General features: G+C 37.9%; 1 protein-coding gene and 1 long non-coding RNA gene across 2 annotated transcripts; one reads left to right on the top strand and one right to left on the bottom strand.

The window, feature by feature from the left end:
- Nucleotides 1-16,568: 16,568 nt before the first annotated feature.
- WDR44 (WD repeat domain 44) lies at nt 16,569-100,948 on the bottom strand. The gene is made up of 20 exons (XM_043895866.1): nt 100,473-100,948; nt 73,982-74,015; nt 67,232-67,306; nt 58,635-59,271; nt 58,017-58,147; nt 55,523-55,618; nt 54,101-54,237; nt 52,339-52,422; nt 47,250-47,356; nt 46,104-46,255; nt 43,801-43,939; nt 42,446-42,510; nt 30,115-30,228; nt 26,467-26,589; nt 23,720-23,911; nt 23,410-23,511; nt 23,078-23,193; nt 21,848-21,975; nt 21,315-21,449; nt 16,569-17,639 (listed from the first exon to the last, which is right to left on the bottom strand). Exons 1-20 carry the CDS (start codon nt 100,547-100,549, stop codon nt 17,545-17,547), a joined length of 2,739 nt encoding a protein of 912 aa, XP_043751801.1. The 5' UTR covers nt 100,550-100,948; the 3' UTR covers nt 16,569-17,544.
- Nucleotides 100,027-105,625, top strand: LOC122689459. Its single transcript, XR_006339819.1, has 4 exons — nt 100,027-100,171; nt 101,599-101,670; nt 102,784-102,929; nt 105,507-105,625. It is a non-coding gene; the product is annotated as an uncharacterized LOC122689459 (long non-coding RNA).
- Nucleotides 105,626-137,204: the final 31,579 nt, after the last annotated feature.

Here is a 137,204-nt window from a genome sequence, read left to right as displayed (position 1 = left end):
GACTCTTTGCGGCCCCATGAACCACAGCACGCCAGGCCTCCCTGTCCATCACCAACTGCCAGAGTCCACCCAAACCCATGTCCATTGAGTCAGTGATGCCATCCAACCATCTCATCCTCTGTCGTCCCCTTCTCCTCCTGCCCTCAATCTTTCCCAGCATAAGGGTCTTTCCCAATGAGACAGCTCTTCGCATCAGGTGGCCAAAGTATTGGAGTTTCAGCTTCAGCATCAGTCCTTCCAATGAACACCCAGGACTGATTTCTTTTAGGATGGACTGGTTGGATCTCTTTGCTGTCCAAGGGACTCTCAAGCATCTTCTCCAACACCACAGTTCAAAAGCATCAATTTTTCAATGCTCAGCTTTCTTTATAGTCCAACTCTCACATCCATACATGACCACTGGAAAAACCATACCCTTGACTAGACGGACCTTTGTTGGCAAAGTAATGTCTCTGCTTTTTAATATGCTGTCTAGGTTGGTCATAACTTTCCTTCCAAGGAGTAAGCATCTTTTAATTTCATGGCTGCAGTCACCATCTGCAGTGATTTTGGAGCCCAGAAAAATAAAGTCTGACACTGTTTCCACTGTTTCCCCATCTATTTGCCATGAAGTGATAGGACTGGATGCCATGATTTTAGTTTTTTGAATGTTGAATTTTAAGCCAGCTTTTTCACTCTCCTCTTTCACTTTCTTCAAGAGGCTCTTTAATTCTTCACTTTCTGCCATAAGGTTGGTGTCATCTGCCTATATGAGGTTATTGATATTTCTCCCGGCAATCTTGACTCCAGCTTATGCTTCCTCCAGTGCAGCATTTCTCATGATGTACTCTGCATATAAGTTAAATAAGCAGGGTGACAATATACAGCCTTGATGTACTCCTTTTCCTATTTGGAACCAGTCTGTTTGTTCCATGTCCAGTTCTAACTGTTGCTTCCTGATCTGCATACAGATTTCTCAGGAGGCAGGTCAGGTGGTCTGATAGTCCCATCTCTTTCAGAATTTTCCACAGTTTATTGTGATCCACACAGTCAAAGGCTTTGGCATAGTCAATAAAGCAGAAACAGATGTTTTTCTGGAACTCTCTTGCTTTTTCGATGATCCAGCGGATATTGGCAACTTGATCTCTGGTTCCCCTGCCTTTTCTAAAACCAGCTTAAACATCTGGAAATTCATGGTTCACATATTGCTGAAGCCTGACTTGGAGAATTTTGAGCATTACTTTACTAGCGTGTGAGATGCGTGCAACTGTGCAGTAGTTTGAGCATTCTTTGGCATTGCCTTTCTTTGGGATTGGGATAAAAACTGATCTTTTCCAGTCCCGTGGCCACAGCTGAATTTTCCAAGTTTGCTGGCATATTGAGTGCAGCACTTTCACAGCATCATCTTTCAGGATTTGAAATAGCTCAACTGGTATTCCATCACATCCACTAGCTTTGTTGGTAGTGATGCTTCCTAAGGCCCACTTGACTTCACATTCCAGGATGTCTGGCTCTAGGTGAGTGATCACACCATTGTGATTATCTGGGTCGTGAAGATCTTTTTTGTACAGTTCTTCTGTGTATTCTTGCCACCTCTGCTTAATATCTTCTGCTTCTGTTAGGTCCCTACCATTTCTTTTATTGAGCCCATCTTTGCATAAAATGTTCCCTTGGTATCTCTAATTTTCTTGAAGAGATCTCTAGTCTTTCCCATTCTAGGATATCATAATTACTGTGTAAAAAGAAAAATATGACTTCTTTGGGAAAGAGTTACTAGTATCAGATGTGGGTTCAAATCTCAGCTCTACCACTTAATAACTAGGTGATCTTGGTCAAGTTACTTAACTTCTCTGAGCCTTCATTTTCTCATCTATACAGGCAGGGTAAAACTTCCCCTGGACTACCATTTTGGGGACTGAGATCACGCAGGTACAATGCTTCCCACTTTGATCCATGGTAAGCATCAAGGACTGGTAGCTGCCCCTGTTGAGAAGTCATGTATGTTGCCTGAGATCTGAAGGGCATGATCAGGATTTGCAACCGTATTTTTTAAGCTTGTAAATTGAGAAATAATTTCAAAATTACAGAAAAGTTGCAAGAATGGTACAGAGAATACCTCTGATTACTGTTATAACACATGCTCTCTCTGTGTATACGCATTCATTTTTTCTGAACCATTTGAGAATATTACATAATTTATGACTGATCGAAAGTGTCAGTTGCTCAGTCATGTCCAACTCTTTGCAACCCCCTGGATTGTAGCCCATCAAGCTCCTCTGACCATGGGACTCTCCAGGCAAGAATACTGGAGTGGGCTGCCATTCCCTTCTCCAGGGAGATCTTCCGACCCAGGGACTGAACCCAGGTCTGCCGCATTGCAAGCAGATTATTTACTTTCTGAGCCACCAGGAAAGTTTATGACTAATTACCCCTAAATATTTCAGCATGTATTTCATAGGAATAAGGATATTCTTTTATATGACCACAGTATAGTTATCAACTTCAGTAAATTTAATATTGGTACAATTTTATGTGATCTACCATCTTATTCCAATTTTGTCAATTAACCAATAATGTCCTTTATAGCATGATCCTCCCATACAGGGTCCAGTCTAAGATCATGTATATATTTAATGGTCATGTCTCTTTAATCTGGAGACATTTCCATAGACTTTGTCTTTTACGATATTGATATTCTCAAGGAGTACAGTCCTCACTCTCCTCTTTATTTTTTCAATAGAATGTTCCTTATTTGAGATTTGTTTGACATTCAGGTGATGCATTCTCAACTGAAATACTACAGAGGTGATGCTGGGTCCTTCTCAGGGTGTCACACCTGGAGACACCTTGGTGATGTTAATTTTATCACTTGGTCAAGATGTTATTAAATTTCCTCACTGTATAGCTTTTTTTTTTTTACCATACAATTAACAAGCAATCTGTGGGGTAATACTTTAAGACCATGCAACTATCCTACCGCTAATCAAAGTCATTGATGACTCTGACCAATACTTAACATGATGTTGATTTTCCAACTCAAGTACTCCTTTTGCCTTCACCATTGCATACTCTAAACAAGATCCCTTCGTGTCCTCCATTTATATATGTATGTATGTGTTTCTACCTATTATTGGTATGGACTCATGGCTTTATATTTTTTCAGGGTTTCATATTTCATTACCATACTTATTTTGCTTCTCAATTTGTCAGAGATTTGACCTATGGCCCTTTCAAGCTGGTTCCTGTTCTTGTGACATACCCCCATCATTTATTTTGAGCACTTCCTTAATTTCTGGAATAACAGCATGTTCCAGGACCATCTTGTGCCTACCTTGTCTAGCCCTGAAATCAACCGTCTCTCCAAGTTCTGTGTAATAAGATCTTTTGATTATAGCTTGAGGCTCTTTCTGTCACACCACAGCTAGGTCAGCCCTGAAAAGACCATGGCTACATTTGGGGGATTTGCATGGAAAGGTGCATCTCTGGGGTACAGGATAATTCCTGGGGAGTTATGGGAAACAAAGTTGTCCAGAGTGTAGAATTTTTTGTGGTAAGCAAATGGAAATCAGTGAAGGTTTCTAATCAAAATTCTTGATTGGAAATCTCAGTAAAAAGAATGGGGAAGGAGTGAGCTTGAAGACTGATTTAGTCAAGATTGAATTTCTTAGCTGGGGATAGACAGTATGAACAAGGCAAGTATATACTTGATTTCCTTATATTGAATAAAAAGAAAATTATGTAAATTACTTCTCTCAAAATTTCTTCGTGTAATATAGGAGCACAATCGCTAAGAGAAACGAAACCAGCAGAAATCCCAGTTTCATTTTTGTCCATGTAACATGTTCCTTCTGCCAACTTTTTTTTTTTTTTTTTAAGCATCATCTCCTTTCTCTGGCTGCCCTCTAGTGGAAATGAACTGAAATTACACAATGGCCTAAAACCAGATTGCTAAAGGGAAAATACACTGATGTATAAACCAAGAGAAATAGGTGAGATCACCAGTTAGAGCAGGAAGGACTTGAAATATCTTTGTGTTCAGTCCCTTATTCTGCAGGTAGGGATAATGAAGCCCAGGTAGGGGGGAAGCTACTTGTCCAAAGTCAGAAAGTTAATGAAACAGTCAGAATACAAGCTGATCCTGGAACACACCATCATTTCAAAGAAATCCTTGACAACTTTCCTATTACAAACAGCCCATTTGGATGTAGAAGAGTTTACTTAAATTTTGTAATACTTTGCCATCCAATATATATTTTTCAGAGCTTCATTTTTAAGAACAAGAGGGGAGCAATCAGTAGTTATTCCATTATATGAAACACCCCAACCCATTCTCAATTTTCTGGTTTTTATTTTTAATGTTTATTTATTTGGCTGCCTCAGGTCTTAGTTGTGACATGTGGGATCTAGTTCCCTGATCAGGGATCAAACCTACGTCCCCTGCATTACAAGCTAGATTTTCAACCACTGGACCACCAGGGAAGTCTCTCAGTTTTCCTTTTTTTTTTTTTTTTTCCTTTTTTTAAATAGTAGCTTTTAAAAGATATATTTTATAAACCATAGGATTCATACCATAACTACTTGACAGCTACCATCATTCCTTTCAGATACATGTAGACAAGCTCTTCTTTCACAGTTGAAAATTACTTATTATTCCCTTTTCTCCTTGAATATATAGTTCTGTTCCTCTTCTCCCAGATTTGTATCCTAATATAATATATTTTCATTCTTGGAAATGTTTGTATTGATCATCCTGCCATACTTCTTTGCAGCAATATACAGATACATATGTTAAACTTATATTTTTCATTTCGTGTGACCAAGATGCTCTAAATACTACCACTTTTCTTCTTAATTGAGTTAGCCTTACATTTATATTGCTGTAAGGCTCGATGGCAGAGAAGGCAATGGCACCCCACTCCAGTACTCTTGCCTGGAAAATCCCATGGACGGAGGAGCCTGGTAGGCTGCAGTCCATGGGGTCGCTAAGAGTCGGACACGACTGAGCAACTTCCCTTTCACTTTTCACTTTCATGCATTGGAGAAGGAAATGGCAACCCACTCCAGTGCTCTTGCCTGGAGAATCCCAGGGACGGAGGAGCCTGGTGGGCTTCTGTCTATGGGGTCCCACAGAGTCGGACACGACTGAAGTGACTTAGCAGCAGCAGCAGCAGCAGTACATTTTGATTGGAAACAGAGCTCTAAATGAGGTGTATGAGGCAATTTTCGATTAGTTCATATTTCTGTGGCTGACTAGTTCTTACCGCTAAAACAATACAGGGTTCAGCTTCACTTTATTCCGATTTCCCTTTCCAATTATAGACCTAAGCATTGAGGAAGATTATTCACAAATTTAAGTAGATGAGAATTTTGTTATAATATTGCCATTCAATTCTTTGAACCCTTTTCAAGTATATTAAAAAATACTGATCTATTATCAAAGTGATTTTTTAATGGTTAGCTGACAATTAGGTATTCATACAATTTTGTTCGAAGCAAAGAGTTGGAAACCAACACTACCCCATTGTTGTAGTCACTCGTGTCCTCAGCCCCAGTAATAGTATTTTGAATTGTCCCTCTCTTTGTCTCTATGGAGGTTTTTACGCCATTCCTTAGAGTAACTTTTGAGATGGGTGAGAAGCATGGTTTTTTATTGTTCTGCCAAGGGAGATACAGGTGATCATGAATGGGGGAGGCGGGAAAGGAGATTCTTCAGGTTGCTTCTTTCTCAGGCAGATGGATTTTAGGAAATCTGAAAACATATGAAAATGGAGGGTCTGGAAATTGATTCCTACAAAACTATCTTTGCTTATCTATGCTTACAAAACTACCTTTGCCTACAAAACTATGCCTTGGAAAATCTTCATGTATCCTCAGGGGTATGTGTACTTAGCTCTAACAGCTGCTCCAACCAAGGAGTTCTAAAATGTTAGTGCTTATCAGAATTGATGGTGAGTTTGTAAATATGCACATTCTGGAGCCAGATTCCCTTTGATCCTGATTCAGGAAGCCTGGGGAGGCCTGGACTCTGCATTCTAAGCACACCTCCTTCCCTCTCCTCATCTGAGGCAAGTTGTCTGTGCCTGACACTCAAGAAATATTGGGTTAGAGTATAAGGTGCAGAGGACAGTTTTTGCCCGTGGGCTGTAGCATATACACATACCCTCATTTTCTTAGCTCAGGCTCTAGGGAAAGCCTCTGAATGAAGCTAAAGTAGCTGCCTCGTGGGTTCTGTTTGGCCACACAGGCCCCACAAGAGTGAATAAACCAATAGCAATTCATGGATGTTGGTTACTGACAAAATTAATCCCCATACAGCCTTGCTCCCTCCGTTGCCCCACCTCCTACTTCCTCCTGCCTCACTGGGCAGATGGCAGATTTTCTTAAGATTGGGCATGTGCCATGATTAATCCACAGGAAAAAGAAAGGTGGTGCATCTTTCAGGAATAGTTGCAGGCAGTGGTGTGCTGGTGCCAGCTTATAATACCTATGAGAGATCATTAAATTTGCAAGCCATGTATTAGACAAAGGTCGGTATTGTCAAAGCTATGGTTTTTCCAGTAGTCACATATGGATGTGAGAGTTGAACCATAAAGAAAGCTGAGTGCAAAGAATTATGCTTTTGAACTGTGGTGTTGGAGAAGACTCTTGAGAGTCCCTTGGCCAGCAAGGAGATCAAACCAGTCAATCCTAAAGGAAATCAGTCCTGAATATTCATTGGAAGGACTGATGCTGATGCTGAAGCTCCAATACTTTGGCCACCTGATGTGACCAATCTTGTTAAAAGACCCTGATGCTGGGAAAGATTGAAGGCTGGAGGAGAAGGGGACGACAGAGGATGAGATGGTTGGATGGCATCACTGACTTGATGGACATGAGTTTGAGCAAGCTCTGGGAGTTGGTGATGGACAGGGAAGCCTGGCATGCTGCAGTCCACGGGGTCCCATAGAGTCAGACACGACTGAGTGACTGAACTGAATTGAACTGATGTATTAGACAGTCATACTTAAAATTTAAATTACAAGATAAATTATAGTGAAGACAAAGGAAATAAGTACTCAAAAACTCATCACTTCCTAATTATTTTCCTACCTTTTACTATTTTTTTTTTGGTTGCCGTGAGCCATCCAGGATCTTAGTTCCCTGACCAGGGATTGAACCTGTGTCCCCTGCAATGAAAGTGAAGAGTCTTAATTGCTGGACCACCAGGGAAGTCCCCCTTTTACTATAATTTTTGATCTTAAGGTTATTTACACCTATTAGCTGCATGGTAAGACTACTATATAAACATGCATTGCTGTGTATCCCTTCTCAAGTCCACACTAGGTGATGTAACACTGGTAGCTTGAAATTGGCTATAGTGAGAGTATTGACATGGCAGAAATGGCAGATGGTACAAATGGAGGCTTTCTTTTAGAGAGCTGACTGTTAAAACATTTACCAGCACACCACCACTGGTTGTTGGCCTTGGGAAAATTCATGGCCACATTTGACCGCCTCTTGACCCTGCTCAAGTGAGTTAGCTGCTTGAACATCTATTCCTAGCTCAGGGACTTTTAAAGTTGAGGGTGCAAAGCAGTCTCTTAGAAAGATGTGAAAAAAGATTCCTGCCTCTCACCTACAAGAGGTTATTGTTCAGTGTGACCCAGGAGTGTGCATGGTTAACAAGCTCCCAGGTGCTTCTGAGGAAGGTGGACAAATCAGACATCCCACAATTTAAGTGTTGCCCTGCCAGACTGAAGGGAGAAGGCCTTGAAAAAGGAGAAACAAAATGTTCTGTTCTCGACATTAATGCTTGAGAGTGAAATGCTTTCATGTAATTGTTTACATTTATAAGATGAAAATAAATCCTGTCCCTAATGGAGATGCGCAAAAGCTTGACTGACCAAATCCAGTCTCTAATGGATTATTCCTTTGATTTAGCAAATGCCCACATCAAGGTCAAAATAGAGCCAGTGAAGTCACACATAATTTTCAATCTCTCTTCTATTACTGTAGCCTTTTTCACAGCGGGCAACTCAAGTTGGACATTTGTTGAGCATCTCATACTTCTAAGGCCCTATGATCAACTTTCATATACATTCTAAGGGTCAGTTCATAATAATCGACCATGAAGTGGAATCATTCTTTTGTGTACCCGTTTCAACTTGGTTCCTGGAAGTTCTAAGGCTTTCTACCACACTCCACTCCCATTGCCATCCGGATCTGTTCCAGCCTTTGGTGCTTCTGCAGTCTGTCTGCACTCCCACCACCTCATACTTAGGGATTTGCTCTTGCCACATACAGAACTTCATGAAGATCTTTGTTTTTTACCTCATCCCAAACTCATCTTTTGGAAGACACTCCTGATTATGGATTGTGAATTACCAAAAGCAAGATTCGATTTAAGTTCTCTTTGATAATTATTATAATATTCAGCTTTTTTAGAAAGCAGGTTAGTTCTGGTTTGCTGTGCTTTAGCAAACACTTTGTTCTGTAGCTAACTTAGGTTAGTTTCGCGGTTCACTAAAATGCATGTGAAATTTCTTTGGGGATTCAGCAGATTGATATGGTTCCTTCTTGTTTTTTGGTTCCCTGTTTGGTCTGGTCCTAGGAGAGGAAAATTACTGCCATCTGCTCCAATATTCCTCCTCACTCTTCCCAGCTAGGGACAGTGAAAAATCTAAGGCCTTTTGTTCTCCTAGCAATTTTAAGTTATGCTTTTGGTCTTCTTATCCAGATAATGAATAATATGTACTGCAATATTTTATTTCTTAAAGTTTATTTAATTTTTTGGCTGCAGTGGGTTTTTGTTGCTACATGCAGGCTTTCTCTAGTTGCAGTGAACAGGGGCTACTCTTCATTGCAATGCAGGGGTTTCTCATTGTGGGGGCTTCTCTTGTTGTGGAGCACAGGCTCTAGGCACGTGGGCTTCCATAGTTGCAGCATGTCAGCTCAGCAGTTGTGGTGCTCAGGTTTAGTTGCTCTGTGGTGTGTGGGATCTTCCCGAACCAGGGATGGAACCTGTGCCCTTGCATTGCAAGGCAGAGTCATAACCACTGTACCACCAGGGAAGCCCCAGCACTGCAGTATTTTAAATGTTGAGTATCAGCTAGAGGAGACAATATTTACTGATTCAGCTGATGGATGTATTTGGAGGAAAAACATTAGGGAAATACACTGATATGGGGCCTGTTCAGTTGTAATTAGAAATTCTAGGTGTAGAACTCAAACTGTGCCATTCTGGTGCCAAAGGTCACAAGTTCTAATGCCAGCATGAACATAAAGACATTAACAACACAAAGCCACACCTGTCCTGGCAGTTGGGTGAGAGAGGTGATGGGCTTGGCTTTATCGAGGTTCCTAGTTGCCATAAAATGCAGCCAGCTCTTGGAGCAGTTGAATTTACTGCAGTGAAGCTCTCAGGGATGCTCTGACTTGGGACCACCAGTGCCCCCTTCTGGTAGTTTTGGTTATTGTTGGTATTGGGCTGTGAGCCATCAATTTATTGTCATAAACGTGGTCCTACATTCCATATGGGGCTTCTCAGATGGCGCTAGTGGTAAAGAACCCACCTGCCAATGCAGGAGACCTAAGAGACGCAGCTTTGATCTCTGGGTCAGGAAGGTCCCTTGGAGGACGGCACGGCAATCCAGTCCAGTGTTCTTGCCTGGAAAATTCCATGGACAGAGGAGCCTGGTGGGTTACAGTCCATAGGGTTGCAAAGAGTCGGACATGACTGAACCGATTTAACACAACATTACATATTCCAGAAGTAAGTAACCTTGGTATGGCCTCTAACGGTGACGAAGCTTGGAATATCTTAGACAAAAATGTGAGGCCCATAGAGTTTGTTTTGGAGTCTTCTTATCTCCCACATGTTTCCCTTTCTTCCTTCCTGGTACCTTCCAACATTTTCTAGAGCCCTGTTTTTCTTTATTCTCAACTATTAGTTAATGCCAAGTGATAAGGAAAATTAACTGATACCATCTTAACTAGTTATTTCTTCCCAGGGAAAAAAACCTTCAAGACCCAAACAAATGAAGCTATACTAAGGGAAGTATACTAAAGGCAGAGGAGTTGATATACCTGGATGTGGTGACTGGCCTTGTAGACAGGTAGGGCAAGGTGAGCCAACTCTGTTACCCACCCTCCTTTCTCCTACTAGTCAATTCCATAACCAGGAATTCCATCTCCAGAAATGAGCTCCCTGAGTTGACTTCAACAGACTTCACATGGTTATGACTTTGCAGGTGACATAAACTGTGATTGCCTTGCATATCACAGGTTATCTAGCTATCTGCTGAGGAAACAAGAAAGTGAAAGAATTCTTAGCTATACTGCCTCTGAAGGAATGCTGACCAGGCACATGGACCACCAGAGTTAGAAGGAATCTTAATCTAAATATCCTATTTTGTTAGGCTCTCAGAGAGCCTTTTCCTAATTTCCTAATTTCTCAGAGAGCCTAATTCCTTAGCTTTCCTGAAGTCACAAGGCCACCAGAACCAAGGCTACAAACCCAGGCTCCCAATTCCTTTGCAGAAGACTTTTACAATCTATGATATTGCTTATCCTTAGAAGTTCAAGCTTTATACTTCCATTTTAAGGATTTATCATCTTAAGTCAGTAATTAGAAATTCTGACAAAGATATTTGCCTCTATATCTTTACTATTATTCATAGTAATAAAATACAGACAGGTACACCCTCAGTATCCGTACATTGCTTACATTGTGTCCATATGATAGAACATTTATGCACCATGAAAAAATATGGAAACGGTCCATGATGTGTAGTATGAATAGTATTCAAATTATCTTGTATAATTATATTAGCTCTTAAAAATATACATGCATAAAAATAAAGCTAAATATTCTAAAATATTAATATCCGTTATCTCTGACTTACAGTATTATGGGTGATTATTTCTTAAACTTTTTGATATGTCACAGTTTCTACAATGTGTAAGTATTAAAGTAAAATAAATATTTTAAATTTGAAAGGATTTCTTATGAATTTGTGTCAGTTTATAGATAAGGTATGTAGCTACTGAAGCCTTGCTTCTACCTAAGCCTTGCTACTAGTCCCTGCCAGCAATCAACATATATAACCCAACTCTGCCCTCACAAATGCTTCTTCGAGGGTAGTAATTTACATGGAAATAATCCGTAAGTCATGGTTTCTCTATAACTTTTTGTTAACTCCTCCTAAGATTTAGGTTTCCCAGAAAATTCAAAATTGAAAAATGTGTAATGGATCTGCCATTATTTATGCTCTACTGCTAATCTGAAGAGGCCTTATTAACAAAGGGCTTCCCTGGTGGCTCCATTGGTAAAGAATCTGCCTATAATGCAGGAGACCCAGGTTCAATCCCTGGCTGTGGAAGATCTCCTGCAGAAGGAAATGACAACCCACTCCAGTATTCTTGCCTGGAAAATCCCATGGACAGAGGAGCTTGGTGAGCTACAGTCTATGGGGTCACAAAGAGTTTGGACATGACTTAGCGACTAAACCACCAATAGTGGAAAAAAGTTTCTATCGTATTAATAAAGAGTGCTCTGATTGTGACCTTTGAAGGAAAAGGCCATACCTTATTATCTTTTATTCTTTACAGAACCTCAGAGTAGGAACTCAGAAAATATGCAATAAAATGATTGAAATCATAATTGTAACGCCTTCATGAATTTCTGAGATCCAAAGCATATTAGACTCCCTCAAGGTCTTGACACAGATTAAGCACTGGATGTTTGCTGAATGAGTGCAACTCCAGTGGAGCAACAGGACAGACTGTAAAATTGCTTTAGGATAATGCTAAGAAATGGCAACCCACTCCAGTGTTCTTGCCTGGAGAATCCCAGGGATGGGGTCGCACAGAGTCGGACACGACTGAAGTGACTTAGCAGTAGCAGTAAGCATCTGAAAGCAAGGTAGGAAGTTGTCTACAAAAGAATGCCATTGTTTATTTACTAAATAAGTATGGCTATCTATATGATCAAATCTTAATAGAGAACAGATAATATAGATGAATCTAATTTTAAAAGGTGATGTTGAGTAGAGAAAAAAGGCACTGACCTAAGTAACTGAAAATGGTGTTGTGACCAAATATTATGACATAAAAGACAAAGGACTTTATGTAAAAACTGTCTAGTTGGTAAATGTGTTTCTCCTGGGGATATGGGTTAGCAATTCTGAAACTGCTGAACATGTTATGTTCTGATTGAACAAATAAGTAAATGGATAGTGAATGGTGGGAACCAGGTGGCTCACTCTTGGAGAAAGAGGTTATTCATAAGCAAGAGGAGGAAACTAGAATAATCTATGCACTAATGGATCACTCAGAGACATCAGCAAGGATTCAAATCCAATTTAATATTAAGATACATAGAAAATTTTATAGATGTGGATATCAACAGAGATTTGTATGCATGCATATATTTCTTTGCTCTGTCAGCTGAGATGGCCTAAAAGAAACAACACCCCAGTAGCAATGAGCACATCTATCACCCAGATCTTCATTTTTAATACCAGTCTCTAATAAAAGGAACCTGGATAAGTGGTTGATTACAGAACTGGAAACATATGAAATGAACCTGGAGCATGTTAGGAGTGACATAAAGAAAGGAAGTGCTCAAAAAAAAAAAGTCAAAGGGACATAGAAGCCAACTTGAAAGAACAAGTTGAAAAACAAAATAATGCAGTGTTGGACTACAACTCAAAGTATAAAATAATTACCTGTAAGTCCAAGCTGATACAAACAAATGGTTGAATAAATAAATAAGGGAGAAGAGACCTATCTCCTGTACTAAGCAGTTCCAAATTAAGTTATACAGATACTTGCTTCTCAAGGAGGTGGGCCTTTACTCTTCCCCACCCCAAGAGTTTGGGCTGTGCTTAGTGATTCACTTCCAAAGAACAGATTTATGGAAAGTGAGAAAAAAGTAACTTTGTAGTAGAGAAACCTGACAAACACTCCTCAGCCAAGTGATAAGTCATGCTGGTACTATATATGCTTGATGCGATGTAATGAAGGAACAATCCACCTCCGTGAGCTTCCTCCCTAGAGGCTACAGCCTGTTGAAATCATGAGAAAAATACCAGACAAACCCAACTGAGGGACATTGAACAAAATACTTAACCAGTACTCCTCAAAACTGCTGAAATCATCAGAAGCATGGGCAGCATGAGAGAACATCATGGCTAAGAAGAGCCAAAGGAGACCTGACAACCACATATAATGTCACATCCTGGATGGGATTCCTGAACAGAAAAAGGACATAGGTAAAAACTAGTGAAATCCAAATAAAGCATGGAGTTAATAGTAATGTACCAGTTTTGGTTCCTTAATGTGAAAAATGTGCCACTGTAATGTCAGATGCTAACCACAGAGGAAGTTGGTGCAGGGGTTATGTGAACTATGCAAACTTTTCTGAAAAATATAAAACTATTCTAAAATAAAGTTTATTTAAATTAAGGAAGCACAATATGCCTAAATGAAAGGTATTCTGGACTGGATCTTGGAACTGAAAAAGGACACTAGTGAAAAACTGGTGCAATATGAATAAAGTTGGGAGTTTACTTAATAGTATTGCAGCAGTGTGGATTTTAGTTTTGATGAATGTACCATGGTAATGTAAGATACTAACATTAAGGGAAACTGGGTAATAAGTACATGGGAACGCCATATTTCCTTTGGAACTTTTCTGTAAATCTAGTTATTCCAAGATAAAATTTAAAAAATGTAGTGCAGAGTAGCTGGACATACAAGCTAGCTCGATCTGCTTGGGCCAGCCTAGATAACCTGTAATCTACATGATGACATTTGATTTGTTGGGGAATCTGCAGTGGATCTCTCCCCTGTTTTCCATACCACCCTTCGCACTGGCCCTGCTGTATCAACCTGAATGCATTTCATGTGCATGGATCTACACCGGCCATGTGGTTGTGGTTAACGGGGGAAACCTGGGCTCCCCAAGACTAGATGACTTACATCTAGAGAACAAAAGAAAATAGAATGGACCAAGCTTCAGAACTGAAGGGAACAGGAAAGCAGTTGCGGGGAGGAGTCTGATAATCAGGAGTTAGTTTGAAACAGAAGACAGGTAAGATTTTGGGGGAAATAGACAATGATTTTAGGCTGGGAGGAGGGGTGCCAGAGACCAGTGACAATGTTGCCTTGGTTAGGTACTTCGTTTTTTCTGCCTTACCTCTGGCTTACTCATAAGGTTTTTTACCCACGTTATCTTTGCTACTTGTACTATTAGATGAACAAAGACTGGCCTGAAAGTTAAGTGGCTGTCATGAGTTACTAGGAAGCAAAAAAAAACAGAGATTGGGAATAGGATGAGAAGGGGCATTCCTAGGGCTACAGCCATGAGACAAGTCTCTTGCTTGTTTCTGTGGCCACCTTCTCCATCAGACTGTGAGCTCTTCTGGCACAAGATGCTGTCTTATTCTTCTCTAGTCCCAGCAATGGTCTGTACATAGGAGATGTTCAATAAACAAATGCTAATGCAGAAGCAAGGCAGGAAACTAGAAACTAGTGAAACTGGGCATGATTTTCTTTTGAAAACTTATGGGGAAATATTAAATCCCAAACATATTTTTATCCTGAATCCCATAATAAAGACTTAAAAAATTCTGAAAATTTGATTTTTTCATATCAGCAAGGAGAGCTGGCTCTCAAAATTTGAAATTGGAATTTGGGGAATGGATATATTAATGTTATACATGTATTTCAAAGAATAAAAAGCAACTGCTTAGCTGTATAATGTGAAAGACCAGAGAAAATGGCATGCTAAATTATGTTGTCATTCATATTTTAATTCCAATTAATGTAAACAAGATAAAGGCAAGGGAAGGCTTGTTATGACTCTTCAAAGAGTTTTTAATGAAATGTGGCTTTAAACTTATTTAGGCAGCCACACTAACTCGGTGATAAAATTTTCACCAGAGAAAGGGAAAATAAGAAAATATGGTTACTTTTTTCAAAAGCTAGGTTTATTCACTTTAATAGACTGTTGCCCTAAGATAAGATTGTGCTTGACTTTTTTTAGTATTAAAATGTTCTCTCTTTTATGATGGTGGCTTCCCAGGTGGCTCAGTGGTAAAGAATCCACCTGCTAAGCAGGAGATGCAGGTTCGATCTCTGGGTAGGGAAGATCCACTGGAGAAGGAAATGGCAACCCACTGAGTATTCTTGCCTAGAAAATTTCATGGACAGAGGAGCCTGGCGGGTTATAGTCCATTGGGTCACAAGTCAGACATGACTTAGCAACTAAATAACAAATAAATGGTGGAAGTTTTTTAAAGTGTTGAGTTGATAAAAAAGGGCTGGTGCCCTATTGTCAATCCTTAAAATACTATTCATCAAAAAAATATATATTCATCCATGAAATATCAGTATCTGAAAAGTGCTTCCACATCCTCCCCTCCCTTTTTTTTGGTCTAGAAGTGTACTGAGGGATTCGGGAAATGCAGTGAGAAATGTATGTCTATTGAGTACTAGCTAGGTACGAAGTTTTACATATACATGATTTTCACTAAATCCTTATGATTTCAGTGAGATATTCTCATACTGCAGATAAGGACATGGAAATTAATATAAAATAACATGCCCAAGGAAGGTGCTCACAGAGGAAACCAAATCTAAGTTTATCTAATTCTAGAATCTGTGCTCCTTCCAATAATACCACACCACTTAATACAGTGAGTTTCTAATACAGTTCATTTTAGGGAAAAATACTGTTCAATTTTTCTTTACATACATCTTGATGCTACCTTTTCAAACTCACTTTCTGACTTGTAACTTTGCAGCATATTTATATAATGATAAACCAACATTTTAAAAATTAAATTTAGAAGTATCAGTATTATTCTCTTAAGCTTGCATCCCAACTATTTTGCCTTTGCCTTTTTGTTCAAGAAACCACATAAAACCCATCAGGAAATATTCATATGGCAACACCCCGATTATATGCAGTTGAAACATCCAGCACCACAGCAAGACTACGAGGCATCAGGCAGAAGTCAGTGAAACCCAAGCAGCCTCAGAGAGTTGAATACACTGAGTTCTCTGAGACACCAGACCAATTCCACTGCCATCCAGACCTTGAGACTAAGAAAGAGACCAGTTAGAAAGCCAATGGCATAACAACTTGATCTGTCAGGCAAAGTACAGGAAAGTGAGCAGAGAGGTGGGGAGAGGATAGTGAGGGAGGTGGGAGGAGAGGAAGGAGGAAGCATGTCGCTGGGAAGAGGAAGAAAGCAGCATAGAAATAAAACCAAGATAAACAATACGGAATGAACTAGAAAATCCAGGACACTCAAGACTATGCTGATTAATAAGGATATGATCATGGCTCCTCAGCTTCTCACTTACATACTGAAAACCACTGCAGTAAAGAATGTTATAAGCATAGAGATGAACTGGTAGCAGTGTTCATTTTAGAACTAGAATTAAAAACTATTTTTCTTAAAGGTATGTAGCTAATGCATTATAATTTAGGGGTCCAAAATTTGATCTCTGCTTGCTAAAAATCAAATTATATAACAAGACTTTTATTTTCTTACATTTCTCAAGTTACTTAAGTCATTGGAAAATAAAATCACATGTTTAACAATTTTTGGCCACCAACTTTTAATAATACATATTTAATTTTCAGAAACATATGCTAACCATCAACAACATTATTAGGGTTCCATCAACCCCAGATGTTATTTCATTGGTACATTATCAATATTTACAAAGGCTTCCAAATTTAACAACACAAAACAAAACAGCTTAATTTTTAAAACTACAATGCTTTAAAAAAATGTAAACAGTCCATTTTTACATTATTGTAAAAAAGAAGACTCACTCCTTAATGCGGCTTAATTTTTTTTAAGTGAGCAAAGCCTGGTGCTCATGGATAAAGAATGAAAAGAATTCTTTACATAGAAACATTGTGCTCCAGTGTGGCAAAAAAAAAAAAAATTATATATACACATACAAAGAAAAGAATCTTAAGTCCACAATTTAGACCACACACACAAAAAAAATCGTCCCCAAATTGAGAAATTTATAAAAACCATTTACACATGGTTGTTGACCTATTGAAAACCTATATAACATTTTTAAAACAATAACTCAGTCAAAAGATACCACTTCTCTTAAAAATGAAATTTTGTGCAAAAGAAATTATTTAAGCTAGAAACAAGACACTCCTCCTCAATAAGAGGCCAAAAGAGCCACTGAAATAATTTAACTCTGTTAGATTTAGTGCATGTAACCAAAAGGCACACACATGTGATTAATATATTAATATATTTTCATGCAGAAACCTGTGCATGTTCACAATTATATAACAAAAACACAAACGTAACAAAATGTAAAGCCTAATGTTTGGCAATGTTATTCTAGCTACATTCCTTTCTAGTCTATCAATCCAGAGTTTACTAGATCATTAACACTGCCTCTCAAAAAATATATTATATTTGAACAACTTCCAATAAAAATTTAAAAAAAGGATGTTAACCTGAAACACTATGATTTTTTTCAGTCCTGGTACATACAGAAACTTACTGATATGTTTATTTTAAATGTCATTTCAAATTAAGATACATTTTTCCTTTTGTTAATAAACACTTTGATTGCTCCAGTGAAGTCAGCAGAGAGAAGAACTTCTGTGTTGTCTGTCTTCATAATACCTTAAAAGCATAAAAAAAAGTTTTTCATTGATTTTAAAGGAATATGAAGTCTGCTGCTACCAGCCTGTCACATGCCCATGACCCTCAACCTCTGGGGTGGGAAGAACCTCTCCCCGCCTTTTCAGTCTATTTCCTGGCTTGCTCCCGTAATCCTTTCATCCTCTCTGAGGCTCAATTCCACTTTACCTTGTCTTAGCTGCTCTTTTCCTTGCATAGGGAGATTATGGCCCCTTGGGGCCTGGATGCCTGGATTTAGTCCCAGGCAGCCAAGGCCTCTAAATTGTCTAATTCTTCATTTCATGGCAAGAGTGTGTGTGTGTTAGTCACTTAGTCGTGTCCAACTCTTTGCGACCCGATGGACTACAGCTCACCAGGCTCCTCTGTCCATGGGATTCTCCAGGCAAGAAGAATACTGGAATGGGTTGCTGTGCGTTCCTCCAGGGGAATCTTCCTGAGCCAGGGATTGAACCTGGGTCTCCTGCATTGCAGGCAGATTCTTTACTATCTGGGCCATCAGAGAAGCCCTCACAGCAAGAGGCTAGTGTATTATTCAGCCCCAGGACTGGAGTGTTGGCAAGATGGGATCAGCTGGGCAAGTCTTTTGCTAACAGGGTTCACTAATGAGATTGACAGTAAGGTTTACTGTACAGCAGACATACTGGAACTGCCATGAAATGCAGTACACATGATTGCTCTGTGAATGCTGACAACACCTTTTGCCTTTCCAGTCCATACTGAAGAACTATGTAGCTATGCTGAATGGCAAAAATGCTTACCTCTTACGTTTGCCGGTAAAAACATTTAACAAACAAAATTCAGGTTAACGATTATGCACAGGCAAAAATTGTAGACTTAAGAAGTGCTGACTTGTGAGGAAGCAGATAATCCAAACTTTAAATGGACAGTTGTGTACAGGATGAGTTAGACAAAATGGTTTCACTTAGATTTGCTAAAAACATATGCTAAACCTTTGAACATTCCTAATACACTTTTCATTTATCTCAAAGTACCATCATGCAGCAGAAGCAGCAGCAAACAACTGACAGATATCAGAGAGGCTGGAGAAGAAAAGAAATCATCATATATATAAATATAAAAATGTTTTATAAGATACTATATAATGAAGATGATAATATCTATTACACGTCAGGCATTTTGCTAGATGCATGTGTTATCTTTAATTCTTATCACAACCTTGTTTCTTTTTTTAGTTTTCAGCTGTATCTTTTTAAAAATTGAAGTATAGTTGATTTACAATACTGTGTTAGTTTCAGTTGTTCAGAAAAGTGATTGAGACATGCATACACTTGGAGGTACATAAATATGTACATGAGCTTCCCACGTGGCACTAGTGGTATTGGACCCGCTTGCCAATGCAGGTAGATGTAAGAGACATGGGTTCGACCCCTGGGTTGGGAAGATCCCCTGTAAGAAGGTATGGCAACCTACACCAGTGTTCTTGCCCAGAAAACCCCATGGGCAGAGAAGCCTGGCAGGCTGCAGTCCATAGGGTCGCACAGAGTTGGGCACAACTAAAATGACTTAGCATGCACACACATATATGTACATATATATTTTTTCCATTATAGGTTGTTACAAGATATTGAATATGTTCCCTGTGCTATATAGTAAATCTTTGTTATATATATTTTATATAAGGTAGTGTGCATCTGTTAAACCCGTACTCATAATTTCTCCCTCTCCTCTTCCTTTTTGGTAACTATAAGTTTGTTTTCTATGTCTGTGAGTCTGTTTCTGTTTTGTAAGTTCATTGGTACTATTTTTTAGATTTCATATATAAATGCTATCATACTTATCTTTGTCTGTCTGACTTACTTCACTTAATATAATCGTTAGGTCCATCCATATTGCTGCAAGTGGCATTATTTCATTCTTTTTAATGGGTGAGTAATATTTCTGTGTGTGTGTGTGTGTGTGTGTGTGTGTGTGTGTATACTGTACCTTTGACTTGCATTTCTCTAATAATTAGTGATATGGAACATCTTATCATGTGCCTGTTGGCCATCTGTATGTCTTCTTTGAAAAAATGTCATTTAGGTCTTCTGCCCATATCAAAACCTTATCAATGAGGTATTATCACCATTTTAAACATGAGGAAAATGGAAGCTTAAATAGTCAAATATGTCAGGAATAAAGAGGAGGGCAATCAGATATACTTTATGATCTCATACCCTGGGTTTGAGAGTATTCTTAGAATATACCTACACAGGTAGAAAATAGCAAACACAAATCTGAGTATGATCCAAAGTTGTGCCTCTTTAAAAAGGACCCAGCGAAGTGGTAACTGAACAATGTTAATACTGTGCGGTTTTGAGAAGTCTAAAAAAAAGCACTTTCCATTTTTCCTCAAATAGTTTAAAAAGCTAGAATTTTCTGTGCAATATGTAGGGGAATGTACAGAGTGTAAAAAGGAATCATTGGACAAAAAGAAAAGAAAAAACCCAACCAAACGACTTAATTTAGAAGAGAGAAACAGGATTTGACTGTGAGGGAAAAAAATGAAAAGAAATATTTCCAAACAGGCATTTAGTAAAGGTGTAATAATTCTGAGTTGGTTTATTTTTAAATCATGTAATTGAAAGAAGTGCTAGACTGAAGCTTGTCTTTGGTATCAAAATTTTGCTTCACAGACAGAAGAAATAGTGTATTTAGTGCAGTGTAGAGTGCAAACAATACCACAAGGGAAACTGCTTGAGATTAAATAAACATGCTTGAGAACTTTTAAATATTCAAATAATTTTAGAAGCACTCTTGGTACACTGTATGTATTGCCGTGTCTTTATAACACTCTTCAAGACCTGGTGTAGTCTCTAAAGTGAGAAAACGCATTTACTAAAATATTCTGCAATCGAGTGTAACAATACAAACTGTTTTTGTTAACAACTGGTCCAAATTCACATGGCTTTATCTTGTTCTTAAGAATTAACAGAAAAAAAAAGAATTAACAGGAAAATAATTTTTATATAATTGGCACTCACTACTACTTGATGGTTTCTTTTCACTTCCTAATCTGAGCATTTTATATAACTGAAAGGACTCTTCATTATTAAAGCCTTATTACACGCTTGGAGATGTTGGGTTGACCAAAAACTTCATTCAGGTTTTTCCACTGGATATGAGGGAAAAACCCAAACAAACTTTTTGGTCAACCCAAGAGCTATCTATGAGAAGCTATAAATTTGTGGCAAGAGAAAAGAATACTGCTTTCATTTTGGTTTAACTCACTTTTTCAGTAATTCTTTATTAAGCATCTACCATATGCAGGCAAGCACTGGGCTAGGCACTGGCACTACAACAATAAATAAAATACATAAAATCTGTGTCCTCACAGAGATGATACTGTAGTGGAAGAGAAAGGTGATATATTTTGTATATATTTATGTCTTGTTTGCATTTCTCTAAAGAGAACAACTGTTCATAAAAAAATTACAACCTTTCAAAATTTTCATTTTTAATTCCCAGGTGAATTTAAGAGAAGTAAAACCTCCAAGAATTATGTTACCAAAACGTTCAGAAATGAATATCTGTCAACCATTATGTTGTATACAAGAAATATTCTTCATATTCATGAAGACCTCATAATACTCATAGATCAATGAAGCTACTAAAGGCTGATCAGAGAGCATGAAGGACAAATAAAACACAGGTACCTACCAGAGGGCATGGTTTCCAACACTTCAGCATCTTCACCTTTTTCATTTCCTTCTGATTTTTCAGATTGCACATCCAAAGACAACATCAAACTTGGGTTTGGAGCAAAGATAGCTGATGTAACAACTGCATTATGTGCTGTAAAAAAAAATCGACTTTAGGATAACTAATAAGCTTGATTCTAAACATCAAGATAAAAAGTATAATATGCAAAAAATATAATAGTGTATGTTCTATACAATTATCTTTAGAAATGAAGAGATAAGTAACTCAGAACTATTTAAAACTCAAAAATATTTTCTTAAAAAAAAAACCAAAACCACATACAAGTTCTGAGATTCCATGATGTCTCAAATTTTATACAAGTATAAGTTCTTCCTTGGTATAGAAAAGTCAAACAAAGCCAATACAAACTGAAAGCAGTTAAAACTGCCAAACTCTCTCTCTGAAATAATGCCTATACAAATTTACCTATAATATATCTTCATTTTAACTTTATTTATTTAAAAGACACACCAAACTGGGCATTTGCTTACCTTTAATACCTTCCCAAAAGTCATTACGATCTCTCCTGACTGAAGTAAACTTGCTTAAGTCATGGTAAGTACTCCAGATATAAACATACTTATCTTCTGAGCCACTAACAAGGTAATTAAAATCATGGCTAAATTTAGGGAAGAAAGAAAAAGAATCAAAGTTGTGGGGCTTTTTAGGGGTTTCTCTCTATCAGAGCTCCCTAGTTTGAACCACCTAAGAAAACATCTAAGAGAACTTGCTGAAATACAGACTCCTAGCCTCACTTCAGAGGCCCTAAACATTGATATGGGTGATATGGGTGATATGGTTGATATTGGTGGCCAGTGGCATTCGTATGTTCATCAAGGTTCTAGGTAACTGGTGCTGGGTTAACCCACACTGGGAGGAATGCTTGTTGCTGCTGCTTTGTCTCTAAGTCATGTACGACTCTGTGACACCAGGCCCGCCAGGCTCCTCCGTCCATGGGATTCCCCAGGCAAGAATACTGGAGTGGGTTGCCATTTCCTTCTCCAGGGGATCTTCCCCACCCAGGGATGGAACCTGTGTCTCCTGCATTGCAGGCAGATCCTATACCACTGAGCCAGGGAAGCCCTCAGGAGGAACGTCTACTTAAGAGATAAAAGAGAGAAGCTGAATACTAATTAAATTACTGGGTAATTACTGGGTAGTTCAAGAAAAACAGAGAACTGGTAAGAAAAGGACTGAAATAAAGAGGGCTATAAAGAAAGAAGAGGTAGGTATTTCAGGAGAGCCTGCAGACCCTAAATTAAAAGTTCAAATAATAATGACATGTAAAGGTATAAATACAGGACATTGTACCTTAGGGTCTCAAAATGCTTTATTAGTTTCTGTACTTAAAAGGCCAAGGGTGAGTGGTGGTGGGATAAATCTCCTCTTAGAAAGCATACATGAAAGTACAAAAGCACAAATTCTGGAGCTGGGAGTCTTCTAATCCTGGCTCTGCTACTACCACTGTGACTTAAGGCAAATTACTTAATTTTCTGGATGTTGCTTCCTCATCAGCAGAGAAGGAGCAATTCTAACTCTACCAAACAGGTGGATAAGGTAAGTTCTGTATGATTGATAATATGAGATACCAGTTGTAAAAATCCAAAGTAACTAACACCATTATACATAAACATATAAACATAAGGTATAGATCAATGGAAAAATGGGAGTAGGGGAGAAATATTGTGATCTCTATGGGGAATTCCTCATTGCCAATTTACCTGAAACTTGCTTTGATCTGGCTGCTGCTGTTGACATAACCTTTATACTTCATGGACAGCGACAAATCTCTAAGATCATATAGTCTGATTCTGGAGTCATTTGAGGTTACCAGTATCTAAAAACAAATCAAAGGAAAAGTTAAAAATACCACCATTTAATCTGTGTTAAGGTACAACCAAAAAAGGGTGTTACACAAATATAGAATATACCTCAAAACTAGAAAAAGCAATATTCCATAAGAAAGGAAATATATTCTTAGCCAAGATATGAAGAACTTACTTTCAGGAGTCTATATATAGTGTGGAGAGAGATGGTTTTGAATACTTAGTACCTTATTTTCTCCAGGTAAAGGCTCAATGCCAGTAATTTTTCTTCCAACCTTGTTGCGCCCTCTAGTAGATCGGACATGTATCTGTGTGTGGTATTTCAAATGCTAAAAGGAAACCACAATTTAAAAAGATCAGAATTAGAACCTCAAAGATCATCTGAGCCAACTCACAGACAAACATGGTATTAATATTATTTGTCCCAATTTACAGATAAGGCAGTTAAAGTCCAGGGAGGATACACCAACTTATTCCAAACCACAAAAGGGTCTTCCAAGTATTCAAGTATGTAATTTATACAAGATTGTCATTTACCTCTGTATCATAGAAAATACACCTTCCATCGTATGTTCCAATCACTGCATATTTGCCATTCTGACAGAAATTTGCAGCTGTGATCAATTTTGTTTGACCATCTACTTCATTCCACAAAGCCACTTTTTTGTCAGGTATGTTCCAAAGGCGGAGCTTTCCATCCAAAGACCCACTTAGAAAATACCTGTCATCCTAAAAAGGTGGCAAAAGAGGAAGCTTTCATTTTACCACATGAAGAAAAACTAATCAGCAAAATCAATACGTCAAGTCTATTAGAAATAAATGTTAAAATATGTAAGATTTTATTTTAAAAATATTAAAGTAAGCATTATTTTATTCACTAAAAATAACAATTAGAAACCTCAATATTCATTTTTGAGAAATGAGGTTCTAATCATTTATCATATCCTTAAACTGCTTTTCCCAAAGAACAGATGTTAACAGACAATGGAGTAAGTATCATGTAGAAGTGTTTTGTGATCAAATAAGTTTGAGAAATTCTGGGTTCTCTGTTAATATGTGTTCTGAATCTTTCTGCGAGGGGTTGGCAGGGGATCAGGTAGGGACACCTAGCAGGGCTAGCACATTCAAGGAACATGCTTTGGGAAACACTACCCTATAATGGTACATTTGCCCATACCTTCCTTGGGATACATGTAATAAATACATGGATAAAAAAGTAACTAATGTTAGTTAGCTCACAGAACCAGTTAATTTTTGGAACTCCAACACCCCGTCAGCAGAGAATCGCGTCACTATTTAAATTCTCAACCAAATTTTCAATTTCAAACCAAAGATTCTCAGATGGGGGCAAACAGGCCCCACAGGGGACATCTAGCTACGTCTGGAGATATTTCTGATTGTCACAATTTAGGGGGTGGGCGCTACTGACATCTAGTGGGAAGAGCCCAGAAATGCTGTTAAACACACTACAATGCACAAGACAGCCTTCCCTCTCTACAAAAAAGAATTATCCAACCCAAAATGCCACTAGTGCCAAGGTTTAGAAACCTTGTTCTAAACTAAACCAGGCCTATCACAAAGTTGCTCTAATTTTTGGTAACATAAGAATTAAAGATAAGATAAAATAATTAGGACACCAAAACATGAAACAGATTTTCTTTTCCACTCAAGATTATTATTCTTACCTACTTCTGAAGCCTGTCAAGGATAACCTTCATAGAATAGGTATTTTTACAGATATGGTATAGTAGGCTCAACTCAATGTATACCAGTAGAAGTGCTGAACAAGTAAAAATACTTTGTCTTTGTCTTACAATTCATTATATACACATATACACATGTGTATATGTGTGAGTATCTCTATTTTGCTATTTCTTTTATAACCCTGCTTCCTTCCAAGTTACATTATTTGATACAGTCATATTGCCAAGGAAAATGTCAACATCACTCCATTCTTCCCCAGCCCCTCTCATAAACTCTCCAGGTAAGTAGAAGTTTTAGAAATAAGGCTTTTCGGTTTCTAAAATAAAACCAAATAGAGGTATAGGAAAATTGCTGACTAAACAGAAACCTTAATGATAAAGTACTACATGGATAACTATCACCATCTAATACCCCTCCCTTTCCACACTGATACATTATAGTTAAAATAGAGGTGGGGGATTTTGTTCACAGTTGCTGACAGGGGTAAATCCATTCTTCTGTTGCATCCTTAGGTGACAGGATGGGGGTATTTTTCAGAAAGAAGCCTCGAGAGCTTGATGGTCAAACTGATATGGTGTTAACACAGATTAAACATCTTTAATTTTCAAAAGTTCTTAATAAAGTACTTTATTAATGCCTATGTTATAAGCCTGCCCAGGGAGGGAAATTATATTGAGAGACAAAAGTCATTCTTCTTTCTTAATCTGAGGAAAGAGAGAAAGAAATGTGAATATAATTGAAAGTCTGCATTAAAAAGACAACGGGTATTAACATATAGAGATGAGGACATGATTGGAAATGTAATCATATACACCAACATAGGGGAGGGAAAGTCAACGAAGGTCAGCTCAAGCCTTCCACTTATTTCAACCTAGCTGGTGAAGCAGTGCCAACACATGACATCCCTGTGCTTACAGCTGCAAAGAACTAAAACTTCTCTAGCCTTATGCATTTTAGTGGATCTATCTTACAAGGGCATCAGATAGGTCTGGAGTCCATGATAGTAGACTTTTCTCCTTTAGTTGAAATCATATGAAATTCCTTCTGGAAGAAAGATATTACAGGATTTTCTACACTGAAAATGAGTAAGAGGAGATCTCAAGATTCACAATGTTTCCAGATATGAAACAGGAATTCAGTCTATCTTGTAATGAATTTTGGTCTTTGCCACTTTCAACCTTTTCTTTATCTCTTCCCTTCCTGACTCTCCTGCAACTAACTATTCCTGCCTATATGCTTCCCTTTCTTATTTACCTGCTGTATTTTCTTCTTCCACCATCTCCAACCTCTTTCCTCTTTAATAGGATATCTTATTTATTTATACCCTGCAGGTTTTATTAAAGACTTGGGATGACTTTTCACTAGTATATTGATATTTAGACTATAACATTTCCAGCTCTTCTAATGCAGATTAGTACAATATTTAGTTCCTTTCTTATTTCTAAAGCAGAATGAAACATTAAGTTGCTGTAAACTATATGGCTATTAATAATTTTTTTTTCTGTAGTCCAGAAATGCTCCAGAGAAACCTGGTTCCCTCACCTTCCTCATAGTATAACAAAAAACATGTAAACACTTACTCTCGGATGGAAAGCTATGGCAGTGACAAAATCTATATGCTGAAAACAGCAAAGGCATTCTCTTCTGGAAATGTGCCATAATCTGACTGTTTTATCCATTGAAGAAGAAAGCAGAAAGTAGTTCTATGGAGAAATTGACATTGATTATTTTATCATCATATAAAAAAATATTTACACCATAAAAGTGAACTTTTAGTTTTAGTACCTCAATAGTTTTGTTATTATTATTACTGTTAAATGCAGGATCAGACAGCACAAAAGATATCCAATTCACTTGGACAATCCCATTTTCCCCCCAAATAGTTAAATACCATATTTCTTTGATTCTAAGACTTTTTCACATTACATATTCTGAAATGAGGATGAATCTTATGACTTCTATTGAAAGAAATTTGCAAGATGCCAAGAGAGGACCAGGGTGTGCCTTAGTCGCTGGAGTCTGCACCTACTGGAAGTTAGCATCACTTCGGTTATTTTCACATTGATAACACTAGTGAATTTTAACTTACATGAGTTCCCTAACTGTCACTTAACATGCCTTCAAAAAGATCACCATCCAAAGCAGCATGGAAATGAAAAGTTATTGTGCACCTGTCACACCTCAGGCAAGAAAATTAGAGAATAGAAACTGTTAAATGTCTCAGAATTTTCAAAGCTAGAAGAGGGTAGTGTAACTGACTTAGGCATTATGATGGCTCATCACCAGAAACCAAACATCTATTTGTCAAAAGCTTCCAGCTGGCTGAAGCTCTTTAACTTCTAAACACAAATCTATTTAAGGGAAGAACTATGAGTTATGCTGAACAAGGAAACTCAAATGAAATCTTAGTATTCTTTGGCATGAGTAAAGGTGCTAAACAAATTGAAATAATGATGATATTTACTGAGTACTTACAATATGCTAAACATTGTTCTCAGCACTATATAGCAACCCTATGAGGTATGTACATTATTATCTACTTTTGCAAATGAGAACACTGAGGTAGAGAGGTTACATAATTTGTCTAAGACTATACAGCTTGTCAGTGGCAGAGCTGCAATTTGAACCCGAGTAGTCTGGCTCTAGGTCAGGCTCTAACCACTATACTACTGTGCAGAGTGCTTATGAAAAATGAGATGCTTTGTTATTTGCTTAAAGTAATAAAGACTCTTTAATCTTTGAATGTAAAAAGACTAAGCACAAATATGGATTCAGATATGTTACTGTACTGATACATATATACTATCTGGGCTAGTGTAAAAATCTGTATATTTTATGTGGTATACCTATTTTAAAATAAAGATATATCTTACAACTAAAAACTTTGACATGAGAAAAAAAAAGAAAAAAAAGGAAAAAAGAAAAAGAAAAAAAAGAGAAAAGAATCTAAAAACCCAAAAATAAAAATATAAAATAAAACCAAAATAATAGAAAAAATAGAATTTTGAAAGATTTATAATAACTTTTGAAACATCTAATAGCAATTCTTTTTATTTTCAAGGTCCACTCAGTTCCAGAAGTTTTGAGGAGTATATACAGTTTGCTTTATATTTCCTGATATTTAATAACAAGTGTATAAAAACTAAATCTATGGTCTGCTGCTCATTAAAACTGAATTTATTCAATTCTTCCAACAGTCCATTGGTTTAAGTATACAAAAGAAATACTAAGACATCCCTAAAAGTGGTTCTATCATGCTAAGAGATTTTTGTTCAATAAATACTTATTAACTAAACAAAATTAAATAGTTTTCTTGAACTAAGCATGGTCTTATGAGTCAGAAAAATTAGATTCAGATCTAGGTTCTACCCATAACTAGTTTTGTGATCTGGGATGGGTCAGAGGCCCAGTCTTCTAATCCACAATATGAAATAGCATCCACCTCACAGCACTAAGAAGGTAAATGTTAAAAAAAAAAGAACTAACGAGGTAATTCTTGCTACCTGGCACAAAATAAATTTTCAACAAACAGAAAGCCCCCTATAAATATCAACTGTGCTAGATACTGAAAGAAACAACAGTAAAGAAAGTCAGACCCCTACTCTTGAGGGGCTTAGAATCTCATTGCCGATAAGACCTAGAAATGTACATACATAAACAGTTAAGTAACAAGAAAGTTTAAGGAAAGAGCACACAGACAGATGAAGGCCTTAAGAACAAAACTGAGGTTTTCTGGAGAAGAAATTCTGCCTTAAGACTCCAGTATGACACCTGCTGTGCTTTCAAAGTCTGCCCTACAGATTTTAAACTTGCTTGGCCCCACAACCGTGTGAGCCAATTCCTTAAAATAAACTTCCTGATGTATGCATTTCCTCTTGATTCTGTTACTCTGGAGAACCCTGACTGATACAGCGGTCAATGGAGAATTAATTTCTTCAGTTAGTTTTGCATTTCACAAAAAATACTGGCTTGCTCTAAGACAGTAAAATGAGTGTAGGGTTCCCAATTAGGTGCTTTGTACTTCTTATTCTAGATGAACATGATTAGAGTGAAGGGGGAAGTACAAAGGTACAACTGGGGCTCAATTTAGAATTAGACTAGCAGGTGAGGCCCAAGCTTGTTCCAGGAGGTTAGAGAAAGATGTTATGAAATGCACCCATAATATCTACACAAATATGATAGGTGCAGCAATTCAGAAGTGGAGTGACTCAAAGCTGAAGCTCAGGGAAGCCTGACTCGCTAGCATGTGTGCACGCTCAGTCATGTCCAACTCTTTGGAAGCCCACCAGGCTCCTCCATCCATGAGATTTTCCAGGCAAGAATACTAGAGCGAGTTGCCATTCTCTTCTCCAGGGGATCTTCCTGACCCAGGGGTTGAACCCACATCTCCTGCATTGGCAGTCAGATTCTTTATCACTGAGCCACCTGGGAATCCGACTTGCCAATACATACCAGTGATATCTTTGTGATACGTGAAGTTCTCCTGACATAGTTAAAATATATGGGCATTACCAGTATCCTTGCTAGTATTTTGTTAACTCAGATGACTCTTCTCAATTTAAGGCTTTTAAATATTACTTTCCCCCACAAATTCTTAATATATATTAGATTCTGATTACTGACAAATTTTAATACAAGGGAAGTATATTGAATAATGTAAAAATTTTAAAAAAAATTCCAAAAATGGCTTCATGTTTCAGATATCTTAAATGAAATTTAAAATATCTCTTAAAATTTTTGCAAACTTCTAAGATATTTGATTGGTGGCAAAATAGCCCGCTACTCCTAAAATAATCTTGCTCTAAGGAAAAAAAGCATAAAATGAAGACTTACCATTGATTTGTAGAATATAATTGTTAAACCTAAATTAATAATTTCATGAAGGTAGCAGACTAGCTCCAAAACAGTCTTGATTGGCTAGGTCAGACTTCATCTTTGTAGTTGAAGTCATATGCATTTTGCTGAGGACAGTTATTTTGCAAAACTACTTTATAAAAGAAGCAAGAAGTATAAGTATATAGACAGATTCAGATAGAAGCTGTTAAGTAACATAAACATTTTCTTATTAGCCTAATCTATCATTTCTCTTTTTTAATTTCAATTAATTTGTAACTCCCACAAAGTAGTTACAGAGATTCAGACTTGATGGTGATAATCATACAAATAAAACATTTCTTCTTATCCTAAAAAGTTATGCAGAATACAATATTCAAATAAGAAATTCTTACTTTAGACCAGGAAAGATCAAGCAGATCAGCAGTATGTCCTTTATATTTGCAAAACGGCCGTTGTCGAAATGGTGCATTTTTATCATCAGGGTCTTCATCAGTTCCACTGCATACCTATTTAGACATGAAAACAAATGTTAAAACTAGAAAAACAAAAGCTTCATACTCTTTCCTCCCTATTTGTTTTCCCATCATTTTGTATGATGTTTGACTAAAATCTTGACCCACTAAAACCCAACTCCTCTTTATGTTGAATCTACTACTTATTACTTCCTTACCTCCTTGTCCTAATAAACCAGGATCATCTCTAAAGACATTGTGCTATTGCAATCTTTCGCTCTCTAACAAAGCTCCCACTTTGTCTTTTTTTTTTTTTTTTAGCATCTGTTCCTTTAGGAGAGGTGGGAGCAAATACCAGGGGATGATCATGGGCTCAATAAAGGACAGAAATGGTAGGGACCTAACAGAAGCAGAAGATTTTAAGAAGAGGTGGCAGGAATACACAGAAGAACTGTACAAAAAAGATCTTCATGACCCAGATAATCACCATGGTGTGACCACTCACCTAGAGCCAGACATCCTGGAATGTGAAGTCAAGTGGGCCTTAGAAAGCATCACTAAAGCTAGTGGAGGTTATGGAATTCCAGTTGAGCTATTTCAAATCCTGAAAGACAATGCTATGAAAGGGCTGCACTCAATATGCCAGCAAATTTGGAACACTCAGCAGTGGCCACAGGACTGGAAAAGGTCAGTTTTCATTCCAATCCCAAAGAAAGGCAATACCAAAGAATGCTCAAACTACTGCACAGCTGCACTCATCTCACACACTAGGAAACTAATGCTCACAATTCTCCAAGCCAAGCTTCAGCAATACGTGAACCGTGAACTTCCAGATGTTTAAGCTGGTTTTAGAAAAGGCAGAGGAACCAGAGATCAAATTGCCAACATCTAATGGATCATCGAAAAAGCAAGAGAGTTCCAGAAAAACATCTGTTTCTGCTTTACTGACTAGGTCAAAGCCTTTGACTGTGTGGATCACAACAAACTGTGGAAAACTCTGAAAGAGATGGGAATACCAGGCCACCTGACCTGCCTCTCGAGAAACCTATATGCAGGTCAGGAAGCAACAGTTAGAACTGGACATGGAACAACAGACTGGTTCCAAATAGGAAAAGGAGTACGTCAAGGCTGTATATTGTCACCCTGCTTATTTAACTTACATGCAGAGTACATCATGAGAAACACTGGGCTGGAAGAAGCACAAGCTGGAATCAAGATTGCTGGGAGAAATATCAATAACCTCAGATATGCAGATGACACCACCCTTATGGCAGAAAGTGAAGAAGAACTAAAGAGCCTCTTGATGAAGGTGAAAGAGGAAAGGGGGAAAGTTGGCTTAAAACTCAGCATTCAGAAAACTAAGATCATGGCATCCGGTCCCATCACTTCATGGCAAACAGATGGGGAAACAGTGGAAACAGTAGCTGATTTTATTTTTCTGGGCTCCAAAATCACTGCAGATGGTGATTGCAGCCATGAAATTAAAAGACGCTTTCTCCTTGGAAGGAAAGTTATGACCAACCTAGACAGCATTTTAAAAAGCAGAGACATTACTTTGTCAACAAAGGTCTGTCTAGTCAAGACTATGGTTTTTCCAGTGGTCATATATGGATGTGAGAGTTGGACTATAAAGAAAGCTGAGTGCCAAAGAATTGATGCTTTTGAACTGTGGTGTTGGAGAAGACTCTTGAGAGTAGTCCCTTGGACTGCAAGGAGATCCAACCAGTCCATCCTAAAGGAGATCAGTCCTGGGTGTTCATTGGAAGGACTGATGTTGAAGCTGAAACTCCAATACTCTGGCCACCTGATGCAGAGAGCTGACTCATTTGAAAAGACCCTGATGCTGGGAAAGATTGAGGGCAGGAAGAAGGGGACGACAGGGGATAAGATGGTTGGATGGCATCACCGACTCAGTGGACATGGGTTTGGGTGGAATCCAGGAGTTGGTGATGGAGAGGCAGGCCTGGCGTGCTGCGGTTCATGAGGTCACAAAGAGTCAAACAGGACTGAGCGACTGAACTGAACTGATCATGATTGGTTTAAGCTAATTATGATGAGCTCACTCTCTTTTCCACCGATGATTGGTTTAGGCATAAGCATATGCTAGAATTTTCATCAATAAAACATGAGGGCAGGTTGGTTGGGGATGAGGAGATAGGGAAGGCTTCTAGAAAGATTTCCTCACTCTTAAAAAGGAGTATTCTAAAGGGACCTTCCTCTTTTCTGCCTCTGAACACTGTTGTCTGCATGTGACAGTAAGTCACCAAGAGAGTAGCAGTCATCTTACTACCATGAGGGGACCAAGTTAAAGAGAACAACAGATAATGAATAGCAAAGCAGGAGGATGGAATGACTTTGTGTCTCTGATGACATAACTGAGCTGCTGAATTAACCAACTCTGGAGCTGCCTTATCTCCCGACTGGCTGCCTTATTGTTTAAGACATTTTCAGTTGAATTTCTGTTATTTGAAGTCAAAAGCATACTGACAGGTAGAGGTGGGTAGAAAATAATGCCATGCATGTTTGCCACGCATTTATTTTACAATATGCTTGAAATTAAGAAAAAATTGAAGCTCAAAGATGTCAAAATAACATATTAAAGGTCACACAGCCACCTGTAAACAGCAGAACCAAAGCATCTAACTGTAAGTCCAGAGGTTGGTCCTCATATGCTTTAGAGGATGTTGCTTGAGCAAAAATACAGAAGGTTAGCTAAGACTTGTATATTTAGGGAAGGGTAGGTAGAATGATGAGGAGGGAGAAAAACTTATATGGAAAAAAGCAGAGGATTGGGACAAAAAGGTACTTTGAAGCCAGATCATAAATACCCCTGGATTTGCAGTTTAAAATTTCAGACATTCTAAGGTAATGGAGAGCCAAGACAAGTTTCTGAAAAGAAAAAAACAACATGATCTGACTGGGACTTTAGAAAGAGAATGCTGGGTAATAACATAAAAGGTGGTTTGGAAAGAGAATTGGGGCAGGAAGAGCAGTCAGTAAGTTTAAGAGTAATGAGGGCTTAAATAAGACAGTGGCCATGAGGACAGAGAGAAACTACTCCTGTTAGCTGTTAACAATTTTACAGGTTATAAAAATATCCTCACATCCACTGCGGAGGGAGACCAACAATATCAATGACCTGACCCTTTGCCAAACACTCCTAATGCTGGATGACTACAGCTACTTCCTCTAATTTTACTGTCAGATTAGTGAGCACCATGGGAAGACACAAAACAAAACAGGCTTCTTGCCCTATTACATCAAATTCAACTTTATGTTTAATAGTCCTTTTCATTTAATTAACTCCTTAGTGTATTGCCTCTAGCCATGATTCCAGGTCTCTTTTTTTCTCCTTAAACATCCATTTTCTTTCATGTATATCTGAATCACTTTGCTGTATACCTGAACCTATTCCAACACTGTTAATCAACTATACTCCAATATAAAGTTAAAAAAACATCCATTTTCTTCCCCTTGTATTCTACATATTTTTAAAATACTTCATGTATTTTTTATTATAAAGTAATACATACTCAGTATAGACAAATCAGAAAGCATAGAAAGTAGAAAAACTAAATGATCTGAGAGAATAGTATTGAAACATATATATTATCAAGTGTGAAACAGATCTCCAGTCCAGGTTGGATACATGAGACAAGTGCTCAGGGCTGGTACACTGGGAAGACCCAGAGGGATGGGATGGGGAGGTGGGTGGGAGGGGGGTTCAGGATGTACATGTAAATCCGTGGCTGATTCATATCAATGTATGGCAAAAACCACTACAATATTGTAAAGTAATTAGCCTCCAACTAATAAAAATAAATGAAAAAAAAAAAGAATTACCAAATGAAATCTTATATATTTTATCTATATCTCTCTGAATAGATATATATATATGTAGAGAGGTATTTTTATCTCTATGTAAATATAATGTATATATTAAACCTTATTATGAATATTTCAAATATACACAGTAGATAAAATAATATATAGTAACATAAACTCCATGCGTCCATCACCTTTTTAATGATTATCAACATTTTATTCATCTTGTTTTATCAATCTTCCCACTTTTATGTATTTGCTTATATTTGCTGGAGCAGTAAAAGCAAGATCTAAACATCAGTCATTTTATCAGTAAATATTCTATATGTATCTCTAACTAATAATCTCTCTTTTAAATATAACTATCATTACATTATCATACCTAAAAATACCATTTGTATCATCTAATATCTAATTTATATCTAAATATCCTGATTATATAAAAATGTCATTTTAAAGTTAGATTGCTTTGAAAATTTGTTAACCTTTTGATATTTATTAACACTTACTATATACCAGGTATGGTATATAACTTGAATGCCAAAATAAATACTTCTAATCTACTTATAATCTATTCTCAGTATTTAAGTCAGAGTAAGCCTTTTAAAATATGTCAGACTATGTCATTCTCTGTTCAAAAATTCTCCATCGGCTTCTTTCTCGGAGTAAAAGCCAAAGTCCTTGCAGTGGCCTACATATTATGGCTGCCCCATCTACACCTCCATGACTTCATTTTCTATTATTCTTCTCTTACTCACTGGCTCCAACTACCCAGGCCTCAATGCTATTTACTGAACATACCAGAACTCCTGCCTTATCACTGTTTCACATGCTGCTGTTCCCTCTACCTGGAATGTTCTTCTCCTCCACATAGCCAGATAGATGATCCCTCTCTCACCTCCTTCAAGTTTTCTTCAAATGACAACTTCTCAATGAAGCTTTGCTTGTCCACTGTATTTACCTCCCATCACCCCACTTTTTTTTCCCATGAAAATTTTCACCTTCTAATATATTACAAAATTTACTTGCTTTGTTTCTCTGTCTTCGACCACTAGAGTAAGTTTCGTAAAAATAGATTTTTTGGTTTCTTTTATTCACTACTATATCCCCAGCCTTCATGGATCACAGCCTTGTCATGCAGAAGGGGCTTGCATAACTCAATGAAGCTCTGAGCCATGCTGTGCAGGGTCACCCAAGACAGACGGGTCATAGTAGAGAGTTCTGATAAAATGTGGTCCACTGGAGGAGGGAATGGCAAACCACTCCAATGTTCTTGCTGTGAGAAACCCATTAACATAAACAGTATGAAAAGATAGAAAGATATGACACCAAAAGATGAGCGGCCCCCCCGCCCCCTGCAGGTCAGAAGGTGTCCAATATGCTACTAGGGAAGAGTGGAGGGCAATTACTAACAGCTCCAGAAAGAAAGAAGTGGCTGGGCCAAAGTGGAAATGATGTTCAGTTGTCAATGTGCCTGGTGGTGAAAGTAAAGTTCAATGCTACAAAGAACAATAGTGTGTAAGAAGCTAGAATGTTAGGTTCATGAATCAAGGTAAATTGGATGTGATCAAGCAGGAGATAGCAAGAGTGAACATCAATATCTTAGTAATCAGTGAACAAAAATGAATGGGAATGGGCCAATTTAATTCAGATGGCCATTATATCTACTACTGTAGGCAAGAATCCCATAGAAGAAATGGAGTAGCCCTCACAGTCAACAAAGGAGTTTGAAATGCAGTACTTGGGTGCAATCTCAAAAATGACAGAATGATCTCAGTTCGTTTCTAAGGCAAACCATTCAACATCACAGGAATCCAAGTCTATGCCCCAACCACTGATGTTGAAGAAGCTGAAGTTGACCAGTTCTAAGAGGACCTACAAGCCCTTTTAGAACTAACATCAAAAAAAAAAAAAAAGACGTCCTTTTCATCATAGGGGATTGGAAGGCAAAAGTAGGATGTCAAGAGATACCTGGAGTAACAGGCAAGTTTGGCCTTGGAGTACAAAATGGAGCAGGGCAAAGGTTAACAGAGCTTTGTCAAGAGAACACATTGATCATAGCAAACATACTCTTCCAACAACACAAGAGACGACTCTACACGTGGACATCACCAAATGGTCAACACTGAAATCAGTCTGATTACATTCTTTGCAGCCAAAGATGGAGACGCTCTACACAGTCAGCAAAAAGAAGATTTGGAGCTGACTGTGGCTCAGATCATGAGCTCCTTATTGCAAAATTCAGGCTTAATTGAAGAAATTAGGGAAAACCATTAGGCCATTCAGATATGATCTAAATCAAACCCCTTATGATTATATAGTGGAAGTGACGAACAGATTCAAGGGACTAGATCTGGTAGACAGAGAACCTAAAGAACTATGAACAGAGGTTCATAACACTGTACAGGAGGCAGTGACCAAAACAATCACCAAGAAAAAGAAATGCAAGAAGGTAAAGTGGTTGTCTGAGGAGGCTTTACAGATAGCTGGGAGGTGAAAGGCAAGGGAGAAAAGGAAAAATATACCCAACTGAATGAAGCATTCCAGAGAATAGCAAAGAGAGATAACAGGCCTTTTTCAATGAAAGTGCAACGAAGTAGAGGAAAACAACAGAATGGGAAAGACTAGAGACCTCGTCAAGAAAACTGGAGATACCAAGGGAACATTTCATGCAAGGATGGGCAAAAGAAAGGATAGGAAATGTAAGGACCTAACAGAGGCAAAAGAGATAAACAACAGGTGGCAAGAATACACAGAACTATACAAAAAAGGTCTTAAGGACCTGGATAACCATGATGGTGTGGGCACTCACCTAGAGTCAAACATCCTGGAGTGTGAAATCAAGGGGGCCTTAGGAAGCATTACTATGAACAAAGCTAGTGGAGTGATGGAATTCCAGCTGAGTTATTTAAAATCCTAAAAAGTGATGCTGTTAAAAGTGTTGCATTCAAAATGCGAGCAAATTTGGAAAACTCAGCAATGGCCACAGGACTGGAAAAGGTCAGTTTTCATTCCAATCCCAAAGAAGTGCAGTGCCAAACTACCGTACAATTGTGCTCATTTCACATGCTAGTAAGGTTATGCTCAAAATCCTTCAGCTAGGCTTCAACAGTATGTGAACCAATGTACAAGCTGGGTTTAGAAAAGGCAGAAGAACCAGAGATCAAATTGCCAACATTCACAGGATCACAGAGAAAGCAAGCGAATTCCAGAAAAACATCTGCTTCATTGACTATGTGAAAGCCTTTGACTGTGTGGATCACAACAAATTGTGGAAAATTCTTCAAGAGATGAGAATACCAGACCTCTTTACCTGCCTCCTGAGAAACCTGTATGCAGGTCAAGAAGCAACAGTTAGAACCAGACATGGAACAACTGATTGGTTCCAAATTGGGAAAGGAGTAGGACAAGGCTGTATATTGTCATCCTGCTTATTTAACTTATACAGAGAGTACATCATGTGAAATGCCAGGCTGGATGAATCACAAGCTGGAATCAAGATTACCGGGAGAAATATCAATAACCGCAGATATGAAGATAATACTACCGTTATGGCAGAAAGTGAAGAGGAACTAAACAGCCTCTTGATGAAGGTGAAAGAGGAGAATGAAAAAGCTCGCTTTAAACTCAACATTCAAAAAACTAAGGTCATGACATCTGGTCCCATCACTTCATGGCAAATAGAAGAGGTAAAAGTGGAAGCAGCAAGAGATTTTATTTTCTTGGGTTCCAATATCACTGCAGACAGTGACAGCAGCCGTGAAATTCAAAGATGCTTGCTCCTTGGAAGGAAAGCTATGACAAACCTAGACAGCATATTAAAAAGCAGAGACATTACTTTGCCAGCAAAGGTCTGTATAGTCAAAGCTGTGGTTTTTCCAGTAGTCATGTAAAGATGGGAGAGTTGGACTGGAAAGAAGGCTGAGCACCAAATAATTAATGCTTTTGAATTATGCTGTTAAGACTCTTGAGAGTCCCTTGGACAGCAAGGAGATCAAATCAGTCAATCCTAAAGAAATCAACCCTGAATATTCATTAGAAGGACTGATGCTGAACCTGAAGCTCCAATACTTTGGCCACTTGATGCAAAGAGCCGACTCCCAGGAAAAGAACTTGATGCTGGGAAAGACAGAAGACAAAAGAGGGCAGTAGAGGATGAGATGGTTAGATAGCACCAACTCAATGGATATGAATTTGAGCAAACTCTAGGAGATAGTGAAGGACAGGGGAGCCTGGCGTGCTGCAGTCCATGGGCTTGCAAAGAGTCAGACACGACTTAGCAACTGAACAACAAAGACGCTCAGTAAGTATTTGCTGACTAAATGAAGACACAGTACCAGACCTTCAGATGCCAACTAGTGGAGCATAATGGTTAAGAGCATTAGATCTAAAGACAGATCAGAAAAGTGAAAGTGTTAGTCGTTCAGTCATGTCCAGCTCTTTTTGACTCCATGGAGTGTAGCTCTCCAAGTTCCTCTATCCATGTGATTCTCCAGGCAAGAATACTTGAATGGGTAGCCATTCCCTACACCAGGGGATCATTCTGACCCAGGGACTGAACCTAGATATTCTCATTGCAGGCAGATTCTTTACAATCTGAGCCACCAGGGAAGCCCAGAAGACTGATTAGAGCTGGGTTCTAATTCTGGTACTGTATCTACCTAGTGTGTAAAACTGGTATATTACTCAATATCTCTAAGCCTTCTTTTCTTCATCTGTAAAACAGGGTTCTTAATAGTACTTCACAACAGTACCAGGATTGTTGTGATGTGAAGACATAAAATGTACTTAGTGAAGTACATGGCACAGAGTAAAGGCTCATAAAATGTTAGCCGGTGTCAATAAACTGATATAGTATATAGTAAATGCTTTTAACAGACCTATGGGCAAAGTACCATGGGAACAGTGAGGGAGCACTGATTAAATTAGGTGAAGCAAGGAATGTTTCAGTGAGGAGAAAAGTCTTAAATGAATTTCCCAGGCAAAAGGGGAAAAGCATATGTAAATATATGAAATCAACAAAGGGTCTGACATTTTTGTTGGGGCATGAACAACCAAGTGGCTCAGAACATAAGGTTTGGAAGAGAGAAGGGTTGGAAGTAACAGTGAGAGCTGAGGTCAGGCTGATCTCTGAAAGACTGAGTCATCTAAGGGATTTAGACTTCATTCTATAGGAAAAAAAGAGAGCCAAAAGGAGTGCTTAAATAGTAGAGTAACATGATCAGATTTGTTTTACAGGAAACTAATTCTGCTGGCAGTGTGGATCAAAGAGTGGAATCTGGGAGAACAGCTATAATGGTACAGGTAAGAGATAAAGGCCTGGATTGTAGCAGTGGAAATGAAAGGAATGGCCAGATTCCAAAGACATTTCTGAGATTAAGTGGACAGGATATGGTAAATGAGTAGACACTGAAAGAGATAAGAGAATGAAAAGTGATCACAGCTTCTAACTCAGGAGATGACATATTTATTAAACAATGACCTGATGTCAAGTATGTAGACCATCAAAGGAGTGATTTTCTCAGGAAAATGGTAATTCTGTTTTGGGCATATATTATCATTGTCGATATCTGTCTTCTCCCACGCATTGCTCGTTGGCATGAATTATCCACGGCAACTTTATATTTTCAGTGCCTAACACATTTTTGACATTTAATAACTGTTTGTTGGCTGAACCAAATATAAACCAGTGTGCATTTTTAATAAAATACTGCATGTGCACAATTTCACAAAAATTTCGTCTCACTTTCTCACAGTTAAGTCTTTTCATCCGAGTTTTAGACTCTAATGATTTTGAAGGAGATCAGAATGTCACCCCAAAACATGCCCCTTTGCCTAAGGATTATTTTGAGCTGAAGGGAACTGAGAAGAAAGAGAGACAAGAAAAAACATCTGCCCTCCTCCTTTCTATCTGAAAGCAGAGCATAAAATGCCCTTTGTGAAGCTGTCTCCCCCTCACCTCTCCCTTACCAGGAAAGAGAGAATCAATCTTATCTGCATAAACAGAATCTTAGTAAATAACCGTTACCTTCCATTAGTTTCCTCAACAGATTTACCTTCTCACAATTTACTGCCCCTAAAAGACTAAACTCCTTTTTCTTTATCTTGTCACTTTTCCACTAACTTCTTGCTCTTTGTTAAAATGATACATAAGCTCCTGTGTATAACAGCTTTTTGGGGTCTTCATTCTTTCCCTAGGAAGGCCTCTATATGCATACATAATAAACTGTCTCTCCTCTTAATCTGTCTTTTGTCAGATTATTTCATAGATCCCAGCCACAGAACGTAAGATGGTATAGGAAACTTTTTCCTCCCCTACAATCTATTCTCAAAAATTCTAAGCAGAAATTAAATTCTATAACAACCCATACTGGTATTCCACTAATCAAGCACACCAAACACAAATAGATTTATCCATTTATCCGCTGGATAGAATTTTTAAGTAATTTGACCTGTGAGTAAGAAAGAAAAAGTAATAGAGTGTTTCTAACTGAGTTAAAAAGGTAACTTATGGATGTTGATGCCATTAAAGATGGCTCAAAAGAGCAGAGGCCGGGTTGTGGGTAGATAATAATAAAAAACATTTTCAAGAATGATCATTAATATCTAACCAGCTGCTCAAGTCAGACACGTGGGAATCATCCTATGCTACTCATTTTTTGCCCCAGGTAGTGAGTTATCAATTCTTTCTTTTATATTTCTCAAATTCAGCTCCTCTTTAAGGTGTCCAGACTCATTGCTATCATAATCTACCATAATTGAAGTACTCATTTCTTTATGAAGTTGAGAGCCTCTTAAACAGTCTCCCTGTCTCTTGCCTGGAACCTCCATCCAATCTGTCTTTTACACTGCTACCAGAATGCTCTTTCCAAAACAAAAATCTAAACATTTTAACTCGGCTTCTGATCTAAACCCCTCAAAGTTCATCCTTCCCCAGTACCTTGAGGATAAAGTTCATGTCTTGGTTTAACCTGTCTACCTTTCCCACAACTCCCACACATGCAGCCTTTGGTCCAGCCAGGTAGTATCTTTAAAATGCCATGCTGTTTCAGCCTCCACACTTTTGCACTTGCTATCTGCTCTGATACTCCCCTTCCTTCCTTGTCTTACATAATTGACTCCTCGTTCAAAAGCCTCCAGGGAGCTTTTCCTGACACCCTGATTCATAAGGCTAACTTGTATATTTGTGTCGTATCTTCAATAGAGTATTACCATCAAATACTATAACTGCAGGCATATCTATTTCACTAGTCAGCAAGGTCCCTGAGGCCAGAAAATAAGTCTCCTTTGATTCTGCAGAATCTAGCAGTATGTGGAACATGTAACAGACACTCAAAAAACATTTGTTGAGGGAGTATAGTTAATTGATGTGTTTAAAGAACATGTAGGTGGAGAAATCCTTTATATATTGTTATGTGAAAAGGGTAGCATGCACAATAAGATTTCATTGTTGTTTAAAAAACATAAAGCTCTTGGAAGAAAACAAGAATTTTGGAGCCAAAGCCAGTTCAGGACTGGAGGTAGTGAGTGAATATCTTAATTGAGAATGGACAAAGGACGAAACTCAAGAGAAACAGCAATACTTAAGGGGGTGGAAGAGGAAGAGACAGCAGAGGTACAGGCAGGGAACAAGGAAGAGCAGAACCATGGAAAGCTGAGGGGAGTATGTTCAGAGTGGGGAAAACTAGTGTCAAATACTACAGAGCGAATGGAATCCCAGCAAAATACTATTGAGCAGGTGAACATTTTAGGTTCTCTTTGTTGACATCACCTTTGCTTCACTCAATACATAAGCACCACAGGGGACAGCTTAGAATAATATTTTGCATTCTGCTTTTTAGGTTTAAAACTGGTTATATTTAACTTTTCAGCTCTGAGACCAAATGAAAATCATTAAGATATTTTAAACTACCTGACACTGGGATAAAACATTAACTAAACCTAGAAGATGGAAAAATTAAGATATTTCAGTATCTTTTTTTCTTTTCTTAGTTACTTCTTATTCAGGTATTCATTATTTTTATTATTTTAAAAATATCTAGGGACTTCCCTGGTGGGCCAGTGTCTAAGACACTGTGCTTCCACTGCAGGGGGAACAGGTTCAATCCCTGGTCAGAGAACTAAGATCTCACATGCTGTGTGGTGTGGGCAAAAAAATAGGAAAAAATTTTTAAATAAAATATCTCACGTGGATTTGAGGGGAGGGAATTTTTTTTGTTTAGATTTACATTAGTATGGTAGCTTGAGTAATATTAGTTACTGTCTGACAACCTTTAACCATCACAATTTTTCATTTACTAATTCTAACAGAAGGAATTCTCATTTCTAATGCATCCAATTTTAAGTGCTTTCATGAATCTGTAATATCTGATAAACTATAAGGTACTTTATGGTAAAAGAAAAATCATAGCATGTAACAATAGTAACCATAAAATAATGAACATACCCCTGTATCTGTATCAGATTTTGATGAATTTAGACTTTCCTGAGAAGGTGATGGGGACACACGTCCTAAAATGACATAATAATTGTAAAAAGGCACGTATGTATATACAACTGTATACACACACACACAGAAAACATCAATCACAAATAATAATACAGTAACACCTAATCAAAAGTCACAGAATGTATCATTCTAGAAAAATGTATTTTTCTAAACAAGCGAAGCATTAACTCTTAGGCACCAAAGTATTTGTTCTTATTATTTTTATATAGACTCTTAATAAATTGGTTTAACCACATCTCCAATTTAATAAAATATTGTTATATCCTCATTATTCATTGTGAAGACATTCTTGTCAATCAGAACAATTAGCAACATGAACAATAAAGGGGCAAAAAGTGTCTGGGCTGGGTTAAATCTCAATGGCCACTGAAAATAGTCTTTCTGCTCTAGGCAGGGCAATAAAGGAAATGTATAATAGACATAGCTTTACTTTCTGTCAACTCATTATCATCTCAAATTATGTTATTAGAACAAATTGCAAACAACCTCATGGGGCTACTAAAGTATATGGGCCCCGCTGGCCAGTTTAGTGGCTCTCCCTAGATTTTTATGTTCCTCAAACTACTACTTCAACTATATTCTATACTCCTGCCCATGGTCACCTCTATTCTTCTTTCTCCCATATCTTAACTTCATGTATTCAGCCTTGGATGATTGGATAGCAAGAGGTTTGTGGTGAAAATGTACTGCAGTTAAATAATAATGACAATAATTACAAGAAAAGAATCCTATAAACCTAAAGCTCCTAAAACATCAATTCTAAACATTTTGCTGATAACATAATACAGAAATATTTTACATAGTTGTAATCGTGTGTACACACATCATATTCTGGGGTCTCTCTTTTCCATTTAACCTAGTTTCATATACTCTTTGATGTACTGACAAATAACATTTACTTTCCATGGCTTTTGTTTCCTTAATCATTCTTTACTTATTAGATGTATGTATTATTCTCATTCTTTTTCTAGATTAATCACACATTTCATTTTAACCTAGGATAGAACTGAAAGTTACCAGGGGAACCAAACAACCTTGTCCTCAATAGTTCATGAATTTAACTCTGCAGTATACCTGATAAGAGATAAAGTCAAAAACTTTGTGGTAGTTTTTTTCACTGGGTTTAGATGCTTTTTGCTGATGACTTCTGTCTTACTTTTAGGTTTGTGGCTTTTATGGAAAGTAGTGGTTGCTGCAAATGATTGCCAGATAAGAGGGCATTATTACACCTAAAATGTAAAAATGCCAGATGTCTCCAGATTTTTTAAACTCCACCAATAAAGGAAAAATACCTTCTGTATTGTATTTCATTCGCATATTGTTGAAATAGTCAAAAGCATTTTTTAAAGCCCATATTCTCACTACATTGTCTTGTCCAGCAGAGGCAAGTAATCTGCCACAGTGAGAAAATTTCATGGTCCACACAGCTCCCTGTGAAAACAAAGGAAGGTTCAAAGTTGAAAAGCTGAGACATTATTTTTCAGCCAAAAAAAAAATACTTATAAGTTGGATGCCAAATTGTACATAAAGTCCCTGCATATGAACAAATTCCATTCCAAAAGTGCCTTCATAAATCCAATTTGTTCTTAAGTCCAACAAAGTTAGCTTAGGTACCCAACTAACACAATCAGCTATATAGCACTGTAATAGACTTATGATACTTTCCAAACAAATAATACACAACATAAAAAATTAAGACAACATTTTTAATCTAACAGTACAGTACCTTGAAAAATACAGTAGTACCAGCTACATCACCACTGCTTTTACACTTGCTTCCAGACATCCTGGACTTAAAATAAGGATACTGCACTACTGTACTCTACACAGTCCTGTAAAGTACACAAAAGCACAACCACTTGTAGAGGATGCACGCATGTGGCCATGTACGCCAGACACGTGAACTAACCTACGTGACTGGACATGTGAACGCTGGTTCGCATCTTTGAAAGTTCGCAGGTTGAAGGTTTATATGTAGGGGACTTATTGTATACTAAAATAATGCTCACATTACTAGCACCACTTAAAGCTAACAGTCCAGTGGTGCTATAATACCACAAAAGGGGCTTTTGAAGACAGGGGAAAGACAGCTGAGCTGCAGTTTGCTATAATGTAAACTAACAACTTCAAGACCCATATATTGTCCACATATTAATGAAAATGGGAGATCTGAGGTAGCCAGAAACCTTCACTGCAAAAGTACAAATCCTAGTTTGTGGTCTTGGTCTCCTAGCTGAACATGACAGCAAGTGGGATAGGAGGGGGCACAGCCCTGAGAATAGCAAAACAACTCCTGAGGAGGGCTGAGGGAAGAAGAAGGTGCACCTTAGCAGTAACCCTCACAGCACTGGGCATTTGGAAATGTTGCAATGGTGTGGTCTCATTCTGTTTTTCTCCCCAGAAAAAAAAGTTTTGTAACATATTGCTAAAATTCCCAGACAGACAGTACTGAAAAGAATGGGGAGGTATGTGGGGGAAAGCAATAAAGAATGTGAATCCTTAAATTGGAAACGCCAAATCCCAAATAATCTTATAACCACTGTTAAATTGATAACATACATCTATGCAGATCAAAAAGATCATCCAAGTTAGAGGTAACAGTTTATTTACTGGAATATTCATTTCCACAAAATTCCCACAAAAACGTTAAGAAATTTGTCATTTGGAGCTTATTGCCATGAGATTTTAACTTAAAACTGGAAATACTGAAAGAGACTCAATATAGTACAAGGAAATTCATCAGATTCCTTAAGGAACTTACTATAAACAACTCAAGCTTTTTAAAAACTTTTATTTTATTGAAGTGTAACTGATTTACAATGTTAATTTCTGCCATATAGCACAGTGATTCAGTTGTAAATATAATACATATTCCTTTTCATACTCTTTTCCATTATAGTTTACCACAGGATATTGAATATAGTTCCCTAAGCTCTACTACTCAAACGTTTTATGTATATATTATAAGCACCAAAATAAATTCAAATCTGGTTGCCACCTGATATGTATAAGCCAACTTTTAGATTTAAAAATGTAAATAGATAAGTAGATCCCCTGGTCAAAGACCCACAGCATCACTTATCCAGTTCTGAGTTTATTACACTCTTCCTTGTGTTTCTAGCATTTTCAGGGGGTAACTGTGATGTACTTTGTGACCTTGACATCTACTTTGGTACATTTTAAGACAACCTGTACCTCTACCTCTCTCTTTGCTCTTTCACTTCACAAAATATACCGAGCTTCTGAAACATTTGTATAAATTATTTAAAATATACCAGGGAACATTTTAAACATTGTTCAAAGTGACAGATCACCCTTAATTGCTTTTAAGTTTGGTACCTTTCTTTGGTAAAAGGAAGTTTACATAGCTTTCTTAATGATACAGGCCTAGAGTTTACTTATAAGTCACTTCTTGAACAACAATTCAGAGACGGACTCTGCATTACTTATTCATTAAATCATATTAATATCAATTCACTCTTCATAGCTCAGGCTAGCAAAACTATATACATAAGAAGATATCAGCTTTATAGAAGCCAAATTATTTCTCTCAATGAAAACAGAATCAATCCTAAAAAATGAAAAGGTTGCTTACCATATGTTCACCACTAAGATCTTGTACCACTTTGATCTGATCAAAATCGTAAGGTCCTTTGAAGCCATGTGCTGCTTTGAATTTAACTGGTCTTGTGTACGGCATTCCTTCATCATCACTTGATGAAGGATCATCTTGATCAGTATGAAAAACTGAATAGAAAAGCAATAGAAAGCATCACTAGCTAATGTAGATATTGCTACAATCATATTTTCATATCTACTGCTTACCAAGAAGATTCATTAATTGGAAACAGCAAAATCTGTCTACTACTAAATAGCATACTGGTTTAGCAGCATGGAGTCTGGTAGTACCAGACTGCCTGGGTCCAAATTCCGCTCTGTCATTTATTATCTATGTGACTATGGGCAAGGTATTCGACCTTTCTGTGCCTCAGTTTTCCATCTATAAAATGGGATAATAATGGTATCCCCACTGTACTCAGTCATGGGGGTTTCCCTGGTGGCTCAGTGGTAAAGAACCCGCCTGCAATGCAGGAGACGTGGGTTCAACCCCTGGGTCGGGAAGATCCCCTGGAGAAGGAAATGGCAACACACTGAAGTATTCTTGCCTGGGAAAACCCATGGACAGAGGAGCCTGGTGGGCTAGAGTCCACAGAGTCACAAAGAGTCAGATATGACTTAGTGACTAAACAACAACAATAATGGTACTTACTTCATAGACTTTTTAAGAGGAGTAAATGAGCTCATACAGGTGAAAGTGCTGAGAATAGTGTTTGGCACAGAATAAATACTATTTAAGTGCTTATTAAATAAAACAAATGAATACAGTTATAACAAGGGCACAGGAAGTTAAGGTACAGAAATTCAGAAAATTTACCTAATTTTGAGAATATTTATAAACACTAGTCTTACAAAACTAATTTACGACTGATTATTGAACAATCAACTCTTCCAAGTTGCCACAGTCGCAAAATATGTACAAATTCATGTTTAAGATAAATAAATTTTTCTTTCCACTCATAAAATTGATAGTGAGAGTAACATGATTTATTGAAATGCTAAGATAAAAGCTATAAAGATTTATTACTTTCAATAAAACAGAATGTTTCTTATAAACCTCAGGCTAAACTTAAATGACTACAAATCAATTAAATATTCAGTTGAAGGGTTCTATTTCCCTTACCTTCATCTCTAACACTTTTAACTTTATTTACAGCACGTTCACCATATTCCTCAGCAAGGTGTTTCGCTCTCTTTACTGATTTTCCTAGGAACTTCTTTAGTTGAGTCCTTACCAAAAATGCAAAAAAAAAAAAAAAAACCAACCCAGATTACTTCTTATTAACTCAACTAACTGTAAAAGTTCAACAATTCACAGATAATCTCATGAGCTGTGACTGGTAAAGTGTATCATTTTGAAATAACTCCTTTTTTATATAAATGGTAGGTGTTTAACTCCCCAAATCCCTTGTTCTATGGAACAAATATACTCAAATCAATATGGCTACAAAGGAAATATAGGCAGTTCTCCCCAATGACAGTATCATATCCTCTACAGCATTATGTCACTAGAGGAAAACATAGGTATAACACTCTTTGGCATAAATTGCAGCACTATCTTTTTGGATCTAACTCCTGGAGTAATGAAAATAAAAACAAAAAAAATGGGATCTAATTAAACTTAAAAGCATTTGCACAGCAAAGGAAATCACAAACAAAACAAAAGACAACCCATAGAATGGGAGAAAATATTTGCAAATGAAGTGACCAGCAAGGGACTAATCTCCAAAATATAAAAAACAGCTCCTGCCAGCTGAATATCAAAAAAAACCAAAAACCATACAATCCAATTAAAAATGAGCAGAAGATCCAAAGAGACATTTCTCCAAAGAAGACATAGAGATGGCAAAAAAGCAGACAGAAAGATGCTCAACATTACTAATTATTAGAGAAATGCAAATCAAAACTACAATGAGGCATCACCTCACACCAGCCAGAATGGTCATCATCAGAAAGTCTACGAACAATAAATGCTGGAGAGGGTAGGGCAAAAAGGGAAACCTCCCACATGTTGGTGGGAATTTAAATTGGTAAAACCACTATGGAGAACAGTATGGAGATTCCTTAAAAAAATAAAAAAAGAACTACCATGTGGTCCAGCAATCCCACTCCTCTGGGCATATATCTGGAGAAAAGCACACTTTGAAAAGATACATGCATCCCCAATGTACATTACTCACAATAGCCAAGACACGGAAGCAACCTAAATGTCCATCAACAAAGGAATGAATAAAGAAGATGAGGTACATATATACAATGGAATATTACTCAGCCATAAAAAGAATGAAATAATGAGATTTGTAGCAACATGGACGGACCTAGAGGTTATCATACATAAGTGAAGTAAGTCAAACACAAATATCATATGTTATCACTTACATGTGGAATCTAAAAAAATGATACAAATGAACTTATTTACAAAACAGAAACATACTCACAGATTTTGAAAACAAACTTACAGTTACCAAAGGGGAAAGGTGGAGGGGGGAGATAAATTAGGAGTTTGGGATTGACATATACATACTACTATATATAAAATAGATAATCAACAAGGATCTACTGTATAGCACAGGAAACCCTATTCAATATTGTCTAATAACTTATATGGGAAAAGAATCTGAAAAAGAATGAATATATGCACATGCATAACTGAATCACTTTGCTGTACACCAGTCAGGCTAATATGATATTGTAAGTCAACTATACTCCAATATAAAATAAAAATTAAATAGTTATTATAAAATAGTGGCTATATCCCCCATGCTGTACAATATATTCTTATAGCTTATTTTATACATAGCAGTGTGTATCTCTTAATCCCCTACCCCTATCTTGCCTCTCTCTTCTTCCCTCTCCCCACTGGTAACCACTAGTTTATACCTGTGATACAGAGATTAAATAAATATAGAGATTAAAAACAGATAAACCATTTAAAAAATCACAATAAGGTCTCTGTTATTTATAACTGAAGTTATATTTTTCTGGTTAACTATAGGTTTACTACTACTATAAGCAAGAAAACAGATATTTTAGCCAGTTTGTATGAGACCATCTCTAAAATACATACATTTGTGCCTTCTTCAATGGTACTTAATGCTTAATAAGTTTCTTTAATAAATAGGGTCAGTTACCATATTTACTATTCTTTAATACACCTGATGCTGGGAGGGATTGGGGGCAGGAGGAGAAGGGGACGACAGAGGATGAGATGGCTGGATGGCATCACCGACTCGATGGACATGAGTTTGAGTAAACTCCGGGAGTTGGTGATGGACAGGGAAGCCTGGCATACTGCGATTCATGGGGTCGCAAAGAGTCAGACACGACTGAGCAACTGAATTGAACTGAACTGAACTGAATACACCAAGGCTTCTCAAATGATTGCAAGTGGGCCATAATAATGGTTCCCCTCTCAGCCTTCAAGGCAACAGGGTAGGGCCCAGAGAAGCCAGAACCCTGGGTCAGTCTCTTCTGGCCATCAGCTGCCTCATCAGCTTACCCCAGGATTCAGTGCAAATAATACCATGTTCTGAACATCATGACGTGAGAAGTTGAAAGCACTGCCATGTAGAATGGCTGAGCAATATATGAGTCCTTTTTATCATTTTCCTGATTCTTCTCTTGCAATCAGAGTATTCTCTGACATTCGTATGTGCTAACTTGTATCTGTCATGGTTTGATGCTTCTATTTTGCTCTGAGATCAAATATCAGATGACCAGACTTTTTAAAATTATGTAAGACGTATAAAGGTTTTCAATAAACCTGAGGAGCTTTTCTTTTTAAAAAATGATGAGCTTTACTGCATGGAGCACTCTTTCCTAGATGTCTATACACCTCCTGAATAATTCTAATTATACGGTCCTTAATAGTTGCCACTGCTAGACAGCCAGGGTCCAGATGGCTGAGGTGTTATCATATACCTCCACTGTGGGCATACCTTTTCTAAAAAAATCTCAATGTTTTCTTTGCTATACTTTCCACATGAGGCAAAGATCAGACTTGAGTGGAGAACTCGCTTTGGCCTTAGACTAAATTATTGCCAATTAAAGGACTTTCAGATGTACAAGCTAGATTAAGAAAAGGCAAAGGAACCAGAGATCAAATTGCCAAGATCCACTGGATCATAGAAAAAGCAAAGGAATTCCAGAAAAACATCTATTTCTGACTCATTGATGACACTAAAGCCTTTGACTGTGTATCACAACAAATTGTGGAAAATTCTTAAAGAGATGGGAATACCAAACCACCTTACCTGTCTCCTGAGAAACCTACATGCAGGTCAAATGCAACAGTTAGAACTGGACATGGAACAAAGGACAGTTCAAAATTGGGAAACGAGTATGGCAAGGCTGTATATTATCACCGTGCTTATTTAACTTGCATGCAGAGTACATCATGAAAAATGCCTGCCAATCTGGATGAATCACAAGCTGGAATCAAAATTGCGAGGAGAAATATCAATAGTCTCAGGTATGCAGATGACACCACCCTCATGGCAGAAAGTGAGGAAGAACTAAAGAGCCTCTTTATGAAGGTGAAAGAGGACAGTGAAAAAGCTGGCTTTAAACTCAACATTCAAAAAATGAAGATCACAGCATCCAGTCCCATCACTTCATGACAAACAGATGGGGAAACAATGGAAACAATGACAGACTTTATTTTCTTGGGCTCCAAAAATCACTGCAGACAGTGACTGCAGCCATCAAATTAAAAGATGCTTGCTCCCTGGAAGAAAAGCTGTGACAAACCTAGACAGCGTATTCAAAAGCAGAGACATCACTTTGCCGACAAAGGTCCGTATAGTCACAGCTATGGTTTTTCCAGTAGTCACGTATGGATGTGAGACTTGGATCATAAAGAAAGCTGAGTGCCAAAGAACTGATGCTTTCCAACTGTGGTGCTAGAGAAGACTCTTGAGAGTCCCTCGGACAGCAAGGAGATCAAACCAGTCAATCCTAAAGGAAATCAGTCCTGAATATTTATTGGAAGGACTGATGCCGAAGCTGAAGCCACCAACTAATTTGAAAAGACCCTGATGCTGGAAATGACTGAGGGCAGGAGAAGGGTGTGACAGAGGATGAGATGGTTGGATGGCATCATTGTCTCAATGGATATAAATCTGAGCAAACTCTGGGAGATAGTGAAGGACAGGGAAGCCTGGCATGTTGCAGTCCATGGGGTCGCAAAGAGTCAGACACAACTGAGTGACTCAACAAGGGACTTGTGTACAATCAAGGAAATCCTACATGTCTACCACTGTGCTAGATTTTTATACAGGGAAAAAGAATGGTATGATCAAAATCCTTTTGGAACATGTTGTTGTTCAGTCACTCAGTCACGTCTGACTCTTTGTGACCCCACGGACTGCAGCACGCCAGGCTTCCCTGTCTTTCACCATCTCCTGGAGCCTGCTTAATCTCATGTCCACTGAGTAGGTGATGCCATCCAAACATCTCATCCTCTGTCGTCCCTTTCTCCTGCCTTCAATTTTTCCCAGCATCAGGGTCTTTTCAAATGAGTCAATTCTTCTCATCAGGTGGCCAAAGTACTGCAGCTTCAGCATTAGTCCTTTCAATGAATATTCAGGATTGATTTCCTTTACGACTGACTGGTTTGATCTCCTTGCAGTCCAAAGAACTCTTAAGAATCTTCTTCAACACCACAGTTCCAAAGTATCAGTTCTTATGGTCTAGTTGTTTAACATGTATTTATTTTTTAAATAAGAAAACAATTTAAGATAATATAAATAGCAAATGTATGGTATATAGACTATGGCTGTCACTGAAATTGAGAACAGGAAAATCTTTACTATGAACTGGAGTAGTCAGGAAGAGTCTCATGTAGTTGAGTTTAGAAAGACAAATAGGATTTGGAGCAATGATGTGAAATGGAAAAAGCAACTTCAAGAACAATCATGTTCTTCTACCAAAACTTCTGGTACCTATCTACCATTAGAAAAATAATATAAGCATGAAGCAAAACGTTATTGATCATTTACTGTATGTCAGATGCTATAAAAATGACCAAGACAGCCTCGAGGAACTCATAATCCATTGCCTGAGGGCAGGGAGTGGTGGTGGTAGATGGACAAACAAACTGGCCAGAGCATAGATTTAAAACAGTATGACAGTTCTCATATATAAAATACACACACACACACACACACATATAGTAATAGAAGCCTGAAATGAAGAAATTGGATGTAACTCACGTTTTCTGTTTTAACCGTCCACCATCAGTATCTGTTTGTTGAGACTGTAACTTCTCTTCATCGTCTGACTGTGCTGCATCATTACTACAAGAAGAAGTCATTTTAAAAGAAGCCATTTCTCAAAACTTCTCAAAACTCTCTATGTATACTTACTATACAATTAACTAATAAGTGTTAAGAAAAAAAATGTTTACATGCTTTATGTAGGTTTAATTTAAATGACCCTGAGAATTAAAAGACTTGAAAGATGGTACAATGCATAAAACATAAACAAATGCAATTCAGGAATTTATGAAAAAACTAACACAAAAAAGGCATTGTGCTGGGTAAAACATGCTGCACAGAAATGACAAATTAACTTGTAAATATCTTCCTCCTTACTTATCAGGCACATCATGTGAAAGCTTTGGTTTCACAGAAATTACTTCTTGGGTCTACATATTTCTCATAGTAAAGTCAATCATTTCACTCTAAAGACACTGTCTGACCCTAAAAAGACAATACAATTATTTATAAAATTTCTGATCTTTAAAGCAAGGTTTCAGAAGACCAGGTATTTATCCCACATGGCTTTTTAGCCTCTTATGTTTTAATATACTCTCTAGAATAATAAAAATCATTTTAAAAGAAGACAAACCAAATACTACAATATTTAAGATATATCATGGAATCCAGTCCCATCACTTCATGGCAAATAGATGGCGAAACAGTGGAAACAGTGGCTGACTTCATTTTTGGGGGCTCCAAAATCACTGCAGATGGTGATTGCAGCCATGAAATTAAAAGATGCTTACTCCTTGGAAGGAAAGTTATGACCAACCTAGACAGCATATTAAAAAGCAGAGACTTTTTACTTTGCCAACAAAGGTCCGTCTAGTCAAGGGTATGGTTTTTCCAGTGGTCATGTATGGATGTGAGAGTTGGACTATAAAGAAAGCTGAGCACCAAAGAATTGATGCTTTTGAACTGTGGTGTTGGAGAAGACACTTGAGAGTCCCTTGGACTGCAAGGAGATTCAACCAGTCCATCCTAAAGGAGATCAGTCCCGAGTATTCATTGGAAGGACTGATGTTGAAGCTGAAACTCCAATACTTTGGCCACCTAATGCGAAGAGCTGGCTCATTTGAAAAGATCCTGATGCTAGGAAAGATTGAAGGCAGAAAGAGAAGGGGATGACAGAGGATGAGATGGTTGGATGGCATCACTGACTCAATGGTCATGAGTTTGGGTAACTCCGGAAGTTGGTGATGGACAGGGAGGCCTGGCATGCTGCAGTCCATAGGGTTGCAAAGAGTCAGACACAACTGAGCCACTGAACTGAACTGAACTGAACTGAACTGAACTGAACTAAGATATATATTTCCCCCCAAGTAACTGCACAGTTATAAGAAAGAACAAAGTTAAATGAAGAAAATGTGACACACATAGGAATATTATTCAGCCATAAAAAGGAAGGAAATCCAGCCATTTGTGACAATATGGGTAGACCTTGGGAACATTAAACTAAATGAAATAAATCAGACAGAAAAAGACAAATACTTTATGATATCACTTAAATATGGAATCTTAAAAAAAAGAACTTGTTTTAAAAAAGAGAGGACAAAGTTTAAGAATATATACATTAACTGACTCTATTTTAATTCTAACTTTAAAAAAAGAACACTGAATGAAACCAAATTAGGGACTCTCACAGTTCATAAAAGAACTCTTCACCACTTTGAATGAAATACTACAAATGATGAATAATAACATTAGGCCATACCTTACATACTCCTTAGTCCTTCTCATGATGTGTAGAGTGAGAGGATTAATACCCGTTGGCAGTTTCTCTTCTGCAAGACTCAAAGGTATTTCTTCTCCAGTATCTAGGTTCTTAATCATTACACTGGCTAAAATTTCCTGAAGTAAAAAATAACACCAAGAGTACCTATAATTTAATTATCTTTTTGAGTCCACAAAATCCTAAAAAATTTAAGCTAAGAACTCTCTAGATACATTCAGTACTGTGTGCAATAATTTTGTAAACATTTTTAGTGAGATACAATTCCCACACCACATAATGTACACATTTAATATATAATTCAACAGTTTTTAGTACACTCAGAGTTGTACAATTACCACCATTATCTAAGTTTGGAACATTTCTGCCTCCCCCAAGAGAAACCCTATATCCATTAGCTGTCATGCCTTATTCCCTTTTCCTCTCAGTTCCTGGCAACCACTAATGTACTTTTTTCCTCTATGTAATTGCCTATTCTGGGCATTTCATATAAATTATATTATATAGCATGTAGTCTTTTGTGATTGGCTTCTTTCAGTTAGCATCATGCTTTCAAGGTTCATTCATATTATGGCATGTATCAGAATCTCATTCCTTTTAATTGCCAAAAAACAGTCCACCTGGGTGGATATACTACATTTTATTTATCTATTTATCAGACATTTGTATTGTTTCCACACTTTAGCTAGTTATGAACACCTATGTACATTTTTTGTGTGGACATATGTTTTCATTTCACTTTGCTGTATACATAGGAGTGGTATTGCTGGGTCATGGTAACTCAATGTTTAATATTTTGAGGAACTACAAAACTGTTTTCCAAAGTACAATAATTTTTTTAAAATGTATTGTTTAAAAGAAACAAAAACTCAGATTTTGCTTCAAAGCTTCATTCTGAATAAATTAGCCAACAGATATATACTAAATTTTAAGTTAAGAATCAAGCATTGAGCTTGTATATACTGTACATCATCTACATGTATAATGACACATGTATATAATATCAAGTTCCTTTTAAGCCTACTTCCTATAAAACATAGGCCTTGGCTTTCAATACATTTATTCTACCATATAATTGTGTGAAAGGGCAAGTTTAAGTCAGAGTTAAAATTCCAGCACATTAAAAAAACAAAAACTAAGACAATCTTCAATTTTCATTTTTTCTTTTACAATATGATTTTTTTACCTAATAGCAATAAACTTATTTTTTTGATCAGAGTAAAATATATATAATACAAAATTTATCATTATAACCACTTTTAATTGTATAGTTCAGTGGCATTAACTACATTTACATTGCCATGCAACCGCCATCACCATTCATCTCTGGAATTTTTTAATCTTCTCACTATGACCATTATATTTTTTATTTTCAAGAACAACAAAAAAAAAATTTAATTATACCTCATCAGTAAGCTCTCTCCCAGAGTTGGATCTAGGTCTCTGAGGGCCCATCACTTCACCTGCTATTGTCTGCCCATCAGGTGCTTTTCCATTTTCCTGAAATTATAATTTTATAAACAGAAAGTAGACTGAGTCAGTTTTTATAAATATTCAATTATTCATTACCACACACAGTTCTAAAGAATTCCATAATACAGATAATGGAGCCTACTGAAAATTTAAACAGAACATTCCATTTCAGTCTTTTATTATTCCCATCATGCTAAAAAACATTAGGTACCAAAAGTGTTGCTGCTCATGAAATAATGTCTGAGTAGTCTTGAAAGCAAATAAATGTTCTATTTGAACTTGGTCCAAAATCAGTTCTCTGCTAGTAAAATTTGCCATTAATCAGGACTATACACATGGATGTCTTGAGGGCAGGGGTTGGCAAACTTTTTCCTGTACAGCCAGATAGTAAAGATTTTAAGCTTTTTGCTTCACATATAGTGTCTATTGAATATTCTTTTTTTAAAAAAACAATGCTTTAAAAATACAAAGACCATTTTTAGCTTGAGGACCCTATAAAATCAGGCCACTATTGACCTCTGCTCTAAGGCTATGAAAAGACCACTGTGTCTTTTTGTGTGTATGTGTGTTTTGAATTTTATTCCAAGTCCAGTGGCCACAGAATCCTTGATTTTCTAAAAAAAAAAATTAAACATTTTTATTTTATATTGAAGTATAGTTGATTAACAATGTTGTGTCAGTTTCAGGTGTATAGCAAAGTGATTCAGTTATACATACACACATAGCTCTTCTTTTTCTTTTTCACTTATTAGTTGGAGGCTAATTACTTTACAATATTGTAGTGGTTTTTGCCATACATTGACATGCATCAGCCATGGATTTACATGTGTTCCCCATCCTGATCCCCCCTCCCACCTCCCTCCCCATCCCATCCCTCTGGGTCATCCCAGTGCACCAGCCCCGAGCACTTGTCTCATGCATCCAACCTGGACTGGCGATCTGTTTCACACTTGATAATATACATGTTTCAATGCTATTCTCTCAGATCATCCCACCCTTGCCTTCTCCCACAGAGTCCAAAAGCCTGTTCTATACATCTGTGTCTCTTTTTCTGTCCTGCATATAGCGTTATCGTTACCATCTTTTTAAATTCCATATATATGCATTATTATACTGTATTGGTGTTTATCTTTCTGGCTTACTTCACTCTGTATAATGGGCTCCAGTTTCATCCGTCTCATTAGAACTGATTCATATGTATTCTTTTTAATGGCTGAGTAATATTCCATTGTGTATATGTACCATAGCTTTCTTATCCATTCGTCTGCTGATGGGCATCTAGGTTGCTTCCATGTCTTGGCTATTATAAACAGTGTAGCTCTTCTTTTTCAAGTTCTTCTCTCATTTAGGTTATTACAGAATATTGAGCAGAGTTCCCTGTGCTATACAGTAGGTCCTTGTTGATTATCTATTTTAAATATAGCAGTGCGTATACGTCAATTCCAAACTCTCAATCTACTTCACCTACTCTTCCCCACCCCCCACCCCTGGTAATCATAAGTTCAATTCTCTAAGTCTGTTTCTGTTCTGTAAATAAGTTCATTTGTGTAACTTTTTAAGATTCTGCATATAAGCAATATCATATGATATTTGTCTTTCTCTATTTGATACTTCACTTAGTATAATATCTCCCAGTCTGCCAACCTGCCCCATCAGAGCTACCATGTAAGTAACCCTTGAATTCCAGAATTTGGCAGAGGTAGAAATTCATGTTATCAAGTTCTTTCTATATTGCCTCATATATGGATGTATAGTCTACTGTATGAAGGCTTTTTTTTTTTTTCATGATTAGGAAAAGGAAATTGTAAAAAATAAAAGCTCCCAATTTGACCACTATGTGTGCGTGTGTGTGTTAAGTCGCTTCAGTTGTGTATGACTCTCTGCAACCCTACACTCCTCTGTTCATGGGATTCTCCAGACAAGAATACTGGAGTGAGTTGCCATACCCTCCTCCAGGAGATCTTTCCGACCTAGGGATCGAAGCCTCATCCCTTATGTCTCCTGCGTTGGCAGGCAGGTTCTTCACCACTAGCGCCACCTGGGAAGTCCTTTGACCATTATAGGTCAGATAAATGAAGACGGTAGTTGGTATTTTTAATAAATACTACATATGGCAGCATCTGTCACTTTTTGAACACACATACCAGGTACCTGGCATACTTTAGCTCATTTCAATCTTGCAATAAACCTTCAAGGAAGGTTTTCCCCTCATTTTATCAATGAGCCATTTCAGACTCAGATGTTAAAAAGGCTGCTAGAATCAGTCAGCTACTTAGTAGCAGAGCTGGACAAGGGATGTGGTAGCCAGGTTTTGGAGACAAGGAAATATTTGGCCTGGAGAAGAAAGAAGGTTCAACAATCAACAAACCAGTTAGTTGCAGAAAGTTGAGACAGCCTGTATCAAATATAACACATATTCACCAACCTGGGCAGTAACTATTTTATCTCCACTGGTAGCACTTGCCAAATCAAGAGAAGGCTGAGAATCTTTGACTGTACTCTCTGAAGCCATGCTCGCAGTTAGGAGAGGATCAGATGTAATATTCTCTTTGGGAACTGCAATAATAATAATATAATAACAACAACAACCAATACTTATATGACCTTATTCATAGCTTAAAAGTGCTTAAACCTTTATCTGATTCTTAGAACAATCCTATGAGAAAAGTGGTTTCATTACTCTCTTTTTATATTAGGGGAAACCAGTTCAAATAAGTTATTTAAATTCCTCAAGGCTATACACCTTATACATGAAGAGATCTGGGGCTTGAATTCAAATCCTAAGTCTCCAAATCCTATGTTCTTTTCACTGTGCCACTCTGGCTCTCCAACGGTAACAGATTTGAAAGCCTGCTGAAATGTTTAATTACAATAATGCAACAATACCAATGTAAACATTTTGGCTTTCTGTTACTAAAATACATTTTATAACTTGGTCATCAATGTGGTTAAATACAGCATAAATTGAAAAAAAAATCAGAAAGGTCAAGTTTCAACTCCCCAAACTCCCCACAAAGATCCTTATGTCTCAATTAATACTTACCATCTAGATCAGGTGTCTTAAGAGCCTCAAACTCCAATTCACTCTTCTTTTTTCTTGGTGGTGGAGCAGGTCGAGATGGAGGTGGGGGCCTAGGAGGTGGGAAGTTAGCTGGAGGGGGTGGGCGTGCTGGAACAGGCTTCTTTGTACTAGCTACTATATCAGGTTCTGGAGTAAGCTGTCTTGGCGGTTTGGCAGGTGCAACTTCTTCCACTACAGCAAAATCTTTCATAGATAAGGAGTGCGAGGATACAGATTCTAGAACATCACTTTCTTTGACTTCCACTTCTTCCTTGTTCAACACTTCTGTTACAGTTTCAGGAATATTAAGCTGTGCAGTTGAACTTATTTCAGTTAACTTTGCGGTTTCATCTACTGGCTTCTCACATGTGTCATCAGAAGGAAAACATTGTTTTGATTCTAATTCAGTTTCTTCAGATACATCCTGACTCTCTGCCTTCTGAGAATCTTCCTGCAGTGCTTGATCTATGGCTAACAGTCCAGGTATATTGCTAAGATCTCTTCCAGCTGTGACAGGACTGGCAATAGCCTGATCAGACTGTCCTTTTCCTTTGGAATCCAAAGAATCATCTTCAAGCTGTAGTACTTTCTGACTCTCCTCAATAATACTTTCAATAATCTGATGAAAGGTTAAAAAGCAGTTTAAAAAAACAGTGAAGTGATTTTCAAGAACATAATATTAACTAATCATTTATATTTTACTTACTATGTGCCAGGCAATGTTCTTAACATTTTACGTGTTTTAATCTTTATAACAATCTTATAAGATAGCACTCTTACTATAGTCAATATACAAATGAGGGAACTAAGTCACAGAGATTTATTCAAGGTTACAAAGCTAGTAAGTAATGAAACCAGTATAAATGTAGGGAGCTTGGTTCCAGAAACTGTACTCTTAATCATTATAACAAGGAATCTGTGTTAGTCTGTGTAATCACAGAAGTTCAATCAACTCTGTAAAAAAAAAAAAAAACTTTAAACCTAAATTTACATTCAGATGCTTCATGTCATAGTTTATTTACATATTTATGCCAAGTTAGTTGCAGTAATAGCCTGCTGGTTTGAGTCTAGTTAACAAAACTATGAGAATGAAAACCACCTTATACAAGAATTCAAGCTGTTTAGCTCTGAACTCAGGCCTGAACATGAAAAGCTAACAGATCCAGAGAGATTAAAGTTCTTAAACAGGCTACATCTAACCCCCCGCTCTGCAAAGAGATGTCAGGAGCATCAACAGTTCAAATACCCAGCTCATCTTGCCTTTTCCCCCTTTTATGTCTTATCTATAGTTGAAAAATACAGGCAGGCTTTCTGTTATTTCTACCAACATTTACAAGAAAACGTATTTTCTACTCAGTCTTGTCATCATTAACACATTAAATCTCCCAGCCCACTCACTTATCTTTCTACCACAGAGCCATAGATGACTTCTGCTTCCTCAATTCTTTGGCTCCAGAAAATTAACAGACCGTCTCATGAAACTATCCTGATGTGATTTACTACAAATTTGTGCCAAGTTGAACTGGATAGTATGACATTCAATAATATTCATCCCTGATTTTGCAGCATATTCTATATATGATTTTTTGTCAATCTTCACATTTTTATCCTAGATCTACCTCACTTTCACCAGAGAAATATTAACTAGACTCCACCTAATTTGTGAATTAGGTAGTTACTGAGCACTGAGTCGTTTAGCAGGAACAGAAGCCAGATTATAGTAGGTTCAAGAAGGAATAAGAGGTGAAGGGCATCCTGGGTGGTCTAGTGGTTGGGAGTCTGCCTGCCAACGCAGGGGACGCGCGGTTCAGTCCCTGGCCTGGGAGGATCCCACATGCCGTGGAGCAGGTGGGCCTGTGCAGTACACCACAACTACTGAGCTCACATGCCACAACCACTGAAGTCCACGCGGCCTAGAGGCTGTGTTCCACAACAAGAGAGCCAACTGCAATGCGCATGTAACGAAGAGTAGTTCCTGCTCTCCAGAACTAGAGAAAGCCAGTGTGCAGGGACAAAGATCCAGCACAACCAAAAACAAACAAATAAATCTTTTAAAAAAAGAGGTGAAGACACAGGGACAGCCAGTACAGTCTGTGTTCTCAAAGAGCTTGGCTACACATGGAAGAGGGTTCAAGAAAGTGCTCCAGCATTTTTATAAGCTGAGGGGAAGGTGCCAAAGGAAAGGAAGATAAGTTCTGGAGAAGAGAAAGGGTCTGCTGTGTATTAGATCCAGTACACACATTTTCTAGTCAATCTTTACACAGCTTTTGTGAGGTAACTAGATTATCTCCCTTCTATAAAAGCAGCCCCACCCATCAGCAGAAAATTGGATTAAAGATTTATTGAGCATGTCCCTGTCCATCAGAGCAAGACCTAGTTTCCCCAACAGCCAGTCCCTCCCATCAGGAAGCTTGCACAACCCTCTTATGCTCATCTATCAGAAGGCAGACCGAAGAAGCAAAAACTACAATTCCACTGCCTCCAGAACAAAAACAATCACAGAAAGCTAACCAAAATGATCACATGGATCATAGCCTTGTGTAACTCAATGAAGCTCTGGGCCATGTAGTGCAGGACACCCAAGACGGATGGGTCATGGTGAAGAGTTCTGACAAAGCGTGGTCCACTGGAAAAGGGAATGGCAAACCAGTTCAGTATCCTTGCCTCGAGAACCCCATGTAAAGTATGAAGAGGCAAAAAGATATGACACTGAAAGATAAGCCCCTTTTCATCAGGTCAGTGTCTAATAAGCTACTGGATAAGAGTAGAGAAATAGCTCCAGAAAGAATAAAGAAGCTGAGCCAAAGCAGAAATGATGCCAGTTGTAGATGTGTGTTGTGATGAAAGTTACAGATTGATGTTGTAAAGAACAATATTGCATAGGAATCTGGAATGTAGGTTCATGAATCAAGGTAAATTGGACATGGTCAAGCAGGAGATGGCAAGAGTAAACATCAACATTTTAGGATTCAGTGAACTAAAATGGATAGGAATGGGAGAATTTAACTCAGATGACCATTATATCTACTACTGTGAGCAAGAATCCCTTAGAAGAAATGGTGTGGCCCTCATAGTCAACAGAAGAGTCAGAAATGCAGTACTTAGGTGTAATCTCAAAAACAACAGAATGATCTCTGTTCGTTTCCAAGGCAAATCATTCAACATGACAGTAATCCAAGTCTATGCCCCAACCACTAATGCTGAAGAAGCTGATGATGAACTATTCTATGATGACCTATAAGACCTTCTAGAACTAATACCAAAAAAGAGATGTCCTTATCATCACAGGGGATAGGAATGCAAAAGTCAACAGATACTTGGAGTAATAGGCAAGTTTGGCCTTGGAGTACAAAATGAAGCAGGGTAAAGGTTAACAGAGTTTGTCAAGAGAACACATTGGTCATAACAAACACCCTTTTCCAACAACACAAGAGATGACTCTATACAAGGATATCACCAGATGGTCAATACTGAAATCAGATTGATTATAATCTTTGCAGTCAAAGATGGAGAAGCTCTGTAAGCAAAAATAAGACCTGGAGCTGACTGTGGCTCAGATCATGAGGTGCTTATTGCAAAATTCAGGGTTAAATTGAAGAAAGTAGAGAAAACCACTAAACCATTCAGGTATGACCTAAATCACATCCCTTATGATTATACAGTGGAAGTGACAAATAGATTCAAGGGATTAGATTTGGTAGACAGAGTGCCTGAAGAACTATGGATGGAGGTTAGTAACACTGTATAGGAAATGGTGACCAAAACCATCCCAAAGAAAAAGAAATGCAAGAAAATAAAACGGTTGTCTGAGGAGGTCTTACAAATAGCTGAGAAAAGAAGGGAAGCAAAAGGCAAAGGAGAAAGGGAGAGATATACCCAACTGAATGCAGAGTTCTAGAGAACAGCAAGGAGAGATAACAAAACCTTCTTAAGTGAACAATGCAAAGAAACAGAGGAAAACAACAGAATGGGAAAGACTAGAGTTCTCATCATGAAAACTGGAGATACCAAGGGAACATTTCATGTAAAGATTGGCACAATAAAGGACAGAAACAGCAAGGATCTAACAGAACAAGAGACTGAGACGAGGTGGCAATAATACACGGAAGAGCTGTACAAAAAAGGTCTTATTAACCCATATAACTACAATGGTGTAGTCACTCACCTAGAGCCAGACATCCTGGAGTGTGAAGCCAAGTGGGGCTTAGGAAGCATCACTACAAACAAAGTTAGTGACTGTGATGGAATTCCAGCTGAGCTATTTCAAATCCTAAAAGATGATACTGTTAAAGTGCGGCACTCAACATGTCAGCAAATTTGGAAAACTCATCAATGGCCACAGGACTGGAAAAGGCGTTTTCATTCTAATCCCAAAGAAAGGCAATGCCAAAGAATGTTCAAACTACTGCACAATTGCACTCATTCCACATGTTAGCAAGGTAATGTTCAAAATCCTTAAACAGTATGTGAACCAAGAAATCTCAGATGTATGAGATGGATTTAGAAAAGGCAGAGGAACCAGAGATCCAACTGCCAACATCCATTGGATCATAGAAAAAGCAAGGGAATTCCACCCAGAAAAACATCTACCTCTGCTTCATTGACTGCACTAAAGCCTTTGACTGTGTGGATCACAACAAACAGTGGAGAATTCTTCAAGAGATGGGAATATCAGACCACCTTACCTACATCCTGAGAAACCTATAGGCAGGGCAAGGAGCAACAGTTAGAACCGGACATGGAACAACAGATTGATTCAAAATTGGGAAAGGAGTATGTCAAGTCTGTATATTGTCAACCTGCTTATTTAACTTACATGCAGAGTACATCATGCGAAATGCCAGGTTGGATGAATCACAAGTTGCAATCAAGACTGCCAGGACAAATATCAACAACCTCAGATATGCAGATGATACTACTCTAATGGCAGAAAGTGAAGTGGAACTAAAGAGCCTCTTGATGAGGGTGAAAGAGAGTGAAAAAGCTGGCTTAAAACACAACATTCAAAAACTAAGATTATGGCATCTGGTCCCATCACTTTTGGCAAATAGATGGGGGAAAAGTGGAAACAGTGGCAGATTTTATTTTCTTAGGCTCCAAAATCACTGCGGATGGTTACTGCAGCCATGAAATTAAAAGACACTTGCTCCTTGGAAGAAAAGCTATGACAGACCTAGACAGAGACTTCATTTTGCTGACAAAGTTCTGCAGAGTCAAAGCTATGGTTTTCCAGTAGTCATGTATGGATGTGAGAATTGGACCATTTATGGCTGACTGTGGAAGAATTGATGCTTTCAAACTGTGGTGTTGGAGATGACTCCGGAGAGTCCCTTAGACTGTAAGGAGATCAAACCAGTCAATCCCAAAGGAAATCAACCCTGGGTACTCATTGGAGGACTGATGCTGAAGCTGAAGCTCTAATACCTCGAGCCAACTCACTGGAAAAGACCCTGATGCTGAGAAAGACTGAGGGCGGAAGGAGAAGCGGGCAACAGATGAGATGGTTGAATGGCATCACTGACTCAATGGACATGAGTATGAGCAAATTACAGGACACAGTGAAGGACAGCAAAGCCTGGCGTGCTGCAGCTCATGGGGTCACAAAGAGATGGATATGACTTAGCAACTGAACAACAACCATACAAAAGCAGGAATCTGAGACAGAGGCATTAAGAATTTCACCCAAGGTCCCACAGCTAGTAAAATACAAAGTCAAAACTGAAATCCAGGTTTTTCTCCAAAAGTCCAGGGTTCTTTATACCATTCTACTTTGGACAGGAAAAAAAAGAATACTAAATTCTCAGGAATTACATGAAAAAGAGGTAAAAGATGAAAATTTGCAGAGAGGGAATTTCGAGATGATGGAAAGGAGTGAATTTAGGCTTCTTAGCCTCTGATGGGCTTCCCTGGTGGCTCAGCAGTAAATAATCCACCTGCAATGCAGGAGCTGCCAGTTCTATCCCTGGGTCGGGAAGATCCCCTGGAGCAGGGCATGGCAACCCACACCAGTATTCTTGCCTGGAGGATCCCCATGGACAGAGGTGCCTGGTGGGCTACAGTCCATAGGGTCGCAAAGAATCAGACATGACTGAAACAACTTAGCAGGCCACAGCACAGCCTCTGACACCTACATGCAGTGGGAAGCAAGGTTATCTGCTGAAAATGAGCAGACCCAAGTGGGCACCATGAGATGAGGTGAATGTAAAGGTTTCAAATGATAACTATGCAAAGTGAAAAGGCCTACGCCATCAGAGAGGTTAAAAAAAGGTTGAAAGTCTTAAGCCTTCCCTCATCCCTTACCTGAAGACAATCTCTTCCTTTTCTGAACTCCTATCAGTCTTACTGTTCATTATAATATGAACTAGAATATAATAAATGCAGAGTAGTACATGAGCTAACTCTGTATAAATATTTTCTCTACACCTGGAAAGCAAGGCCCATGTTTTCTACCTCTTGATATGCTCCCATAACACCTATTTATAGTACCTAGCTCTGCTTTTCCCCCCTGGGTTTCAGGAGGCAGCAAACAGGGAAAGAACAAGAGAACAGTGAGAATCAAAACTATGTTTCCTATCACCTCTCTGCTTCAAAAAACTCATTCCTTTCACAGCGACTGTAAAATAAAAACCAGATGTTTTAGCATGACATAAGAGGTATTCCAGTAATCTGGCCCTAAATTTGGTTTCTAGACTCATCATCAAACATTCCGCACATTCCGAATCTCCACGCCTTTGTTTATGCCTCTTCTCTTCCACCTCTGCCTGCCCAAATCTTATCCATCCATCAAGAACACCAGTTCAGATGCTACTTCCTCCTTCCCCATTCCTATCCTCAAGCAGAAAGTAAAGTCTCCCTTGCTTTTTTGTAATAGCTTAAGAGTTTATTTGAATACTTACTACATTCAGTTTTGTGTTGATCTAATTTATTCTACTAAAATGTAAGTTACTGAGAACAGGGATTGTGTCCTGATCCAGCACGTAACTCCATACCCTGTATCATTAATGTTGGATACTTAATTTACCTGAATGGCCTAGAACTTAAAAACTAATACCTAGAGTCTTAAGACTCACTCTATAGCCCTATGTGCGTGCATCGTCAATCAGTCGTGTCTCTTTGCAGCCCCATGGACTGTAGCCTGCCAGGTTCCTCTGTTCATGGAATTCTCCAGGCAAGAATTATCGGAGCAGGTTGCTATTTCTTCCTCCAGGGGATCTTCCCAACTCAGGAATCAAACCCACTCCTGCATTGGCAGGCAGATTCTTTACCACTGAGCCAACTGGGAAGCCCTATTGCCCCATAGTGTTTACTATTTTTTCAGCTTCTAAATGCTCCTTAAAATGCCACTTTTGAAGGTGGTGGTAGTGGTTTAGTTGCTAAGCTGTGTCTGACTCTTGTGACCCCATGGACTGTAGCTTTTGAGGGTGGGGGGCTACTAACTATACTTAGTTATAGTCACTCAGTCGTGTTGTGTCTGACTCTCTGCAATCTCATGGACTGTAGCCCACCAGACTCCTCTGACCATGGGGATTCTCCAGGCAAGAATACTGGAGTGGGTTGCCCTGCCCTGCTCCAGGAGATCTTCCTGATCCAGGGATCAAACCCAGGTCTCCTACACTGCAGGCAGATTCTTTACTGCTGAGCCACCAGGGAAGCCCAAAGGAAAACGTAGGCTCAATATTAAAATTTTTAGTCCATTAATTTTCTAAATTCCATAAGGGTATGACAATGAATCTTCAGGGGTGGTGATTTTGCCCAGTACCATTCCCCTAGACATTTGGTGATGTCTGGAGACATTTTTGGTTGTCAAGATGGGTAGGGGTGGGTGGGGGTTGGGATCTGACATCCAATGAGTCAAAGCCAGGAATGCTGCTAAACATTCACAGAACAGTCTCCCTTTCCCTCCACAACAAACAATTATTCATCCCAAAGTGTTGCTGTTGAGAAACTCTGGGGTAGATGTGTCATCTCACTGGTCTCTGGCAATCTACCGACTAGAACAGTGCCTGCAGCACAGAAAACACCCAAAACTTATATAAATGAATGAACACACACCATTCTTTCTCTTTGGTTTTTATTCCAATACTGTTAACAACCCATTGTCAACATTTTTATCTTATACTCAGTCTCTTTTAGTAAATCAAACTCTGAAGGTTCATATCATCAATTCCTTAAAAAATATCAAATGTACTACAAGAGTAATGACTTCTTGTAACCTCTAACTCCTCAAGACATCAGAATTTGCTGCACTAAGCTTTTCAATACCTTTACCTCTTGGTACTAACCTTAAGAGTAGCTATAGCTTACTTTAACAAAAATACAAGTATGAAAAATAAAAATATATTATAAAACATTTTTCAAAATACTGATTCAAAGATAAATTACCAATTAGTTGGATTACAAAATTACTTCTAAAAAGTCTTATGTGCTTTCAATCAAATGCAACAGATTCAAGGAACATTTACTGAACATTCAGCATGTACAAGGTACTACACTAAAATAATATTAAAAAATTTCCACTTTAAATATATCATATAAATATGACATCTGCTAAATTAATATTGACATTTTATCTTACCAACCTTTTTAGATACATCTTGTTTCAGTTCTTGTACAGTGGACTCATTTCCAACTTTGTATGCAGAGTTCTCTGTTTCCTATTTTCAAAAGAAAAGAACAAACCAAATGATGACATCTTCTTTTAAAACTCTGTTTAAAATGGCTACAAATTAGAAATTATAGCATTAATAAATCAAAGGCCCATAAAGGGCTTAGACGTTTGGGTACTGATAGATTCCCAGAGATTTTATGCCAATTGGGACAATTTAATTTTCATAAGAAGGTTACCAATCAGCAATTTTCTATTTTTCTACTGTAATAGGATATTTTCTTTTAAAGTGTACCTAACTTTTTAACAATAAAAAACTGTACAGGAATATAAGAACTACTAAGTACTTTTGTAGCTCAAAAAGGTTACGAATTTAAGCAAAGGGTTGAATCAGAATTGCTATTTTTCCCAAAGTGTTGCTCCATAAATATGGAAAATGTGGAAAACCATATTCAGAGAGTTGTTTTCTTGGAAACTCTATATGCTTTAGATAAAAGGAATCAAAATTTAACTGGTATTAAATGAAGTTCCCCAAATAGTAACAGATGAAGAAAATTAAACCCACCAAAAATACATATATATCTACGTATACATTCATATACACATACGTACATATATATATATATTTGAGAGGTTAAAGAAGGTAGAAATGGATGCTGCATTTCTGCTGGAAAAAAATTTGGGTAAAATAAGACAATCATACATTTGCAAATCATAACACAGTATTCTTTTCCATCTTAAATTTTCTTTACATTTATAAAAGTACAGGAATTTGAATGCTACTACTGACACTGAGAAAAAAATTTTCCTAATTCTTGGTGTCCATCACAGAGTTTGTCAGGAAGTTACTATATAACCATTTTTAACTGACCTAAGATATATAAGGATGTATGTACATATTAAGGTAGCAATTACACAAGTATCAGGATAGGCTCCAATAATCTCTCTACTCCAGAGATTATTATACTGCTAAAGATTTAATATGCTAGATGTATTTCTGTAGGACTGTGGGATTTCCAATATCTTCAAGCTGAAAAGTTGTTTCATTGAATTCCTCTCAGCATTTGGGAAATACTACCAATCTTATATAGATTATTCTAGAGAAAAGTTGTTTCAGGGGATTTGAAGTATTAGATAAAATCTAATCTCTACCATAGTCCATGAGCACCTAATATGATTTGGCTCCTGCATGCATCTTTCACATTCAACATTCAGAAAACTAAGATCATGGCATCCAGCCCCATCACTTCATGTCAAATAGATGGGGAAACAATGGAAACAGTGACAGACTTTATTTTAGGGGGCTCCAAAATCACTGCAGATGGTGACTGCAGCCATGAAATTAAAAGACGCTTGATCCTTGGAAAAAAAGTTATGACCAACCTAGACAGCATATTAAAAAGCAGAGACATTACTTTGCCAACAAAGGTCCGTCTAGTCAAAGCTTTGGTTTTTCCAGTAGTCATGTATGGATGGCTTCCCTGGTGGCTCTGCTGGTAAAGAATCCGTCTGCAATGTGGGAGACTTGGGTTCAATCCCTGCGTTAGGAAAGATCCCCTGGAGAAAGGAACAGCTGCCCACCCCAGTATTCTGGCCTGGAGAATTTCATGGACTATTCCATGGGATCGCAAAGAGTCAGACACGACTGAGTGACTTTCACTTTCACTTTCCTTTCACTTTCATGTATGGATGTGAGAGTTGGACTATAAAGAAAGCTGAGCACCGAAGAATTGATGCTTTTGAACTGTGGTGTTGGAGAAGACTCTTGAGAGTCCCTTGGACTGCAAGGCGATCCAATCAGTCCATCCTAAAGGAGATCAGTCCTGAATATTCATTGGAAGGACTGATGCTGAAGCTGAAACTCCAATACTTTGGCCACCTGATGTGAAGAACTGACTCATCTGAAAAGACCCTGATGCTGGGAAAGATTGAAGGAGGGAGGAGAAGGGGATGACAGGGGATGAGATGGTTGGATGGCATCACTGACTCAATGGACATGAGTTTGAGCAGGCTCCAGGAGTTGGTGATGGACAGGGAAGCCTGGCATGCTGCAGTCCATGGGGTTGCAAAGAGTCGGACACGACTGAGCAACTGAATTGAACTGAACTGCATCTTTCACATCTATATTGATCACCTCCCTTTCCCATCATAACCCCAGAATTATACTTTGGCCAACTGGATGGTTCCTTAACATCCTTAGTGTCATAGCTCAAGCATTATTATATTATGAAAGTCTTCCCTGATCACTTTAAAATAGCCATGTTGACAAGATGAGAGCAAATTCTTGAAAGCTGATGATCGTTAAGAACAATTCATGTATATTAGAGAAAAACCTTCAACTGTCCTACAAATTAACTGCATGCATGTGTTCCAAGTCCCTTCAGTTGTGTCTCACTCTTTGTGACCCCCCTGGACTGTAATCAGTCAGGCTCCTCTGTCCATGGGATTCCCCAGGCAAGAATACTGGAGTAGGTTGCCATGTCCTCCTCCAATTACCTTCTAATAACTGTTCATTATTAGTAGGGAAGTCAGAAGCACTGTACTACCTTAATTCCATAGATATTTTCCCTAAGTTAACCTAAGAAAAATACATACCAATAATTCTTGTACCTCAATTTAATTTGATTTAATTAAGTACTTACAAAGATCACAGACCAAAACTGCCAAGCAGTGATTAGGCTTCTATTTTATTTGGCTTTAAAAAACTCTCTTAGACTTTGAACTTTGAAAGATAATCAACTCCTATAAGGTAAACTGCTGCTAAGTCCTAGTTTTAAGGAGTGATAGTGTACCTACCAGATGATCTAATCTCTAAAGAGGTTAACTAGATTTCTTAGTAAAATCTGATTTGGTATATAGTCATCTATGATTCTCTCCTTGGTAAGGTCTAAGGTCCAGGCCCTTCCCCCAGCACTTCAATCAGGCTGAGGACAAAGCAATGGAAGCCAAGCATGTGCCTGCAGACAACCAACATCAACTTAGCTAGACTTGAGACAGTCCTCAGTTATTACCTTCTTCTGGAGATGGGCTGCCCCATTACAAAAGCACAGTACCAACTAAATCCCGGTTCCCACCATCAGGCCATTTCTCTTAATTCCTATCTATCAGAACCTAAGAAACATGCTTTCTTTTTTTTTTTTGAAACATGCTTTCTTAAAAGGTATGGTTTTTCTATCCAATTTCCATTCAATTTCCAGCAATTCACACCACTGTTTCCCTCCATCTATATTGGATATTAAAGAGTTATTTGTACCCTCCTCATAGTACTGAGTTGTAAGATTTGAGCTTTTTAATTTTAAAAAGCACACCACCAAAGGACCTAGTTTCACAAATCATTTGTACAAAGGTGATCTATACTCAAAGAAATCTTCATTATTATCTACTAAAGAACATTAAGCTAAAAATGTTAGTTACTAAAAAATTCAGGTCACTTCTGTTTTAGTAGTGAGGAAGGGGAAGTTATTAACTGTGACTAAAGTGAAATTTTAAAAAAATGCTTGAGAGATGAGATTGCTGTTCTTTTTTCAGAGGAGAGGAAAAAAAAAACAAAAAACCCAGGAAACTCAAATAGCTGTCATATGCATCCATACATTCCTATCAACCCCATCTCTCCATCAGAGTCTTTTGCTTTAAAATTTTAAAGTCCAGATTTAAAAAAATTTTGTAAATTTATTTTTAATTGGAGGATAATTGCTTTACAATGTTGTGCTGGTCTCTGCCATACATCAACATAATGAATCAGCCATAGTTATACATATGTCCCCTCCCTCTTGAACCTTCCTCCCACTGCAGACCCCATCTCATCCCTCTAGGTTGGCACACAGCACCAGTTTGAGCTCCCTGAGTCATATAGCAAATTCTCACTGGCTATCTTTTACATGTGGTAGTATATATGTTTCTATGCTACTCTCTCCATTTGTACAACCCTCTCCTTCATCCTCTGTGTCCACAAGTCTGTTCTCTATGTCTGCGTCTCCACCGCTGCCCTGCAAATAGGCTCATTAGTAACATCTTTCTAGATTCCACATATATGCATTAATGTACGATATTTGTTTTTCTCTTTTTGAATTACTTCACTCTGTATAAATAGGCTCTAGGTTCATCCAACTCCTTAGAACTGACTCAAATGTGTTCCTTTTTATGGTTGAGGAATATTCCATAATATATATGTGCCACAGCTTATCCATTCATATGTCGATGGATATCTAGGTTGCTTCCATGTCCTAGCCATTGTAAATAGAGATGTAGTGAACACTGGGATACATGTGTCTTTTTCAATTATGATTTCCTCAGGGTATATGCCCAGTAGTGGGATTGTTGGGTCACATGGTAGTTTTATTCCTAGTTTTCAAAGGAATCTCCATACTGTTTTTCATAGTGTAAAGGCCAGATTTCTTAACCTGACATTCAAGACTCATGGAAATATGGCCCCAATTTATTTTTCCAACATTCCACCACTGAAATGTTTACATTGGTCACACCAGTCTTTCAACACTCCCATCAAATTCTCTCCTTTGCATACTATTTAGTTCATACTATTACCTAACATATAATGCTTTCCCATTTTTTCTCTATCTACCTATGTAAATATCTCCCAATTTTCAAAGCCTAACACAAGTTCTATCTCCTCCCAAAAACTTTTCTCTGCTATTCCAGGTAACACTGCCCTCACCATTGTTCTATCTTCCCATTCCTCCTCCAAACTCCTTGTAGTACTTAAGATCCATTCTAGTCTACAAATATCAATACCTCATTTATTATCCCTTCTTATATATAGCTCTCTTCTGTGAGCTTGTAAAGTCATCAAAAGCTGGGACTATATCAAACTTTTCTTTAGATTGCTTAAGATATCAACAGATATGCTGTTATACATAATAAGCACTCAATAACCCACGTACATCCATATCATAGAATATTACACAACAACAAAAAGGAATGAACCATTGATACAGGCAACAACTTGGATGGATCAATTGAGCCAATCTCAAAAGGTTATATACTACATGATTCAATTTTTAGGACATTCTCAAATGACAAAATTATAGAGATGGAAAACAGATTAGTGGCTGTCTAGGATTAGGGATATTGTGGGGGAGGTGGTGGGTATGACTTTATAAAGGAAGATCTCTGTGGTGATAAAATCTCATCTTGATTGTGGTGGTGGTTACACAAATATACACAAGTAATAAACTGACACAGAATTATACACTTACACTGTACTGATGTCAAATTCTTGGTTTTGATATACTATAATTAAGACATAACCACTGGGAAAAATAGGTGAAGGATAAACAGGACTTATCTGTACTATCTTTGCAGCTTTCTGTGACTCTATAATTATTTCAATATAAAAAGTAAAAAAAAATACAAATATCTAACTTCATCTTTATTTACTAAATATGTACATTTTCTACCTAATTTTATTCAAGCTAAGGACAATCTATAATTACTGAGATAAAATAGATTCCCCAAACCTATTTGTGATGACCTAAAAACATCTTACAATCTAAGTGGCTTTTAAAATCTACAAGCATAACCAGCAACAGTCTGTGGATGGGGGACTGGGAAATGGAGGGTGAGGAATGGGAGGGAAGCTACAATTTCAACCATCTTATTTCCACACTGAGTGAACTTTAACCATGTCCATGCATTATTTTTTAAATGGTTTTATTAAATAGTTCATATAAAGGATTTTTATAAAATATAAGGATGAAAGAATTATGATATAACCTTTCTTAAGTACTCAGTTTAATAAAAAGAAGTCTTATTATTAGCTTTCAAGTCTCCTGTATATTCTTCTCCATTTCCATTACATTCTTTACCCCCTCAGAGATGACTGATATCCTAAACTTTGTGCTTATCATTCCTTGCTGTTCTTTAGTTTTACTCTGCTTATATCTCTAAACAATATATTCTTTAATTTTGCATGTTTTGAGACTTAATATAAATGGAATCTTACTGCACATATTTTTCTGTGACTTGTTTCCCCCCAACTCGACACCATGGTACTAAAATTCATCCATGTTATTGCATATAACTAATTCATTCATAACCACTGTACAGAATATTCCATATGAATATCCCATAATTTATCAAAGATTATCAGTATCTAATATATATAAATAGAAGGTAGAGACAGTGGAACTGAAAAAAATATATGGCATGTTTGAAATTATACATACATATGTACAGACATACACACAAACACCACCATATACAAACATACACATACAGTATATATTCTATTTGATGTAAATAGTTCTGTTTGGTGATATTCCTGTATTTAAAATGGTTCTCATTGGCGTAATTTCTCAGTATCAAATTTCTTTGCTTGAATATAAGGCTAGGATTGATTTTTATATGTAGTTATGATACCCATACATGTGCCCATAATAAATATACAAGTGTTTTAGTTACTTTATAAAATATACACATACACAAATACAAGTGTTCCTTTATTCTAAAAATTATAAACCAAATAAAAATTAGTAGAAATCTACAAAAGACTTATAGTCCCTTCCTTACAGTACAGTATTTAACTAGGTTACTTCTAGAATACTTAATCACACCTCAAATAAGATACAATGATAATATTACTTAGCAAAAAATAAGTAATAGAAAGCAAAAGCAGAAAATGAAGAATTACATAAAAAAGAGAAAAATGAATGAAAAGTGTATGTGATTTTTAGAAATACACTTATGACTTTCACAAAGCACAACTTACCTTTAATGCTGAAATCCCAACTTTTCCTGGATACCTGTTCAGAAATAAAAGCAAGAAGGTGTTGAATAGTGGCTATGAGAAGGGAAATCCTTCTATACACTCATTAAAGGCAAGTCCATATTTTTAAAAACATTTATATATTTTGTCATTTAAAAAGCTTCTGAAAAAAAAATAAAAAACTCTTCTGTACATACAGAAGATGCAGAGAACATAAAAAAGTAAAGAAAATTAAAGTGACCCATAGTCTTACCACCAAGAGATCTGAGTTTGTATCTTTTGTTTTCCTACATATATAACACTATAATTAGCATTAATGTGAATATAATTTTGTACTCTTCCACAAATTTCTTTAGAAGTGGAAATGCAGCTTAAAAGTATACATGCTTTTCAGCGTTTGGAGAAACTCTCAAATTGCTCTCTAGAACAGTTGTGCCAATTTACACTCCCATTGCTCTACATCTCTGTTTCTTAATAACCTTGCCAAAAATGAGTGTTATTTTTAAATGTTTAGAAAATTCGATAGGCAAAAGTATATTTCACTGCTGTCTTAATTTGTGCTTCCTTGATTTATAGTGACGTGAAGTGAAGTGAAAGTCACTCAAATAAAAACCTGACACATTATTTTGGAAAAAAAAAAAAAAAAAAAAGAAAGTCGCTCAGTTATGTCCTATTCTTTGCGACCCTACAGACTATACAGCCCATGGAATTCTCCAGGCCAGAATACTGGAGTGGGTAGCCCTTCCCTTCTCCAGGGGATCTTCCCAACCCAGGGATCAAACCCAGGTTCGCATTGCAGGCGGATTCTTTACCAGCTGAGCCACAAAGGGAAGCCCAATGGATGAAAAGCTTCATATGCATTAGACATTTACGTTGCTTTTAAAGAGAGAGAAACCATTTTTGTTCATAGCTCTTTTTTGCTTTGTTTTTTACTACAACAAAACTCAATTCTTAAATACAGGCTACTTTAGATATGATAATTTTTAAAAGTAACTTTTCACTAATTATTTTCACCCCCCATGTTTTTCTTCAAATAGGAACAACTTGATACCTGCTTCAAAACATAAAAGAGTGACATACCCTTACAGCTGCTTATTATATTTCAGGGTTACACACTAGGAAGCTTTTAAATCATAAATATTAATAAGCCATTTCTAAATTTTTAAAATGCAGTGATCACAGATGATACAATTTTGTGTAGAAAGGTGCCTTCAAGATCTATCTAGCCATAGAGCCTCTTTTTACAGGTAAAGAAACTGAGGCGCTGAAAGACTAAATGGCTTTCCCCAAAGTCACATATTTAGTTAGGGGCAGAATCAAGAGAAGCATCAAGTCCTACTACCAAGCTTCTCAATGTGCCAAATTGAGTAATCTTTGACCTCTAATTAAAAAAAAGTGTGATTAAAAAGCTACTTTTGCCACTCAATAGAAAATCAACCCCTTTATTCAACGAACATTTATGAAACACTTACTATATATCAGAGACTAAGGAAAGGAAGATAATTAAGACACAATCCTAGTTTAGGGGTTTTTTAGAGCTTGTTTAAAAAAAAAAGGTGGCTGTATAAAATAGTACCTGCCCATTGCAGAGCCTGGACAATATAATTTAATCTTAATAAAGGATAATTTCCAGGAACGAAAAAATTTCATCCCCAATTACTTGTTTTCCCTGGCAAACATATACTGCTCTGTAACAAAATCCTCTTTATCCAGAGGTGATTAGGACCAAGGCTATTCCAATTTTTAAATAAGGAATCAAGATTCTACACAAAGAATGTGTAAAATAATACAAGTGCAATCAAATCAATAACAAAAGGTTAAAAAGCAAAAACAAAAAACCTTGAAGAGGCTCAAATTCCCATGTAGCACATATTCTGAATTCCAACCAAGAAGAAAATCACCTGCCACAGAGGTATAGAGACAAGAGGAAGTAAGATTTTTTTCAAAAAACTCAAGCCCCATATGAGGTAGAGAAGGAAAGAAAAAGAAAATCTGCCTTCCTCATGACTTCCACTTTGAGAAATCTGATCAGGTTTTTTAGCTGTCAAAAAAAGAAAAAAAAAACAGAATAGGGCACATTTTTCTCTCTTGTATGTAACTGGTTTCATAAAGAGCTCTAAGTTATAGATCAGTTGTTGACATACAAGGAAACAGTTCTGACTGGTTATGGTGGAGCTTTACATATAACTATGTACAAACCATAAAAAATAATTTATTACTTCCTTTTGAGAGCCAAGGGAATGCAGTGAAAAGAACATGTACAGATAGATGTTGCTTGAATATTGTTTCTGCCGTTTACCTTCTGTGTGATCTTGATCAATTCATTTAATTTCTCCAAGCCTCAATCTCCTCCTTTGGAAAATGGTAAAACCATTTACACTTCATAGGATTAAGTGAGACAGCACATGGGGCACACACAATAAGCTGTAGTTTCCTCAGCAGCTTTGAATTGCTCCATTGAAACTCACAAATAATGAGTGTCACCAAGTTTCTCCAAGGGACTTTGGCAGTCTGTCAGTAGTGAGCAGCCTGAGACCAATTTCTGGATACAGAAAAGATACCCTACAGCCCATAAAACTCCAGCCTATTTAACAACAGGGAACATGAAAAACACCAGATTATACTGAGCTGGGGATTAAAATGGGATCCTGCTTGCATTTTGTGATGTCATTAAACAAAAAACTAATAAGAAAAGCCACTCATATTTGAAACATAATGTAAATATTAAAAGGTTGTTAAGGTTTTGGTAGGTAGTAAAATACTTTGTAGCTTCTTCCAGTCTGATTAAGCCTGAATTTGTCTTTAAGACCAGAATTTTTTGTGATAAATTTTTTCATCCATTTATAGAACATTCAATTCAGTTAAGTCACTCAGTCATGTCCAACTCTGCAACCCCATGAATCACAGCACGCCAGGCCTCCCTGTCCATCACCAACTCCTGGAGTTTACTCCAACTCATGTCCATCGAGTCGGTGATGCCATCCAGCCATCTCATCCTCTGTCGCCCCCTTCTCCTCCTGCCTCCAGTCCCTCCCAGCATCAGGGTCTTTTCCAATAAAACATTAGCACCTAGTAAAAACTGAAAGCATATTTATAATTTGCAAAGTTAGCTAAAATGATTTGTATCATGTGCCAAAATGTGAAAACAACAATTCATTTCACTATAAGAAACAGTAAATCATTATTTAGTATTCCCACATGAAAAATTCTTAATAGGGGCCTTGTAATAACAATTACACAATGGCCATCAGTTACTAAGCATGTGCCAAAAACTGTGCTAAGACTTGATTGCTTTAGCTTCTTTAGTCCTCACAACTTTCCAATGAGGTATAAGTTATACATCTTCCCTATTTTATACAACAAAAAAACCCTGAAGCTTGGGTCAGATGGGGTAACTGCACTGCTAGTAAATAACTGGGCCAGAATTTGACCCTAGGCAGTCTGACTCTAGTGTCCACTCTCTCAACTACATTGCAATGTTGCCTTTTTTCTGTGTAAGGCCTTAAAAGATGACAGTTATGAGAATATTCTAAGCAGTGCTGTGAATGAACACCAAAGTAAAGGTAATTAGCATTGCTTCTTGGGTTGGACTAAACTAATTAAGTCAAAGGCTTGAAACCTGATCTGCCTTTAACAACTACAATTAACATCTAATTGATTTGGCACTGCTAGGAAATAAAATAATGAAATGTTCCATATAGAAAACTGCCAGAGAAATGAAGCTTCTCTTTTCAGTGCCAAACTTCTGAAAGTGTTTTAATTATTTTTGAATTTCAAATTTCAAAAGCAGCCTGTAAATAAGTACATTATAGGCTAAGCCTTGCCATTTCAGTAATCTTGCTCTAGAAAATACCTTCTTAAAGGATATACATTTTCCCCTTTGCTATTGACTCAGAATAATTATGCTCAAATACTACACTATATGGTAATACAGTAATGCCCTTCAGGGACTGTAAGGCACAGAGGTTTTATGTGCCTTCACACTACAGGACCCTAGGCTACCATGCTTGGAATGTCTGGGTTTTATAGCTTTACATGGAAGTGTATAGCTTCAATGGAAGTGGTCACTTTATACAGTTGGCCATGTGCCTGCCTTTAAAAGCTCTTCTCCCCCTCTCCTTCTGTCTTTTGCTTTTAGTCTGGGAAACCGGGTTTTTAAAAATGTAATTGTAGTGGTAAAGAAAGAATCCAGATATTATGAGGATCTCCCCAGACAACCATTCAACTCCTCTTTGTAACTCAGTCTATACATTCAAAGTAGAGATAATATTATTATACTATTTCAGAGTGATTATGTGCCTAAAGGCAATTTATTCATGTTTGAGTTTGGGGACAAGAGAAATAAGGGACTAGATCAAGAAAATTTAGTTCTACTCTTGGCTTTCCCAACCAACTAACTGCAAGACCTTTAAGCAAGGGTTTTTAGAATTCCGTAATTTTAGGAAAGTTTATTTTGAGACCCTTCATTAATTTGGGAGTGAAGATGTAATTTTTATACCATGATTAATGATCTAAATTTTATACCCTCTGATTTCCCTTAAATTTGAGATACATCATAGAAAACATGGACATAATCCAGCACACACACACAGACATCCAGAAATGTCTGGTAAATATTGATACATCTAGTTAACTAAAAAAATACTCCTTCAAAATTTTCTGTAGATACTAAATATTAGATTCCTCCTTATTTAAATGTTAAGGTTAGTAATTCTTCCCATAAAAAGCCCCAATTTTCCCATAAAAAAGTAAATAAAATAATTTTTATTACACCCCATACATATGAGAAATCTTTAAGAAAACCAAAGTAACAGGTAGATATATTTACGTATTGGTAGTTTACCACACATTTAAACAAAACTTTTATAAACCAAAATGAGAACTTCAAAAGTTCAATTTTCATTTCAAAAGTTTTTACTATAGGTTATTTTTAAATCAAATATTTTTGACACATTTAAATATATGATTAACAAAGCTTCATTAAAATAAGAAATGTGCTTCTTACAATGCGGAACAAAAATATGACTTTAACGGGCGAAACTACCTTCATCACCTAATAGTATAAAAAGAATCTTCCAACATATTCTAATTACAAATGCAGTAAATCTTTGATTTTGCAGCACAGTTTCTGAAATTAAAGACAATGTCTATCAATGGTACTATTAAACATGAAAACAAACAATTTCTGAAACAACTCCAAAATAGAGTCTAAGTTAAAAAAATATTGGTATTCTACTAAACAAAAAAACAATAACAAAAAACCCACATGGCTTACAGAGCAAATACTAATTTTTAGTGTAGCTTGCACTCAGGTTTTGAATATAAAAAGAATTTTAAGGTTAGCATTTCAGCAACTTATAATACAGATAGAATATTTTAATTCGTTATATCCTGTTTTCTGTAAAAAGTTAATTTCATGCATTCACTACATTGAGTTTATACTAACGAACCTCATGTTTGAATATAAATCAATGTGTGACAGATGCTTTCTCCCATTCCTATCCATTTAGCATTTTAATTCTAGAGTTTTCCTTTTGCAGCTAGGGTATTTGTGTTCAGTACCAAACAGTAAGGATGTAACAGAAGCAGAAGAGATTAAGAAGTAGAAGAATACACAGAAGAACTATACAGAAAAGGTCTTAATGACTGGGATAACTACGATGGTGTGGTTACTCACCTAGAGACAGAGATCTGGAGTGTGAAGTCAAGTGGCCCTTATGAAGCATTACTATGAACAAAGCTAGTGAAGGTGACAGAATTCCAGCTGAATTATTTAAAATCCTAAAAGATGACACTGTTGAAGTGCTGAACTCAATATGTCAGCAAATTTGGAAAATAGCAGTGGGCACAGAACTGGAAAAGGTCAGTTTTTCATCCAATCCCAAAGAAGGGAAATGCCAAAGAATGTTCAAACTACCCTACAATTGCATTCATTTCACATGCTAGTAAGGTTATGCTCAAAATCCTTCAAGCTAGGCTTCCGTGGTACATGAACTGAGAACTTCCAGATGTACAAGCTGGATTTAGAAAAGGGAGAGAAACCAGAGATCAAACTGCCAACACAATTGGATCATAGAGTAAGTAAGGGAATTCCAGAAAAACATCTACTTCTGCTTCATTGACTACTCAAGTTTTTCTTAGAGAGATAGGAATAGCAGACCACCTTATCTGTCTCCAGAGAAATCTGTATGCAGGTCAAGAATCAACAGTAGAACTGGACATGGAACAACATATTGGGTCCAAATCAGGAAAGGAGTAAGTATGTCAAGGCTGTTTATTGTCACTCTGCTTATTTAACTTGTATGCAGAGAACATCATGCAAAATGCTGGGCTGGATGAAGCTCAAGCTGGAATCAAGATTTCTGGGAGAAATATCAATAACCTCAGATATACAAATGATACCACTCTAATGGCAGAAAGGGAAGAGGAACTAAAGAGCCTCTTGAGGGCAAAAGAAGAAGGTGAAAAAGCTGGCTTAAAACTCAACATTTAAAGGCTTATGCACAACAAAGGAAACTATAAGCAAGGTGAAAAGACAGCCTTCAGAATGGGAGAAAATAATAGCAAATGAAGCAACGGATGAAGAATTAATCTCAAAAATATAGAAGTAACTCCTGCAGCTCAATTCCAGAAAAATAAAAGACCCAATCAAAAAGTGGGCCAAAGAACTAAACAGACATTTCTCCAAAGAAGACATACAGATGGCTAACAAACACATCAAAAGATGCTCAACATCACTCATTATCAGAGAAATGCAAATCAAAACCACAATGAGGTACCATTACATGCCAGTCAGAATGGCTGCTATCCAAAAGTCTACAAGCAATAAATGCTGGAGAGAGTGTGGTGGGAATGCAAACTAGTACAGCCACTATGGAAAACAGTGTGGAGATTCCTTAAAAAGCTGGAAACAGAACTGCCATATGACCCAGCAATCCCACTGCTGGGCATACACACCGAGGAAACCAGATCTGAAAGAGACACGTGTACCCCAGTGTTCATCGCAGCACTGTCTATAATAGCCAGGACATGGAAGCAACCTAGATGTCCATCGGCAGACGAATGGATAAGGAAGCTGTGGTACATATACACAATGGAGTATTACTCAGCCATTAAAAAGAATACATTTGAATCAGTTCTAAAGAAGTGGATGATTAGCCTCCAACCAATAAAAATAAATGGAAAAAAAATAGAACTAAAACAACTATTAAAAAAAAAAGAGGTGGATGAAACTGGAGCCTATTATACAGAGTGAAGTAAGCCAGAAAGAAAAACACCAATACAGTATACTAACACATATATATGGAATTTAGAAAGATGGTAACAATAACCCTGTATGCGAGACAGCAAAAGAGACACAGATGTACTGAACAGTCTTTTGGACTCTGTGGGAGAGGGCAAGGGTGGGATGATATGGGAGAATGGCATTGAAACATGTAAATTATCATATGTGAAACGAATCACCAGTCCAGGTTCAATGCATGATACAGAGTGCTCAGAGCTGGCGCACTGGGATGAGCCAGAGGGTTGGGATGGGAAGGGAGGTGAGAGGGGGGTTCAAGATGGGGAACACCTGTACACCCATGGCGGATTCAAGTCAATGTATGGCAAAACCAATACAATATTGTAAAGCAAAATAAATAAATTAATTAAAAAATAAAATGGTTCTAATTAAAAAAAAAACTCAACATTTGAAAAAACCAAGATCACTGGCATCCAGTTCCATCACTTCAGTGATGGGAAGCAGTGACAGGTTTTATTTTCTTGGGCTCCAAAATCACTACAGATGGTGACTGCAGCCATGAAATTAAAAGACGCTTGCTCCTTGAAAGGAAAGTTATGACAAACCTAGACTGCATGTTAAAAAGTAGAGACGTTACTTTGCCAACAAAGGTCCGACTAGTCAAAGCTATGGTTTTTCCAGTAGTCATATATGGATGTGAGAGTTGGACCATAAAGAAGGCTGAGTGCCAAAGAACTGATGCTTTCAAATTATGGTGTTGGAGAAGATTCTTGAAGAGTCCCTTGGACTTCAAGCAGACCAAACCAGTCAATCATAAAGGAAATCAGTCCTGAATATTTATTGGAAGGATTGATGCTGAAGCTCCAATACTTTGGTCACCGGATACAAAGAGCTGACTAATTGGAAAGGACCCTGATGCTGGGAAAGACTGACGGCAAAAGGAGAAGGGGGTAGCAGAGGATGAGATGGTTAGATAGCATCACCAAATCAGTGAACATGAATCTGAGCAAACTCTAAGAGATAGTGGAGGACAGACGAGCCTGGCGTACTGCAGTCCACAGAGTTACAAAGAGTTGGAAATGAATTAGCAACTGAACAACCACCACCAATGCAGTTTAGTATCTACACAACATTATTTTTAAAATGTTACATGGCATCAAAACATTGCTCTGGTCATTTTGCAGAGCAGTATAGGAATTATTTTTTCTTTTATTAACTCTGACCTGATCCAGTGATAACTTTCAGACACCTTAGGTGACATTTTATTAGAATAATAAGGTCATTACTTCCAAAGGTAGGTGCTAATCACTGGGATTTGGATCTGACGACAATAATTACAACTTATCTAGAAGTTGCTCACTAAGTTTCCATAGAAAGCAAAATGTCAAATCCTTTCAATAATACTGCATTCAATTCAAAATATGCAAGCAATGCAATATTTTATTTATAACTCTCTTAGCTTGATTTTGTTGTTGTTTTTGAGTCACTAAGTTGTGTCCTACTCTTTGCAACCCAATGGACTGTATCCCCCAGGTTCGTCTGTTCATGGGATTTCCCAGGCAAGGATACTGGAGTGGGTTGCCATTTCCTTCTCTGGAGGATTTTCCCGACTCAGGGATTGAACCCGTATCTCCTGCATTGGCAGGTGGATTCCTTACCACTGAGCCACTGGGAAGGCTGAGCTTGATTTTGCAACTTGCTAATAAACCTGACTCTTTAATTTACTGATGTTGAGAACATCAGTGGGCTTCCCTCATAGCTCAGCTGGTAAAGAATCCACCTGCAATGCAGGAGACCCTGGTTCGTATTCATTCACTTAATAGAAACAAAATCAATCCAACAGAAAATGCATAGCAGGAGACTACTTTTAAGGGATTTTGATACAACATAATAACTGTGAGTTTTCTGTCCCAGGTGTTAAAAGTGAGCATACTACCTATAGACTTTACCTAGTGTTAAAAAGAAATGTACAGTAATTCTTTTCAAAATCCTAAAGGGATTTTTTTTTTTACATCAGTAAAAAAATTTTTCAGTGTTTGAAGAAAGACTCATTCAGACCACTGTCTCATTTCACATGTGAGGAAAACAAGGCTGAAGAAGGTTAAATTAATACCTTCATTCAACATTTACCTATTGCTTACCTCATACCAGCACAGTGCTAGGCACTGGTTGAAAGTAGTGAACAAGGCAGACAAGGTCACGCCCTCCTAGAGCTACGCTAAGATGAGGGTCTGATTAGGACCCGGGTCTCTTTACTGATTTGAACAACACATGCAGCCTGTCAGTTTACCCCAAGAGGTCTAAAATCCCTTCCTACTTTCACACGGGCAGGTAGCCAGTCAAGTGAAACTGGTCATTTATTAAAGTCTTAATTATCTAGGACTGCCACCACAAATTCTCCAGCGAAGGTTTGGGGGTTCCCAAAGACTGAAAGGGCACCGTGACACCAACCTCAAAGTAGAAAGGCTGTAAGTTTAGCTACCCAGTAAAAGAACATGAACTGGAATCAGGACACCTGAGTTTTAGTTGTGAATCTGCCAGTAACAATGTATGTGACCATAAAAAATATTTTGGGACAGTTTTTCCAACCTTTAGTTATGGCTATTTCAAGCATGCACAAAACTGGGATAATATTATGAACCCACATGTATAAAATGTTGACCATGGTCAATAGTGATCAATATCAATATGCCTCCCTCCACTCCCTTGCCAGATTATTTTGAAGCACATCTCAGAAATTATTTAATCTTTACCCATAAAAATTTCAGTATGTATCTAAAATATAATTATAACACTATTATCAAATTTAGCAATTCCTTATTATAAACAGTAAACATTCAGATTTCCCAAATCATCTCAAATTTTTTTTTACAGTTGGTCCATTTCAATCAATATCCAAATAAGCTTCACGTGCCATAATCAGTTGATATGTCTCTTTCCATCAGTAGGTTTCCTTTCATTTTTTTATTTCTTGCAGTTCATGTATTGAGGAACTAGGCTGTTCATCCTAAAGATGATTTTTCTCGGGTGGTGAAACTATTGTGAACGATACTATAATGATGGCTACATGCTATTATGCAGTTATCCAAAACCATAGAACCTACAACACCAAAACTGAACCCTAAGGGAAACTTTGGACTTTAGGTGATTATGCTGTGTCAGTGGAGGTTCATCAGTTGTAACAAATGTACCACTCTGGCGAGGGAATGTTGATAATGGGAGAGACTATACATGTGTTGGGGGAGGGGGTGTGTGGGAAATCTCTGTACCTTCCTCTCAGTTTTGCTGTGAATCTAAAACAGCTCTTTAAATAAGTCTTAAACAAACAAGCAAAAACACTAGGTTGTTCATCCTGTAGAATTTCTCATTGTCTGAATTTTGTTGACTACATCTCCATGGCGATATGTCGTAAGGAATATTTTAAAGGAGACCATACAGAAGAGATTGGAGGGACGGAATGGACACACATCCAAGGAAAAGTACAAAAACCTATAAGACCAGTATCAGAGAGACTGTTGCTCAGAATGTGAGAAGATTTAAAAAATACCAAAGACAGTTTTTCATTATTTTAATTTATATTAACAAGAATAACAAAAATAAACTGCAGTCTGCTTATACGTGGATAAATTATATAATGTAATAGGCTGGGCTTCCCTGGTGATTCAGACGGTAAAGAATCCACCTGCCAATGCAGGAGACGTGGGTTTGATCCCTGGGTCAAGAGGATTCCCTGGTGAAGGAAATGGCAGCCCACTCCAGTATTCTTGCCTGGAGAATCCCATGGACAGAGGAGTCTGCCAGGCTATCAAATCAGACACGATTTAACTGAATGTACATATGTGAAAAATACATCGATTCTTTTTTTTTTCCAATTAAGATTGCTGATAGTCAAACCAGAAAAGGAAAAATAAATTATAGAATGAGGAAACTGAATTCCAAAGCATTCAAAGAGATAAAAGTATCTGGCTACTCTAAATGAGTTCAGTTCTTCTATCCTAGACAAATTACATCCTAGCAAAAGCTGAGAATTTGTAGAGTTCAATCTCTAAAACCTCTGAAGAATCAGAGTATGGAAGAGGATATTAGGGAAAACTTTGGTGGTCAACACTGGAAAGCAAGTAGTGCTACAAACTATAAACAGATTCACTTGATGTCAATGTCAAGCAAAATTCTTAAACACATGATGAAATGGTTTAAGGGCCTTAGGTGTAGGGAAAAGATACTCTTATTTAAGAATAAGCATTCACAGAAAGCCAAACAGGCAAAATTAACCTAATTTTCTTTTTTGATAGGGCTACTGGCCTAGAACATAAAGAGCATATTGTACACACAAAAAAATCTGGATATTTTTGTATACAAATTTGTACTAAACTTTATAATTCTCTCAAGATATCCTTTTAGACAACAGAGGGATGTAGGCTAGAATACACTTAGGTGGGTTTGTAACTGGCTAAACATTACTCAAGGTGTGCTGATTAATGGATCAATGAAAAACCATAAGGAAGTATTAATTTTTATTGTGCTCTATCCTACTCGATATTCTATCCACTTGATGTTCTAATGTCTTAAACAAAGAAACTGATGGCATATCTACCAAATTTACAGATGGCACAAAGTTGGAGGGCTTAGGGAATATACTAGCAGACAGTATCCAAAATATATTTCAATAGGTCAGAACCACCAGCCAAATCTTATAATGTAGTAGGGATAAATGCAAAATGCATGACTGGGGAGATGTGACTTAACAAATCACATGAAAACATTCAGGTACTTTTGTTGATTTCTCAGACAGAGTAAAGGCTGTGATATGACTCCTGACAGAGTCATAAAAGACTGCTATGACTTCAGCATATGACTGCTGAAAGAGCTAGTGTGATCTTAGGCTGAATTGCACGCATTCTAAGTCACTTCAGTCATGTCCAACTCTTCGCGAGCCCATGGACTGTAGCCCTCCAGGTTCCTCTGTCCATGGGATTTTCCAGGCAAGCATACTGAAGCAGGTTGTCATTTCCTTCTCCAGGGGATCTTCCTGACCCAGGGATTGAACCTGCGTCTCTTATGTCTCCTGCATTGGCAGGCATAACAAAACTTTTATGTCCTCAACAAGGCGGGGGGTAAATTCTACTCTACTTCCCACTAATAACACACTTTAGAATATCATGTGTCATTGGGATACCATATTTTAAAAGAAACACTGATAAAATGGAACATATCCAAAAGAGAAACCAATTTGCTGAATGTTTCAGAAACTGAGTAGGATGATACAAAGTACTAAGGATGGCTAATCCAGAGAAGATAAGACAGAAACGACTGCCTCTTGACTTTTTTGACTTTGGTTTTAGTTTGGAAAGTATAAGCAGTGAAACTTTGCATATAGGCTAATTTTCTTACTGAAGTCTGTCTTAATTTAACTTTCAAACCATTATTCTATATTTGATATGTACAAGAGTATAATGTAGCATGTACATGTAATTATGAAGCACAACCAATCAACTAAACTGTGACACACGAGGTTACCCGAGAATGAGAACAGCACCAAGATGAGAGCAGCACTGCGGGCCGGACTCCGATGCCTTTGTCTCAGAGGGAACCACTAGCCCAGACCTGACTTACTGTGCCCTTACTTCTTTTTAAAATGCCATGTATCTCTGAACAATATATTAAGTTTTGTTATTTCTGAGGTCTGTTTTCAGGAATGCACTTACAAAGACAAAAAGAGTTGGACTCTTAAAATTAACATTGCGAAAATCTTGGTATTCATGTCAGAGTAAATAAAGGTGACCCTTGTCATTACTCAGTTGTGTTTAAGTCTCACAACTGTGCCCATACCTACTGGTCTCCTCCTGCTTCTCCCCCACCTAGGGTTACCACATTTAGCAATGATAAATATAGGCAGCTCAGTTAAATCCAGTTTAAGTATGTTTATCTGAAATTGGGATTTAACTGGGAGGCCTGTATTTTATCTGGCAACTCTACCCTATCCCTAAATTAATTAGGTGGACAATTAATTCTGTGCTCTGTTCATGTGTGATAAAGGAACAAAGTGGGAGGATTTGTATGGCCAATGTCATTGTATAAATATTAATCTAAGTATTAAACAGCATTTACCGACTAGGGAAAAAAATAGAACATCTGTGAATTTAGTCAAAGCTCTTCCAGACAATGCATTCAGTAGACCTGCCCAAATGCAAATATTGTATATACGCTATTATACACATTTTTCAAAAACACTCTGTGAAGAATAGGAACGTGTATTATTAACAGCTTCATTATTTTAACTTAGATCAAATCCCTCAAAAAAACAAGATGGCTACTGTAACAAACTGATAAATCTCTTGATATGTAAATTGACTTATAACCATTATTTATAAAGATATATCATTTGAAACTGTCCTCATGTTAAAAATGAACTTAACCTATATAGGTCAAATAAAGATCAGCAGTCAACTTTCTGGATAAATATCAATTAAAATTATGTTGTCATTAAAAAGGGATTAGGTTACTGTATTTACAAAGTCATTTTAAGGACAGGCTTCACTTTATAAAGGGGATATTAGAAATATTTCAGATACTTTTCAATATTTTTCAATCAAGAAAACTAATGAACCTTCTACGATATGAGGTAGAACCTGCTTTTCAAATCTGTCTCAACATCTTCCCACAACCTGAAGCACAAATAGCTCCTAGATTTGAATGGCAATCAATACAAGTGTGCATTAAGAACACATACAGATTAGATTCCCCAAATAGAAGCCAGCTGCATTCCCTTCACTGTCTTACTGCAAAATCCGCATTTTGAAATCAGGTATAGACATGGCTGACTACTGCAAGAGTCTAACTTGTTTTTCACAGCTTCAGCAAGTGGTTTCTCTCTAGGCAATCACTGGATCATCTTTTCCAACTTTTAAACTCAAATCTTCATCACTCATGCACTAAGGCTTTAGGATAATCAGTGCTTAAGTCCACTTTAAAAAACAACATGGAATTTCTGTAATTTCAAAGAGGCAGATCCCATAAGCCATTCTACCTCTAGTTTCTCACCCTTTATCTATAGACAGATCCTTCTGCCTTTGGGGTTTGGTGTTTTCTCTTACCTCTTACCTGAGAGTTATCTGAAAACAAAACAAAACAAAACCTGTAAGCCTTCTGAGAATAGGGCGGAAGGAATGTGCAGACTAAACCTGGCACCTGCTTCAGAGTCAACTAAATAACTAGGAACTCAAAGACCCACTACATAAAATCTAAGAATGATCTCACATTTAACATTCCCATTTCTAGACTTCTGGATGAAATTGGGCAACACAGAAAAATGGTCTAACAAGGTCTTCTTTTCTTTTTCTGTCAGTAAAAGGACTCGTTTTTTATTTTAGGTTCTGAGGAAAAAAAGTAGTTGGCTCTGAAGAAGCCTCTTGTCAGGTTGCAAAATTCCTGACAGACTCTTAAGGAGGTTAAAAAGAGTAATGACACGGAAGGAAGGAGTATAGAGTCAGTCAGTGAAACTAAAGCTGGTGGCTTGGCAAACACTTTTCTTATAAAAAGGTGACTACCAAGGGCTTTGTGGAGAATTGCCCCATAGCTTGATTTTGTTTTTATCCACCTTTTTTTGCCTTTGCCATCAGGAAAATATAAAAGTAGGATGAGCTTAAGCAGTACATCAACGAACTGAATCAAGCAGAGCAAAGAACAGCTCAACTGTACAAAGGTTTGGGATTCTAAGGTCCTTGAGGTGAAAAGGAGATAAGCATAGATAAGGCCCTAGCTAGCCATTAAAATAAGCAGGTAATTAAAGGGTTTTGATTTCCAAAGCCCAGCAAGCTTAAATACGAAGATCTGATGGCAAACTAAGACCAACACAAAAGTGCTCAGTCTAAACTAGTAATCGGAAAGGTTCTGGTACTCACAAAACACTGACATGAGGATTTCTTCCCACTTAGGCCAGGAAAGAGAAAAACAAAAACAAAGTAAAAATCAAAATAAAAAACAAAACCAAACTTCAAGTTGAACAAGAACAGTTCAAATTTAGAGAATAATATACTGGGTTTTATTTTTTTTTTAATCTTGCTCTAAGTGCATAGTTTTTAAAAATTTGTTCACTGGAATGAAAATGTATACACTGACGCATATACATCATTAATAAATGCATTTATTAGTTACATTCTTATGGCAAGTTTTACTAGATTATATGCTAAGCATAAAGGTTCCCAAAGAAGGTTTCCCTTCATACATGGTAATACTGGCTTATTAACAAGATTAATAAAAAATGGAGAATATACTTATGACAGTTATCTAATAGGGAATTAACCAAATCCTCAAGATGTGAATTAATACTTTTAATATTCTTTGAAATGCCACTTTAAAGTACTATGAAAGTCAAGAAGCAGAATATGTCTAAAACACCTAATGACTATTTTATCACTGATGTTAACAGAAAGAGATGGTGAGAAAGTTTGGCACAATGGTTCTATGTTTTCTGAAAGTGGGTTTTGTGGCAACATTTGTAAGTGATCTATAATGAAATCAAAGGAAACGTTATAATGAAATATAATTCCAGCCATATATACAGTATTTACAAACTTGAAGTGGACCTTAAGCAACTTAAATATTGTCTAAAATGACAAGCTGATTTTTCAAAACTGATTTATGTAATTCATGTAGTTTTATGTCATATTTCTGAAAGAACAGCTTGATAATCTATTTATTGATAAAATAACAGAATAATCACTTCTCTAGGCCTACTCAAGAATTCTAAACTAAAAACATTCTATCCTGCACATTTACAACCATTCAATAAATACTCACATTCAAATAGTAACTCCAGGGTAGGGCAGCTATATCAACGTTCCAAATTGTCAAACTGGGTTAGATAAAAGTCACATCTATTAATGATTTAAAATAATTTCTAGAAAATTGCAACAGAAACAGATGGCTAAATTTACGACTGTATGGAAAAAATCAATATTAATGCAATCGTGCTAAATCACTTTGTAACTTACTTCTTAGAAAGTAAACAAGATTTTTGTCTACAGGCCACTTTACAGAAGCTTTATCAAGTTAATGTGTTAATATGATTTTTAAGTTATCTAAAACATTCATTGGTGTACTAATCTTTTTTTTTTTTGGTGTACTAATCTTAAAAAGTAAATGCCAGTAACTTCTAATGTCACCCCACATAAAAATTAAGAGCACTAAAGAACCTGTCACAACTCCCCTTTTTAAAAAATGTAAATAAATCAATTATATTATCAATGAACTGATTATTCAGACTTTGGTATTCTTTTTCTCCTTCTGAGTTCACTAGTTATCACCAAAGATTGGCAGAGGAACAAAAAAAATCAAACTAAATCACACACAAAACATTACTGTCATCTCTGATAAAAGATTTGATGGGAAAGGAAGTTGTAAACTAATGACTGAACTGAGGGTTTGGTGTAACTGGTAACATTTAATTATTCATATTCTCCCTCAATATTATGAATAATAGAAAACTGGACATACTTCAGTAATTAAGCATTTTAGTTTATAAATTCTACTTTTACAATTTATCTGAATTTCTACTTCTGCATTCTTTAATGAAGATGTATTTAAAACTTGATAAAACATTCTAGAAAAATCTCAAATTACCTAGAATGCTTACCTATATAAAACAATCTGTAGGCCAAGTTTATTATTAAAAATATTATTCATCCTTATTTCCACTTTAAATAGTAATTACTGAGAATGTAATTTTTCTAATTAGCTACTGGAATGCATTTTTCCCATTAATTTGATAGCCAAAATGTTTGACCAGCTGGAAAATATTAAAAACCACCACATGCATTCATTGTGACTGCTAGAAAACACCTCTGAAGAGGAAGGGGGGGCGGGGAGAAACATTGTGTTTCCAATTAGTGACTTGTAGCTAAAAATATGAACCAGAGTTATACTGCAAAATAAAAAAAAAGGGGAAAAAATGTGGTCTAAACAACTAACAACAACCTACAAAACAATTACAGAAAAGAAAAATCTGGGATCAAGACTTTTTGATGGAGCACAGAAGTCCAAATCAGCAGTGTCTCGCATCTTCAGGAGTTTTCCCTTAGAACATAGAAAGAACATAGAAAAAACAAAGAACATACCCTTTGAAGTGTAGTAGCAGTGTCTGGGATTCCAGCTTTTTCAGGAGCAAGGTCATTTTCTGACCTAGCTACCATAGCATAATCAATTTCTTTAAAAGCATAAAAAGAAAAGCATTTAAAATACTGCTTTTTGATGTTTTCAAAAGTGAATTATACATACCCAACTGGCAGGAGAGTCAGCCTCATCATTTTAATAATTCACATTTAAAACATATCATCGAAAAACATTTATAGCTTAGCAAAGTGAAGTGGGAGGGACCTAATGTTTTACATCTTCATTCAAAATCATCATCTAAGGATCACAAACTAGTGAAATTCCACTTTTGCTAGCTGATCCCTGTTCACCCTGAGCTGTTTTTTATTTGCAAAATTAACATAGTAACTGTCCTGTCTCACAAAAATTGTCCTATCTTACAGAATTGCAGGACAGTCAAAGAGATAATGTAAATAAAAATACTTTGAAAATTAATGTCCAACATTAATTGACAGTATGGCATTACCATTCTTTGCATGTTTAACAACATGCAGGACTATAATACTTCTTTATTATTGGGAATACATTCAATCCTGGGGGGGGGGGAGTTGGTAACAAGAAATCGATATGATTGCAGGATAACTGGCAACACTTCCCAAGGCTTCACTGTTAACACAGTATTTACTGAATACAGAATGTCCCCAAGTTACAAAGGTCCTATAAATCTAAACCACCATCTTTGCCTTAGTCCCCTCCATTTCTTCCCTTCACTCTTACAGGAACCAGTGTGTATAGGAATGGGAAGTGGGAGTGAAGATTTGAGAGAAACCAGGAAGTTCAAAAGTACTGCTAGAAGAAATTAGGAAGGGAAGTGGAAAACCACAGAGCATCCCTATTGCCACCTAGGATAGGTGATGCTTTCGAACTGTGGTGTTGGAGAAGACTCTTGAGAGTCCCTTGGACTGCAAGGAGATCAAACCAGTCAATCCTGAAGAAAATCAGTCCTGAATATTCATTGGAAGGACCGATGCTGAAGCTCTAATACTTTGGCCACCAGATACGAAGAGCTGCCTCATTGGAAAAGACCCTGATTCTGGGAAAGAATGAGGGCAGGCGGAAACGGGGACAATAAAGGATGAGATGGTAGGATGCCATCACCGACTCGATGGACATGAGTTTGAGCAAGCTCTGGGAGATGGTGAAGGACAGGGAAGCCTGGCAGTCTGCAGTCCATGGGGTCGCAAAGAGTCAGACACGAATGAGCGACTGAACAACAACAACAACACATCAACTGCAGACGTCTCTCTACCTAGGAATTTAAGGCAAAGGTTAAAAGTTAACAAACAGGAGCTTTGACCTGGGATACAATAGGTATAGCAAAGTTCACTTAAAGGAAAAAAGACTGATCTAGGTAACTAGCTTTAATCTCTAAAGCCAATCCAATAAAGATAAAATGCCAATTGCATAATACTGACAAACCCACTCACTTTCACTCACAAAGGTACTAGTTTTATCAAGCTACCTATTCCTTCTGCTCACCTATCTTCCACTAATCCAATGCTCCACTGTACCTGTGACACTAACCAATCCCACTTACCAATGCATCTGCTATAACCAATCTTTCCCTTATTCATCCCCAAAGACCCACCCATTCATTATACTTCATCCACCACTGTTTCTTCTCAGTTGTTAAAGAAGAATAAATTATTACACTGGGGAATCTCTGTACTAATACCTTGAGGTAAGCTAGGAAGGAGAAAGCTGAGGGTGAATAGGGTAGAACTGGGGCTGAGTAGAAATGTTCAAACCACCTTTCATTTGGGTAGATAAGCATATTTTAAAAGAGTGATTTTTTTTTAAAACCACACAAATTGTTAATAGTACTGCTAATAACTAGAAAAATAATTTCCTTGGTCTCCCAATTTAAATAAAGACGTTTAGAAACAAATTTAAAAGAGGACTATGGATATTAAGTTCATCCATGGCTAGTCTTTCCAGTTCAAGAGTGATGCCAGAAAGAACACTTTTACCTCTTCTCTTGATCCTACTTAGTAACCAGGATGCCTGCTTCTGAGAAAATGGGTTTGAATACAGCTCTATATTCTATTTATTGGTTCTCTAAAGAGTTTGACCTGTGGTTCATAAGAATGCCCACGGTTCAATGAGTTTGTACTGGAGCAGTCTATTACAATTAGTAGTGGTCAAGTACATTTTATACAGGTATGGCTGGCTCTGTACAGGCTGCCTACTGGAAAACATTAAAGTTTTCTGTCAGTCGTTTCCAAAATCTTTATGGTTCATCCTTGGCCTTTAAAAAAAATTTCTTATCCTCCCCTCTCCCTTTATTTAAAAAATTTTAAGGGTTAGGGTCCTGTGGATAAAGTAAAACCTTTTCTGCTCTGTAGCCTATTTGTGCAATTAAAATAAAGTTCTCCTTGGGGCATCATCAGAATTTAGTAACCAGAGTTTTGAATAGGATAAACTAATCTTAAAAGGCTTTAAACTCTTAAACCATTCAAATGATTTAAAAATAAAAATTCAAGCCAGGAAATTTTAATTTAATCATTTCACAAACTCACAAGCTTACTACATAATATTCTAACTCAGAAAGATAAACATTTCTTGAAAAGTACACAAAGTATCTTAAGAGAAATTCTACTCTGATTTTTAAAAACACATTACTTATGTTATTGTTATATATTGAAACACATGCCAAAATTGGCTAAAGCGTTAAAAGATTAATCACCTCAGTTAAACTGAAAGATTAATTAGGCATATTTAGAAAGACTAATCAGGCATATATTTATTACTACACCATATAATATTAACAAGCATGAGCACCAAAAACAAACATTAACATAAACATTATATAAACTACTATATGAACTACCAGCTTATATATCCTAAATATTTCTTCAACATTCTTATTTTTAGCAAGACAAACGTGTTTGTAACTTAACTATTTTAGTTATTTGAATTCTGAGGTTTTTACGAGATTTAAAAAAATAGAACATAATAAAGATCCGTACAACTATTCAATCTTTACGTTTCTTTTCCCATTTATCAAAGGCTGCAAAAGAAAGATAACCTTTCCTATTAAACTTTTAAACTGTTTTCCCAAGTTAGAATGAAAAGTCCAAACATTCTTTCTACTATCTACAGAAATAATTTTAGGTAGAAGCCAGATTATTTATTTGTGAGTTGATGAATCAAGGTACTTTTAAGTCACTTCAGCTAGCTGGTGATGACATAGAGTCTAAAATCATATTTGTATATATTTCTTTTTTTCTTCAGTTTTTTTTCATTTATTTTTATTAGTTGGAGGCTAATTATTTTACCATTTAAGAAATATATACAAATACATACAAATATGTATTTGTATATATTTCTTAAATTTCAAGATCGAGTGACCATTTAAGAAATATATAAATGGTCACTCGATCTTGAAATTTATTCTAGCTGATATGACAAATGGATGGCCATTGGATGCCAGTGATGTAATGCATTCAATCTTCAAGACAATGACTAACAATGGAACTGATAAAATTAGCATGAGAGAAATATTGCCTAAACATGTTCCTGTTAAATTCTGTATGTTTAAAATGTTTGGAGACAAAAGGGTTTTGTGAACTTAAAACCAATTGACCCTAATGGAATGCCAAGCTGAAACTGTCAGACAGCTGCAGCTGATAATAAAATGCTAAGATCTGAAGGGCTTTAGCAGAACCTGATTATATGGTAATCCTAGTATTAGGCAAAATTGAGAAGGCAAAAGAGCTAGAAAAATAACTGATAGGCTGGTTGCTACAGTAACCAAGATAAATTTGTATACGGACTGGGGAAAAACATTGGGGTTGCCATCAGGTACGAGGCCCACATTATGTCTTATGCGGTTTTTCCACAATTTTGAATCACGAGATGACAGACTAATACAAAGGCTGCTCAGTCTGAAATAAGAAAACAGATAAGATTCCACTCTGAAGAGTAAGGAAAGCACCCAATTAAAGGTTTAGCATGTTAGCAGAGTAATATCTGACAGCAAGGGTGGAACAAACCTTGTGAAAGTTTGTAGAAATTAGCTTAGCTATGGGTAGAAAACAAAAATGTAGGTTAATTAGCAATTCAAGTTAAATATCAGTAGGGCATCATAAAGTACCTACAATTTTTATTACTTTAAATTTTGTTTGAGTTAATTCTTATAGACTATTAATCTCTCACAGAAAGGGTTGTTTAATTCACTCTGTAGGTGCATATCTAAAACAATACTAAATACTGTGATTTGTCTGATCTCAGTTATCCATGTCCCAGTAAGCAGTCTGAGAACCTGGTCTCTCTCTCTTGGCTTGGGGGGCTTCCTTCACCACCTACTCCCTCACCATCACCACCATCACCACCACCCTGTCCACCACCTACATACCCCAGGAAGTAATTACCAGAATTGCAGGCAGAGTTTGAGGAGGAAACAGCCTCTTCAAGGTGTTTGCCTGGCAAATTCACCTGACTTTGTCAAAATCTAAACAATGAACTGAAAAGAACACAAGGACTGTCATGTACTGTGAAGGTTATACAGGTCTCAAATAACAACAATTAGAAGTTACTTTTTGTTCTGTAGGATCATCACTGAACTGTTAACATCCTAAAACTATCTAGGCTTTTAACATTTTTAAAGATCAAATTTTATCCACCCTATTTTTTGAAGTAGGTTATCCCAAGAACAGAATAAAGTTGTCAGTTTATAAGAGTTTGTACAGATTCAAATTGAGTCCCCAAACTGCAGTGCTGCTTCGGACTGTCCTACTTCCCTGAGTCACCAAACTGACAGCTGGAGGCCACTAAATTTAGAGCCTGAATTCACTAATTAATATGTAAAAGGTCCCCTCCTACCTCTACATGATGGTACATGGTGTGACAAAAAAGCATATGTAAATATATTTCTATCAATCCACAAAGCCAATGGCAATCAAATATAATCCATAATTCATCTATGCTTCCAGGCCAACCTATGAACAGCCATTTTTAATAAGGCTGTTAAATAACAGCTTATCTTTAATAGGGCTGTTAAATAACCCATATCACGCAAATAATTTTTAACTGAAATGCATCAATTTTCAATTCAGAGAGAAATGTTTCTGAAGTCTAAGTGAAAAACTGAGTTTTCAACAAAGGCAGTTAGGCAACTTTTTATTTTTTAGACCAAACAACTCTTTGGGACAGTTTGATCTCAGTTCTTATGACTTAAAAATCAAGATTTGGGTTATTACTCCAATCTAAAATAATAGACTGCAACTGACTCTAAACTAACAAAACAAAACAAATAACCATCCCTGTTCGTATAATAGCTGTTCTGTCACCGTTTTTTCATCCAGACTTGAAGAAAATTAGTGGGCAAAAGTGAGGATCCTAGAACATTCCATGTCCTCTGACAGCAAGACATGAAAGAAACAGAATCATGGTAGATGTAGTTGACTACCTCAGGAGTCCTGCTAAGAGAGTATGTGCCAGAAACCTACAGCAGGGGTAACTGCCAATACTTTCCTTCCTTCTACAGACAAGGCATCATGGTATAAATGAGGAATCAGGAGACTTGGGTTCTAGTTCTGAGTTTGGCGCTAATCAGCAATGTGTCACTTCCCCTCTCTGAGCATAGTTTCTCTTTCAGTTAAATGGAAGGGCTGGGCCAAATGATCTTCTGTCCCTTCCTACTCTAAAAATTTTGCCATTTCTTCCAATAAAAAAATAAAGAATGCTCAAAACATCACGTTTGTTTTTACAACATGTTCTCAGTGCCAGCCTTTAGTATGTGTATGCATAATCCACACAAAATAGCACATTCATTTCACATATAATTTATCCAGTAAATATCTAATTTCAAATCTACAGGTCTTAAATCATGTACCAAATACCATCAAGTCTGTTAAACTCTCCTCAAATTAAAGATGAGGAAATGAAATGACTCATAGTCCAGGGCCTTTTTGTACTATACCAAACTTCCTCCTCCCTTTCCTGCTTTATCAAAAGATAGCATGATAGCAGAAGATAATTCTAGACAGTGAAACTGATCTGGATTCAAGTCCTAACTTTGCTATTAGTTTGCTGTGGCACCTTGGACAAGTCACTTTCCTTTCTCTGGGCTTTGGCTTTCACATTTTACATGAAGGAGTCAAACTAGATGTCCCTTCCAGCTGTAACATGCTATGATCTTATAACAGCCCTATATGACAAAACAAAATACACATTCTTGAAAGAGAAAGTGGGAATTTCTAGTCAAGAGAACTGAAGTTTTGGCTGCTAGTTTTAAATATATGCATCAGTTCAATTTAGCAAGTTGGTCCTAAAGCATTTGACTCAAGTATCTCTTGGAGGAAGTCACCTTGAATACACACACACACACACACACACACACACACAGCACACACACACACACAGAGCACACACCCAGTATGGGGCAGCTATGATGTACTAGAAAAAAAATACTGGAGTAGGAGTCCAAAGAAATGGTTTCAAATCCCAGCTGTCACTTACAAGCTGTGTCCCCTAGGCCAACTTAGTAACCTCTTTGAGAAAAGAATAAGGAAATCTGACCTAAAATATCAATCAAAATAAAGCATTGTAACTGTGATGTATATGCAAAGCTGGACAAGTAGAGATGATCTGCCACTGCGGAAAAGTAGCTGCATTCAAATCAAGTCTTCCTATAAAAAACTGGACTGATTTTTAACTTTATTAACTCTGATTTCAAAGAGTAGAATAACAAAGCTGAAGACACCATTGGAAAAGAAGAAATCAGTTTTAGGAAATGGATTGTTTATCTGGATTCTGCTAATTACCAAAACATATGAGATAACTCTCAACAGCCTACTCAGTTTACTACACTCTAGTGAAATGTTCTGTGTACTCTAGAACATGCAATGCAAGGAACATTTCTTAAAGTGCCCAAACCAGGTCAGTTAACCTCTTAGACTGCGGGTGGTGTAAATCTCTGAGTGTATCTCAAGGGAGAGAAGATACTTCTAATAACTGATATCTGATGATACCATATGTTTTCACAAATCAAGATTTCTCACTCATTTCTAGGTTGTTAGTTACCCAGCCAAGTTTCCTCACAGTACCTTATGCAAATAACAAAAACTGTCACAAAGGACAGAGGGCAAGTTAATAATGCCAACCTTATGCAGTCCTCTCAGTACTGCTAGTTTTTTTCAGATTAAATTCTCCAGTTGAGTTTAATTTCCTTTGAAATCCCCTCAATAATGCAGGATGGAGCCTTGAAATTCACAGACTGACAGTTTTACCCATAGAGCTCAACATCCTCAATATTTGGGCAGATTAGAGTTGAAATCAGAAGGCTGGGTCCTAAGAGATGTTTTTACTTTTCACCTAGCATATCAAAGGATCAAAGTGCTTGAGAAGTTTATTATCCCAGGAGGGAAGAAGTGACTAGCAAGTCTATCAAAATGACTCATTCAGTTTAGATAAGTTAAATAAATCCAAAGTTGTGCATACTTCCTCCCAAAGCAAGCACCCTGTGAAGTTAAATTTGCTAATTACAAGAAAGGAAGGAGAAGGGAATGAACACTGGAGTTCTTTCTGCCAGGTACTGGACTATTAGGCAGTTTACACAGGTCCTGATGTAGCTGTTCTTCACAATTAAATATTACATTCATTGAAAAGAAACAATATTCATACAGCTCTAAATTTATTAAATCATATGATTACTTTAAGGGGAATACCAGGAAGGCAAAATTTAATTTCAGAGGACTCCAATATACTTGGAAATCCAAGTCAATTTTCTATCCTCTACCATCTAGCTGTGAATTTGTTTCATATATTGAACTTGAAGGAGATTCAATGCCATCTCAAGATTGGCCATTGCCACCTTCAAATCCCATACTAGTGATTTGAAGGTTGGTGGAAACACTCTCATTAACGACCTAACAACGTACATTTTCTCTGCTTTTGTTGCTGTAACTTTTGGGGTACATACTATATATATATGGGGTACATATTATATATTATATATGTGTATGTATATGTATATATGGGGTACATATATATATAATACCTATTCAGTTTTAGAACGACTTCTAGAATGTACAAATAACATTAATTTGCATTAAGGTATTTCTTCCACGGGTAAGCTTGCAAATTGAAGGCAGCTGACTTCTGGAACCATATTACTGACTTTTACAGTAACATGACAAATTTTACCCATTTTCAAGTTCTTATAGCACGAAAATGTATTTCACTGCCTCTAGTGCCACACAAGACCAGTAGAAGAGTTCGGTGAACTCACTTTAAACATTATTCCAACTTGGAAGAGTCGGGAGTGGGTCAGTAGAAGTCCCAGGCAAGCCAAGTATTCCAACTACTGTAGTTCCTACTCAGAATCTCCCTATTAATCACCACTAAAACATTTTGCAGAAACAGATAAAGAGCACAAAGCTGTGGCTCTCCTTCCAACCACAGATTACTCAGCACTTGTTTGTATCGCTGTAGTCGGTTGTACACATTTCTGTATGGCAACTCTTTTAAGACCGCAGTCTCGCTAATGGTAAAGGACCTCGTCTTCGATTTCCTCTGCCTCACGGCAAGGTGCTATTTTAATAAAACACCGTGGATCTAGAGTACATCAGCTAGAGGACTTTCCTAAGTAAACACCCAGTCTTCCCCCTCCCCGCGCTCCGCTCCTTTTCTTTTTGTACAACCAAAAGAGGACGGCAAAGAGGGAGAAGTAGAGACACCTCTGAATCGGATAGGTAAGTTAGCGGCAAAAGAAGAAGAAAACAACAGCCAGCACTGCAATTTCTCCTGTTACCGCTCCTTTCATCTATGGCCCCCAAGGCCAAAACGGATGTTTCAAGGTAAGCTCTGAAACCCTCAAATACACATCTCCGGCTCTCGAGCTCATTAAACTGTCCCACCTCGCAGAAAGCCGGACAAGAGAAAGAGGCTCCGAGAGAAGCCCGGGGGCCGTTTACCAGGGCCAAGAGGGGGGGTTGCCCGAGGTGGGCGATCGCCCTCCCCCGAACTCACTCTGAAGTAGCCGAGGGAGACGCGGAGGGGCTGCGGCGGCGGGACCTGGAAGGGGTGTAGGGGGGAAGGCACGGGGGAAGCCGGGAGACGGGGACGCCTGGCTTCTGGGCCAGGGCTCCGGTTACTTACCCGATAGGGTCGCCGCCCTCTAGGTGCACATCTTCAGGGGCATCAAAGAATTCCTCCGTGTCGCTTTCCGACGCCATTTATAGGACACACCCGCGGGTGAGGGGGCCGGCGCCGCCTGGAGGGAGGGTGACTCTCGTCTCCTCCACGTCGTCCTCCACCCCGGCGAACCGTGGGGAGGTGGGTCCCGGGAGGATGAGGAGGGAGCAGACGATCTGAAGAGAGGAGCTGGACAGGGGGCCGCCAGCAACTGTCGGACTGAGGCAATAACCAGCAGAGCGGCCGTCTGAGGAGGCGGCGGTGGACCCAGGGACTGTTGCTGCCGCCGCTCCCGGCGATAGGTGTGTGAGGAGAGCGAAAGAGGCGGTGGCTCGCCTCAGTGGGGGAGGGCGGGCGCGCGGACGGCGGCAGCTCCGATATCTCCCGCAGCAGCAATTACAGCTGCTGGGAGAGCTAGTTGCCCGCAAAACACGGACGCGCACCTACCCTCGCGAGATTTCGGGAGGGGCCGGTGAGGCGTGGGCGGGGCGAAGAGGAGGCGGGGGCGGTTCCTGAGAGGCAGAGCTCAGATTTTTTGCACTCGAGAAGCCTATCAAGACGGCGCAAGCGCCGTTGAGGGCGTTAGGTGAGGGCCGGAAGTAGCGGAGAAGGGTGAGGATGCGTGTTCTGAGGGGAGGAGTCTAGAGCTTACGCCTGACCGGCGCGGTCCCCCGACTTTGTGGGAACGCGCCCGACGTAGGTGGGGTCCGGCAGAGTGTCCCATCCACTAACTCTGCAATTCTAAAGAGAGGCATTTTTAGAGGGGTGATTTGGAGTCTGCTTTTTTTCTTATGAGGAAATGGTGTCGGGATAAGTTGGCATTGTGGTTTAAATTTTCGTCGATTTAATTTATCCAAGCCCAGATTCCCAAACCCTAGGGAGTAGGCGGGTCCACCTCCTCCAGCGTTATGGGGCATAACCTGTGATATTTAGTACAAGATCTCTAATTGAGATCTCTAGATAGGATCCTGCCGGCCAGAGGGTGGGGTCCAAGAGAGATGGTGGGGAGTGTGCCAGTTCAATGGAGTAATGATGGATTTGTTGCTGGAGCTGAGCCACTGTAGGGCCTCTGGTTACTTTCTCTTTACAGATACCTATTGTTGCCGACACTTAACGGGAGAGAAATTCTTACATACTGGCTAAGATGTGCATCAGTCAAATGGTAAATATATTGAGCAGATTCCTTTGCAAGGCTAAGAGCTTGTAACTTAACTCTGATCCTCTACTGCCCAGTGTCCAGTGCTGAAAATAGAAAGGTGCTTATTAAAAGACCAAGATGTTCTTTGTTAACGCATCATTGACCATCAAAGTGATAATGCTGACTGTTATATATAATCGGGAAGCACATTTATTTTTCCAACTGCCGTAACAGGAAGACACTCTGAGCTCTTTGCACTGCAATTGTTGCTCAAGATGGCGGCAGAAAAGCAACTGGGACCGGGGGCATGGCCTCAGAGAGGCTGGAATGGGACTCTAGATTCCTACGTGAAAAACAACCGGGAAAAGATCTGGGGTTGTCTGGCGAGTTTGTGTAAAACCGAATGCGATATACTATGTATTCTTTAACACCCTAGGGAGTTGAGGGAAAATGCTGCGTAATCAAATAGGGTAATATTTCTTGCAGCAAACCTTATGATTATTCATAAGGGGTAGATAAACACCAGTAAGTAGCCACCTTCAGTTCAGGTCAGCTACTACTGTCAGATAAGTTTAGATTAGACTAAATTGACTGTCAAATAAGTCACTAAAAATACAAAACAAAAATGTTGGACTTCCAGAGCTTTTTGTGTTTTAAGAAGTGCACATAAGGGATTTGTGGACCCAATTATTAGCTTTTATGTGTTTTAAACTTGCTAATTTTCTAGGTTTAAAAATATATCTCAAAGTACAAACTTTTTATTTTGTTGCTCATTATAAGCGGCTTCCCAGGTAGTGCTAATGGTAAAGAACCCGCCTGCCAATGCAGGAGACCCAGGGTTCAATCCCTGAGTCAGGAAGATCCCTTGGAAGAGGGCATGGCAACCCACTCCAGTATTCTTGCCTGGAGAATCCCATGGACAGAGGAGCCTGGTGGGCTACAGTCCATAGGGCTGCACAGAATTGGACATGACTGAAGCAACTTAGCATACAATCAGGAAAGATATGCTTTTTTTCCTTACAGATTATGGAAAGATATAAGTAAATAAACTATCTGAATTTATTTTCTTCCTAGCTATGTAATAGTTAATTTGCATTTGCCTTAAAAATTAAAACTTGGTGTCATGTTCTGTTCTAGGTGCTGAGCATAATTCAAAGAGGAGGAAGACAATTTACTTCCTGTTTCCCAGGAGCTCACAATCTAGTTTACAATGGAGGAAAATACAGTCTCCTAAATTGGTGTGTTTTCCATTATTTCTTACCACCTCTCTTGGACCTTTTAAGGTACCTTAAACATTATGTTTAGAAAAAGCTGAAATGAAATAGGAATGATAAGCCAATAACATTTTTAGAGCTGTTCAAGTTATCTATTTAAACGCTTTTATCAATTTTATGAGAAAGTAAATTTCTGGGAACATCAAAACAAATGTGTACCACCTATGATCATTTTTAAAGATGTTTTGCCTTAAACATCTGTTCTTGAGTTTTAAGGCAGCAGATTTTAGGCTTAGTCCAAGGCTGTGGTTTTAAAGCTTTTCTCCTTATTAGAAATGAAACTCTTTAATCAAACCTGATTTCGTACAAAGGTCCACATATCATAAAAATAAAAACTATTTTATTTGAAGCAGAGATAATTCAGGTTCCTGCCTGCTTGGCCTTCCTTGAGTCTCAAGAGACTGCTGCAAGGCTCCATTAAAAAAAAAAGTGAAAACTATTGGTCCAAAGCAGGCGTTGGCAAATTATGGTACCGGAACTCTGGACAAATCTGTCCTGCTGTCTGCTTTTGTAAAGAAGGTTTTATTGGAACATAACCAGCCGTACTTGTTTATATATTGTTTATGTCTGCTTTCAGAGCAGAGTTGAGTGGCTCATTTCCAATGACTATAAAAACTACACAGATCTAAGGCTGATGGGTTTAAGGAAACTTTTTATGCCTCCTTATCTGCACAGCATAAACCCGGTTAGGGATTTCAAATGCTGAAGTCACAGCCAGTATATGGAAGAACTTGTCTGTGGTGTGAAATACTCGCTCTCTCCTCTTGTCAAGAATAATACAAAATGGCAATATCTTTGGGGCCAATTTTGCTCCAACCCGAAGAGTAATCACCTAGAACATCAGTGATAAAACTGTAATGCATGTAGGCCTTTGCATAAACAAGAGCTAAAGTGATAACCCAGGGAAAAACTTTTTTATGTACAAGGTTAGGTGATTTGAGATATAATATTTACATGAAAAGATTTAATATTGCAATCACCATGAGAGTTTTTATGGATTTTAAAGTAGCAGAATCCATGGGAAAAATCATTCTGAAAATGGCCAAAACTTGTCAGGGCCAAGATTAAATTCTGTAATCATCAACTTTCAATCATCTGTTTGAAAAGTCAGTTGTGTTACAGATTATAATAATACAATTTTTAAAATCTTTTGACTTTGAATTTTTATGCCTTTTTCAGGTCCATTCTACCTTCTTTTTTAAAAGTCTTTATTGAATTTGTTACAATATTGCTTCTGTTTTATGTTTTTGACTGTGAAACATGTGGGGTCTTAGCTCCCCGAACAGGTATTGAACCCGCACCCCCTGCATTGGCAAGCAAAGTCTTAATGCCACTGGACCATCAAGGAAGTTCCCACTTCACCTTCTTAATGATGGTTTATGTTAATATTAAAATGAATTTTCAATCTCTGAGCACACAGGAACTGAAAGTAGAGAGAGTCTAGAAATGTGTCAAGAGACACAGAGAAGCCAGCCTGGAACTTAAAATGTGTTACTGATGTGTAATGAAATATTTTTTAGCTATATATTACTATTCAGGACCCTGGAAGAAAGCTAACTGGAATTATGTTAAACCAATAAAGGGAATTTATTCACTTACATAGTCAAGTACAGACTGCTCTAACACTTGTCTGTTCCTTTGTGACTAATGTATTAGAGAACAGTTTAAGTGTAAGAGGAATTTTGCATTTTCTTATGTGCAATTTTGTCAGCCAGAAACATTAGGTGAAAACAGAAAACTAAACCCAGATGAATCAAGTTGCAGAGGAGAACATGAAATACACACATAGACCTCAGACATCTACCAGTTGCCTCACTTCTTTGTATCTTTTGAGTCATACCCATCCACATCTAGTGTTTCAGCTTTCCACCTGGTTTCAGATAACCATCCATCTGTCACCTCACAGTAACTCATAAGTTGCAACCCTTCTAATACCTGTTTCCACAAGCAAGCTTCGGGTCTTTTTCAAACTAAAGCACCATGTTCATTGTAGTATTTTTGTATTTCATCACCAGCTGGCGTGTAAAACTGTGCTACCATTTTCATTAAGTTCATATCTTTTTTGTATATGTGTCAGTGACAAAGTTTTTAAATCTTGTACTCCTAGTCCCATTTCCCCCATAAGCCCTGTGATTTTTACTGAACAACTTTGCATAGTGCAGTAATTTTGGGGAAAGCCTATATTGTATTATAGCAGCACTGACTGTAGTCTAGATGAAGTAGCTTCAGGCATAGTGGGATCCAGGGTCTAAGATATCTCAAAACTTTCTTTTTCATCTTTGCTTATCTCTGCTTCTTTTGTGCTTTGGCTTCAATTTTCCTGTCACAGACAGATTCCAAAAAGGAATCTGTTGTCAGCAAAGATGACTGTAGGCAATTGGTTTATACTGTCTTAATAATCCTCAATCCTAAAGGAAGTAAGACTCTCTCCTAGTGTTGATATATTAAATCTCAGGGCCTATGTTCATTGGTCTTAGGAAACCCCTGTAGCTAAGGGAATAGAGACTGAGTTTTCAGGTATGGGTCAACTGATTCCCTGCCACACACCATGTAGGGAGAGACTACTCTGATCATCTTTCTTACTAGGACCATGTGGAGTATGCAATGGATGTTTTTTCCAAGAAAGGGTTACTAGCAGACAAGAACAATGTGCTAACCACCAGTCGTTAAGGGGTAAGTCTCTATATTCATTGACATGACGGGAGCTGATAATGTATTAAATGAAAACAGATGTTATGAAATAATTACATGAAGAATAATTTGATTTATAAAAGTTATTTTTCTATGTATCTATATGTGTATATAAGCATAGAGAGTTCTGGAAGAGTGTTCCCAAATGATTAATGGTGATTGTCTTTGGTTGTTGATTAAAATAATAATGAAACTTATGGTTATTTGTACCTTTATAAAATGACTCAGTTTTCTACAGTGAATATGTGTTACTTTGTAAATGAGGGGAAAATATTAAAAGAAAATATATAACCAATCATATACAAGGTAGACTTACACATGAAATGAAAATCTGAGATTCATTTCCAATATAAGGTATTACTTGTGTCACACTTAGCTTCTGGAACAGTTTAATAAGTGCCACTAAGAAAATGAACTTGGAAAGAATACCCACAAAAAAAACATTGGAATGTAATTATTCTACTGGTAAAAATCATGTTTTCTATACTGCAGGCCTGACAAACAAAGAGAATGGTAATGATAATTTCTAAAGCAACTGTGAAATGATGCACTGATGTGGAGCTTCTAGAAGCAAAGTATAATGTTAGAGGTTCACTTCTAAATAATATGGACTAAGAATAAGAACAGCATGTATACTATCTATGGTGGAACAGATCACCAGCCCAGGTGGGATGCATGAGACAGGTGCTCCGGCCTGGTGCACTGGGAGGACCCGGAGGAATCGGGTGGGGAGGGAGGTGGGAGGGGGGATCGGGATGGGGAATAAGTGTAAATCTATGGCTGATTCATGTCAATGTATGACAAAACCCACTGAAATGTTGTGAAGTAATTAGCCTCCAACTAATAAAAAAATTAAAAAAAAAAAAAATAATATGGACTAAGAATAATTTTGTTTTTCGAAACAGTAAGCAGTAATATATGACCTAATCTAAAGAGAGAGAAACTTAAGACATATGAACTTTATGCTTCAAAAATTCACTCCAGGTCAAAATCTGAGGAATAAATCTTTTATTTTTCTTTCATGGAAGAAAAAGAATATATGCATTCATACATATATACATATATATGTATTTTTTAATTGGTGAAATAATCTGGTGGCAAACAATTACATAGATATATCAGTCAGGCTAATGTGTACACATGTGTGTGTGCATGTACAGTTTGAGTTTACTATCTTATAGGAAATGAGCCATGTTAATGAGAGAAGTGTCTGAAACAGTAATATTACTACAAAACTTAAAGCAACTGGTTGATATTTCTTTTTTCCCATTTTTATGGTATTTATCTAAATAGAAACATCTCAACATTGGGGTTTATGGTAGGCAGAATTTTAAGCTAGACCTCCAAGACTGCCTCGCTCCTTCTATACACACATCTTCTCCCAGTTATTTAATTCAGTGCTAATCCAGCTGCTGTTGTGATGGGATTGTGCAGATGTAATTAAAGTTTAAGATAGAAAGATGATACTTGTGAATCTGACCTAATCACATGAGCCCCTTAAAAGCAGAGTTTTCTTTAACTCGTGGGGAAAGGAAGTCAAAGAAATACTCTCTGGCAGGCTTGGGAGAAAGCAAACATCTTAAAAAAAAGAAAGAAAGCAAACATCGATGCTGTGTGCTGACGCTGGGGGCCAAGACATGTGAAATGTGGCCTCTAGGAATCAAGAGTAGCTCCCTGCTGATAGTAAGGAAATGGGAACCTCAGTCCTCTGACTGCAGGGTATGAATTCTGCTGATAACCTGAATGGGGTGGGAAGAGGACCCCAAACTCCATATGAGAAAGCAGCCTAGCTGACACCTTGATTTCAGCCCTGCTTGACCCTGAGCAGAGAGTCCAGCTACACTGTACCCAGACTTCTGATTTACAGAACTAGGAGCTAACAAATTTGTCTTTTTTTTAGGCCATTCAGTTTGTGGTAATTTGTTATGAAACAGTAGAAAACTACTCCAGGGATAAATATCCTTATCTTCCCTCTGCCAGTTGAGAACCACGAATCTAGGTGGGTCCTGGAAAAACAAGCGTAACACATCAGCAGGTGCTGTTTGCTCTCTGAAGTCCTTGAATGCCCTTGGAAATAAATATCAGCCTGGAAGTGAACACTAAGGTATGATATAACAGAAGAAAAAACAGTGAGTTCAGAAAAAAGAAAAGGCTGTAACATGAATTTAAAGTATGAAAGAAGTATCTTGCTTCACATACACTCACACACAGTACACGTAAAATTCAACCCCATTTCTAAATATTCTCTAGAACCTCAGCAATCTTACTGCCCATGTGATGTTAGGGACCGTCTGGTTCCCTTTCTTCTGTGGTCTTTAACCACTGAGTGAACCTGCTTGCCTTTAGAATTTAACCTTAGTTTCAATGTTAATCTTACTACTGACCTTCCAGTATTTTTATCTGGCTTTACTATGGTTGCTTGATTATTCATTCACTCAACAGAGGGCTTGCTATGTGCTAGGCATTGTATTAGTAGTAGGTTAACAGTGGTATAGTTTAGTCCTTCTGTGATGAGCTTTTCATCTCTGTCACCTAAACTTGAACTCTGACACATGTAACCCAGATGATCTGGGAATTGAGCTTCTAGTGGTCATTGCCCAGTCCCTGAATAATTAAATCCCTAGCTTTTCATTTATGGCTCTTGCCTATGTTCCTCATCTTTGAAGCCTAAACTTCTGGTTACCAGCCTTCTCCAGTCTGCCTTGACCACGATCTTCCAATGCTCCCTGGTTAGTGCTAAGTTATGGGCTTGAAATCTTTTTGCCACATCTTTTTTCCTACTTCAGTCATCCTATTCACCTGGGTCACATTGGCTGGCCATTCTGGTTGGTCAATATCTCTTCAATCTTTAGACCCAGCCTGTCCATATACATCTTGAAGTTGAGAAATAGTGGACATAATTTTAGTTTTTCAAAAGTTTAACGAAGTTTTATAACTAAAATGACTATTTTGTCAAAAGTAGGCAATTTGTTTAAAAATTAATCATGGAGCTGACCTCAGTCTTGGACAAAAGTCTGAAAGTCGTGACGTAAGTAGAGAGATGGGGGGTAAAAAGGAAATAATCATTTGTTCTGTACCAGTGACCTGGCTGGCATTTTACATGTTATCTCAGTGACTCAATTCTCTAACCTTCCCCCACTGTGTTGTTTTTTAAAAAATCTTTTTATAGGAAGGGACCTGAAGCATGGTAGCAGAGTCAGAATTTGAACTTAGATGTACCTGGCCCTCAAATTTATGCTTTTCCTAGTATTCTGCATCAAAATGCATACTTTTCTCTTTTTTTCTTTTGGAGATTGCAGAATGGTCGCGCTAGGATTTAGGATTAACAGAGCTTACCTACCACTTCAGACTCTGAAGGAAAGATCAGCGTTGACTATAGGTAATCTTACTTCTGGTATTCTGAAAGATAAACCGTAAGGCTTATTCAAGCAACTGTACTCAATCGCCTTTGCTCCTTTTGAAGGTGGCATGAATGGACACTAATTGTGGTCTATCCAGGATTGCCATGTGGGCAAATGAAAGGTTGATATTAGCCTAATAAGTTTAGTGGAGTGAGCAAGTTCATTAAGGGTGGCCTGAATGTAAAGATTTGTATGTTTCACTAACTTTGGAAAATGCTTAGCCATTCTCTCTTCCTTATTATTTTTAGTATTTCCTTCTAGGACTTCCATTAGATGCTTGTTGATCCTTCTCATTATACCCTCCATATATCTTTACCTGTCTTTCATATTTTCCCTTGTGTATATTATGATATTTATTTGTGAACATGTGTTCCTTGGAACTTTTTCTTTGGATACTGAGACCTGGGTTTAAAGTGAATTCTTCTAGAGGAGAGTTGCATTTGCTCCCACTAGTCACCCAGGAATATTGCCAATCCACAACCGTTTTAAGCTAAATTTCTCACATGAGATGTTTTGGCCATAGATTTCTGGACCCATATGACTTCCGGACCCAGAGCTGCCTGGGGTTATGATGTCTGAAGGGAATTTCTCTCTGTCTGTCTCTTATACTCAGAGCCAAAACCAGCGCAAGCTCCTGTCTCTACCATCTGCCTCTGGGTGGTAGTTTTGCCCCCATTCATCCATTAAGAGCATTACCCTTTGGGAGTCTGACTGTAAGCAGAGAAGGAAAGGGATGGTGTGCACCTGCTCTAACTGCTAACCTTGCTTGCCTCCCAGGATTTGTATTCTTTGTCCCTTGCACTTGACTGGCCCTTTAAAACTACTAGGAGCCAGTAGCGATCCAAAGGTAGATGCCATCTTCAGAGCTTCCTTTTTTATTCTGAATCAGTGCTGACATATCCTTACTGGCTGTTATTTTCCCCCTATCTCAACCATCAGCCCTGAATTTAAAAGAATATATTCTATCATACCTGTCTATCATTATCTATCTGTCTATATATCTATCTACTTATTTTAAGATGTGAGGTACTTCTTTGGCCATCTCTTCTGCCATATTACCTCAATTCAATTCTATTCCACAGAATGATGTTTGGATAGGTGGATTAAGATCTGTACAGTTATCATGGAGGCAGTCTTCCAGGCAAAAAGTAAAACTGAGGATACAGAAGCTCTGCTTCTAGGTTTATATCAATTAGGCCATTGCTTAGTTCTGGTGGATGTGTTTTTACTAGATTTATTGTACCTTCAAAAAAGTAAAAAAGTTTGAGGCCCTGGATCAGGTAGTGTGATATAATTACTTCTACCAGCAGCAGATCCTAAAGCAGACACTTTCTGGACTAAAGAATTGCAGAAAGTAGATAAAAAACTGGGTAGGAGGTGAGACTCCTTTCTTTCCAGAAGAGCATAAGGATAGCTAGTCTGCCTAGGAAGTATGGAGATTCAGTTTATTTGAAACTGAGCTACTTTCTTACTGAGGAGCCATAACCTTTGTCTAAGAAGGGGTCAATCATTTCTCTGATTGAGATCTAAGTCTTCCTCCTTTGGCTATACATTGGTTAGTGAACAGCTATTCAGTGTCCATCATTTTGGTTGAGGGATGAATGTCAGTGAGGCTAGTAACAGAAACCCATTTCCTCTGGTCATACACCACAAGTAGGAAACTCAGAGTCTAGGTCATATTTCATACCACCCTGGGAAAAACTCTAGATCCCGTCAATTTCTGAGGATGCCCATTGTAAATCTAAAAGTCATTCTGTAGACCAAAGGATAGAAGGGAAGAAGTGATTAAGTAGTAATACCTGAGCTGATGCCACCTGAGGACTAAGGGTTGGGATGGTCTTGGAGGGTGTTTATGGTGTTATAAAGGAAGAGTTACATAGTGAGAGAAATAGGAGAATTTGTTTTCAGTTTAGATTCAAAACCATAAGTGGCTTTTCCAGCGAAATGTATTGAAAGTGCATCTCCTATTGTCTTACCTTGAAAAACACCGATTTAAAAAAAATAAGAGACTCCTACTATTCCAGAGAATATAGATGCAGAATGCTGTTTAGCCTGGTAATTCTCAACCTGAATTTACTACCCTGTCCACAAAAATGAGTCTTGCCAAAAGCTCAGCCATCTTGGATAGAAAATCAGTTGATCTTCATATATCCAATTGCCTCCCCACTGACTCTCTTTTGGAACAATCAGATTAGACATTTACTGAAAGTATTGCAGAATCTGGGACTTCACCAATGGCTCAGAGGTAAAGAATCTGCCTGCAATGCAGGAGATGCAGGAGATGCAGTTTCAATTCCTGGGTCGGGAAGATCCTCCAGAGGTGGAAATGGCGCCTCACTCCAGGATTCTTGCCTGGAAAAAAATTCCCATGGACAGAGGAGCCTGGTGGGCTACAGTCCATGGGGTCGCAGAGAGTAGGACGTGACTGAATGACTAAACACACACACATTGCCAATTCCAGTTAACTAGTACACTAGGTAGTCAGCTATTCACAGAACACGTTGTAAGGATGTAAAGCTTAACATAGAAATCATTTAATTTTCCATATTTAGAGCAAGTACACATGATTCCTAAGAAGCACCCTGAAGCTAGAATTGGATCTCCCAGGTCAGTCAGCATGGGAAAATAACTTGGCAGATAGACAGTGATCCTTGGATCCTAGGAGGAAAATATACACAATTCCTTAGAAAGGAGAATATGGAGATTGATATCAAAACCTGCCATAGACCCTTATAGTTTGTTTTATCTAAATATATGTAGTAAATAAACAGGCAGAGGGTGTGTGTGTATTGTGTATGAGTGAGTAGGTATATGGTTCTTGTTAGGGTTCAGTTCAGCTTCAGTTATTCTCAACAGATATTTTTGCTGTCTTCATAAAACCCCAAGTTAAAGAACTCTACATACTGTTATAGGTATATAACCTGATGACCATGGTCAAGATTGTAACACCTAAAGTAAAGAAAGCTGGAAATTCCCTGGTGGTCCAGTGGTTAAGACTGTGTTTTTCACTGCCATTGGCATGGATTCATTACCTGGTTAGGGAACTAAGATTCTGCGAGCTGTGTGGCGTGGCCAAAATAAAATATATAAATAAAGTAAGTAAGGAAAGTTATGTAAGCAACATGTCTTACTGCAATGGTTTTCAAACTATATACTCTTCTAGGGAGCTGCTTAAAATATAGATCCTGGAACTTCATCCTAGGCCTATTGAATTCTGATTTCTGGGAAGCCCCTGAAATTAGCATTTTAAGGAGCTTCCCTCAAGTGACTGTGATGCAGGTAGTCCTTAGATAACACCTTAAACAAGATCTATTTGAGGGAGTGTCACATTATATTTGCTTATTTGGTCATCAGACTGAGGATTCTAGCCATAAACACTCAGAGACATCTATAGAAAAAAATGCCTCCCTTCTTAAAAGTGACTGTGAAATTGAGGAAGGGAGGTCTAAAAGTGGGACTATTAAAGTATAAATGTAAGAATCTTAAGTATATGTAAATGTTTAATAGCAATTAGTGTGTGTAGGGCAGTGCTTTTTTAAAAACAAAATTATTTTTGGCTGCATTGGCTCTTCAGTGGGGTGCACAATCTTCTCTTTCTAGTTGTGGCTCAGTATTTGCTACGCTCAGGCTTGGTTGCCCTGTGTCATGTGGGATCTTAGTTCCCTGACCAGGGATGGAACCTGTGTCACCTACATTGCAAGGCGGATTCTCAACCACTGGACCACCAGAGAAATCTCCTGGGAGGTACTTTTGAAGATGTGAATTGTTCAAGCCTGAATGAGGGAAAGATTGAACTACAGGAAGGTAAGGAAATGGAACCTCACATAGTGGGTGGGTGATACCTAGGGGTAGGTAAACTTGTGAAAAACAAATCCAAAATCCAAAAGTATATTTTTTGGAAAGGCAGAGAAGAAACGGAAAGTGTAGGATGGCCAGAGTCAAAAAGAAGCTCAAGAGCACTGGATACAGAATATATGATGAATGCCAGAAAGTACAGCAGCCAGGGAGAATCTGAAGAGAAGCAATAGAGAGAAATAGCAGACCACTCAGGATGCTCTAGTCCTGGGGATAGGGACCAGGAACAGTGTGGGAGCAGGGCTTCTGTCACAAGCCGGGAGGAAGAGATAGAAAGACGACATCCTGGGAGCAGCCAGAGGGAAGCTAACCAAGTGGGTGATGAGAAGTGGTCAGGAAGTTAATGCTGTTTCAAGCTGAAGTCAAAACTCATGTCTGTTGAAGGCCAGATAACAAAGGACTTTAACTCCTTAAAGACCAAAAAGGAAGTTAAAGCTTATATTGTAATCTGGGTCTGTAAGGTGGAAGTAGGGAAAATTAATTAGAAAAACTAGACTTTGTGGTCGGGGTCTAGGGACTGTTCTCACTCCCCTGTTTTATAGGGAGTATTAGCAGTGAATACTGAAAGGACCTACTTACTGGTTCAACCTGTGCAAAGTTGAGCAACACTTTGTGAAAAAGTGAAAGTGTTAGTCGCTCAGTCATGTCTGACTCTTTGAGACCGTATGGACTATAGTCCACCAGGCTCCTCTGTCCGTCATATTTCCTAGGCAAGAATACTGGAGTGAGTTGCCATTTCCTTCTCCAGGGGATCTTTCTGACAGAGGGATCAAACCTGTGTCTCTTATATCTGCATTGGCAGGTGGGTTCCTTCCCACCTGAGCCATCAAGGAAGCCTGAGCAATACTTTGCCATCACCACAAATGTAAATAACTTTTCCTAAAATTTTCCTCTCAATGCTTTAAATTTACTTGTGTCTGAAATAGACCAAGAGAGTTGGTCAATAGAGAAAAAATGAGGAGCCCATTAGAGGCTGTCCAGATCCATTTCATCCTATCTGCAACCACAAACAAGATGCTTACTCTTTAAGTCCTGAAATAGGAAGAATATTTGCCATTTTTATTGTCAAACAGTCCTCCTTAGGGGCTTCCCAAGTGGCTCAGTGGTAAAGAACCTGCCTGCCAATGCTGGAGATGTGGGAGACATCAATTCTGCTCTCAGCTTTCTTTATGGTCCAACTCTCACATCCATACATGACTACTGGAAAAACCATAGCTTTGACTAGATGGACCTTTGTTGACAAAGTAATGTCTCTACTTTTTAATATGCTGTCTAGGTTGGTGATAGCTTTTCTTCCAAGGAGCAAACATCTTTTAATTTCATGGCTGCAGTCACCATGTACAGTGATTTTGGGGCCCAAGAAAATAAATCTGTCACTGTTTCCATTGTTTTCCCATCTATTTGCCATGAAATTATGGGACCAGATGCCATGACCTTAGTTTTTTGAATGTTGAATTTTAAGCCAGCTTTTTCACTCTCCTCTTTCACTTTCATCAAAAGGCTCCTTAGTTCCTCTTCACTTTCTGCTGTAAGAGTGGTATCATATGCACATCTGAGGTTATTGATATTTCTCCCGGTAATCTTGCTTCCAGCTTGTGCTTCTTCCAGCCCGGCATTTCACATGATGTACTCTGCATATAAGTTAAATAAGCAGGGTGACAATATACAGCCTTGAGGTACTCCTTTCTCAATTTGGAACCAGTCTAAATTGTTGTTCCATGTCCAGTTCTAACTGTTGCTTATTGACCTGCATACAGATTTCTCAGGAGGCAGCTCAGGTGGTCTGGTATTCCCATCTCTTGAAGAATTTTCTACAGTTTGTTGTGATCCACACAGTCAAAGGCTTTAGCATAGTTAATGAAGCAGAAGTAAATGTTTTTCTGGAACTCTTTTGGTTTTCCTATGATCCAATGGATGTTGGCAATTTGATTTCTTGTTCCTTTGCCTTTTCTAAAACCAGCTTGAACATCTGGAAATTCTTGGTTCACATACTGCTGAAGCCTTGCTTGGAGAATTTTGAGCATCAATTTGCTAGCGTGTGAGGTGAGTGCAATTGTGTGGTAGTTTGAAAATTCTTTGCCATTACCTTTCTTTGAGATGAAAACTGACCTTTTCTAGTCATGTGGCCACTGCTGAGTTTTCCAAATTTGCTGGCATATTGAGTGCAGCACTTTCACAGCATCATCTTTTAGGGTTTGAAATAGCTCAACTGGAATTCCATCACCTCCACTAGCTTTATTTGTAGTGATTCTTCCTAAGGCCCACTTGACTTCGCATTCCAGAATGTCTGGCTCTAGGTGAGTGATCACACCATCATGGTTATCTGGGTGGTCATGAAGACCTTTTTTGTATAGTTTCTTCTGTGTATTCTTGCCATCTCTTCTTAATCTCTTCTGCTTCTGTTAGGTCCTTACTTTTTCTGTCCTTTATTGTGCCCATCTTTGCATGAATTGTTCCCTTGGTATCTCTAATTTTCTTTTTTTTTCCCCATTTATTTTTATTAGTTGGAGGCTAATTACTTTACAATATTGTAGTGATTTTTGCCATACATTGACATGAATCAGCCATGGATTTACATGTGTTCCCCATCCTGAACCCCCCTCCCACCTCCCTCCCCATCCCATCCCTCTGGGTCTTCCCAGTGCACCAGCCCCAAGCACTTGTCTCATGCATCCAACCTGGGCTGGTGATCTGTTTCACCCTTGATAGTATGCTTGTTTCAATGCTATTCTCTCAAATCATCCCACCCTCGCCTTCTCCCACAGAGTCCCAAAGTCTGTTCTGTACATCTGTGTCTCTTTTTCTGTCTTACATATAGGGTTATCGTTACCATCTTTTTAAATTCCATATATATGTGTTAGTCTACTGTATTGGTCATTATCTTTCTGGCTTACTTCACTCTTTATAATGGGCTCCAGTTTCATCCATCTCATTAGAACTGATTCAAATGTATTCTTTTTAATGGCTGAGTAATATTCCATTGTGTATATGTACCACTGCTTCCTTATCCATTCGTCTGCTGATGGGCATCTAGGTTGCTTCCATGTCCTGGCTATTATAAACAGTGCTGCGATGAACATTGGGGTGCACGTGTCTCTTTCAGATCTGGTTTCCTCGGTGTGTATGCCCAGCAGTGGGATTGCTGGGTCCTATGGCAGTCCTATTTCCAGTTTTTTAAGGAATCTCCACACTGTTCTCTATAGTGGCTGTACTAGTTTGCATTCCCACCTCTTCTTAATCTCTTCTGCTTCTGTTAGGTCCTTACCTTTTCTGTCCTTTATTGCACCCGTCTTTGCATAAATTGTTCCCTTGGTATCTCTAATTTTCTTAAAGAGATGTCTAGTCTTTCCCATTCTATTGTTTTCTTCTATTTTTTACGTTAATCACTTAGGAAGGCTTTCTTATCTCTCCTTGCTAGTCTTTGGAACTCTGCATTCAGATGGGTATATCTTTCCTTCTCTCCTTTGCCTTTTGCTTCTCTTCTCAGCTATTTGTAAGGCCTCCTCAGACAACCATTTTGCCTTTTTGCATTTCTTTTTGTTGGGTATGGTCTTGGTCAAAGCCTCCTGTACAATGTCGTGAATGTCTGTCCATAGTTCTTCAGGTGCTCTGTCTATCAGATCTAATCCCTTGAATCTATTTGTCACTTGCACTGTATAATCATAAGGATTTGATTTAGGTCATACCTGAAAGGCCTAGTGGTTTTCCCTACTTTCTTCAATTTAAGTCTGAATTTTGCAATAAAGAGTTCGTGATCTGAGCTACAGTCAGCTCAACTCAGGCCTTCACATTTCCTCATGGGCCAGAAATCTCCAAATTGTGTTTAGGCACTTGTATCCAGGATGAAGGTCCAAGTTGTTTGGTGTCTTCTTTATTGTGGAAGGACAACAACAGATGTCCTCTATTTCCATGGTCTCTGAACTCTCTCTCCTAATCACAGAAATATCTTCAAGTTTTGGGGTTGGGCTGGATGAGCTGTCCTCAGGACTTTTTAGCTAAGCAGCTGTTGATAAGAATGTGATGGTGTAATGGAGGCATCTAGGGAAGCTGCTGTGGGGATAAATTGTCCTTGGTCATAGGATTGAGTTCTATCTAAAAAAGAAAATTTTAGGTGGCTTCATTGTACGCTGTGTCTCCTACCAGGCCCTGGAATGCTGCTGCATGCCAGTAGTAAATGTATCCCTACAAAATAGGGCTAGCTGAAATTATAAATAGCTTCTAAAGAGACTTATTAATAATAAGTTTAAAAAGAGACTTTTTTAATAATCAATTAGTTTAGGAAGCTAAAATTACTATAGGTATATCTTTGAGCAGATTAAAGTAGTTGTTAGTGACAATCATGTTCTTTTACACTATTGGTGACAATATTTAGTCTAAATACAATTTTTATGTTCTTTTTTTTGGGGGGAAGCAGGTATTTATTGTGTGGCATGCCAGATCTTAACTCCCCAATCAGGTATTAAACCTTTGCCCCCTGAAATGGAAGTACAGAGTCTTAACTGCTGGACTGCCAGGGAAGCCCCAATTCCTATGTTCTTATAATGTAATACTTCCTCATATTTTTACAGAAGAGACTCATATGACACAAAAATATTAGTGGAAACTTGTATTTTTATATCATTGGGAGGGTTTATTCACTTGTTCCTTCATTTCTTCTCCACAGGTACTAGGATTGTAAAATTGAATAAAACATAGCTTATTCCCTCAAAGACCTTAGAGTTTAGAAAGGAGGACAGATATACCTAAAACGGGTTGAAATACAGTGGAGTTTTAGAGATACGTGGTGGCAGTGGTTCTCCGTCTCGGTACATGTCAGAATCACCAGATGAGCTCTGACAAATCCTGATGTCCAGGCAGTTCCAGAGTAACTAACTGTCTTTCCCTGAAAAGAGAAGGAAACTCCATAGCTGAATTTTGAAAGATGAGTAGCTTATCAAATTTTAAAGAGGAGGAAGAACATGGTAGACAGGAAATACACAGGTGGGGAAACTTCAAGATTGTAGACATCAGATCTTAGCATGCTAGAAAAAACAGGCTGAGAAAGATGTGTTTGGAGAAGTAGGCAAAGAGCTAGATCTTAAAGGGCCCGAAAGGGATATTTATACTTTATTATGTATGGAGCTGCTGAAGGGTTTTAAGCAGGGGACTGCCACTGCCATGATCACGGTCAGCTTTGGGGTTTTGAAAGCTCATTCTGGTGACAATGTTAAGGAAGGAGTAGACAACCCCAGACTGGGTCAGAGAGACCTGTTAGGAGGTTACTATAAAAATCCAAATGAGAAGTCCTATGGGTCTGGTCTAAGGCCATGGCAGTAGGGATAAAGTAGAAGAAATGGGGACTTCCCTGGTTGCTCAGTGGTAAAGAAATTGCCTGCAACGCAGGAGACTCGGGTTTGATCCCTGGGTTGGAAAGATCCCCTGGAGGAGGAAATGGCAACCCAGTCTAGTATCTTGCCTGGGAAATCCCATGAACAGAGGATCCTGGCAGGCTACAGTCCATGAGATTGTGAAGAGTTGGACACAATTTAGTGACTAAAACAAAAGAAAACAAACAGAAGAAATGGATGTGAGAAATATTTAGGAGGTAAATCAGTTTGGAGCTTGGAGGGGACACATGGGAAAAGAAAGCATGGGGTTGTGGAGTTTCTCGTTATGTGCCTGGGAGAATCCATCTCCCAGAATAATGGAAATAAAAATAATCAAATGGGACCTACTTAAACTCAAAAGCTTTTGCACAGTAAAGGAAACAATAAACAAAATAAAAATGCAGCCTACAGATTGGAAGAAAATACTTGCAAACGATGTGATCTATAAGGGATTAGTCTCCAAAATTTACAAACAGCGTCAAAACAAACAACCCACTTAAAAAAATGGGCAGAAGACCTGAATAGACATTTCTCCAAAGAGGACATACAGATGGCTAATAGGCACATGAAAAGATGTTCAGTATCACTAGTTATTAGAGAAATGCAAATTAAACCTACAATGAGATATCATCTCGCACCAGTCAGAATGGCCATCATCAAAAAACCCACAAACAGTAAATGCTGGAGAGGGTGTGGAGAGGAGGGAACCCTCCTATGGTGTTGGTGGGAATGTAAATTGGTACAGGGACTATGGAGAACAGTATGGAGGTTCTTCAAAAACCTAAAAATAGAGCTAACATATGACCCTGCAATCCCACTCTTGGGCATATATGTAGAGGAAAACATGCCACCCAAATATACAAGCACCCCAGTGTTCATTGCAGCACTGTTTACAATAGCCAAGACATGGAAGAAACATAAATGTCCATCAACAGAGGAGTGGATAAAGAAGATGTGGTACATATATACAATGGAATATTACTCAGCTATTAAAAAAAGAAATAGTGCCATTTGTAGCAACATGGATGGACCTAGAGAGTGTCATACTGAGTGAAGTTAAGTCAGACAGAGAAAGAGAAATATCTATGACATCCCTTATATGTGGAATCTAAAAAGAAATGATACAAATGAACTTACTTACGAAATAGAAACAGACTCACAGACTTAGAAAACTAACTTATGGTTGCCAGAGGGAAGGGATAGTTAGGGACTTTGGGAAGGTCATGTACACACTGCTATATTTAAAATGGATAACCAACAAGGACCTACTGTATAGCACATGGAACTCTGCTCAATGTTATGTGCCAGCCTGGATGGGAGGAAGGTTTGGGAGAGAATGGATACAGGTATATATATGGCTGTGTCCCTTTGCTATTTACCTGAAACTACCATAACATTGTTAATTGGTTATACCCCAACACAAAAAGTTTAAAGTTTGGGGAAAAAAAAAAAAAGAAAAACATCATGGACAGGAACAGAAGTCAGAGGGGAAGTCAGTTTGGAGAGGCATGTGTTTGATTTTAGTGTTGAGTTGAATGTGAGGTGGTGAATAATCATGAAGAAATTGCAAGGCTGCACTTGAGTATACAGGACTGGACATTTGAAAAGCGATCAGAGCAAGTGATAGAAAGCTTAGATTCGTACTCATCAAAATGATAGGAACTGTGGGAGTAAATGGATTCTCTGAATTTTGACAGTTTCATTTCTTCCTTCTTTCTTCCTTACCTTACCTGACGGCCCTCTAGTGACAATGAGCACATACTACATTTTTTTTTAAGTGCCTCAACTCAAGTTAATGTGATCATGAAGTGTATCTTCAGAACCCTGATTTGGTCAAAATATTATTGTATTACTATTTCAATATGAGTGTATGGCAGCACATCTATGCAGTAGGGGCCTCAGGTCTCAGATTGAGCCTAAAGATGTCATTCGTTGTAATTCTGGGAGATTCGAGAGGATTTGAAATTGACCTCCCGGGAATCTAATTTCTATGAGGACTCAAGGAGGCTCCTGTCAAAGACTTTATTCCAAAGCAGTGGTTATCACATCAGAATCACCTGGGGAGCTTAAAAAAAACATCCCTTTGCCTACGATGCATCTCAGAGCAATTAATCAGAACCTCTGAGGGTGGAACCTGGCCAGGCATCAAACTTCCTCAGGTAATTCTTTGCACAGCCAAGATGGAGAACTGTAGCTCTAGAGGATGAGAGCATAGAGATACACGGGATTGAGTCAAGGATACTGACAAATGAAACAGGGGAAGAGGGGTTCTGGGTACAACATGTTTCTATCAATCAAGTTGCCCCTGGATTCAGCCCCCAGGGAGTCATACCCATGGCTATCCCTGGATCGCCATACTTGAGATTAGGTCTAAAGAGCAGCAAAAGAGTAAAAGCTAAAATAACAGTGTCTTCTAAAACTCAGTAGGATAGTAAGAGCACAAGAGGTTACCAGCTTTGTGGTATTGGTTGTGGTGTATTGGTTGTGGTGATTCCTTCATTCAGCAAAATTTTATTGAAAGCTATACTGTGTGCTAGGTACTAGTCTAGGTGCTAAGGATACAGTGGCAAACAGGATTGACAAGGTCCTTTCTCTCTTGGATCATGGATTCTCATAGTTTTTTGGTGGAAATGAGCTAAAAAAAAAAAGTGTCCGTTATTGAGAAATGGACTAACAAAAGAGGGTGCAGAATATTAAATGGAGTGATGTGATAGAGAATGAGTGGGCATTTGTATTGGTAGGTCAGGGAAGGTTGCTCTTTGCAGAGGAGACATTTAAGGTAAAGTATGAATGACAAGGAGGAGGCAGCCACATAAAATGCAGGGGGATGAATATTCTAGGCACAGAGAACAGCAAGTATAATGACTTGAAGGCTTTCGAAAAGCTTGGCATGTTGGAGGAACAGAAAGGAGGCCAGTTTTCATTGATTTTTTATTTTTTGGCTGTGGTGTTTTCGTTGCTGCACACGGACTTTCTCTAGTTGCAGTGCTCGGGTTTCTCATTGTGGTGGCTTCTCTTGTTGCAGAGCACAGGCTCTAGGGTGCCTGGGCTTCAGTAGTTGCAGGACATGGGCTCAGTAGTTATGGCTTTAGTAGTTACAGGCTCAATAGTTGCGGGCTTAGGTGCTCCATGGCATGTGGGATCTTCCCAGGCCGGGGATTGAAACTATGTCCCTTGCATTGCAAAGTGGATTCTTAACCACTGGACCACCATGGAAGCCCAGGAGGCTGGTTTGATTGAGGAGAGTGTAGCACAAGATGAGGTTCTAGAGGTAGTCAGGGGTCAGATGATGTCCAGTGCAGTGAGTCATGGTTAAGAGTCTGAATTTTAATCTAAATGTGATGAAGAGTCACTGAATAGTTTTCAGCAGGGAAATGAGAAGACGTAATTTATATTTTAAATGATCATTCTTATTACTGTAGTGGAAAATGGATCATATTGATGTAAGAATGGAAACAGGGAGAGTACTTAGGGTGTTTGCAATAGCACAAGTATGATGGTGGCTTGGGCCAGGGTGATAACAGTGGAAGGCATATTTGAGATATGTTCTGGAGCTTGAATCCATTGGACTTATACATAAATAGGATGTGGGGGTAAGGGAAAGAGAGCTATCTAGGTGATGGTGATGGTGGCAGCACATTAGCAGAGACATTTTTGAAGGTAGTAGCTCTGTTGGCAGTGGTTATCTTCAGTGTCTCTGACAAACAGCATTGGCACCTTCAGCTCAGGCATCAGCTTACATGCCTTTCACAGGCATTGTTGGCATACTAGCCACTCTTGGTGGTGAAAGGAACGGAGACATCATTACTGGAGGAAAATGGCAGGCACCACATGGCAGCAAGCAGATTCATTTACAGAGCATATGTGAGATAGCCTCTGGGGACTTAATGCCAGAAATATTTGGGAAAAATTTAAGAAGAGTTATTTTTAACTTCCGCAGAGCAGATGGGAGTGAAGTCAGAGATATACTATTTTGTGATTGCGCTTGTGAGCCCATATTATCCATAAGCTGATTTGACAAAAGTAATCTGGTTTATTTTAAGGGAAGTCCCAATCAAAGCTATACTAAATTAAACATTATCAAACATATTTTTGTAAACATTTCCCCACCAACTATGCAAGCATTAGCATTTTTATGTTATAGTTGTGCAAGAAATCTTCAGGTACATGCTGATAAAGATTCAAACAATACAGAAGTTAAATGTTATAATTGCTAATCTTTCTCCAGCTGCCACCCAGTTACATTACCCAACAAGAGGTAACCATAATGAACAGTTTAGTGATTTCTTTCAAAATACTTTCTATGCTTATATATATATACACACACATGTATATGCTTTTTGATATACTTTTATATACCATGTGTAAATTGTTAAAAAGCATAGAGAAAAAAGAATATATAAGCAGACAAAAACATATAGACAAAGGCATATATATTTTAATATGTTATTTTTTTATATATATGTAAATACACATACAGAGTTTTTGATGAAGTAAATCATTGATCTGCATATCACTTTTTTAAAAATATAACTATAAACCAGAGGCATTTTTCTGTATCAGTGAATCTTCTTTTTTCAACACATGCATATATTCCATTATATGATCCATTATGAGTATCTTGTGATATATTTAATCTGTCCTCTATGGATGGGAATTTATTTTTATTTTTACATTTTTACTTTGTATACCTATCTAAGTGTGTCTGAAGACTAGGTCTCTAGAAGAGGGATTGCAGGGTTGAAGAATGCATTTAATATTTTGTTAGATGTATAACCAGATTGTCCTCTAAGAAGAATATACATTCTCACCAATAGTATTTGAGAGGCTGTCTTCCTTACACCCTCACCAACACTGGATATCTATCATCAATCTTTTTTATCTTTGCCAACAAAGTGGGTGAGAATTGGCATTTCATTATTGTTTAATTTGTTGTTTCTCCAGTATTAGCAATATGAAATATTTTTCATCTGTTTAATATTTGCAGTTTTTTCTATGAGTTGTCTCTTGACAACAAATAATTCTTTACTGTTTTCTGATGTGTTATTTGTTTTTTTCTCACCGATTTGTAGGGACCCTTCATATATATTAAGTATTAATCCTTTCCTTACATAATAGAAAAACTTCCTTCCTACTCTGTTACTTGTTTTTTAACTTTATGTTTCTTTTGTTGCACAGAAATTTAAAATTGTTTTGTAATCAAACCTGTAAATCTTTTGAATTTGGAGTTTGGGATCTTGCTAAGGAAGGCCCTCCCAACTGAAGATTATGTAAAAATATTCTACTGTATTTTATTTTACTACATAATTTTTCTTTTGTGTTTTCTTTCTTTTTCCTATTTTATTATTACTTAAATATTTTAAACTATTAAATACATATTATATATATGATGATAAGTATATATATTACACTTTTAAAAACCATAGGCATAACAATAAAATAAACCTAGATATATGTCATCTGACTTAAGAATAGAACATCATCAATACCTTAGAAGGCCCCCGTGTGGATCCTACTCACTTGTGTCCCCTTCCCTCACCACCAGAGATAATCACTATCTTGCTTTTTGTTTTAAACATTTGGCTTTTTCTATGTATATTAAACACATATGTGTAATGAATTTTGTTTAATTTTGAAAAATTGAGTAGTAAGCACTAATCTCACAGTATTAAGAATGGGCAATGTTGCCATTATTAAATAGAGTCTTTCATAGGAAGTCTCTGGGGCATAGCCTGTCTTCAGCTTTTCTGAGAGTTTATAGGAATCCTTTCTAAGGGAATTCTTAGGCAAAATCTTATGTGAGTTTTGTTGTGTTACACAATGGTGTGCTGGAGCTAGCTTGTACGGGCTGATGATTACATTTTCAGGAAATTGATCTTATGTTGACAGCTTGAAATTGGCCCTAAGGAAAATATTTGTATCATGAAAATTGACAGACTTTAAACTCAAGGCTTTTTCTTTTGATTAAAAAATATTTTGGAAAGCCAGCAAACCACTTATCCTAAGAAACACAGGACTCACAGCAGAAAGGGTATTTGGCAGTGGTAGAATAGGTATGGATCAGGTTTTGAACATTCTGCAGAAAGATGACCAGAGGGAATGGGCTGCCCTATATTTTTAAAACTCACCATGGCTAACCCTCAGTTCTCAGGGTCAAAGCATTTAGACAATACTACAAAGCTACAGTATTCAAAACAGTGTATCACTGGCACAAAAACAGACATAGATCAATGAAACAAAATAGAGAGCCCAGAAGTAAACCCATACACCTACTGTCAATTAACATTTAACAAATGAGGCAAGAATGTACAATGGGGAAAACAGTCTCTTCGGCAAATGGTGTTGGGAAAGTTGGACAGCCACATGTAAACTAATGAAGTTAGAACACTCCCTCACACCATAAACAAAAAATGAACTAAAAAAAAAAAATGAACTCAAAATGGCTTAAAGAATTCAATATAAGACATGACACCATAAAACTCCTAGAAGAGGCGAAACATTCTCTGACATAAGTCATAGCAATATTTTCTTAGTATGCCAAGGCAATAGAAATAAAAGCAGAAATAAACAATGGGATCTAGTCAAACTTATAAGTTTTAACACAGTAAAAGAAACCATCAGCAAAATGAAATGACAACCCATGGACTGGGAGAAAACACTTGCAAACAATGCAACCAACAAGGGGTTAATTTCCAAAATATACAAACAACTCATACAACTCAATAACGGAAAAACAGAACTACAATACCAGAAATCAAAGCTACAATGAGGTATCACCTCACACTGGTCAGAATGGTCATCATTAAAAAGTATACAAATAATAAATGCTGGAGAGATTGTGGAGAAAAGGGTGGGAATGTACACTGTTGGTGGGAAGATAAATAGGTACAGCCTGTGGAGAACAGTATCAGTTCAGTTCAGTCACTCATTTGTGCCTTACTCTTTGTGACCTCATGGACTGCAGCACGCCAGGTTTCCCTGTCCATCACCAACTCCTGGAGCTTACTCAAACTCATGTCCATTGAGTTGGTGATGCCATCCAACCATCTCATCCTCTGTCGTCGCCTTTTCCTCCCACCTTCAATCTTTCCCAGCATCAGGGTCTTTTCAGATGGGTCAGTTCTTCACATCAGGTGGCCAAAGTATTGGAGTTTCAGCTTCAGGATCAGTCCTTCCAATGAATGTTCAGGACTGAATTCCTTTAGGATGGACTGGTTGGATCTCCTTGCAGTCCAAGGGACTCTCAAGAATCTTCTCCAACACCACAGTAAAAAAAGTATCAATTCTTTGGTGCTTAGCTTTCTTTATAGTCCAACTCTCACATCCATACATGACTACTGGAAAAACCATAGCTTCAACTAGATGGACCTTTGTTGGCAAAGAAATGGCTCTGCTTTTTAATATGCTGCCTAGATTGGTCATAACTTTTCTTCCAAGGAGTAAGTATCTTTTAATTTCATAGCTGCAGTCACCATCTGCAGTGATTTTGGAGCCCCCCAAAATAAAGTCTGTCACTGTTTCCATTGTTTCCCCATCTATTTGCCATGAAGTGATGGGACCAGATGCCATGACCTTAGTTTTCTGAATGTTGAGTTTTAAGCCAACTTTTCCACTCTCCTCTTCCACTTTCATCAAGAGGCTCTTTAGTTCCTCTTCACTTTCTGCTGTAAGAGTGGTGTCATCTGCATATCTGAGGTTATTGATATTTCTCCTGGCAATCTTGCTTCCAGCTTGTGCCTCATCCAGCCCAGCATTTCGCATGATGTACTCTGCATATAAGTTAAATAAGCAGGGTGACAATATACAGCCTTGACGTACTCCTTTCCTGATTTGGAACCAGTCTGTTGTTCCATGTCCAGTTCTAACTGTTGCTTCTTGACCTGCATACAGATTTCTCAGGAGGCAGCTCAGGTGGTCTGGTATTCCCATCCTTTGAAGAATTTTCCACAGTTTGTTGTGATCCACACAGTCAAAGGCTTTGGAATTATCAATAAAGCAGAAATAGATGTTTTTCTGGAACTCTCTTGCTTTTTTGATGATCCAACGGATGTTGGCAATTTGATCTCTGGTTTCTCTGCCTTTTCTAAATCGAGCTTGAACATCTGGAAGTTCACGGTTCAGATACTGTTAAAGCCTGGCTTGGAGAATTATGAGCATTACTTTCCTGGTGTGTGAGATGAGTGCAGCTGTGTAGTAGTTTAAACAGTCTTTAGCATTGCCTTTCTTTGGGATTGGAATGAAAACTGACTTTTCCAGTCCTGTGGCCACTGCTGAGTTTTCCAAATTTGCTGGCATATTGAGGGCAGCACTTTCACAGCATCATCTTTTAGGGTTTGAAATAGCTCAACTGGAATTCCATCACCTCCAGTAACTTTGTCCTTAGTGATGCTTCCTAAGGCCCACTTGACTTCACATTCCAGGATGTCTGGCTCTAGATGAGTGATCACACCATCGTGGTTATCTAGGTCATGAAGATCATTTTTGTACAGTTCTTTTGTGTATTCTTGCCACCTCTTCTTAATATCTTCTGCTTCTGTTGGGTCCTTTCCTTTTCTGTCCTTTATTGTGCCCATCTTTGCTAAAATGTTCCCTTGGTATCTCTAATTTTCTTGAAGAGAAAATTCTTCAAGAGAGAAATTTTCTCAAAAGAGAAAATTCTTTTCTTTCCCATTCTATTGTTTTCCTCTATTTCTTTGCACTTATCACTGAGGAAGGCTTTCCTATCTCTCCTTGCTATTCTTTGGAACTCTGCATTCAGATGGGTCTATCTTTCTTCTTCTCTTTTGTACCTGTTGCTTCTCTTCTTTTCACAGCTATTTGTAAGGCCTCCTCAGACATCCATTTTGCCTTTTTGCATTTCTTTTCCTTGGGGATGGTCCTGATCACTGCCTCCAGTACAATGTCACAAACCTCTGTCCATAGTTCTTCAGGTGCTCTGTCTGTCAGATCTAATCCCTTGAATCTATTTGTCACTTGCACTGTATTATCATAAGGGATTTGATTTAGGTCATACCTGAATGGTCTAGTGGTTTTCCTTACTTACTTTAGTTTAAGTCTGAATTTGGCAATAAAGAATTCATGATCTGAGCCACAGTCAGCTCCTGGTCTTGTTTTTGCTGACTGTATAGAGCTTCTCCATTTTTGGCTGCAAAGAATATAATCCATTTGATTTCGGTATTGACCATCTGGTGATGTCCATGTGTAGGGAATCTTCTCTTGTGTTGTTGGAAGTGGGTATTTGCTATGACCAGTGTGTTCCCTTGGCAAAACTCTTATTAGACTTTGCCTTGCTTAATTCTGTACTCCTAGGTCAAATTGGCCTGTTACTCCAGGTGTTTCTTGACTTCCTACTTTTGCATTCCAGTCCCCTATAATGAAAAGGACATCTTTTTTGCGTGTTGGTTCTGGAAGGTCTTGTAGGTCTTCACAGAACTGTTCAACTTCAACTTCTTCAGCATTACTGGTTGGAGTATAGACTTGGATTACCGTGATGTTGAACGGTTTGCCTTGGAAATGAACAGAGATCATTCTGTTGTTTTTGAGATTGCATCTAATTACTGCATTTCGGACTCTTTTGTTGACTATAATGGCTACTGCATTTCTACTAAGGGATTCTTGCCCACAGTAGTAGATATGATGGCCATCTGAGTTAAATCCACCTATTCCAGTCCATTTTAGTTCGCTGATTCCTAAAATGTCGATGTTTACTCTTGTCATCTCCTGTTTGACCACTTCAAATTTGCCTTGATTCATGGACCTAACATTCCAGGTTCCTATGCAATATTGCTCTTTACAGCATTGGACTTTACTTCCATCACCAGTCACATCCACAACTGGGTGTTGTGTTTGCTTTGCCTCCGTCTCTTCATTCTTTCTGGAATTATTTCTCCACTGATGTCCAGTAGCATATTGGGCACCTACTGACTTGGGGAGTTCATCTTTCAGTGTCCTATCTTTTTGTCTTTTCCTACTGTTCATGGGGTTCTCAATGCAAGAATACTGAAGTGATTTGCCATTCCCTTTTCCAGTGGGCCATGTTTTGTCAGAACTCTCTACCATGACCCATCTGTCTTGGGTGGCCCTACACGGCATGGCTCATAGTTTCATTGAGTTAGACAAGGCTGTGGTCCATGTGATCAGATTGGTTAGTTTTCTGTGATTGTTTTCATTCTGTCTGCCCTCCGATGGAGAAGGATAAGAGGCTTATGGAAGAGTCCTGATGGGAGAAACTGACTGAGAGGGATACTGGGTCTTGTTCTGATGGGCGGGGCCATGCTCAGTAAATCTTTAATCCAATTTTCTGATGGGTGGGCTTGTGTTCCCTCCCTGTTATTTGACCTGAGGCCAAACTATGGTGGAGGCAATGAAGGTAATGATGACCCCCTTCAAAATGCCCCATGCATGCTCTGCTGCACTCAGTGCCCCCACCCCTGCAGCAGGCCACCACTGACCCACGCCTCCACCAGAGACTCCTGGACACTCACAGGCAAGTCTGGGTCAGTCTCGTGTGGGATCACTGCTTCTTTCTCCTGGGTCCTGGTGCACACAAGTTTCTGTTTGTGCCTTCCAAGAGTCTGTTTCCCAAGTCCTGTGTAAGTTCTGGTGGCTCTGTGGTGGAGTTAATGGTGACCTCCTCCAAGAGGGCTTATGCCATACCCAGGTCTACTGCACCCAGAGCCCCTGTCCCTGCAGCAGTCCACTGCTGACCCGTGCCTACACAGGAGACACTCAAACACAGTTCTGTCTCAGTCTCCTGTGGGGTCTCTGGGTCCTGGTGCACACGAGGTTTGTTTGAGCCCTCTGAGCGTCTCTGGCAGGTATCAGGGCTTCCCTGATAGCTCAGTTGGTAAAGAATCCACCTGCAATGCAGGAGACCCCGGTTCAATTTCTGGGTCGGGAAGATCTGCTGGAGAAGGGATAGGCTACCCACTCCAGTATTCTTGGGCTTCCCTTGTGGCTCAGCTGGTAAAGAATCCGCCTGCAATGTGGGAGACCTGGGTTCGATCCCTGGGTTAGCAAGATGCCCTGGAGAAGGGAAAGGCTACCCACTCCAGTATTCTGGCCTGGAGAATTCCATGGACTGTATAGCCCATGGGGTCTCAAAGAGTTGGAGAATAGTATGGAAGTTCCTTAAAAAACTAAAAGTGGGGCTATCATATGATGATCCAGCAATACTATTCCTGGGCATATATCCAGAGAAAATTAACTCAAAAAGATGCACCCCAGTGTTCATAGCAGCACTATTTACAGTAGCCAAAACTTGGAAACAATGGGTATGTCTATCAGCAGATGAATGGATAAAGATGTAGTATATCTATATATATAATGAAGTATTAGTCATAAAAAGACTGAAATAGTGCCATTTGCAGCAAGAAGGATGGACCTTAGAGATTATCATATGAAATGAAATGTCAGATAAAGACAAATATTATATGGTATCACTTATATGTGGAATCTAAGAAATAGTACAAATGAACTTATTTATAAAACAGACTTTGGAAACTTATGGTTCCCAAAGGGAAATGGGGGGTAGAGATAAATTGAGAGTATGAAATTAATAGAAGCACACCACCATATATAAAATAGATAATCAACAAGGACCAGCTGTATAGCACAGGGAACTACATTCAATATCTTGTAATAAACTATAATGGAAAGAATAAAAATGAATACATTTGCATATATATGTATAATGGAATCACTTTGCTGTACACCTGAAACTAACACTATTATAAATCACTATTATAAACACTATTATAAATCAGTTACACTTCAAAAAAAAGAATAGGTCAAATCAAAACATTTCTATGTGCACGCATGCATGTGTGTGTGTGTGTGTGTGTGTGTGTGTGTGTTGGGCATGGGGAGATGAGAATCTCAAGCATTATTTGAGCTCTTACCTGTTTGAAATGTCTTTACCCTTCACTTGATTTTTGGCTGAATATAGAATTTCAGTTTGGAAATAATTTTCCTTCAGAATTTTGTAGGCATTGTTCTATTGTCTTTGAATTGCCAGTGTTACATTGAGAGGTGATTCAGTGATAGTGATTACAGATTTAGGTTATGGCAGTGAAGTGGGCAGCTGAGGCAGCCTGGAGAAAAGCACCATTGGATGTGATGTAGATCAAGGAACTGATTGGCTAGAGGGGGTTCAGTGATCATCCACGTGAATATCAAAGTCACCAAGAACAAGAGCAGTAGATTTGGAGAGCAAGATTAAGACTGATGGCAAAGTCATCAGTGTTGGGGCTAGATGACAGCAGCAAGGTGTGGAGCTGGTGGTTTTTAAGCAGGAATGGATTAGAAATGGCTGTGAGAGCAGGGGCGACGTGGAGGGCACTTTATCTCCAAGTCTAGTGGTGTGATTTGTGTAAAACAGGTACACCCTCCACTTGAGAGGGCTGTAGGGAAAGCAGTGTGCTCAGGGGAGTGTGAGGTTTTAGTGAGAACAGGAGGGTGAAGGGAACATTTTAAGGAAGAGACTGAGACTATGACAGAGCTTAAGACTGACACAAATGGAGTTCCAAAGGACACAGTAGAAGAACTAGGGAGGTTGTAAAAGATAGTGAGAGATTTGGTTATTTTAGAAGAGGAAGAGAGCTGTATGAGAATTAACATATAAGTTATAATAAAGGAGAGGTTTGGATTGGTGTGACCGAAGGAAATAGGGTATGTCAGGCACACTATACAATTACTGGATGTTGGGGTATGTACATGTAAAATTCTAATATAAACTTAAATATGTAATTGACATTTTTATAGATTTTAATGTAGAGCTTTAATAGTCAATAACATTTTGCCTTCTGAAAAGCTTGAAGCAATTTATAATCACTGTCACCAGTAGGGTTTAAGAGAATCCACTTCTCCATACTTTCCTCAGTGGCATTGCATGCATGCTAAGTTGCTTCAGTTGTGTCCGACTCTATGCGACCCTATGGACAGCAGCCCACCAGGCTCCTCTGTCCACGGGATTCTCTAGGCAAGAATACTGGAGTGGGTTGCCATTTCCTCCTCCATCAGTGGCATTGGATATGCATTAACAAGTGTTTGATTGTTTTCATTTTTGCCAACCTGAGTAAAAAGAAAAGATCTCATTGTTTTTATTTGCATAAATTGATTACTAGTGAGGTTGAACATTTTGAAAATGTGTACTTCTTATCTTTGAATTGCCTGTTTATACCTATTTTTCAAAATTCTCTTCTATTGATTTTTTGGAATTCTTTATCCTTTACGTATATTAATCCTTTAATTTGTTAGTGTATTTTATCCAAATAGTACTTATTAGTGTCTTATTAAAACACTTGATTTTTATTTATGCTGTCATTTGTTGTGCAATTTTAAATTTATCTGCAGTCAGATCTGTCATTTTTTCATTTTATAATTTCTGTGTTTTGTGAGTTGCTTAGAAAGCTTTTCCTATTTCAGTATTGTCGTGAGTCTTGTTTTTTCTTCTATATTTTCTTTTAGATCTTCAATCCATCTGGAATTTATTTTTTAATTTTTAAAAGTTTATTTATTTTTAATTGGAGGATAATTGCTTTACAATGTTGTATTGGTTTCTGCCATACAACAACATGAATCAGCCATAGGTATACATATGTCCTCTCTTTCTTGAATCTCCCTTTCACCTCCCACCCTGTCCCACCCCTGAAATTTATTTTTGTATGTGGTATAAGGTAGAGATTCTAATTTCCCCCCCAAAGAATAGAAAACTGTACTAACCTTGTTTGCTGAATAATCATTTTCTTCCCCTCTGATTTGAACTTTCACTTACTAACTCCCCAGATGTAAAAAAAAACAAAAATACAGAAATAAAAATAAATCCCCAGATGTGCATAAATATGCTTTGAAACTGCATTCATCACTGTTCCTTTATATAAATTTTGCTTTCTTGTGAAGCAAGTCCATTCTCATTATTCCTCTTTTTTCAAAAATTTCTGGGATATGTTCTTCCAGAGGAATTTTGGAATTAACTTTTAACATTTCCAAAAATTTCTTTAGGTTTTTGATTAAAATTGTGTTAGATTTATATATTAATTTTAGGAAAAATTGTTTTATTTAGACTGCTTATTCTAAATAATACAAGTTCCTCCAGGAACTTGGTATATTTTTCCATTTTTAAAAATTTTCTTTTATGTGCATCAGTGAAGTTTTATGATTTTCTTCATATAGATTTTACACATTTTTTTCTAAGTATTTGACAGTTTTGCTATTATTATGAATAGGTTTTTTTAAATTGTATTTTTGATTAGTTATTTTCATTGTATCGAAAGCAGTTGATTCTGTGTATTCATCTTTTATCCTAGTGTCTGTAATTTTATTGATTTTTATTCTTTCCCAGTTAGACCATCATATCATCAGCAAATAATGTCAGTATTTAGCACTCACTTCTTCTTCTTCTTCTTTGTTTTTTACTAAGACTAGTGTGGGGAAAGTGGATATCTTTTTCTTGTCACTTAATCCTGATAGCCTCAATGATAGATGAGTGCTAAGTCTGCATCTCTTGCAATTTAAATTCAGATTTGGGTTTGAAATGTTGGGTAGATGTATTCTAGTCATTCAGGTTCAAAATCTAAATCATCCTTGATTTTCTCCTTATGTCTTTCCTCTCTCCCACTATTTTGTTCAGAAAATTCTCTCAATTTGGTCTCTATTCATTGTTGTAACACACATCTCCTCCTCTCTATTCTTTTTTTTTTTTCTCCTCTCTATTCTTACTGTTACCTCCTTCCATCTAATTTACAAACTATTATTTAGGACCTTCAGTTTTTAAGTACAGTATATAGAGGTGCAAATGTAAATAACACAAAGTTCCTGCTCTTGAGTTCACAAGAAATGGATGATGGTTCTTAAACTTAACTAACTATAATACAGTGCAGTAGATGCTATAAGAACTTTTGATTGTTTTGTTGTTTAGTTGCTAAGTCATGTCCGACTCTTGCAACCCCATGGACTTTAGCCTGCCAGGCTGCTCTGTCCGTGGGATTCTCCAGGCAAGAATACTGGAGTGGGTTGCCATTCCTTTCTCCAGGAGATCTTCCCGACCCAGGAATTGAACCAGGGTCTCCTGCATTGCAGGCATATTCTTTACCAATAGAACTTTGAGGGAAGTCTGTGGGCTTCCCTTGTGGCTCAGTTGGTAAAGAATCTGCTAGCAATGTGGGAAACTTGGGTTTGATCCCTGCGTTGGGAAGATCCCCTGGAGAAGGGAAAGGCTACCCACTCCAGTATTCTGGCCTAGAGAATTCCATGGACTGTATAGTCTATGGGATCACAAAGAGTCAGACATGACTGAACGACTATAAGAACTAAATGTACACTAACTACAGTAGCCCAGAGGAGGAAATGATTATTTCTGTTTTATGCTGAATCAAAAAGGGTTGACATTTGAGCTGAATCCTGAAGAACAAGTATAAATTTTTTTTCAAGTGCAAAAGGAGAGGGAGAAGAGGCATTTCTGGTAGAGGAAATAATATGAATATATGTTACATATTATTCAACAAGCATCTATTGAGTGATGACTATGTGTCAAGCATTGTACTGGGTGTGCAGCTTTAAGAAGCTCTTAACTCTTGTAGGAGATACACAGATAATCACAATAAGAAATTATGGGGAATATAGGTTATTCGTTTTTAGAACTGTCAGTTCACTCAATGAAGATTTCCTTTTGGCCAATAATTTGCAGATAGAAGCAATTTATACACAATACTAAACAGTCTTAGCCAAATTTGACAAATTTCTCAAAATGTACTTATGACTGGGTTTGGACCAAATTTTTTTCTTCCTCAAAAAAAGAAGATTTTTTCTTCCTCATTTCTGGATTGGGGCAGAGGGATTTGTTTAGCAATGAAATGACAGGACTGAGTTCATTTATTTGTTTATTTAACCAGCAAGAATTTATTGAGGGCCTGTTGTGTACCACATATTGTTAGACCTTGGGATACACAGAGAGATAAGAGAGAGCCCTTCCCTAAGAGAGTGCTGCCATCAAATGGGTTCAGTGGCACACTAAAATATAATTAAAAAACAGTGAATTAAAAACTGTAATAAATTCTGTATTATAGGAGGATGTATGAAAGATGTTTAACCCAGTCTTTGGGGAAAAGCTACCAGGAAACCAGGGAAGATTTCCTAGAGGTGATGACACTTGAACTGAGGTTGGTTTTAATAACTTAGGAGCATGTTGATGTAGGGTAGGCAAGGCTAAAGGCAAAGAGCAACAGGGATTTCAGTTGCTGGCATGTTGTGGCTGCAGCCAGGGACTAGGTAAAAGCCTGCCTTCTTCTTGAGAAGGTTTGTTGATAGGGTTACTAGGGTGGAGGTGGAAAACTGGGGGAACTCCAGTGATCGGTTGATGCCCTTAATAAGAGTTCAGGGGGGTTTCCATTCCAAGATAACTGATACTTTGTCCAGCATCCTGAAGATGTCTCAGCCAAAGAGAACTTATCCTTTGTATGTCTAAGCTTTTTAAAATAAACATCTCTAGGTTGGCTGAAGAATGTTACTGTGACAGCTAAGACGCAGGGAGTTCTATAGACTAGTGACACTCTGTGCTGCTGAGACTCAAAGGACAGCCAGTGGCCAGGGGCCCAGCCTCGACTACCATGAGGACATCTTGGGAAGGAGAAGGGAGTGAAACTTTGAAAACTAGGCATTTACCCAAAGGAGATTATTTGAAATAGAAAAATATTATTTTTTAAACTTAACGAGTTACAGATATCTTTAATTGACAAATTTATGTCTGTATGCCTCCTGTATCATCCGGAAGAATAAGGATATTAAAAAAACTTTAGATATTAAAAAATGAAGTGGCTACACATATTTGCTCAATATGAACTGTAAAGTATAAATTTCTTGTTCATATCCTTTAATCTAGCCATTACACATCTAGTAGTTTATTCTAAAGAAATGATTTTAATGGGTCCAAACATACACACTCATATACACACATATATGCAACTAAATGTTCATCACAGTATTGCCTTAAAAATTGAAAATTGGAAACAAGCTAAATGTTTCATCACCTGAGGAATGGTTACAGTATAATAAATCTACACAATGAGTATTAATAAGCCTTAGTTTAGTAACTCTTCAGTCATTACAAAGAATAAGAGAAGTCAATGTGTATCAGGATGGGAAAGACATTTGAATCATATTGTTAGGAGATAAAGTCAGGATAAAGAATATTATATATAGGATAATCTCATTTATATAAAAGTGTATAGTGATCAGGGGCTTCCCTGGTGGCTCAGTGGTATAGAATCTGCTTGCCAATTCAGGAGACACAAGAGATGTGGGCTCAGTTCCTGGGTTGGGAAGATCCCCTGGAGAAGCGCATGGCAACCCACTCCAGTATTCTTGCCAGGAGAACCCCATGGACAGCAGAGCCTGGCGGGCTACAGTCCATGGGGTCACAAAAGAGTCGGACATGACTTAGCAACTAAACCACCACCACCACATATAGTGATCTATATTCTCATAGAAATATACCCATATTCTACAGGAAAATTAAAAATATTTTATCACTAAACATAGAGTGTGATCCCTTATTTGTTTAAAGTGTATATAATATAAAACTTGTATGTGTATATTTACACATACACACAGAAGAAGGTTTCCAAGTATTTACAGCAAATTGTTAGCAGTGATTATCTATGGATGGTGAGATTAAGTAAAAATTTCATTCTTATTTATACGTTTCTCTATTTCCTGATGCTTTCCCCCAGTGAGCTAATATTATTTTTATAATTAGAAAAATTAAAATGTTTATTTCATTTTGAAAACAAAAATGTATATATTTAGTGACATAAAAATATTTTAATGTATTAATATAATGCATGCACGCATGCTTAGTCACTCAGTTGTGTACCAGTCTTTGCGACTCCATGGATTGTAGTCCACCAGGCTCCTCTGTTCATGGGATTCTCCAGGCAAGAATACTGGAGTGGGTTGCCATGCCCTTCTCCAGGGGATCTTCCCAACCCAGGGATCAAACCCAGGTCTGCATTGCAGGTAGCGGATACTTTACCACCTGAGCCACCAGGGAATAAAAGAACAGATTACTAAAAAGTTGTGATTTAACATTTGTTCTTATAGAACTGTTATAAAAATTAGTACATGTGCACATAAGTAGGATATATACCAAAATACCTAGAGTGGTTATCTCTGGATCTTGGGATTAGCAATGATTTTTATATATTTTTATTTTTGATTAATCTATTTTCTAATTTTCCTCTAATATATTTCATGAAATTAAGGGGGAAAACCCCCCATAAAGTACCATCAAGTTCCAGCCTGCTTGAAGGAGAGCTAGAGTACCTGGTTGGTAGATTTGAGTGGTTGATGTGTCTTGCAGGGAAAATGTGCTCATGCTGGACTAGCTGCCTGATGCAAGGCCCATTGCAAAATGAAAATGCTTTTTTTCAAAAGCAAGGGGAAAATTGCTGTTAAAGGTACTAAAATACAAAGCTTTTTTTCTTTGTTCCACATACCTTCTCTCATCATGAACATGATCTATTGTCCCATTGGACTTCACTTACAAAACATAATTCAAAGATAAAATCATGAAGAATTTCAAGATGGTTCTGGATACAGTTGGCTCGGAACACCCATGAAACTGTGGCAGTGTATTTTCCTATCAGCTACAGAGCAATTTGGAGTGCCATGCTTAGGATTCAGATCAGGCTTCTCTAGTCCAGGCTCCACTTTGCAAAGTTAATAGTTACTTTTCCAAAGTGTGTCTTTGGAATCCATTTCTATCTATCCTGATCTCCACTAAGGACTCATGTTTATTAGGGGTAGTGCTGACCCAAGCAATTGTCCTTTTATTTGTGGGCTATGTGGTTTCCAAACAGTGACTTGTGGTTCTGTTTTGAACAAAGGAACCTGGCCCATCAATGTTTAGTGAGAACTTTACCCAACTCTATCAACTTTTTCTTCCTTACTTTGGAGGTAGTTTCTAAGCTTTGACT

This window comes from Cervus elaphus, chromosome X (genome assembly GCF_910594005.1).
Source record: "Cervus elaphus chromosome X, mCerEla1.1, whole genome shotgun sequence".
In the NCBI taxonomy this organism is placed as follows: domain Eukaryota; kingdom Metazoa; phylum Chordata; class Mammalia; order Artiodactyla; family Cervidae; genus Cervus; species Cervus elaphus.
Note: the sequence above shows the minus strand (reverse complement) of the source record. Positions and strands in the feature narration are given on the sequence as shown.

Bases quoted from the DNA above. Each gene is read 5' to 3' on its own strand.
- WDR44 (XM_043895866.1), bottom strand. From the start codon at position 100,549: ATGGCGTCGGAAAGCGACACGGAGGAATTCTTTGATGCCCCTGAAGAT. The intron at 26,590-30,114 runs GTAAGAATTTCT...ATTTCTCCATAG, and splicing joins TTGATCTTTCCTGGTCTAAA to AACTACTTTCTGCTTTCTTC. The intron at 21,976-23,077 runs GTAAATTGGCAA...CCCTAAATTTAG, and splicing joins CAGATCAAAGCAAGTTTCAG to CCATGATTTTAATTACCTTG.